Below are 144179 nucleotides of genomic sequence, written 5' to 3'. Positions count from 1 at the left end.
CTTTTACCCTAACGCTGGGTCAATATAAACATGATTCAGTTTAAATGAATCCCTGGTATTTGCAGATATTAAAAATTGATGCATTGAAGCTAATTGGGACTGTTATTGGAAATCTGTGGCTGCTGCACTACTAGTTACAGCAGTAACCTAAATAACTAGTAACTCAGTGAGCGATGACAGAAGCTAAAATTTGTGTCATATCATCATTGAAATAGTAACCACTCTATTACCTTTGTGCAGTAACTTTAGGCTAGCACTACGATAACAGTAAAACACATCGTTACATGAACATAGGTATTAACACACATTAACATTTCTGAGTGCTTACTCACTGACTTATTAAAATCACTGTATAAATGTGTGTGTCCATTTATTCTCCTTACCTGTAAACCAGGGGTTTCAAAACACAAGCCCTGGGGGGCAGAATCAGACAGGATTTATCAGGGATTAAATGTTGTTTAGCTCCTTTACACTGATAGAAAGGGGAGTTTCAGTGATCTAGCTCCCTGATATAAACCCTGACCTCTGACGTAAACACTGCTATATCACCAGAAGTCAGCAAGAATGGATTCTGGAGTTTTCCCATACTTCTGTTAGTAACATTCTATGAGCGGTTTGGTACTGGGAGTATCACTTTAGCATCGATTAATTTTTGAAAAGTACATTATCATAACACATTATCCTCCATTTTATTGTAGATGCGCTTTTTTGTGTTTTACAACACAGCTTCATTCTGTGTTTACTAGCATCTGGGAAACAGGTTGAATATGTTAAAAAGCACATCACTAATAAAAAAAATGCTAAAGCGATGCTCCCAGTTGAAACAAACTTACACTGAACCTCTGTACATGTTCAGGAGCAGGTTGAATGTGCAGCACCCATTAACCATAATCATAGGAGACCTGACACAGGGAAAATGCTAACACTTTAGGACCTTTGAAATGATGTTGAACTGATGAAACAACATCAAGCCGGAGTGAAAATCTCACAGATAGAAATTTATTATTTCTGTCTTATCAAAAACTAAAGAGCCAGATTACACCTGACAGCTAAGACAGCTTTACAAAATGTGATGCAAAGCAAAATGAAGCACAAAAGTGTCACATGCATTAAGTGATACTATACTGTGTACTCTGACCAGCAACAGGTTGTTTTTTACTAAAAGATAAAGGCTGGTCTGGCAATGTGATGGAAAGGCTTAAAGTAGTTTATATATGCTTGATATAATCGTGATAGTGGCAGAAATTACACTGCCAGTTTGAGGCTAAAGATGCTGTATCCCAAAAATACCACACTTTAATTTTAATGACATTAAGTACTTTAATGGTCTCTCTTTGTCAAGAAACACTAGATTAAAAGCATTACCATACTGCATGCCAGAACTACACAAATAGGCCTAAAAGTATTTTGATGTGAATTCTTGTAGGAGGATATGATTTAATGAGGTTTTCATATATTGTCTCTCTAAAGATGATTATTGAAAACAGCAATCCATTTAAGAGCTCTAAGGCTCGTGGTTAGAAAACAGATGATAACTCGCTGAGATCATGACCATTTGTACTTGCTGTTATCATGAATACACATGTGGCATAGACTGATGTCCTGTACACTTGATTTACACATGTCTCTGAAAGATGGTTTTCTTAGTCTAGTCTAGTTTATTTTGTTTTACACAAAGAAAGTGCCCATGTTTAGTGTGAGGTTTGTAGCTAACATTTCTTCTGCTCAAACTGAGTTTAGTGGTTTGTGAAGTGGAAAAGTGAGCACACTGCTGAACACTTGTTTTGGTGACATCACCTCCATACTGCTAGCTTTAAATGTGTATGTTACATTTATTCAATTTAAAGAAGTGTATGACAGAGTTTTTAGTGATCGATGGTGGTGAATGTGACGTGAGTGTTAGTATTCATCTTACTCATGAGCTTCTTTTAAAAGACATACATGTGGATTCTGAATTCAAAAAGAGATGTCTCTTATGAATGTATTTTTAATTGACAAACTGTGCATAGCCTATCTAACTAATTAGGTGTATGTATTTTCTTTACGGTCAGTGCTTAGAGACACTACATATAACTCAAAGTCACATAGACCAAATGATCTGACGGCCATCATAACGACCCACAAAATGATAAATACACGACTGACGAGAACAATAATTTCCGTTGTTAGGTGATAAACTTTTATGGGTAATAAAAGCTGTCACAATGCCGTCACCTCCACCGCCCTCCCACCTAGAGCTCCTTCACCTCTTTAAGAGATCATTTGCAGACTAAACTGTAACGTAAGCCTGGGTTTGATTAGTATACATGTGCTGGTGCCTTCTGATAAAATCAACATTCAATGAGGAAATTAACTTTTTTTAATGTCAACATACAGGAGAATATACCCCAGGAGTTACAGGTCTACATAATATTTGACAACTGTCTTTGTAGAGCTCCCATTGAAGAGCCACTCACGTATGACTACCAATTTATCTACTGAAAAGCCATTTCCTCTTGATACTGATAGAGGCCACGTTATCAAACATACGGTTAATATAAATGATGACGAAGATCTAAGCTGCAAACCCAAACGCTCAAAGTACTTAAATCAGTTAAGCAATGTAAACTTATTTTTTTTAAACTACCCTACTAACTCAATGGAGTCCTTGTCTGTTATATGTTGCTCACTGGTTCTTTCACTAATAATTTTTATTTTTTTTCTTTGTTATATTTTTTTTGTTGCTTTTATTTCTTTTTGAAACATTTAAAAAACAATTTAACTTGAAAATTACTGAAATAAATTTATTGGGCCTTTTAAAAAATCTGCCTTAACTACAAGCTTTTAAAACAATCAACTGGACATTTTTAATTTAAGTTGTTAATTTGGTTTTTTTTTTTAATTATCTTTGATATCTTTATAATAATTAAATTATTTAATTACCAATTAAATTAATTGTCTTATTTGATTGAAGACTGAAAAGCCAGAAACACCAGCAGTAAGGTAGCTCTGAATTAATTGCTGTTGACCAGCATTGTTTGCATCACGGTAAGTATTCTAATTTTCTTTAAATCTTTCTCTTTTTTTTCCCCAAGCCATTTTAGATGGTCAGGAATTCTCATTCAGTGGTACCATTAGCTAACTGTTAATAAGCTAACAGCTAATAGGCTAACGCAGCCAATTCACAAAGTTAGCTGACGGAGTTCACAGTGGTAGCTAGGATAGACTGCTAAGTTTTCAAACTATAGACACCGTGCTATTCTGAAGTATTTGATTTTTTTTCTTTATTAAAACAGACATCATAATCAGTGTTGGTAAGTTACTTTTAAAAAAGTAATTAATTACTAATTACTTAATCAATATTGTATTTAAAATACTTATCTAATTACTGTGTCTGAAAAGTAACTTAATTACTCAATAAGTAATTTAACTAAATACTTCTTAAAATCCCTATAAACCTTGGACAAACAATAGAAATTAAACTCTTTAAATAATAAATAATTTAAAAAAACATACGAGTCAACATGAAATAGTTTAGCCTTTTAGCTTTCTGAATCATCTTTATTACATTCTATAAAAAAACATTCTTTAATAATTACATTTTTTAGTAAGAAATGTAACTTTCTTTGGCTAAGAAACACAATTCCTGAATAACAAAAATATTTTTCTGCAACATATCTGAATAACAAAAAAGCTTAGCCTAAGAAATGTTAAATATGACATGTATCACGCTGTAAACATTAAAATTTTTACATTTTCAAAGCAATGAGTAACATATTCATACATAATGTATGTAATCATGTCATGTGTTTCAACAAAGTGAAGTTAACTCTGACATTTGGTTAACAAACAGAATTCCTCTGAAACTTTCTCAAACCAATGAGCACCATATTTCCTGCATGCTGTATGCACTCATGTTTTCCAAAACCTTGTTGTACTACTTAGCTGTCTTGTTTTTGAAAATGTTGTTGTATCTCATTAATGTAAGTCTCTCAAAGCGTTCACTTGACAGTCTGTTCCTTCTGGGTGTAAGCACAAGATTGCTGAGGCTAAAAAGCCTTTCGACTGGTGCGCTTGATGGTGTGGCTCTGTTGTACCTCAGTGAAATGGTCTTAATCCTGGGAAACTGGCTAAGAACACCCAGCTCAGACCCAGCAGATTTCAAATATTCCTGTGGTGATGTGTGGGTGTTCATGTGCTAATGGGGTTTTGCCAGTAGGGGCCGCTGTATTTGAGAGGGCTCATGAATGCCTCTATAAAAGAAGACTGACTTGTGAATGAGATAATAAAAATGTTTGGAGCAGACGCTCGCAAAACACAAGTGGATGCTGTGTAATTATTCAAAGCTATACGAAGACAACACAATTCCATCACCTCTGTTTCAGCAGAGTAGGTACAGTTGTCCTCCTCAAATGAAAAAAAGTCATCAGTGGAGTCAGCAGGGTTCTTGTGATCCTGAGCAGGTTGTTGGTCTTCAAGAGACAACCCTCTGTAGTAAGCATTGCCCTAACCATGTCTTTTTTTCTCTTCTTCTCTGGTCCAGCGTAACTTAAATTTAGGCAAAGTGACTGCAGCCAGGAGAGCTTCTTTATTGTCCATCATTGAGGAAAAGCGCACCTTGATCGCCTATGAGACAAAAATACATCAGACACTTCACATAAGAGCATGATAAATAACACAAAAATTTTGCATACAGAATTGCTCAGAGCAAGAAACCACACACGATAGCTGAGGAGCTAATACCCCCCGCAGCTTTAGATATGGTGTCAACTACGCTCAATTAGACAAGTGCTGCAAAATAAAGGCCGTACCTCTCTCTGATGATGCAGTTGCAAGCTGGATATGTGATATTTCAAGTGACATCGAAGAATAACTAATTGACGGGCTGTGGACAGCAATAAAGACTGTTGTTAATTGCTTATGTGTGCTTCTTCATGTCAGAGTCTCTGTGTGACGATTTGTTGTTTTGTACGTGTCCCAAGAAGAGCGACGCTGATGAGCTCTTTATGTTTCTTGACTGTTATCTTACAGAACGTGGCCTTAAATGGGAGAATTGTGTAAGAATTTGTACGGATGGTGCACAAACTATGGCAGAGAAAGAAGGGGTTGCAGGCACTTCTCAAGAGAGTCTCACCAAATGTGCAATGGATGCACTGCATACACATTGAGGCAGATTAACCCTGAACTCAACACTGTTAACCGACGTTGTTGCCATCATGGTGAATTTCATTAAAAAAAGACCCCTTAAAGCGTGACTGTTACACCACTTTGTGAGGAGATGGGAGCTGAACATGTAGCTGTTTTATTTCACACATTTTTCCATTTCTGACTTAGTTCACATTCTGTTTAACTTGTTACTTTTGAATTGGTGCAGACTAATGAAGCAGTGTGGGTACCTGGTGAAGCTCCCCAAGAAAGGCGACCTATCCCAGTGTGGCAACTGGCGAGGAATTATGCTGCTGTCCATACCAAGCAAGGTGTTGACCAGAATCATCTTAGAGAGACTGAAGGAGGCATTGGACAAGAGACTGAGATCAGAGCAGGCAGGATTTAGACAAGATAGATCATGTACAGACCACATCGCCACTCTGCGCATCATCATTGAGCAGTCTATTGAATGGCAGTCTCCCTTGTACACAATCTTCGTCGACTTTGAAAAAACCTTCGACAGCGTTGACAGGGAGACCATGTGGAAACTGATGCAGCACTACGGAATTCCGTAGAAGCTCATCATCCAACAGCTTTATGAAGACTCGTCCTGCCAGATCATCCACAATAGAAAACTGACCGACCAACCTCTTTGCAGTGAAAACCGGAGTGAGTCAAGGCTGCACATACCCTAAAGCAGATGACTCGTAATCTGGAGAGGAAATGGCGTGTCACAAATTTAGAGGATCATCATTTAGCCTGGAGAAAAAGTTTGCTGCTTTATAAGAAAGCCCTCCGCAAAGCCAGAACATCTTACTATTCATCACTGATTGAAGAAAATAAGAACAACCCCAGGTTTCTCTTCAGCTCTGTAGCCAGGCTGACAAAAAGTAAGAGCTCTTTTGAGCCAACCATCCCTTTAACATTAACTAGTAATGACTTCATGAACTTCTTCACAAATAAAATTTTTATCATTAGAGAAAAAATGACCAGTAATCATCCCACAGATGTAATATTATCTGCAGCTACTCTTAGTACCATTGATGTTAAGTTAGACTCTTTTTCTCCAATTGATCTTTCTGAGTTAACTTCAATAATTACTTCCTCCAAACCATCAACGTGTCTTTTAGACCCCATTCCTACAAAACTGCTCAAAGAAGTCCTGCCATTAATTAATGCTTTAATCTTAAATATGATCAACCTATCTCTAATAATCGGCTATGTACCACAGGCCTTCAAGCTGGCTGTAGTTAAACCTTTACTCAAAAAGCCATCTCTAGACCCAGCAGTCTTAGCTAATTATAGGCCAATCTCCAACCTTCCTTTCATATCAAACATCCTTGAAAGAGTAGTTGTCAAACAGCTAACAGATCATCTGCAGAGGAATGGTTTATTTGAAGAGTTTCAGTCAGGTTTCAGAGCTCAGCACAGCACAGAAACAGCTTTAGTGAAGGTTACAAATGATCTTCTTATGGCCTCTGACAGTGGACTCATCTCTGTGCTTGTCCTGCTAGACCTCAGTGCAGCGTTCGATACTGTCGACCATAATATCCTATTAGAGCGATTAGAACATGCTGTAGGTATTACAGGTACTGCACTGCAGTGGTTTGTATCTATCTAATAGACTCCAGTTTGTTCATGTAAATGGAGAGTCCTCTTCACACACTGAGGTTAATTATGGAGTTCCACAGGGTTCAGTGCTAGGACCAATTCTGTTTACATTATACATGCTTCCCTTAGGCAGCATCATTAGAAGACATAGCATTTTCTCTGCTATGCAGATGACACCCAGCTCTATCTGTCCATGAAGCCAGATAACACACACCAATTAGTTAAACTGCAGGAATGTCTTAAAGACATAAAGACCTGGATGGTCGCTAACTTTCTGCTTCTTAATTCAGATAAAACTGAGGTTATTGTACTCGGCCCTGAAAAGCTTAGAAGTATGGTATCTAACCAGATTCTTACCCTGGATGGCATTACCTTGGCCTCCAGTAACGCTGTGAGGAACCTTGGAGTCATTATTGACCAGGACATGTCCTTCAATGCACATATTAAACAAATATGTAAGACTGCGTTCTTCCATTTGTGCAACATCTCTAAAGTTAGAAATATCCTGTCTCAGAGTGACGCTGAAAAACTAGTTCATGCATTTATTACTTCCAGGCTGGACGACTGTAATTCATTATTATCAGGAAGTCCAAAAAACTCACTGAAAAGCCTTCAGCTAATCCAAAATGCTGCAGCAAGAGTCCTGACAGGGACTAGAAAGAGAGAGCAGATTTCTCCTGTTTTGGCTTCCCTTCATTGGCTTCCTGTTAAATCCAGAATTGAATTCAAAATCCAGGGGGCAGCACGGTGGCACAGTGGTTAGCACTGTTGCCGCACAGCAAGAAGGTCCTGAGTTCAATTCCACCATCAGGCCGGGGTCTTTCTGTGTGGAGTTTGCATGTTCTCCCCGTGTTTGCGTGGGTTCTCTCCGGGTACTCCGGCTTCCTCCCACTGTCCAAAGACATGCAGCTTGTGGGGATAGGTTAATTGATTAATCCAAATTGCCACTAGGTGTGAATGTGCGAGTGAGTGTGAATGGTTGTCTGTCCCTGTGTGTTAGCCCTGCGACAGACTGGCGACCTGTCCAGGGTGTACCCCGCCTTTCGCCCTATGACAGCTGGGATAGGCTCCAGCGCCCCCCGCGACCCTGAAAAGGATAAGCGGAAGCGAATGGATGGATGGATGGATGGATGGATGAATTCAAAATCCTGCTCCTCACATACAAGGTCTTAAATAATCAGGCCCCACCTTATCTTAATGACCTTGTAGTACCATATCACCCTATTAGAGCACTTCGCTCTCGCTCTGCAGGCCTACTTGTTGTTCCTAGAGTATTTAAAAGTAGAATGGGAGGCAGAGCCTTCAGTTTTCAGGCCCCTCTTCTGTGGAACCAGCTTCCATTTTGGATTCAGGAGACAGACACTATCTCTACTTTTAAGATTAGGCTTAAAACTTTTCTTTTTGCTAAAGCATATAGTTAGGGCTGGACCAGGTGACCCTGAATCCTCCCTTAGTTATGCTGCAATAGACGTAGGCTGCCGGGGATTCCCATGATGCATTGAGTTTTTCCTTTCCAGTCACCTTTCTCGCTCACTATGTATTAACAGACCTCTCTGCATTGAATCATATCTGTTATTAACCTCTGTCTCTCTTCCACAGCATGTCTTTATCCTGTCTTCCTTCTCTCACCCCAACCAATCACACCAGATGGCCCCGCCCCTCCCTGAGCCTGGTTCTGCCGGAGGTTTCTTCCTGTTAAAAGGGAGTTTTTCCTTCCCACTGTCGCCAAAGTGCTTGCTCATAGGGGGTCATATGATTGTTGGGTTTTTCTCTGTATCTATGAAGCGCCTTGAGGCGACTTTTGTTGTGATTTGGCGCTATATAAATAAAATTGAATTGAATTGAATTGAATTGCATGCTGTCGCCGACAATCTTCCTGATCGTCATGGACTGGATCATGAGAAGAACCACAGAGGGCAGCAACAACGATACAATACTAATATCAGCTTGTAAGTTGACAATTTTAAAGGTGAAGTAAAAAATTTCTCTTTACCCTTAATTACTTGAAGCTCTAACATATAATTAAACCAAATATTTACAATAACTTTTATGTTTCTATATTGAATATTAAATCACATTATCACTGAACTGCTAGTTCTACCTGTCTGATGTGACGACATTGCAATAGACAATGCCGCCACAAAGTTTAGTCAGTTTAGTGGGTTTTTTTATTCAGTGCGTCATTTTAACTGAAGCATTTGCTTTTTTTTGTTAAGCAAAGCTAAGTGCTTTGGCGACCGTGGCTCAGGGGGGATCCCTGGGCTCTCTGTCCTGGTCGTTGTGTCCTTGGGCAAGACACTTTACCCTACTTGCCTACTGGTGTTGGCCAGAGGGGCCGATGGCGCGATATGGCAGCCTCGCTTCTGTCAGTCTGCCCCAGGGCAGCTGTGGCTACAACTGTAGCTGCCTCCACCAGTGTGTGAATGTGAGAGTGAGTGAATAGTGGTATTGTAAAGCGCTTTGGGTGCCTTGAAAAGCGCTATATAAATCCAATCCATTATTATTATTATTATTATTAAGTGGTATGCCTTCCCTTCTAGTCGCAGTCTCAACCATATACTGTCTTCAAAACTGCCAAAAAGTTTCATATTATGTACAGCAAGTAGCTTTTTCTGTCATCTACATCTGTCATCTGCAATGGTTCTGGCAATCTACAGAACCATTGCAGATGGAGAAAATGATTATGTATAATCAGCAGTGTTGGGTAAGTTACTTTAAATTAGTAACTTAGTTACATTACTAGTTACTTCTATTCCCCGGCCTACATCTATGTGGGGGAGGTAATTGGCTGTAGTGTTTAACTGTAGGGATATCCTATGTGAAGATTATGTGTCCTTATTTAGTGAGGATGTTTTACTTCCTGCCCTTTATTTACCTGTGCTTGTGTATGGGGAGACTGTTAAAAAGGAGTTGAGCCATATACATCGTGAGGGGAGATGACTAGACTTGTAGTCAAGATTGCCTAAACCAAGACCATGACAAGACCAAGCCCAAGACAGACCGAGTCAAGACCAAGACAAAGTCGAGACGAGACGGAGACGGAGACCAAGACAAAAAACAATAAAAGTTTTTAAACTGCAGCCAGATGCTGCTTCATTTACAGGTGTCGGGCATATTTATGTGTTTTTGCGATGCACTCGCACAGCCCTCCTCACCGCTGTCTACTGTTTCACTAACTTACTGAGAGGACAGACGCACGCTCCACCTGACTGTTGCGTCTCTCACCCTCTCTGTTTTTCACATAATGATATTACCCTATATCCTTGCATGTGATTGGCCACAATATGGAGGGATTGGAGCATAGCTGAGCCACTGTGTGAGAGCTGAGCAGTGAAAGGAAATTAAGTGAGGAGCTGGCTCTCGCTCAATGGCTTCTGACTCTTCTGATTCACTACAACTCAACTTACATTACTAAACACTCATATGAATCTATGCCTGGAAAACTTTGATTGTCTATATCAGTGTATAATTTGAAATAAGAAGGTAGAAAAGTACTTCTCACTGTATCATTTTTATATAATCTAAAAAAAGATAGTTGAACTATCATGGTCTTTTCTACTCTTTCTGAGCTCTTCAAAGCACTCTACACAACTTGCCTCATTCACACCTACACGCTTTTTCTATGGAAATGCTTTCTACCTAACATTCACATGCATTCATACTTTGATTGAGGCATTGAAAAGCAACTTGGCTGGATTTTTGGCAAGGAGCAGATGGGGATTAAACCCAACCTTCCGATTAGTAGGTGACCTGCTCTACTACCTGAGCTACATCCAACCTCGTTTCCTCCTCTGCCCAAACACACCTGAGTTAATCAACCACTTGTTCCTGACGATCTCGTCAAGAAACCACTACTTAAGGTAATAGCTAAGGATTGTTCTTTGCTGGATTGTTGAGCTGCTCAGTTAGTTGAAACCCTGGCTCTTGTGGCTCTGTGTGTTTTGCGCTGCACCTGACAACTTTGATTTCGACTGGGTGTTTTCTGTGCACAAATCCCTGGAGACCCTTCCCTGGTGTGGTAAGCCTAACCCTGACCTGAGAGAGAGTGTGATCGGTAAATATAGGATGTGTGGATTTCCTTCCTCCCTAGACCCCCCTGGAGCACTATTTACCTTGTGTCATTGTGGTTGTTGTAAACATATCAGTTCACTGTAACTAAGCACACTGAACTGTGATCTCCTGAGTCCTGCACTTGATATCCATAAACACAGGAAAAACTTATACTCAGTCTCCAAGAATGTCCCTAGCTCTCTCACTTTCTCCTCCAGCGACAGTGCCTGACAGAAATGGCTGCAGGCCATGAATTGAATGGACTTCAACCCATGCAAGTCACGCTCTCCTCTGCCTCTCCTGGCACAAAAGAAGGCTACCAGTGGTTGAGTGTCTTTTCTGCGGCCACAAGAGCTATTTCACTGATTTATGTCCTGTCTGGCCAAAAGACAACATTTCTCAGTAATGATAGGGGTACAGATGGGTGAGAACAAAAAAGCTTCCTCTCTACCACTTCTCATGAGCCCTGCTGAAATGTCTTTAAACTCCCACTATCATTTACTCCAAGCATTAGCTGATTCAGGAGCCGAATAAAGCTTCATTGATCCCTCCCTATCTTAAACATTAGAGATCCCTCTCTCCAAGGTTTTACAAGTCAGAAGCCTAGATGGGAAAAGATTCCCCGACATCACACATAAGACTCAATCTGTCTCTCTCATTCTCTCTAGCAACCACACTGAGGACATCTGTTTCTATGTGTTCAAAGCATTTGGTCCAAGGTCACCCCTGGTTATCATTTCGTAACCAATGTATTGGTTGGGATGAAAATTGCATTTAAGGGTGAATTCCACAATGTTACTAACACTACTTAAGATAAAAAAACAAAACAAAACAAAACATTGCTCACCTTCAGATGCTCCGCCCACATCTACAGATCTCCTGTGTATCATGAGGCTGAGGTTTTCCATGAGTGTCTGGCTTTGTCTCCTCCTCCCTTTAGACCTTACAATTGTGTTACTGTCCTCACCGGTGCACCTTTCCCGACCAGCAGATTATACAGTTTCTTTAAGAGCGAACGTAAGGCCATCGATAACTGACTCACTGGTCGCAGGCATCATTCGGCCATCTTCGAGTGTCTGGTACTTCCCTTTGGGCTAACAATAGCTTCTGCTGTCTTTCAAGACCTGGTAAATGACGTGGTCTGGGATGTCATTAGCCACTTTGTGTTCGTCGACTTAGACGACATCCTGATCTTCTCACGGTCACTCTAAGAACATGAGTTTCATGTTAGGCAAGACCTGCAGCACCTCCTTGAGAATAAACAGTTTGTTAAATGTGAATTCTATGTTGACACTATTTCTTTCCCTGGTTACATTGTAGAGAAAGGACACCTCAAACTGGATACAGCAAAAGTGTTTGGCCTGTCCCTGATGCTTGGTAGCCCCACAAAACTCCTACACAGGACGTTGATTTCAGCTCTCTGATTTTTTTTTTTAAAAAAGTGTCTTAACCCCTGATCCTATCAGTCTTATCCAGCAGATAAGACTGAGAAGAAGTCTTATCTGCTGAGAAGAACCCTGCATTATCCAGAAGATAATGCAGGGTTCTAGAGCTGATGTGGGTGAGGAGATTCACCCAGCCTGACTCCCTTGATGTGGAGGTCTCTTCCCTGTTTGCCCTGGTATGAAAAAACTTGAGTAGCCTTGCCAACAAAGGTTTTTTGGTTTTGTTTCTTTTCATCTATAAGCTTATTACTGTCTTTATATTGCAAATGTGAAGAGACTGTTTGGTTTGTAACTTGGGTTGTCCTACCTTGGTTGTCATGGTCAATGGTCTTGTCCCAGGGTTTTAAGTTGCTTTGGAGTTCTAGTTTTTGATTATTGTTTTGTTAATTTTTTTTATTCATGTTTATACTATGGTTACTATTGTCTTGTGATGCGATCCAGTTTTGTAATGTTGATTTTTTTCTTCTTCTTTCAAGCCTTGATTTTTACTCTTTTTAATTGTTTTGATTCCTCCAACAATGAAGAGAAAGTCATTAAGACAAAAAAGAAGCATCAATCATATTGATACAATCAAATGTCATACTGACAACGGAAAGTGGTAGTTTCAACTCTGAGTACAAATTTAAAGTAAAGCGCAAATCAACACTCAAAAGTGATTGCCCCCTGTGCTGTTTTTGCTCTGTCCTCTTTGATTGTTGGGCATGGAAAGGCAAAGGCATGAAAAATACAGCAGTGCATGTTTACAAGTTTATAGTCTTGGGAGCATTTCTCTGGATTTATCAGTACACTTAAAGCAGGGGTCTCAAACTCGTGGCCTGAGGGCCACTTGCGGCCCACATGAAGAAATATAATGCAATTTGGCCCTTGAAGTTACTTTTTTGTTAGGGAGGATTTGTTTATTGTTGAGTGCAATTATAAAATAAGTTCTTTATTTAATATGAAGGCAACATGAGCAGAGAGTACAAACATGTTGAGGATTGGCTGTGTTAGTGCAGTGAGAGAGTCAGAAACTAATGTGTACGGTTATGTCTGCATTTTTATTTTGTTAAATATGAACAAGGTGAAAGCAGAAGTGCTGCCACATACCAGAAAGAGAGGACCAGTGTGTTTATTTGGTAGTTCAATGAAAGGCTTCAGTTAGTTAAGAGTGAGGGGAAGAAATTGCATTTATGTTTGCAGTTTTGTCTTGTTATCCAATACTTGAAAAAACAAACAAAACACTACATTTTTGTAACTATTTCTGTTTTCTTGTTTGTTTGCTGTTGTTGGGTTTTTTGCACTAGTAAAAACACTAAAGTTCCCCTCCAGTGAGATGACAGTGCCAGCAGTGGCCCACAGCTCATTTAACTTTGAGACCCCTGACTTAAAGAGATTTGCGGCAGCTGACAGTCACAGCTGGCATGTCCTACCTGGACCATACTGATTGAAATTCCTTTTAAAGAGAGCCTTCAGTTGTTTTGAATGAATGACAGTTATTTTTGAATCCCCAAATAACTTCCAAAATGAGTAATTCTTTTGTATCCCGTATTTGGAAGGGCATACGAGGGAGTACAAACTGAACTCCTGCAGATGTCACATCGTGTGATTCATTGTTGTAGCATCCAAGAAAATTAAAACCTCAACAACCTTCAAACATGAATGGATAAGTGTGTACAACACACACTGTGTGTGTCCACTTATGGGAGATGTTTAAAAAATGTTTTATCTGTTCCAGTGGGACCCACATCTTTTTTTTTTCTTTTTTTTTGCCCAATGACACATTCATTGTATTGTGTACTTGACATTTATCAGGTAACAATAGCTAACTGAAGTTGACAGTGTGAAGTACAGATGACAACTGTGCACAGATTTGTTCAAACGCCTCTCACTATGGACATAAACCTCACACCTGGTCCCTAATGGCCAAGTACTTCACTTTACAGCATTTCATGCTAACAAAAGCTATGGCTTGTGGATGTTTTCTGCTGTTTGGGAAAAGTATTAGTGTATAAATTCCCATGGGTGGAGAGCAGTCGATCACATTTACAGCCTACAGTGGAGACAAAAGGTTCTCCTTCCTGTTATTCTTAGGCAGAATGCCATGAAATGCCAAGATCTGAGAGAATGGCCCTCCCTCCATAATCCTTACAGGTAAACTTTACATCACCTTATAATAATATAATAATAGTGTTTATTACCAGTAAACTGCTTTCTTTACACAAAATGTCTAACTGTGTCCAAATGTTTAAAATTATATCCACTTTGAGAGAGTGTCACTGTGCTTACAGAAATACATTACCTGAGTGAGTCTTTTTTTCCCACCTCAATTTAGGTATACAGAACTGAGATAGGTGGAAGTGAGTCGTTGTTTAAAGAAAATGTGAGTCATAAGAGCTGTTATGATGCATAAAAATGAAGGAAGGGAAGCAAGAATGAAAATAATTTATAGGCTGCCAGAGATTCGGGGCCCAAAGGAACTGTGAAAATTAGCAGCAAATAAAAAAAGGTAGGTTCAGTGTTAGCAACAAGATGGGTGTTTTTCTGGACTGTACATGTGCAAAACGAGCTAAGTCAGAAGTAACAGATGTCAGTTTAACTACTTTGTTTCCTTGAATACTGTTTACTACATACAACACATGGTCTGTAGACTGAAGAAATTGAAATCAGTTTTGTTTACCCTTTAAAAGAAGGTGCTCAAAGTAGAAATTATCCTCCTCCACATTTTTTGATTACCATATCCCCAAGCTGCCTCCATCTGCAGGTTAAATGGTGTCTTCAATTCAATTTTATTTATACAGCTTTGTATTGTAAGGTAGACACTACAAAAATACATACAAAGAAAAACCCAACAATCACATGACCCCTATGAGCAAGCACTTTGGCGACAGTGGGAAGGAAAAACTCCCTTTAGGGAGAAACCTCCGGCAGAACCAGGCTCAGGGAGGGGCGGGGCGGGTGAGAGAAGGAAGACAGGATAAAGACATGCTGTGGAAGAGAGACAGAGGTTAATAACAAGTTTGATTGAATTCAGAGAGGTCTATTAATACATAGTGAGTGAGAAAGGTGACTGAAGAAGAAACACTCAATGCATCATGGGAATCCCCCGGCAGCCTATGTCTATTGCAGCATAGCTAAAGGAGGATTCAGGGTCACCTGGTCCAGCCCTAACTATATGCTTTAGCAAAAAGGAAAGTTTTAAGCCTAATCTTAAAAGTAGAGATAGTGTCTGTCTCCTGAATCCAAACTGGAAGCTGGTTCCACAGAAGAGGGGCCTGAAAACTGAAGGCTCTGCCTCCCATTCTACTTTTAAATACTCTAGGAACAACAAGTAGGCCTGCAGAGCGAGAGCGAAGTGCTCTAATGGGTGATATGGTACTACAAGGTCATTAAGATAAGATGGGGCCTGATTATTTAAGACCTTGTATGTGAGGAGCAGGATTTTGAATTCAATTCTGGACTTAAACAAAACTAATTGAGAGGCGGTCGATTACAACTATGTGCCCACCCCAGCAGAGGGAAGATTTAAGCCCCGGATGGAGCTCCCACAGTCAAGGGCAGGAGTGCCAGGGGATCAGAGGCAGCGGGCAGCCAACCCCAACTGAGACTAACCTTGGTTTTATTTTAAAAATTCTTAAAGAGTAGTTGTAAAACAGCTAACTGATCATCTGCAGAGTAATGGTTTATTTGAAGAGTTTCAGTAAGGTTTATAGTTAGGGCTGCATTAGGTGAGGCTGAATCCTCCTCTTAGTTATGCTCCAATAGGTGTAGGCTGCATTATGAGGTCATTAAGATAACATGGGGCCTGATTACAGTAAATCGTGCACTCTCTGATCCTATGAGTAATACCCAGTAGGCGGTGCACAGCTTGAATGGAGATGCTATTGTGTCAAAGTAACTGAGGATGGAACTAATTTTTTTGTATTTTATAGCATATAACCCCTTTGAAAATATGCTGTGGTAGACAATATACTTCAGAAAGTCATGAATCACCATAATGACAACAAAGACTGATTCTGCTGAAGTGAAACAGTCCAAAGTTAGTAAGGTTTTAGTGAAGACATAGCCAGGCGTTCTAAAATTTGACACAATTTGGCAAATCTCATCACAGTCTGTGAGAGTTGAAATTTCTTAGATACTGAGCAATAGAAATTATCTAACTTTATTTACATGCCTAAAATACTTGTTTTTTTATTATCTTTTTTTAAAGAATTACTCACACACATGCACAGCAAAAATAGTCTTTGAGACTATTTCTGTAAAACAGGAGAAAGGTGCTTTGTGGAAGATGGTGTTAGAGGTGTTACTTGTCCACACACATGCCTTCGGGTGAACCGTGCTTTGTGTTTACATTATTTTATGTAATTTGTGTGTTTGATGCTGTTTTAACCAAATTTTTGAGAGGACAGAGGTTGGAGAAGTTAACGGGCATATCCAGGCATAAAGATGCACTTATCTCTGTATTTCCTGTTGATGACGATTAAATGTCAACAACTGTGACATCCAGTCATATTTAATCACCTGATGTCCAGCTACACCTCTCTCTCTCTCTCTCTCTCTCTCTTTGTGACCTTGCTTCAACATGATTTAAAGCATAGTTTAAACTTTCAAATCACTTAGTCATTCTGACCAAGCACTACAGACCACAGACATCCGGACAGCTCCAGGCTGTCCACCATCTTTACATTCCCTGCTGGTACAACAACCCCAGGACACACACGCACATACAGACAGACACACACACACGCACACACGCACACACACACACACACACACACACACACACACACACACACACACACACACAACATCACAATAAATTTCATTACTCAAACTGCATTTCTCATTCATCATATTAATTAGACTTATACTTTGAATAAGTCTAATCAAGTGTTGCGGGAGTATGGGGTGTCTGGCCCATTGCTACGGGCCATTCGATCCCTATACAACCGTTGCAAGAGCTTGGTTCGCATTGCCGGCAATAAGTCGGACTCGTTCCCGGTGGGTGATGGGCTCCGCCAGGGCTGCCCTTTGTCTCCGGTTCTGTTCATAATTTTTATGGACAGGATTTCTAGGCGCAGCCAAGTGGCGGAGGGCTTTCGCTTTGGTGGCCTCAGAATCTCATCTCTGATTTTTGCAGATGATGTGGTTCTGTTGGCTTCATCGGGTGAGGGCCTCCAGCTCGCACTGGAACGGTTCGCAGTCGAGTGTGAAGCAGCGGGAATGAGGATCAGCACCTCCAAATCTATCTCTCGGCTAGCCTGGGAACGCCTTGGAGGTGGCTGTAGAGAGGGAGGTCTGGGCCTCTTTGCTTAGGCTCCCGCCCCCGCGACCCGGCCTCGGATAAAGCGGATGAAGATGGATGGATGGATGGATGGATGGATGGATACTTTAAATACATCTTTGATTAAGAATAAAGATGATTTACTATTAGCAGAAAAGGGCTGGATGTTAAGACCTTTACCCTCTCATGTGTAATGAGGGGTAAATTGGGGAGATTTCAATCTCTTTCAATCCCACCTTTATTAACATGAAACACACTATAATGATTAGACCGGGATTAATATTTATAATTAATTAAAATTCATTGTTTATTGACGCATTGGAAAAGGAGAGTGAGAAGAAAGAATCAGGAAAAGATGTTTGTGTGGATACAGATCACCTCAAGATCACTAAAGCCATGTTCTGGTTGCGATAGAGCGGCCCATTGACATGCAACTTATCGATCGTGATGACAGCTTCTTGGATGATATGTTTCAGATCAGGAACAAGACCTTGCTTCGCTCTAGGATCTTCTTGTTCAATCTGAAGTCTGTTCCACTCAATTCAACTGAGTGCATCTCCAGTTCTTTTTGCTTGAAGTGTTCAAATTTGGTCACGATTGGTCTGGGTTTGCATCCTTTGCTTTCCTCCCAAGCGGTGGACACAATGGAAGCAGATGGCTTTTACTGTGTCCTCCGGTGAGTCTGAATAAATTATCTCACTGTTTTTCACAGAGTCTTCCTCTGCTTTCTCTGGTATTCCTGTAAAAACTAGGTTTTCTCTTATGCTGCAGGCCTTCTGCTCAATAGGAATTTCTTAGATTTTTTTTTGATTTTTTTATTTTCTTGCCAGTTCATTCCCTCGTTCAGGGATTTTATTGACTCTCTGGGGGCTTTGTTTTCTTTCTTTTTTTTCTGCAGTGAGTGTTTCCACTGTTTGGTTGTACTCTACTTATTCCCACAAAGCCTGAAAGTCTTTATGGAGGATTTCTAACAGAGACAGGCATGCATGAAAATTGGACAGTGGACCCCAAAATGTCCAGCATGTTGCTGCTATATGAAGCAGCAGTTCTGGGAGTCTTCAGGCCAGCTTCTCTTAGCAGATGGGGTCTCTTTGCTGATGGAGGGAGTCTGCGCCTTGTTTGGTTTTTTCATAACAAGATCTTAATAGTCCTCCACAGTGCATATAGTGAGATATGAAAGTAAAATATAGCTAGCTTCTTTTGTCTTTCACTTCTCCTTTTGACTGTTTTTAAGGGACACTGTGTACACCATCACATACTAAAACATGCCAAGCTCCTGGCTTAAAACGTCAGATTCTGTTTTCTTTGGGAGATATGGCTTAAAAATATGTCTTCTTGTGACAGGCTGTTAGTAACAAATTGCCTAAAACTAGAATTCAAAATTGGTTTTTTGCTTCGTCCAGACCCAACTTTGGCTCGTTTTTTTGAATGATTTATACATCAGTGTTTAAAGGCTCACCAAAGAAACTAACAAAACCAAGACAAAAAATAATGTTTTTTAATTTGATTGAACTGAACTGAAAATGGGTGAAAAACATTCCAGTCTTGGAATGAAAAAAACTTCATCATTCAGAAAGTCAGTTCCGTGGGAGTGTCTGAGAGTTTTTCCACCTGGTGTCCGGAACGTCTTGTGTCCACCCATTGGGGTGGAGTTTCTAGCATCTCACCTGGGCCTCATCTGCAAACAATCAGCAGGAGGGCTTCTTCAACCAGCGCTGCCTGCTACTTCTCACCAGTTTTTCCTTTAGTGGTAACTAGGGTTCACCTGTATTCCACTCCTGCTTGTTCCTTCCCTGTGTCTAGATCTCCTCGTTACAATCTTCTGGGCTGACCTCCTGTCGTAATCTCTCTAGCGCTGGTTCTCTGATTCCACTTCCATGGTCTGTTTCCTACTAGGCTCATCATTCTGCCTCCTGCCTGTCACAATGCTTCTGGAAATGCAGAAAACATTCCCTCTCGCTGTTTCACTCCTCACACTTCCATGGATACCCCGACCTGGAAGTAAGCAAACACCACCTCAAACGTATTCACCTTAGCCTCAAACTCCCTTACCCATTCAGTAACCTCTTCTCCCTCTGTTGCAGAATTCCCGTTCCATTGTTCCCTTTGCTTTTCACTCTGGCTCTAGCCACGTTTTCTACTCTCGCCTGTGCAAATAAAAGTCTTATAAATAGTTCACTGTGTGTATTGAGTCTGAATTCAGGTCCAAAACCAGGGTTAATGACAATAAATGGTTATAAACAGTATAAACTGAAGTGCCAGTTCAGAAACATTGTTGTGAAGCACTTACTACTACTTCACTTGTTCTGTCCCTACATTACTGGCTTTGAAAGAAATATGATCTCATTGTTTGAATTGCATTTACCTGATATAATTTAGCTTCATGTAATGGACCCTGTCTTCCTGAGCAGATATGGGCAGTAACGCGTTAATCTGATTACTTTTTTCAACTAACGAGTAAAGTAAGGGATTGCTGTTGCAGAAAAAGTAATAAGATTACACTTACTTTCCCGTAAGCACGCTGCTTTACTGCGTTACAAAACCGTGATTTTGTTTGTGAGACTGTCTTATGACAATGACATAAGCAAGTGCGACGATCATGGTAACAGACTTGTGCAGATCAACAACATCGAGTGTGGGAGAGAGCATGACCGTGCAGCATTTAAAGCGTGGAAGTACTCACATTACTTTGAGTTTGATTCCGTAAAAAGTGACAAAACATTAGCGTCCTCTGTACAGTGCGTGGGAAGGAAACTTCTTTTAACAGCGAAAAAAAAACCCCTAAACTTCTGAGCAAGTACCTATCACGCTGCCACGGGAATGTGAAATTCACAGAGAAACCCCCGGATCTCCCACTGACATGACCACTGTGGCACCGGGCAAACCTCCACCCACCCCACTCCCGCTAAACAGATTTAAGAGCTACAGGACTTAGTGCTGCTGAGTTTTTGATTTGATTTATTTTCTGCTGTGTTTTACTTGCATCTATTTGAAAGAGTGAGTGTAAACACAAATAAAATATTTTATTTTCTGTGCTGGAATATGCAGAAGATAGGTTTAAATGTTCAGCAATTTCTTCAAGTTAAAGACTGTTGCATATAATTAAATTTTTGCTTGATGCAATGTGCATAAAGTGCATGAAGACTTTTTCATTTGATTACATTTTATATTATGGATTATGCAGAAAAAGTAGAATTGGGCTGAAAGATTTATTGCTTTATTACCTTATTACAGTAATTCGTTACTGATTACTTTTTTCAAGTAACTTAACCAACACTGTTCCTTTTTTTTTTTTTTTTTTTTGGCCTGTCCCGTTTGGCTCTTTTGCATCAGAATTGTTGTCTAAAGGCAAAGAAAGATGCCCAACGGATTTACTTTACCAAATTGACCATCCCAGCCTTGCCATAATGGTCCATTTGATTCACCTTTTATTGTTTATTTTATTTTCACTTACTGAATACGGGACAGACTTGACTGGGGGAAAGAAGAGGAGAAAGAAAGAGGGAAAGAGAAACAGCTGAGAAGAGGGACGGGGGAGAAGGGCAAAAGACAAAAACCAACAGAATGAGCAGGAAAAAAAAATGCATCTATCAATCACCTGGATCACCTGCTGAGAAAGAAAAAAGAAAACAAGCAGAAGAAAACAAAAGTAATAGAATAAACAACATCACAATGATATATGGGAATATGACAGTAAATACTAAATATTAAACATTATTGTGCAGCACATAAGATCAACAGAACACAGTGTGCTTTGAGGTAGGAGCCAAAAAGGGTGTAGTTTGTGGGTGTGATCACCCGTGTGTACACCTGTGAGCATGGACGCGCTTGTTTTTTTTAAAAGGTTCCTTCATGTAATGATCTGCTAGAGGGTGTGGGGGGGCCACAGCCCCGTCCTCCAGGGCGTGAAGCAGGTATGGAGGAGATCAAAACTCCAGACATCCAGAGGCCCCCAGAACACAAGAGACCAAGGAAGACCAACAGAGGGGCAGCCGCGCCACTGTCCCAGAAAGAGCTGAGGAGAGTCCCAGATGAGGGCTCACCCAGCAGAAGCCAGGGGGAGTTGCAGTGACGTGCCTGTGAGCTCCACCGGCAGCCAGCTGCGCCTGAGTGACTTCGGAGGTGGCCACTTCGGGCCACCTCCGAAGTGGCCCGAGCGAGCCCCAGGCTCCTCCTATCCGGAGGAGGTGTCAGAGCTCATCACAGTATAGAAACAGCTTTAGTGAAGGTTACAACCAATGTTCCCTCTAATGTTTCATGTGTCTGAGCGAACACACAAACTCCCTGAGCGTCCCTTGGACCACTGTGAGCAACAGCAGACGTGCACTGTGGTCACACCAGCATCCAATCCATCCAAGTTACATGTTTATTAAAGTAATCAAATTACACCATTTAAATTTATGTTAGACTACTTTTAATTAACTGCTTTAGCCCACTTACAATGAAAATTAAAAAATTTTGTGCAATTTTGAAAACAACTTTCTTTTTTCTTCTTTTTTTTTATAAAGCTCTGACTGTATTATGAGTCTGTGGTCTGGGAGAGAGTCCTGTAACTCTGTCTGCAAAATACAGTATATAATGACCAATGTTGGGCAATTAATTATATAGTTACTTCTTCAAAAAAGTAACTGAGTTATGCAAACAACAAAGTTTTTTGCAGCTGTTTACCTAAAAATGCAGCCAAGGCGTTTTTTTAAATAAACATTTCAAACTATTTACAGAACAATCAGCTGTTCTGCATCAAATCTGATGCCACACAAATTATTTGTGCCGCTCCAAAAAATAATTTCTGTCCACTATGAGATGAAGGAGAACAACAGCCTGATACCTGCAGGCCTGACAGCAGCAGATGTGTCACTGCTGTAACACCTGTAACACTCAGCAGTCGCCTCATTGTTCTGACACACACAACAAAACTATTGACTACACTACACACTAACTACACACTAACTACACACTGACTACACACTGACTACACACTGACTACACACTAACTACACACTAACTACACACTAACTACACAAGATTTGCACTAAATGTTGAAAATCTCTCAAATCTCAAAACACCGCCGTCACCTAAACCTTCCCCCCGTCCTAAACAACTAAATGCCATGTTGCCATATCATTTTTTGATTGGTCCACATGATACATTTTTCGACCAATAGGAAAGGGTGGGGTTTTTTTGGTTTTGTTTTTGCTCACAGGCGGAGCTTTGAAGCGTTTTCCTTATAAAACGCCGGTTTTACTGTTTCTTCCGGCAGTAAATATAAACAACGACAGTATTCAGGAAGAAAACCAAACACTGCAGATATTTTTATCATAACTCTGGTTTTACGTGGCCGATCAACACAATTTAAAAACTGGTATAAAGTCCACACTTTTTCTGTCAGTTGTTCCGTCTGTCCTGCTCACATCTCCAATGGTCGTACACGTTGTCATTAACGTGGCTTCACTCCACAGCAGCTAAAATGGTAAATGGTAAATGGCCTGCTTTTCTAGTCCCTAAGGACCCCAAAGTGCTTCACACTGCATTCAGTCATTCACCCATCCACACACACATTCACAAACTGGTGATGGCAAGCTACATTGTAGCCACAGCTGCCCTGGGGCACACTGACAGAGGCGAGGCTGCCGGACACTGGCGCCACCGGGCCCTCTGACCACCACCAGTAGGCAAACGGGGGGTTAGTATCTTGCCCAAGGATATTTGGCATGCAGCCAGGAGGCAGCCTGGGATCCAACCACCGACCTTCTGATTAGTGGCTGACCTGCTCTGCCACCTGAGCTACAGCCACCGGTGTCGGCACATAAGGACGCTGTCATAGCCTGTCAACCACGTTGATTAGCTGCGTATATACGAATGTGAATTGCATTATTGGCTGGACTATGGGATAAGGTGGCATCGTTCTGATCCCATACGGGAGCAGCCAGTCACTCACTGACTGACACTGCAAAACAGATTTGTTAAAGTATTAATTTTAATTTCAATTCAGGTTAGATTTTTTTTCTGTGCGCAACGCAGATTTTCGTGCCAGCAGTGCTCAATTGCGCACGCGCGCAGCTTAGAGGGAACATTGGTTACAAAAAATCTTTTTATGGCCTCTGATGGTGGACGCTGTGCTTGTCCTGCTAGACCTCAGCTCAGCATTCTCTTCCACAGCATGTCTTTATCCTGTCTTCCTTCTCTCTCCCCAACCATTTGCAACAGATGGCCATCCCTCCTTGAGCCTGGTTCAGCTAGAGGTTTCTTCCTGTTAAAAGGTTTTCCTTCCCACTGGGTTGGGTTTTTCTTTGTATGTATTATTGTAGGGTCTACCTTACAATATAAAGCGTTTTGAGGCGATTGTGATTTGGTGCCTTGTAAATAAAATGGAATTGAGAGTGTTAGATATGATTCAAACCACTGCAGCGCAGTACCTTTAATACCTACCACATGCTATAAACACTACAATAAAATATTGTGGTCAACTTTATTAAATGCTGAACTGAGATCTAACAGGACAAGCACAGAGTCCACTTTCAAATGCCATAGAAAGATCATTTGTAACCTTCACTAAAGCTGCTTCTATACTGTGATGAGCTCTGACACCTGACTAAAACTCCTCAAATAAGCCATTCCTCTGCAGATGATCTGCTAGCTGCTTTACAGCTGCTCTTTTTTTTTTTTAATAAAAGGAAGGTTGGAGATTGGTCTCTAATTGTCTAAGACAGCTGGGTCAAGTGATGGCTTTCAAAGTATTGGCTTAATTACTGCCACCTTGAAGTACTAATAGGGTTAGATTAATCATTGATTGAAGCATTAATCAATGGTATGGCTTCTCTGAGCAGTTTTGTAGGAATGGAGTCGCTGATGAATAGATGTGCTGATGGTTTGGAGGAAGCAACCCAGAATAGAGCAATCAGAGAGGAAAAGCATAAATAAATGTCAGCAGTACTGAAAGCAGTCACATACAATATGGATTATTTTTTTCTCTGGTTAAAATTTTATTTGTCGATAGATTAATGAAGTCATAGCTGGTTATGGCTACAGTGCTGAAAAGGGATCGTAAGATGTCCTAGCTCTATCGAGTGCTTTTTCTAAGCTAAATGAAGATCATCTAAATTGGTTAAGATGCCATTTCCTCTCCAGCTTACAGCTTATCTGCTATAAGATGTCCGTTTTAAAGTTATGCCAGGGAGTCGAGCACTTCAGATTTGAGGCTTTCTGTTTAGGAGGAGCCAAAGTATCCAGAGTAGTATCCTGCAAAGCCTTAATATTTGTAATAACAGGACAATCAACATCTGTGAGAGCAGAGACAAAAATGGGTGATATAAACACTTTGAATGGTCAGTTTAACTCAGCACAACACTCCCAAATTAAAAATGCTATTAAACAATCACTCATTGATGGTTTTCTAATTGTTTCTAATGGCAGGATTATATTCTGTTGTGCTAATCTGCAAAACAATATACATTTGTACAAATATTTTCAGTTTGGCATAAAAAATTTTACCTATTGAAATCACATTAAGTCAAAATATTACCATTTACTTGATATTTACTGTCCATGCAGCAAATTCTGTGTCTGAGCTGAAGCTCATTTCCTCTTTATCCCAGACAGTGGATTATCAATATTCCTTTCACATCTTCCCCCGCCCACAAGTGAGCATCCATTATCTAGATGAAGCCCAGGGGACCATCTCCATCAGAAGGTCACAGCAATGTTCATGCAAGCAAACTCAGCACTGAAAGCAATTTAGCCACAAAGGAAAAGAAGTGCATTGCAGAAATTATTTTACTGAAGTAAAGCCACTGTTTGTATTCACAGCACACAACAAAACTGTGTGTTTTGTTATGACCTACTGAGTCAAGGACTCTAATAGGTGTCATGAAGACTGTTGCTCTGTAGTTGTCACAGCTGCCACACAACAGAAATGTCTTGGGTTTGAACCCCGCACGCCTCTGTCTGTTAGTAGTTTGTTACTGGTGCTTGCACAGATTTTCTCTGGGAATTTGACTTATTCTTTGTCATCAGAAAATATTCTAGTTTATTGCTGCCTGTCATGATCATGCACACGCTTTCAAAAAAGATTCTTAATCTCTCGTAGACAGTCTAATCGCTGGATGATTGTGCGAGACACTTTCCCCGTGTGAACGTGTGTGAAGAGAGGAGTGAGAGTGAATGTGATTCCCTTCCCAGACTTTCCCTTTGGGCTATTCCCCCACTGTATATATCTGCGCCTGGTGACTTTGTAAATAAATGTTGTTCCTTGTATTGAACTCCGCTCTGCACCCGAGTCCTACTACACACCATGACAGAATCATCCAGCCACGAAATGGACTCAGCAGACCCAGCGACTTCCACTCCTACTCTCGCCACCTTGATAGCAATCTTGGAGCGCCATGAGCAAATGTTTGCTCACATCAGAGGTGAGCTTACAAGCCTTAGACAAGCCGTGGCCCAGTTAACACCTCTGCCGGCATCTCCACCTGCCACCATGTCTCCACCGGCCAAACCAGCTCCCACTGTAAGTGTGTCAGCCTCCACACCCACACCAGTTCATTTTGACAGATTCCTTCCCACTCCTAGACCCTTTACTGGAGAAGTTGGTAAATGTGCCGGATTTCTCACTCAATTCAGTTTCGACAGCAACCTCAAGCGTTTTCTAATGATGGGACTAAAATTGCTTATATCATGCAGCTGCTTCAGGACCGTCTGTGTCTCTGCCTCTGTCTGTGCTTATTGATTCCAGTGCAGAGCAAAATTTCATCTACACCTCCCCTCCCCTAAATTTCTTTAGAGACACTGCCCAGCCGCTCAGTGTTCACGCGCTATCTGGTCAACGCCCGCCCGACATAACTCATGTGTCTGAGCCTCTCTCCCTCTCCCTATCCGGCAACCACACTGAGAGGATTTGTTTTTTCACGTTCAAAGCACCACTCATGCCGCTCGTGTTGGGTCATCCCTGGCTCGTGCTCCATAACCCGCATATTGACTGGGAGAAAGGAAAAGTGATGGGGTAGAGTGTTAACTGTCACATGCATTGCCTCCGGATTAGGGAGGGAGATGAGTGGAAGACTGCGTTTAACACTCCCTTGGGCCACTTTGAATATCTTGTGATGCCCATGGTTAATGATGTGCTCTGTGACTTTGTTAACCGTTGTGTGTTTGTCTATCTGGATGACATTCTCATTTTTTCGAAAACGCTTGCTGAGCATCAGCTGTATGCGGCAGGTCCTTCAACGTCTTCTGGAGAACCAGCTCTTTGTGAAGGGGGAGAAGTGCGAGTTCCATGTGACCTCGGTGGCGTTTTTGGGCTACATTATCGAGCGGGGGAACCTACGGACCGACCTGGAGAAGGTGCAAGCGGTGGTGGAATGGCCGGTTCCTCCCAACTGTCGGCAGTTGCAACGCTTCCTGGGCTTCGCAAATTTCTACAGACGATTCATCCGTGACTTCAGTAGGATTGCTCTTCTGCTTACCAAACTTACCTCTCCCAAAGTTCCGTTTCAGTGGGATTCTGCCGCACAGCGTGCTTTCACTCTGCTCAAAAACAAGTTCTCCACAGCACCCATTCTCCATCAATGGATCTCATTTGGCAGTTTATTGTGGAGGTGGACGCATCGGACTCCGGGGTTGGAGCGGTCCTGTCCCAGCAGGAGGAGGGTAAGCTCCATCCATGTGCTGTCTTTTCTCGACGTCTCTCTCCTGCAGAGCGCAATTATGACATCGGTGACCATGAGCTCGTGGCTATCAAACTCTCCCTGGAGGAGTGGAGACACTGGTTGGAGGAGGCAGCACAGCCATTCATCATGTGGACAGACCACAAGAACCTGGAGTACCTCCGTTCGGCCAAGCGTCTCAATTCCCAGCAGGCCAGGTTGGCTTTATTCTTTACTCACTTTAACTTCACCATCACTTACACTCCCGAAAACGTGAAGCCAGACGCCCTTTCACGGCAGTTCTCCACCTCGGAGTGGGAATCGGACCCCGGGACCATCCTCCCGGCTGCCTGTGTGATTGGGGCTGTCTCTTAGAATCTCTTATCCATGAGGCACAGGAATTGGAGCCGGATCCAGGAACCAGCCCTCCAGGATGCCTTTTTGTGCCTTCCGCTGTCTGTCCTCAGATCCTCCACCAGGACTTCTCCAGCCCCTCCCCACACCAATTCGGCCGTGGTTACACATCTCCTTGGCTTCATCACCGGTTTGCCACCCTCTGCAGGTCACACCACTATACTCACCATTGTCAATTGTTTCTCCAAAGCAGCTCACTTCGTCGCCCTCCTGAAACTGCCTACGGCCTTGGAGATGGCTCGACTCCTCACCACTCACATCTCCAGTCTCCACGGGATCCCCAAGGATGTAGTTTCGGACAGAGGCCCATAGTTCACCTCCAGAGTTTGGAGAGAATTCTGCTCTGCCTTGGGGGCCAAGGTCAGTCTCTCTTCCGGGTTTTATCCACAGAGCAATGGACAGACTGAGCGAGCAAACCAGGAGCTTGAGGCTGCCCTCTATTGTGTCTACTCCCACAACCAGTCCCTCTGAAGTGAACAGCTACCTTGGATAGAGTACGCACACAACAGCCACACCTCCACCGCCACAGGCAAGTCACCTTTTGAAGCATCCTTGGGGTACCAACCGCCTCTGCTTCCCACCATTGAAGGTGAGCACACCGTCCCCTCTGTGCAGGCTCATCTCCGCAGGTGCCGGCGGGCTTGGCGGGCGACTCTGCTCCGCACCAAAGAACAGAATAAGATGCGTGCGGCTCGCCGTCGAGCGCCTGCTCTAGAGTATGCTGTGGGCCAACAGATATGGCTGTCCACTCGCTTTGTGCCATTATGGACTGAATCAAAGAAGTTGTCACTTCAGTTTATTGGTCCCTTTGCCATTGACGCCATCATCACCCCTGTGTCTGTACACCTCAAGCTTCCTCGCAACATGCGCATTCACAATGTGTTTCATGTGTTGCAGATCAAGCTGGTGCTCTCCAGCCCGTTGTGCCCTCCATCCAGGCCCCCCTGGCTCGTGGATGGCCAGCTGGTGTACAACATCTCACGCATCATGGACTCCTGACGCCGGGGTAGGGGATTCCAGTACCTGGTAGATTGGGAGGGCTACGGGCTAGAGGAACGCTCCTGGGTGCCTCGGGCAGCTATCCTGGACAAAGGCGTGCTCTCATGCTTTCATCGCAGGCATCCAGGTAAGTCTGGTGGGTCGCCGGAGGCTCGCGTTGGCTGCCCGGCCAGCCCCACAAGGCCACATGTGTTTTTGTGTACGTTCTCCTCTTGCCTCCCCGCCAGGGCGGAGCCCACTGCAGGCTCCTGCCCTCGGCGCGCACACACCTGTGTCTCATCAGGCTCCAATTACGGGTTGGACACTTAAGGCTGGGACGCAGACAGTCTCATTGCTGGATGATTGTGCGAGACACTTTCCCTGGACCCATGACCGACCCGACGTGTGAACGTGTGTGAAGAGAGGAGTGAGGAGGAGTCCCTTCCCAGACTTTCCCTTTGGACTTTGGACCCCCGCTATTTCCCCACTGTATATATCTGCACCTGGTGACTTTATAAACGTTGTTCCTTGCATTGAACACCGCTCTGCACCTGAGTCCTACTACACACTGTGACATTAAATATAGTTACATGTGAAAAATATTGAAATGACCTACTAATATGGCCAAACACTGTTATAATACAATTAATTGGACCTAAAATTGCAGAAAAGTACCATAACTAGTTGGGCTTTACAAGAGACATGAGGAAATCAGGATAGGACTGTAGAAAGGCATCAATTCAGGACAGAACAGAACAAACAATGCCAGTCCTTTGGTGTGACTTGTGTTCACTGTTCAGTACCAATCAAAACTGGCTGGTCTGCCACTAGCATGCAGATGAGAACAGGTTTGGATAATTTTAGGGAAGAATACCGGCAGCTGCCTGCTCACATTAATACAGTGGTGTGAAAATGTTTTTATGTTTGTCACAGTTTTTAAACAAATTTAAAAACTAAACAAAACTAAAACAAGTAAGCACAAAACACAGCTTCTAAATGAAGGGGTTTGTTATTCAATTAGTTCAGCCACATTGGAGGGTTTTTGAGCATGAACCGCCTTTTTATGGTCATGCTCAATCAGATTCAGGTCAGGACTTTGACTAGGTCCTCCAAAGTCTGTTTTGGCTCATTGTCCTGCTGCAGAACCCAAGTGTGCTTCAGCTTCTGGTCAGGAAAAGATGGCTAGACAGTCTCCTTCAAGATGTTTTGGTAGGCAGCAGAATTCATGGCTCCATTTACCACACCAAGTCTTCCAGGTTCTGAGGCAGCAACACAGCTCCAGACCATCAGACTGATGGTCTGAAATGCTCTGTTGCTTTTACACCAGATGTAATGGAACACACCTTCCAAAAACTTCACCTTTTGTCTCATCAGTCCACAAAGTATTTTCCCAAAGGTCTTAGGTATCTTCAAAATATTTTCTGGCAAAACTGAGATGAGCCTTTATGTTCCTTTTGCTCAGAACTGGTTTTTGTCTTGGAACTCTGACATGCAGGCCAGCTTTGCCTTAATATATTTCTAATGGTAAATGGCCTGTATTTGTATAGCGCTTTACTAGTCCCCATAGCTTTAGAGATGGCTTTATGATACATTCCAGACTGAGAGCTCCCAATTACTTTGTTTCTCATTTGTTCCTGAATTTCCTTGGTTCGCTGCATGATGTCTGTCTTTTGAGGATCTTTTGGTCGACCCTGCTTTGTCAGGCATGTCCTTTTAAAGTGATTTTTTTAATTCTTTATTGAGAACAGGTGTGGCAGTAGTCAGACCTGGGTGTGACTACTTAGAAACCAGCAGTCAAACTGAAAACTAACCTTTAATTAAGATGCATGCAGAGTATCCACAGAGGGGGGAAAAACCCAACAAAATCCAAACTTCTTTAGAAAAGGGAGCACACAAGAGGAGGTTAATAAATGACCTGAAAAAGAACAAAGGAAATAATACAAAGGAAGCAGAACTAAATGCAACACACAGTAGTTGATTATGGAACTGTGTGTTTGTGTGTGCTCAGCAAACCTATAAAATATGAGACAATATTGTGTGAGACTTTCTGGAGTCCAAGTATGGTCTGTGATCACTTTAATGGGCAATAATCTAAACCAGCGGTCTCCAACCTTTTTTGCGCCACGGACCGGTTTATGCCCGACAATATTTTCATGGACCAGCCTTTACGGTGTCGCGGATAAATACAACAAAATAAAACTAGTACCGGTACCGAAAAAAAGAAAATTTATTCATAACACACGTGAAAAGACCAAGGAAAACTGAGTAAACGATAAAAACGATAACAAAATAACGCTGAAAACCGATAAAAACCCTGAAAACCATACATTTCACACCTGAGCCTCAACTCTCGCGGCCCGGTACCAAACGACTCACGGACCGGTACCGGACCGAGGCCCGGGGGTTGGGGACCGCTGATCTAAACCAGTTCATTAGCTATCTATAGCGTAGTCTTTTGGTTAAATTGAAATGCATAAGTACCAACCAAGAGACCTGCTGCACCAGTTTGGCAAAACTAGATTTAGAGAACATTTTCTAATGTTTAAGGAGATTATGCTAAGGCTGCTAAGGAATACAGAAACCACAAGATTGGTTTTGGAGGCTGATAGAGTCTGATAGAACCCATGTTAGGTAGTTTCCAGTGCTTTCACAAAACACTTTGTTTCAAACCAAGAAGATGCTACATCGTCATCACTGCAACAGCTAATTTTCACAAGACAGTTCTGAAGCAGTTCTGAAGAAATTGTCCAAAATGTGTTGGTACCCTGAGGCCTTCAGAATTCAACTGGAACTAGAAGCCGGAGTCCAACTCCTGAAAAACAGCCCCACACCATAACATCTCCATCCACCAAATGTCTACACTGCTCTAGAGCCCAGTGGTGGTGTGCTTTAAATAATTTTGCATTGTGCTTGGTCATGTAAGGCTTGGATCCATGAAGCTCTCTATGCACTGTTCTTGAGCTAATCTAAAGGTCATATGAAGTTTGGAGGTCTGTAGCAATTGACTCTGCCGAAAGTAACTCTGCGCACTATGCACCTCAACATACCCAGGTGATCCTAGACTGTACAGAGGCAAACACAATCTGATTCACTCATACCAAGTGAAATGTACTTTTCATACAAATCCCACTGCACCGTGAAAGCCTTATTTGACATAGCTACAGTGACATTCATCTCTGATCTGTATGGTGGTTCGCTTAGTGATAAGGAGCTATCCAAGCAATCATGCATTGCTGAGAGGTTGACATGGCACTGATGCTATATAATTTCTTTCTAATCAGTAGCTGTTGTAAATGCAAGGTGCTCTGCCCACCTTTTCTATTTAAACAGGAGCAAACGCCAGCATACCAGGTTAAGAATACACCTGCCATAGTCAAACTGAGAGTACATGTGAAGAGAGTCATTCTGAAGGTAAAATAGAACAAACTTTTTGATGACATCGTCGCCTTATCACATGCCTACAATATAAACAACTGCTTGCATATATGCTGTCAAATTACCAGAACACAGCATAGGTTTAAAAAATTAGTTTAGTGAAACCACATGGCCTGCAGCTGAGGCCAATATTGTAGCGTTTCCGCCCCTCAGCTGACAAAACCTAACTGCACAATTGATACTTGAGTGCTGATAGTTGAGTTCTATTGATAGTTCTAATTCATTGGAAATGTTATACTAATGCACTATATTACTATGCAGATGCATACTATGCAAAAAATATGAATCAAAATTATAATAAAATAAAACACTTTTTGTTACATAAGCCAGACAGGTAGCTTGGCATAAATATGCAGAAAAAAAATGATCAGCTTTTTCTCTGATTGGTCTTTGCACGTCTATCAGTGTATAATTTTTGCACATAGTAGTTCTCCTGTGCCTACACACACACACACACACACTCACACAACCACTGCATCCCACTGATGAGCAGTTGTCCTTGCACTTGCCAGTAATACGCATGGCTCTTCTTTAGTGTAGGCAAACCAGATTCCATCTGCACATATTTGCAGTCAATAATGTTTTGTACACTGAGGCATTTCAGTTCAACAAGACAAGAAATATCTGTAAGCATCAGGAGATGCAGGGAGGCGAGGGCAGTGGGGTGAACGAATAGACCACAGAGTGAGTAGTTAACATTCCTTAGCCTACTATACTCAGCGGTTATTGTGGGCTTTATTTTGGCATTCTTCTCGTGTCTGCTTTCTACTTTATTCCTTTCATGATGCACTCTGCAAGTGAAGACCTCTGCCCTCTGACATGACACACCTCACAAAACCATCATAGCGGAAAGGGCCAGTGCATAAAAGAGGACCAATGCAGATTCAGGCGGAGGCACAACAAATAGATTTTCAGCAAAGCTTTGTTTACAAACACAAGGTAAATACTTAAGTTCAGGGAACATGAGACGTGAAAGTCCAGCCTGAGAGATAAAGTGATCCAAGGTGAATGTGGCAAGAGGGTAAGCCGACGAAGAGAAACGGAAACAGAGCATGAGCCAGTGGTGTGAGATTCACAGGAGTGACCAGCGTCGACGCAAGTTAGGTTCTTGCCAGGTTGGAGCAATGGAGAAAATACAAGGAGACACAAGGTAGGCAAAACAGGAACTTAAAATGTGTTGGCCAAAATCCAAAATGGGTTAGAAGACAAACTGGCGAGGACTAGTTGTTAGCACTGGTCTTAAATACTGCCATCTCTGGTCAAGGCTACCAGCTCATAAGACAGAACACTTCCCTCCTGCACCCGGCCATCATTATGGTCACAAGTGGCGTGTCCTCAATATTACATTTTGTGTATGATTCTGTTATTCTGAACATGCAGAGATCTGGTAATGGATCCACTCCTGAAAAAAAAAGTTTATGATATTAATGTAAGGAACAAGGTTCTTATATTGAACAACAAAAATAAGAACAACTAAAAAAATAAAGTGTGAAACACTGGTGCATAAAATAAAAATTGCGATACACACCTATGTGACTCAGTCAGTTGCCTTCTCAATGTGTAATTTATGTAAATTATAAATTATTACCCATTCTGAACTTATAAAATCTTGCTTCTGACATATGTATACCAACATGCATTTCTTACATAGTAAACCAAATTTTACAAATCAAAGTAGAACATGCAATTAGAGAAATGGCATTGGGATTGTTGCTACTGGCAGATTCAGTCTGTAGCTTCACTAATGATGGCTCATCAGGTGTGCCTAGTAAAGTGGCAGTGGTCTTAAAATTGAGTTATGTTTGAGTTACCTAGTGATGAGGACTGATAAGAATTTAGTGACTCTGTGTTGGAGGTATTTCCACTCTTTGTTGTGATGGATGTTGGGGTCATTACCCAAAAAAGTAATTATTGCACATATTGCATTGAACACTTTTCTCAAAAATAATGCAGCACAGTGCTTAATTACTCCCAGGAGAAAGTAATTCCTTATATTACTCATTAAATTACTTTAATGTGATGCCATAAAATGACCTAAAAGGCATTGTCTCATAATTTATCCCTGTACTTATGAGGCCACACATATGAGCTTTCTCTTGGTATTACACAAAGCCCACAGCACAAAGCAAAGACGAAAACTAGCATAAAGAGACTTACAGTGATTGTTACAGTGATCGCTACTTTAGAAACATGAACAGGAAGAAACAGCCTGATTGATCATCCATTTGTTTTATGTTGAGAGTGAGTGTTCAGAGTGTGGCTGTTGGGCTGGGGGTGGCATTCACTCAGCTGTAATGCCACTCTTGATTATCTAAGTATACATGCTGTGTGTTGCAGGTGTTTTCCAAAGAGCTGAAGTTCAGTGGTTGCAATAATTTCTGTCATTCAAGGTTTGTATTCAAAATGCACTCACCGACGGGCAGGGCAGAGATAGATTTTGGTAGCCTGACTGGAAAAATCGCTAGCCCCAGGACGTCGGGCTAGCGATTTTGCGAGCCCTGTATCTGATTGAGGAATCACTCATCTTTGGAAAAGAGAGTTTATTACAGAGAAATGGCTCTTTCAAAATAAAAGCTATACTATACGCTTCTTCTGGGCTATATTCTCAGCAGCATATTAAACATATCAGGTCCCCATAAGGAGAATCCTGTGCTAACGGCTGTCTAAATGACTCGGGTAAAGTTTGTAGCATGCCTGCTTGTTGTTTTTGTCTGCTTCCACTTGTCTTTGCACTAGGATGATGTCGGCGTAAATGTGCAGTCATATTCGTTGTGTTCCCACTAGTGCTGTCAGCGTTAATCTCATTAAAATGACGTTAATGCCATAACGCGGCAAATCTCCGTTAACGAGCTACCGCGGATCGCCCCGTACGTGGGGCTGGACGGCGTCAACACGTTAACGAACTAACTGCGCTAACGCAGTAGTTCCCACCAATGTAATTGAGCATTGCGTGGCACATCCGACATACTGATCAGAGCCTCTACTTCACTCATCATCCAAGGTTTTCGCTTCGGAAAAACCCAAATGGTTTTAGTCACTGTCACATTCTCTGCACAGCACTTAATATAGAAAAGGACAGAGTGAATGAAGGTCTCCAGGTCCTGCTGCTAGAGCTGGATCAGGTCTGAAATGGACTCTGTGCTTATGTGCTTCAGGACTGGTGCTATATGCTTTACCATAAAGGAAAGTTTAAGCCTAATCTTAAAAGTAGAGGCAACAATACAAAGTCCTCAGTGCATTGCAGGAGGACGCAGTGAAAAGGCATAAAAAACACAAAAACCCCAAAAGGTGCACAGTAGTTGGGTGCGCTGTGCTGCTGAATATGTCCGTACACACTGCCATCTTGTTGGGGTTTTTTTGCAACTTTTCAAGTGTAAGTCAATGGCATTTCAATACATTTTCCCAGTCAACTATAAATTCACCTAATTTCAATATAATTTCCCAGTCAGCCATAGATGAATGACTTTGAGAGGGGTCCAATGGAACAGTTGATAATAGTTTTCATTTCCCGGTCAACTATGAATCCATTACTTTTCAATGCCTTTGTTGTCGCCTGGTCAACTATAAACAGATCAATAATCATTCAGTTATAACACGACAACTTTGAATCAATGTTATTCCACTGTCATTGCTGTTACACTGCCATGTGTCATCTGTTTTAATATGGATTTTAGCATATTTTGGCCATAATGATGATTCAGATGAAAAATCAACATTAATTCAATCTCATCTGGCTCTCTGGGAAAGATGAAAACCAGCCCCGAAAGACTTCAAACGATCACCACGGTGATTGTACTGTAGAAACGGAGGCTGCAGTCTGTCTGTTCATCCATTTGTTACGTGCTGAAGTTCAGGGTCTGGCGGCTGGGCTTGGGTTGACAAACACTCAGCTTTTACATTACTCCCATTTCTTGGCTAGCTTAGCGTTTGCATGCTGTCTGTGGAGATGCTTGCTAGGTGCAATAAAAATTCATGAATAAATGATCAATTAAATGTTAAATACAAATGTTCTTAAACTGAGCATTAGGTAGAAATATCCCTGCAACACTGGCCTCCATCAAAAGTATTCAAACAATGAAAAAACGTTAAATCAAATGGCCCAGACATGTTGGAGCTACTTTGAAGTTTTTGGCTCTGTGACAAGGAAAAGCGGACTTTTCACCGTGACTGAAAGCTGGATAACAGTACTTTCTGACGTCACCGCCATTCTTCATAATAGTGACGGTGAAGTCCGGTGACGCACAACAGGTTCTGATCACTGCGCTTAACAGGCTGCTTACCGAAACTTCACTCAAGTAATCATAGTACTGCTAAGGCGTTACTTAGCAACACTATTCACACTGGTATATAGGAGCGTACGGATCGGAGACCGTACGAAACAAACAGCTCCAGAAGCTGAGTGCGCAGACAGCGCTGGAGATAGTGCTGTGACACGGGCTACGCGCTATGGACTACTGTTGATTTGTTGAGGAAGAAACAGCGCACACTCCAGCTCCTTCTGGTGCTCACACACCTGTTTCATTCACCTCGCTTTATTTCTGCTGATAACTGTTATCGTGATACATTGGGCATTAGAGTGCTTGTTGTTGTACAGTGAGAGAAAACCTGCGAGATCATGAAGTCTCTGCTTGTAGCAGTTTTAATGGTTCTCATCACCGCCGCCCAAGTTTCCGGCGAAGAAAATGACCCAAAAGAGGACACTGATTACTGGACGAGCACTAATCAAATCCAGGTATTTATTCAGACTTATACTCTCTCCTTAATAATTCATAAATACTACTATTTAAGTAGCTCATCTTTTAGTCTCCTTCAGTGGATGAAAGCAGAATAAATTTATGTACCGCCTAACAGGCATAAGGAAATTAGTTTGACTTAAGTTTTTTTTTCTTGCTTTTTGTGAGAACAAAGACATCCCTTTACAGAAGTATGTTAAACCCCGGCGTCACACTGTAGGTTGCATATTTGTATTTTAAAAGATATTAAAATTACATGTATACACAAATTTACTGAACAGGTGTATATAAAGGCTTATATATTAGCTTAATCACACTTTAGGAGCGACTGTCGGCACTTTGTCATAATGGGCATCGTCACTCTGTGCAGGACATTAGTAGCGCAAAGATCCATATTGCCAGTCACAATGATGCGTACTGCACGAATATAATCCTGAGATGGAAACAGAAAATGGCAAGAAAAGATCCGAATACATTCTGCTTTACTCAGTGTATTTTATGTGGGTGGACCGGTGGGTGGGTCTTTCAGCTAATATTGATTAAGATAAGGTTCTGGCAGAATTCCGCTTTATTCTCTTGTTATAATGACACGAGCAGGTAGATATGGTATTAACACAGTTGAGGTATAGTTTGATGACGCAAAATTTTTATAAAGATAAGATCCACTCTCACTCCACTCTGCCTCTCAGTGTAAGCATTGCTTCTCTCCCTCCACTCAGAATGGCTGGATTTCCGACAACCCGTTCAGAGAAGTCCTGCTGAGACTGACAAGAAAGCCAAAGCCACATCAGTTTATCGGTCTGATGGGGAGGCGCTCTATGGGTAAGAGCTATTTCTTAATAAAAGTACTTCTCCTATGCATCAGTTATGCTAACCTTTCATTTTTACTTTCATCCTCCCACAGCAAACACACAGATCACCCGCAAAAGTAAGTCCTGAAGTCCTTATAGCTAGAGCAATTTTCCTGCTCTTTAATTAAAACTCGGAACAAAAAGACCTAACCCCTTTGCCAATAGCTCGAGATATGTGGCCAGCTACCTCAGAGCTTTGACTGGCGCAAGCTGGTACGCTGCTCATTTGTGCACAAATCAGCATGCACAACGCAAAAATGAATTTTAACATAACAAAATAAAGCTCAGGTAAAAATAAAGCTAAATAAAAAATTACGATTTTAAAACAAATATAAATATCAGTATGTACAGTAGTGGAAATAGGCAAATATGAATATTATTGCCAAATAAAATTGATGAATAGCTACAACCATCTATTACAGTGATAAGTTAACAAGAATTAAATAATCACTTTGAATTTACCACCATATCACTTGTGTGAATTATAAGTAATCCTGTTACAGTATCACTTTTAATTTAATAGAGAATAAATTACTAGTGATAATGTAATAATCCTCCCATGTGGTAAAATGAGACTGCTCTGTGGCGACCAATCAGAGACGTATACATCAGGTGGGATGTATTACTCATAATGGTGAGGGATTTCTTCAGCATTCTCCTCTTAGACACCTCTACCTGAGTCTTCAAGTTTTACTCCCAGAATCAGTCTTGATTAAGATTAATTTGTTCAGTTTGTTGACATTAGCAGCTTTCATCCTGCCGAACACTCCTGCATAGAACACCACACTTGCCACCACAGAGTGATGGCAAGTGATGTAAACAGCAAAGCCTTACAAATGTAACGTCCTGAGCCTTTTAGTAGATACAGGTCGCACAGATTCTGCTTCGTGTCTCATCCATGAAATAAACCCTTTTAAATGGATGGAAGGGCATTAAAAAGCATTCAGGACATTAACCCATAAAAGCCCAGATACATTTTTACTGCCAGGAAAACTATGGGAGAGTCAGTGTTTAAGCTTTAACAGGAACTTTCCTCAGTGTGTGAAGGGACGAGGTTCTTTAATATCACAAGCAAAGGCAAGTGTGCAAGGGTCAGATGGACTTGTGTGTTTTTCTCTAATAATGTGCATTTTGACTGAGACTAAAGGCAAAAGAAAATACATTGAGTTTATAAATGTACGGAGACAGTGGGTGGAGAGGTGTACACAGCTGTGACAGCTCTACAGATATCAGCTCGCTCCACAAAAGTGGAAGGCCTTTGTTCCACAAACAGAGCATGGAGCAGAAAAAGCACAAATTCCACTTGCCCACCGTGTTTGTGTCTGTGGGCAAGAAATGCACACTTTCCCAGGGTTTAATTAACATACACCCACCAAAGATTTTTTTTCCTAATGTTCTTTGAACTCATTAATTAGTGAGTAAAGAAGGTGGTCCAGGGGAGACGCCTGTGTGAGACAAAGAGGGAAAAGATAAAGAGCCATGAGGAGGAGGGGATTTTCTCTTTCCTCTGTCATGGTTTGCGTTTCATCTGAATTAGTCACCTACTCAGTGATGCACTCAGTGCAGCGTAAGTAAGCAGACAGCTAATTTATCCCTGTAATGCAGGACCTGCTGTAAAACAATCATGTGGACATGTGGCCGTTCAGTTGAACTGTTCATGTTTCAACAGAAAGTCTTTAATACTAACAGAAAGAAACCAGAAAGACACAATTCATTGTTTTGTCGATGGCTCAAGAGACATTACAGTTTTCTTGTTGTAGTTAGATGAATGAGACATTCAGTGTTGTCTTATCTCAATGTCTTTCCTATGAAGGACATAAAGTGAACTCCTTCGTTGGACTGATGGGGAAGAGGAGCCATGAGGAGCCAGGTCAGTTCACTTAACGAGGTTTCATTTTCTGAAAAACAAACTGAATCCTTAAGATGGCATTTTCCCCTTTTTCAGCAGAGTCTTATAACTGGAACACAATAGAGATGTATGACAAGCTCCGCTAAACAGCTGTCACCTCTCTGCTTCTCATCAAATATTCTTCAGCCACGGCACGGGGACCGGATGTTGGTTTTGTTTTTCTCCAAACCGCATATAGCTGTTAGCTCATTTAAAAGATTGCATTTTTCATACTGTAGTGAAATAGCAGTTCTGTATTTGTGTCAGTTTGATCTGTTTCGGTAGAAGAAAGAGTGAAGTTTGAGGAAGTGTCATTATAAATGTTAATTTCCACCACCTGCCAGTTTTCTGAACAATGTGCTGATAGTTTCACTTCATTGTGCCTCACAACTGATTGTTTTTTGCTAATACAACAAAATAGCACAGGTGCTCATTTTGGCTTTCGAGTGACTTATAGAAGCTGCCTTGTTCTTCATCTGCATATGTTGTGATGTATTAAAATAATGTTAAAAATTGTATTAAAATTATTTTATCACTGGTTCAGTCTTAAGCTTGTACAGTGCAAATCAGTACTCAGTTAATCTAGATGGATGGTGCTAGGGCAGACTCTGATGGTAAACAGTGGTACTGCATGAAATATAAATGAAGTAAACAGTTTCTGTTGCAACAGGAAATTTTATTTTAGCGTCAATTAATGTAAAACACAGAAAAATAGAGACAGATAAAAGATTAGTTAAGAGAGAATACTGCCTAGTGCAAACATGATTCAATAAACTAAGGTTGGATACAATTTCCTTGCTGTAGCATATGGTTATTAAATTACATTAGACTGCAGATATTAGTGATCTCTTCCTGTAATCCACTTTCAAATGTGACCATGGGTGGGACAGTTATATGAAATGTCTAACTCCTAGTTCCCAAACTGTTTGAATAGTCATTCATAGTCAAGCATGAAAAAAATGATTAGATCTTTTACGCATGTCTCACTTCTGCCAAACATGAAAAATATCCTTTTACAAAACACTTGCATAATATGCTAGTTAGCGCCAACAATGCTGCAGTTCTAGCTTGGTGATTAAGAGCCAAACAAACTGAAACCAAAGCAAACCAAACCAATTCAAACTACCAGAATCAACCAAAGCTGTCAAAAGCTGGGAGGTAGCAGCATGATAACACTACTTACTGACCTCAGTCAGTTATAGTGTAAACATGATACCACCCTTACACCCTGTAGCTCAGGAGGTCGAGCAGGTCATCTACTAATCAGAAGGTTGGCGGTTTGATCCTCCAGTATGCACGCCAAAGATCCAATTCCATCCATCCATTTTCTTCTACTGGGATGCAGGGGCAGCAGCCTAAGCAGAGAAACCCAGACCTCTCTTTTGGAGAACAATAAAGCGGTCCCAGGCCAGGAAAGATATATCATCTCTCCAGCGTGTCCGGGGTCCCACCAAGGAGGCATTCTAGTCGGATCCACGAACCACCAGAACTGGCTGCTTTCGACGTGGTGGAGTAGCGGCTCTAGTTTGACAGTTTGATGCACAACAGTGGCATATAAACACCAGGCAAGTGAAAACAGGAAAGTGAGGAAGTTCAGTTCAGTTCAGTTCATTTTTATTTCAAACATTTCAAACATGTGCCTTCACAATCATTACAAAATATCATTCCATTATTTGTTTGAAAAGGAGTAGGCTGAAGTATTTACTTATTTGTCCCTACCCCCTCAGTGCTCAATGAAAGTCCACTAGCAGTTGGAGCTTATAGCAGGGTAACTAAGAGATGGTTCAGGTTCACCTGATCCATCTCCAGCTAGTCAGTATCAGAAAGGAAAATCTGAAAGTTTGAAGCCTAATCTTAAAAGCAGAAGAGCTTTGTCTTTGTTCTCTCAGCTCAGCGGAAGAAATTTTAACTGTAATTACACCCTCAAACACACAAATCATTGGTCTTTCTCAGGTTTATAGATGGACAAGGTACGGGCTGATGGATCGATGGCATCAATCCAGCGCGGCATCCAGTAATGGGAGAGCCACTGAGCACGGTCTGGGTAGTGCTTCTCAAACTCCTGTCTATAGTAGTAGGCCTCTTTAGTGCGTGGGGGATTGTGAGGGAACCTCTTGTAAGCTTCCTCCATGTCATCATCGTTCACCTAAAAAAAAAACAACAACAAAACAAAACAAAACAGACGGGTCACTCGCAAACTTTGTTCAATCAATCAAAGCATCAACATCAACTAACGAGCAATGTCATAATACAGAGCTAAGAGGAACACCTACAATTTACTGAACCTCTCTCTGCGGTTTAATTAAAGATTTTAACGCTGTCGTGATTAGTGTATTTGATCAATTTTCTGTGGATTCTTGGCCCGTTCTAATTTAAATTTACTTTAAATGCAAAATTTTAAGTTAAAGTAAATCTTTTATTCTGTCAAAGTGGTGCCATTGCACTGAGCTTGGAATTCTGATTTTTAGTAAGTGCACCTGTGTTATGAATTTGAAAATTTCCTACGTTGCCTTGTTCACAAACCTGGGTGTCTGCACCACCTGAAATCTGCCTGAAATCAGTCGAGATTTACTAGATTGTGAGAAGGCCGAAATCAATGTTAACATAAAAACTTTACTGTGAATGGGACCGAGTCAGAGGTTTCTCTACCAAATATTACCATTGACTCCAGATGCTCCTGCAGGTACGTGTACCAGGACTTCTTCACAGATGTCAGGCCATCACTAAAGGCTTCTTTACGCCTCCAGAGAATCTCATCAGGTATCAAGTCGAGACCTTTGAAGGACTCCCTCAGAAGGTGCTTCTCCACTCCATCCTGGTTTCACAGGACACAATACACTATTATTACAAAGCAAAGTTGCATGATAGTGTGGACACCAATATTGTACAGACTCACCCTAGGAACCCTCATTTCCTCAGGCAAGGAGAGGTAGTACGCTGTGAATCTGTGGTCCAGGAAAGGCACTCTCAGCTCCAGGCTGAAAGAGAGCGACACGAAATGAGCCTGAACTGAAATAGTCCATTGCAAAATCAATTTCTATCAAATTGTGTGAGTACAGGACAGGGTTACTAATAGGTCTATGCTATTAATCAGAACTCTGTCATTAATTTTTATTACTATATTTGAATAATAGTCAGCGTCACCCTATTGGTTGGTTGCATTATTTGGTGACCACTATTGGTTAATCACTAAAATGAATGCATTAGTTATTTTACCACCAAAGCTCTCCAGCTGAATTCCTGCTGTCCACTTTACCCTCCATCCTTTTCCCCCCCTTTTTATGATCAAATTAAAGATGCTTCATGAGCACTACATGCTCTGAAAAGCTGTTGCACAAACAATTACAGCCAATTCTGAACGAAGTAATTGTAATTACAGGACATTTTTTCAGCAGAAAATTATCGCCAACAGGCAAAGTGCAATGTTCCCTTTTTATTTTTTGCTAGATTCTTTCAGTTACCGGTCTTAATTCTTCGGGCAGGGCTAGTGAGTAACAAAGAAGGGCTACCCATGTGCAGCAGTGGTCCGATCAGCACGGAGAACATCAAACATGTAGAGCTCCTCCATCAGACGAATGCTGTCCTCTGCTGCAGCTTTGGGTGTTGGAGCCTAGAGGAGAAATAAAGCCATGTTTAAATGAATCCTTTTCGATTGGCATTCTAACTTTAGGTTCAGTCTGAAGTTTTCCTTCAGACGTTGTAATATTTCTGGATCACAAGTCTGACAATTCTGGCTAACAAAAGTGCTTCGTATATTTTGTCTGTAATTATCATTTAAAATCATTTTTATTTAAAGCAATGAAACGTCAAAAGAAAAAAAACAAATGCAATGAACTTAGATTTGCTCTACTTTGTAAGGTTGTCCAGATTTTTTGAGAAGTATAATCATCCCAAAGCATAAAGATTTCTGTATTCAGATCAGTTTAAAAAAAGAAGTCTTTCTTCTGCACAAGTTTGAGAAGCCACATGCAAGTCAGAACAGGAATTCCAGAGAAGTGATCCAAGCATGTCAAAAGTATTCATTCACCCATCCAAATCAATGAATTCAGGTGCTCCAGTCACTATAAAATCAAGCACCTAGGCATGCAGACTGCTTCTAGAAATATTTGTGAAAGAATTGGTCGCACTCAGGAGCTCCATAGTGGTACCATAATAAGATTCCAACTGTGCAACATAGGGATGGGTATTGATAAGATTTTCACGATTCCGATTCCATTTTCGATTCTGTTTAACGATTCGATTCTCTTATCGATTCTTTTTTTTTTTTTTAAAAAGGAGAACACTAAGGTCGATTAGCTTAGAACTTTGTTTTATATCTTCTCTTTGAACAAGATAGAAATTTAGGAGTAACATGGCCTTACAAACCTAACAGTGAGATCTTAAGAGATCCACAGCCTACGGCTCTTCAATGGGGTGTCACAGGGTCCCCAGGAAAAAAAATTGTAAATGTAAAATAATAAAATAAATATTCTTCTGTAGCAATAACAAAGTATAACATAAATTGTTCTGTGGCAATTACACAAGAATATCCAGTAATGTCCCTGCCTACAATTAAACACATTCACTTACGGAAAATCGGGGGCATCTGCTGTGGCAGCCTTTTACCACAAACTGAGTCACTGCTCAGTGACATTCGTCTATCCTGGCCTGAAAGGAGACGCTAACGGTAGACTGCAGCGAGAACTGCCAGCATCTGAGCCAGCCTCTGTCTGTCTCATCATGGTCACCTAAATGCACAGTAATGGCAGGTTTTGTAATAAGGCAGATCGCGCTAACATAATATGCACTGTTGTTGATTATTTACCTGCCGCATTAACGGGAGAGGACGTGCAAACGTTACCGCTGCTGCTGGGTTGAGATTCACGAGTCCGGAGCGGAATTAAAAACACGACATTCATTTGAGGTTATCGTGTGTTTTTTTTTGAGCAAATGCTTTTGCATATTCGTAGTGTTTCCTCCCTTAAATGAAATATCTACTTTGCAAGTATTGCAAGTTGCCCTGTTGTCATCCGTTCTCATAAAGTACAGTGGGGCAAAAAAGTATTTAGTCAGCCACCGATTGTGCAAGTTAACCCACTTAAAATGATGACCGAGGTCAGTAATTTGCACCAGAGGTACACTTCAACTGTGAGAGACAGAATGTGAAAAAAAAAAAAATCCATGAATCCACATGGTAGGATTTGTAAAGAATTTATTCGTAAATTAGGGTGGAAAATAAGTATTTGGTCACCTCAAACAAGGAAAATCTCTGGCTCTCACAGACCTGTAACGTCTTCTGTAAGAAGCTTTTCTGTCCCCCACTCGTTACCTGTATGAATGGCACCTGTTTGAACTCATCATCTGTATAAAAGACACCTGTCCACAGCCTCAAACAGTCAGACTCCAAACTCCGCCATGGCCAAGACCAAAGAGCTTTCGAAGGACACCAGGAAAAGTATTGTAGACCTGCACCAGACTGGGAAGAGTGAATCTACAATAGGCAAGCAGCTTGGTGTGAAAAAATCAACTGTGGGAGCAATCATCAGAAAATGGAAGACATACAAGACCACTGATAATCTCCCTCGATCTGGGGCTCCACGCAAGATCTCACCCCGTGGGGTCAAAATGATCATGAGAACGGTGAGCAAAGATCCCAGAACCACACGGGGGGACCTGGTGAATGACCTGCAGAGAGCTGGGACCAAAGTAACAAAGGTCACCATCAGTAACACACTACAACGGCAGGGAATCAAATCCCGCAGTGCCAGACGTGTTCCGCTGCTGAAGCCAGTGCATGTCCAGGCCCGTCTGAAGTTTGCCAGAGAGCACATGGATGATACAGCAGAGGATTGGGAGAATGTCATGTGGTCAGATGAAACCAAAGTAGAACTTTTTGGTATAAACTCAACTCGTCGTGTTTGGAGGAAGAAGAATACTGAGTTGCATCCCAAGAACACCATACCTACTGTGAAGCATGGGGGTGGAAACATCATGCTATGGGGCTGTTTTTCTGCCAAGGGGACAGGACGACTGATCCGTGTTAAGGACAGAATGAATGGGGCCATGTATCGTGAGATTTTGATCCAAAACCTCCTTCCATCAGTGAGAACTTTGAAGATGAAACGAGGCTGGGTCTTCCAACATGACAATGATCCAAAACACACCGCCCGGGCAACAAAGGAGTGGCTCCGTAAGAAGCATTTGAAAGTCCTGGAGTGGCCTAGCCAGTCTCCAGACCTCAACCCCATAGAAAATCTGTGGCGGGAGTTGAAAGTCCGTGTTGCTCGGTGTCAACCCCAAAACATCACTGCTCTCGAGAAGATCTGCATGGAGGAATGGGCCAAAATACCAGCTACTGTGTGTGCAAACCTGGTAAAGACCTATAGTAAACGTTTGACCTCTGTTATTGCCAACAAAGGTTATGTTACAAAGTATTGAGTTGTATTTTTGTTATTGACCAAATACTTATTTTCCGCCCTGATTTACAAATAAATTCTTTACAAATCCTACCATGTGGATTCATGGATTTTTTTTTCACATTCTGTCTCTCACAGTTGAAGTGTACCTCTGGTGCAAATTACTGACCTCGGTCATCATTTTACGTGGGGGAACTTGCACAATCGGTGGCTGACTAAATACTTTTTTGCCCCACTGTATAATCAAATTTTTGAGCGTTTGAGCCGCTTAGGCGCTGTGTTTCCTGCCAGGTAAATGACGCTCCGCAACGTGGTGACGTCATTCGGGGCGACTGGAATCAATAAGGGAATCATTTGCAAAAATGGCAAACAATTCCAAGGAATTGAAACAGTGGGAACCGGTTCTCAACAAGAACCGGTTTTCGATACCCATCCCTAGTGCAACAAGTCCAGTTGCAAAATTTCCTTGCCACTAAATATTCCACAGCTAACTGTTAGTGGTGTTATAAAAAGTGGAAGCGACTGAACGATAGCAGCTCATCTACAAAGTGGTAGATTGTTTAAAATCAGAGCGGGGTCAGCAGTTTGGCAGTTGCCAGGAGAACAGTACTTGTCTGCCTGCACTGTGCCAAGTTGTGGCGGGGCGTGGTAATCGGTGCAGCAGCAGGATAGGCGAATGCACCTGCAGGGCATCCAAAATCACACCTCGCCAGGTTAATAGACTAAACTGGGTCACGTCATGTTTTTGTTTGTGTATTCTTGTGGCTGGCATCTAGGGAGCTGCAGCCGAGGCATGTTGTAACAGCAGCCGAGTTACATAAAGAGTAAAAAGTCACTGAATGCTGGATCGTGGTCCTGTCGTGCCTCCTACCTGCCACAGAAGTGGTTGGTGAAGGGAGCATTATGGTCTGGGGTTGTTTTACTGCAGTTGGGCTCGGCAACTTAATTCCTGTGAAAGGACCTCTAAAGGCTTCAGCATACCAACACATTTTGGACAAATTTCATGCTCCCACGTTTGTGGGAGTTTTGGGATGCCTCCCTCCTGCTCCAACATGACTGCGCACCAGTGCACAAAGCAAGACATGGATGAGTGAGTTTGGTGTGAAAGAACTTGACTGACCTACCGAGTCCTGACCTCAAGCTGACAGCATTCCTTTGGGATGAATTAGAGGGGAGACTGCCAGCCAGACCTGTTCATCCAACATCAGTGTCTGATCTGTCTGACAGGCTGAAGGTTAAGGCTAAGCCTCTGTCCTGCTTTTCCCTTCTTACTGTTGCCAAATGCATTCTCATATGGGGTCATCTGACAGTTGGGGTTTTTGTAGGGTCTTTACAATATAAAGCACCTTGAGGTAACTGGTGTTGTGATTTAGCATTGTATAAATATGTCTGTGGAGGTTCTCAGTCATCCAGGTCATCGTAGTCAAAGGAGCTTGCAAAGAAAAGCGTCTGGACTTCTTTAAGTTGCTTGAAGACGTTTCACCTCTCATCCGAGAAGCTTCTTCAGGTCTAAGGTCAAATGGTGGAGAGTCCCAGATATAAATCTAGTGGGAGTATCCCCCCACAGAGGGACAAAAGGACCCCTGATGATCCTCTAAGAAGCCATCAATGTCCACTGTGAGCGACCACATAATAATAATAATAAATATCTATTCTCTGTAGATTGTAGAGACTGATTTTGCCTCTAAACAGGAAAATTTCTACAGAAGTAGTTACAGTGATTTTCAGCAGGTGGTGGAAACCCTAAAGTCAGTTTTAATGGCTCAGCACAGGGAAAAGAGTCACAACTCACAATTTCTACTGAGAGCTCCAGTAGATTTTCTTAGTGTGCAGGCTGTGATCAGCAGACCTGCAGCTCTTTGTGGATTTATACACCTGGATTCAACCAGATGTGAGCAGATGTTTTATGAATTGTCCTGGCCAATTTCCATCCTCTACACTGATAGTATTGTTTATATTAACTTAATACTAGATGGCCACTGTGCATCACAGTACAGCAAATAAACCTGTTTATCCTACACTAACCTACATAGGATTTTCTACTGAGCCTCAAAATAACAGTCAGTTTTTCAGCACATTAAACAACATGGAAAAGAAAAAAGAAAAAACAAAACAAAACAGTGTGACATGTACAGACCCAATATCTGACTTGGAACAGAATAGCCCTTTGTCATTGCACATGTACAAAAAATTGTGGAAATTATTTAAAGACATGAGGACTTGCATATAAGATTTAAACTAGTTTATCAAACACCACTGAGCAGCCGTTGTCTTTAAATCCAATCTCTCTTCCTCCTCTCCGGTCCTGAGTCAAGTTTGCTCTTTCTTTTCTCTCCCTGTGAAAAACAGCAGCTGTACCTTTAGCTGCAACACACTGTACGACAAACTGCACACAAACAGTTTGATGTTTGTTGGGCTGATACAAACGCTGCATTTGAAATGACCTGTCACTTAAAAAATGTCACTCCCTTTATGCTCGCCCTTTTGTAGGGTACGCTAGATGCCAAGGTGCCCAAACCGCAACTTATGGACACCTGCAGTCGTTCCAGTTTTGTGACAGGAATAAAAAGAAAGAAAGGAAAAAGAAAACAATCCACTTTAACCACTGACAATGGCCCACAATTGTGCCTCTTTGATCTCTTTTTATGCTACATCCTGCCTTTCATGCATTACTATTCACGCTCCAATCAGTTTGATGTGTGAAGCAGTAACATGAAATAATAACTTCCCTCAAATGTCTTAATGAGCCTGCTTTAAAATGTAAGGAGTGGAAAATACAGATATTTTTTTTGAAAATGTAGGGGGTAAAAATAAAAAAACCCAAAACAATAACTCGTAATAAAGTATAAGTAAAGTACAGATGCCTGAAAATTGTACTTAAGTTCAATAAGGAAGTATTTGTACTTTGTTACTTCCCACCTATGCCCATTACTGTATGTTCAAACTAACAAAGTGAGAAAGAGAAGAAATGTAAAGGTGATGAATACCCCACGCTGTACTCGAACTGACAATCTTCAGCAGGCAAAAGAAAGATAACAGAAATAATTATGAAATCAGGCAACCAATATCAAAATGATCTGGAAAGTAGTTCAGTCTGCAACCTCATGACATACAGCAAATAGCTTACTGCTGTAGAGTGAAAACAGGTGTACCTAATAAAGTGGCTGCTAGGTTTACTAAAGAGGCTCAGTATCAGTTTTGTGACTCAAAGTATTTTTGTGGCTGGTCTTATGACTCATGAATTGGTAAGAGTTTCACTTTCAGGAGATGAAAATTTGTAATTCACATTTGCATTATTTAAAGTCTGTGGCACATGATTTGCTGCAAATTGCAAGAAATGTAACACTGGAAACAATCCTGTCTTATGCCTGTTGTGGTCGTGATAGTCGCTATCAGGACTGTTTATTTTTAAGAGGGGGAAACAATATCACAACCAGTGCATCATTGTTGTGTTTGTTGTTTTGACTGTGTTCACCTGATGGTTTCTATCTCTGAATATAAATTAACTATTCTGTTTGGGAATGCAAACTTTGAGGTAGCAGGAGTCATTCCTTGGGAGCAGGGACCATGGGAGTCATGTTTGTGTTGCTCTGGTTTTCCCCGGGACCACAAAGAGTGTTATGCTACATGATGAGTCTAGATTCAGCCTGTGCTGTCCAAGTGTGGAGGATGAAGTGTATGGGGTGGCATTTCCCTCAATGGAAAAACAATGCTTTTCACCAGAGGAGGATATATCAATGCGTCGAGTTATCAAGATAAGATTCTACGACCAGTGACAACACATGATCCCACAGAGAAGGGTTTATGTGGAAGTGGAAACGATAAAGTAGCCTGCCTGCAGTTCTGACCTCAACCCCACTGAACACTTGTGGGTGTGCTTAGGTTTGCTGCTCATGTCAGTGACCGACATAACCAGACTGGCTTACTTGTGACAAAGAATGGGACGCCATCCCACAGAAGTGTGTGACCAAGCTGGTGGTGCCAGGGTGTTGTGCATGTCTCTTCTACATTCTACTAAAGCAACTCTCTATTAAATGAATACATTTTTAAACTGCCAATATTCTTCAGACTTCAATTATCAGTAGCCCAGTAAGCAGTTTGGCATTGGCAGAGAAGATTTGAGATGGCCATAGTATAAGGTTTATGAAGCACTGTTACACAAATTTCATTAATTTTTGTACTAAGTTTATGTGTTGTCACAATTCTATTACATTTAAGATAAATCAGCCTGAAAAAACAAAGGTAAACCATCAAACTCACCTTGTGGAAGTAAATGTATCCCTGCGTCAGCTCATCAGAACCCTCTCCAGAGAAGATCACCACACTGTCAGTCTTCTGTCTGATGTACTTTGAAATCAAGTACATGCCTGTACAGTTAATAGTAAAAGAGTGTAGAGTCAAGTGCATTCCTGCTCATGTACCCTTATAAAAACAAATCACAACCTACTGAATGTATAATATACAACTAGAATGCTGTTATGTTTGATTACATTACAGTTAATATCCTACATGTCCGACGCCCATGTGGTGGTGCCCTGATACAAGGCCACGTAAATTTTGATAACTTTTTCCCTTAATAAGTGAAAAAATAATTAAAAAACTATTTTAAAACATATTTGACAATGTAAAACATTTAAGTATGACAAATAAGCAAGAAAGTAAAATCAAGAAGGGACAAACGTTTTCACAGCACTGTATATAAAGTGCTTTGTGTTCCACTCACCCACAGAGGCACGTATTGTGGTGATGTCATAGCTCTCCAGGTGGAAGATGACATCCTTCACAACTTCAATACCTTCTTCTACAGTGAACGTCACCTCATGGTGTTCACTACCAATATGAGTGGCCACCTGACAAAACACCAATTGATGATTAAAAACACACCAAGACCTTTTTTTAAGTGATCCGTGACACACGCCAATGTTATAAGCTTAAGTTATAAGTTAGAAACAGGTCTTATAAGTGAGGGACAAACCTTGCGAGCAGCTACGATGTCTGGACTGTCGTCTGATCCGATTGCAAATGTCTGAACGGGATATGGCAGCTTCTCCTCTTTGGCCAGTTTTACAAGTGTAGCAGCAACCAAACTGGAGTCCAGACCACCTGAACAACAGTAATATACGTTTATATTCTATATCTGGAGTTCCAGAGGGTTCTATGCTGAGAACAATTGGATAGATAAAGTTGGGCATCATCTGAATAGAAGTAAAAATGCATGCGGTGTGTTTTAATGATACCATCTAAGAAAAGCTACTATAATGTAAACAGAAGGACCTAGCACAGAAGCCTGTGGAACTCCAAAATTAACCTGTGTGTGTGAAGAGGACTCCTCGTTTATGGGAACAATTGGAATCTATATCTACGTCATATCTAGATATGATTCAAACACGGTACCTTTAATACCTACAGAAGGTCTAATCGCTGTGATAAAATATGATAGTCAACACTATCAAATACCTGGTTGAGGATTAGGAGGACAAGCAGAGATTAGTTCTAAACCATTCCTGTTTTATAACCACTCTTTCAAGAATTTGAGAAAAAATTAAAGATGAATCAAGTGATGTAGTGGTTTAATTACTGCAAGCTTGAAGGCCTGTGGTATGTAGCCCGTTAACAGAGATAAGCTGATTGCATTTAAGCTCGAAGCATTATTTAATAATAGGTCTTCTTTGAGCAGTACTTGTACACAAAAAATGTTTTTTAAAGTTTGGAGAAAGTAATTAGTGAAGTTAACTCAAAAAGATCGATTGGAGAACAAGACTAAAAAGCAAGAGATTGTATAACAAATGCTGCATTTCTAACAAGGCTTGGACTGGAAAATGATTTACTTACAGAAGTCAAAGAAAAAGCTGTGAGCTTAGTTTTTTAAGGACTACGATTTAAATCACTGTGTGACCAAACATGCAGAAAAATACAAGAACTTGTCTGATGAATTGCGGGTCAAGGAGTCGGATGCTTTGCTAGCTACACTGCAAAGCCAACAATGATTTATTTTTATTTTTGTTACAAATCTACACACATCCAGGGATGCAGCTGACAAGGCAAGTTGTTTCATATCCCACACAAACTGTTTTCTGATGGAGAGCTTATTAAAGAGAGCTGGGTGGATAAATCAGTTGGAGCCCAAAACAGACTTTAGCTTTTTTGCTGAACGAGAAAAGTGAACTGAAACACATCTAAAGCATTTATCGTTTTTCTATGGAGTTGATTAAATGCTTACATTTGTAAAAGAACTATTCAGTATTTTTAGCCATGTGTTAAATATAAAATGAAGTACTGATAATAATTATTGTTTTCTTGTTTATGACTTGGATTTTCGACTTACTCCACAATTTTATCTTTATCTTAATACAATATCCTTCATCTTTCAATTATCAGTAACATAATCCAAATTAAATAATTTACTGCTCTGTACAGTTGGAGAAAATTAATATTAAGCATAGTTAAACAGAGGTCATGATTGGTTCATCCCTGTGATTAAAGTGTAATTAAAGTAGTGGTTTTTTTTTTTACATTTTAAGAGAAGCCCATTGAGTTTAATAACAGTTTAAATCCCATTCTGAGGCTGTCATTTACAGCAGCGGTCCCCAACCCCCGGGCCTCGGGCCGTGAGTCGTTTGGTACCGGGCCGTGAGAGTTGAGGCTCAGGTGTGAAATGTATAGTTTCCAGGGTTTTTATTGTTTTTATCGTTAACTCTGTTTTCCTGGGTCTTTTCATGTGTGTTATGAATAAATCTTTTTTTCGGTACCGGTACTGGTTTTATTTTGTTGTATTTATCCGCGACACCTTAAAGGCCGGTCCGTGAAAATATTGTCGGGCATAAACCGGTCCGTGGTGCAAAAAAGGTTTGAGACCGCTGATTTACAGTATCCACATGGATGCTAAAATCACAATAGTTTGGGAACTGTTTGGTCTTTGGTTGTTTAATACGATGGAATGGAAGCTGCTCCAAGGATTCTAACAATATGGCTCAGAGGTGTCGATTCATTTAAACCAGGGGTGTCAAAGTCATTTCAGCCCACTTCGACCTTAAGTGGGTCAGACCACTGAAACCTTTCTGTCAGTGTAAAGAAGTTCAGTTTTTCTACATGATACAGATAAAGCTGCTGTGACAAAGGAAAGGAATCTGTCAACAACTCTTTGGAGTTGTATTGTAAGAAATGAATGTATAAAATGAATCCAGTTTTGAGGGGGTGGTATGCATTCAGTACTAGGGAGAACACACATAAGGTTTAAGGCCTGGACAAGTTTGAAACCTTTTTTCATTAACAATGGAACATGGCTGAAAATATAAGCTGATATCACTTTAGCCAGCTCCTAATTTTAGAAATTCCACACTCAGTTTTGCAGTCTCCAGTATCATTGAAATACAGCCAGATGCTGCTCACTTTAAGTTTTCGTTTCTTTCTGCTACACTTGCTGTCTGCAGAACGTCCGCCCCACTTCCTTCTTTCACATAATGGCACGTCTGTCTTTGCATGTGATTGGCTGCATGGTGTGCCCATTAAAATAAATACCAAAAGATTCGGCTCCCACCTAGAGATGGGCCATTAATAACTGACATATGAAATTATCTCACAAGCCAAAAGTAATTGTATTCGGCCCACAGACCAGATGTTTCACACCCCTGATTTAAATGATCACAATCATCCTGCTGTATCCAGGTTTTTCTAAAGCAAAGTAAACTATGTTGATCAATTATAAACTCGTGTACTAGCAGGAAGAGACCTGATGTTTACAAATCCACATTTCACCGTTTTACTCTTTGGTGCAGTTGAGCATACTATACAGTTCTTGATGAGGATGTCCACTTCCTGGACAGGGAGGAACGCAGGTTTGAGCGGGGAGCCAAGGACGTCATTTACATGAAAAGGGAAGAACCATCTCTGAATCGAGGAGGGGGCTAAGGGTGCATCTTTCGCCATCTTACAATGCTGTGATTGCAGCCATTCCCCAACTCTCTGTGAATAGTACTTATGGCCATTGATTAATGATCTTTGATCAGTGGTTGATGATCAATGGTCATGAGAATTTGAATATTAAAGATCAAGAAACTGACCTCCCAGCTCACTGTTTGCCATTGGCTGTAGTTTCAGTCATTATGCAAATGTCCTGTTTATCTGCATTCAGTCACTTGGATGAGTGACGAAACGTTTCTCCCACTGAAAACGCAACGTCCAGATGAACAGAATCAACTTTTCTGGGATGATTCTAACTTCAGCGGGCAGTGCCATAAGAGGCTGTCACAGCTGTCATCCATCCCATCTACTACACCTTCCCTATTTCAGTAGCTGCCGGGGCCCAGAGGAGAGAGCTGTGTGGTTTGTGCGCAAGCTGGAGAGGGCAGCTGAGAAGCTGCATGTACAAAATGACCATGACATTAATGCTTATGATCAGTGTATGTTAACTTTTAACCACAACTCTATATGTAAATTGGATTGCGATGAATTGCAAATAAAACACTTCTTCACTTGTGAATGAACAGAAAGCTCATCACATGTACGTGAAGTTACTGTCAGACAGGTCGACTTACTCACACAGAATATGTCTATGTATGAACGCCTACTCTTAGGCGCTAAAGCAGAATAGCATGTCCCAAGGCACAGAAGCCAAATGAAAATGCAAGCCCTTTCAAAAAGGACATAAGATTAACACACACACACACACACGTTGTGCTCCACATAGCAGATGTTACCTGACAGAAGACAACCAATTCTCCTGTGAGCCATGAGACGTTTCCTTACAGCATTTTCAAACAGATTTCTGATGTTGCTCTTCACCAGTTCCTCATCCAAACCTAGGGAGACAAACTCTTTAATGTCCTTCACAAATACCATCTACCACTAGAAATGCTTGATGTTTAAAGTGGTGAATAGACTCTTACTTATAGGTAGTTTCTCCACTGTATCATAGATGGCATGAGAAGGCTGTTGTCTGCAGCAGTGAAACTGTTCCATCTGAATAGACTGAACTTTGCCACTTGGCTTTAAATCAAAGACCTCAAAGTGCCCAGGGGGGAAGGGGACAATGCTGGCAGGAGTACCCATGCCATGGGTAATGTCTATCAAGCCTGTGATCAGAATAAGGTTAGTAATGCAAACATATAAAGAAGCAACATTCAAGCAATATAAACCATCCCATTACCTTTGGCCTCCGAGCACAATGCAAGGAATCCATCGTCTGTGAGGAGTTTGAACAAAGGCCTAACACCATACGTATCTCTTCCCACATGCACTTTTCTGTTGGCAGTGTCCAGAAGAATGAAAGCAAATACACCATCCAGGAGAGAAGCCATCTTCTTAATGCCAAAGCGGTCATAAAGGTGGAGCAGAATCTCACCATCCATTTTAGTCTGGCAATCAAACTCAAATTGCTTCCTCAGCTGAAAGAACAAATGGCAACAAAATGATCATTTTAACTTTCATTAGTAGGGCTGGACCCTTAACCACTCTGGAATTTCCCCAGATGGCCATGAGAACTGCTTCTGTCTCTTTAGGTTAAGAAACAGGTGGGGGAGGATTGTGGTACCTGGCACACCCAGGTCTGTGCAGTGAGGGTGCAATGGGAGTGTGAGGCCCCGATCTTTAATTCCCAGATTTGGCAGAGCTCCATCCCAAGTGAGGCTAGGGACATTGAGTCATGTTCTGCACCCCACTGCCAGAGCTGCAGTACAGTGCTGCAGCCACAAGGTGGTTGGTGCCTGTTATGGCAGTTATCGCCAAACAAGATGGAAGACACCGTAAGCGAAGGGAGCAGTTAAACTGAAGTACGAGTCCTATTAAGCTAATGGCAAAAGGCAAAGCCGGATGTGGCTCTAGCTGAAGCAAAAACGCAGGCATTGGAGGAACACAGTGAGGCCATGAAGCAAACCTTTGTCAGCAGGAATAGAGTGCTGCTGACTTCAAATGAGGATACAGTCAGGCAGTTTTGTTTATATAGCACCAAATCAGCGTGAACAGTGAGCAAGTGAGCATGCTTGCTTCTTTAATGACTTGGCACTAGGGGTGGGTTTTGATAATCGATTTATCGATTAAAATCTATTCTAGCTCGGATAACGTGATATAGATTCATTAAAATCCTGAATCGATTTTTTAATATAAATTTATTTTGCCCAAAATGCCAGAAACTCAGGTGAAACCTCACAAAAAAAACCACCAAACAGCTAAAACAGTGAATGAGAGCAGAAACACGGATTCTGCACATAAATGTAAACACACAGCTCGGACCCGCCAGATCAGAATCAGTGAGATGTCGCCTTTCTCACCCGACGGCACGGTCGGGGCTGAAAGCCGACAGGTCGCTGATTCTGATGTTTCGGCGGGACCGCACTTTGTTTACACGCCCTTTTTGCGCTGATTCTAAAGCTGTTAGTTTTATCTCTCTCCAAACAATATTGACCAAATCAGCAGCAAAAGATCCAAACTACGCTTCACAAAAACATAAACATTCCCTCTTACTGTTGCGGTTTTGCTTCCACCACTCCTCATTTACATGAATAAATGGGAGTATATGAGAGGATGTAAGTATTAGTGTGTCTAATTCCTGCATCCTCTAATGTCTGTAACAACATTACGGTCAACAGTATGGAACACTGCAGTGACGTCTCACAGGACAAATACAGAGGAGTGCACTGTCCACAAGAAGATCATTTGTAACCCCAAAAGGTTGATTCTGTTCACTTAGATGTAGCCTTTTCTGAATACGCTGTTACGTTCCCCTGAGGAGGCCCTGCTAGGGCCGTAACACCCCCCCCCCCCCATAAATACAAACCAGTTGTTTGTCAAATGATTATGATAAACAAAACCACAAATCAAGTCCGTAACCGTCGCATCAACAAATTGCAGGCTTTCCACCTACCAAACCCCATAGCAACGGTTAGGCATTTCCTGCGGAAACTGCCAACCCCATCTCAGTGGGTTCACAACATTGACAGAGAGTGGCCCCAGACCCTCGAAACAGTGTCCCATGTGATAGCCAGGGCTTTGGACCATCATATGTGGAGAACCCAGCAGGCAGCTAGTGGGCCTTACTGAAACACTTTGCAGACTATTCCTCAAGTCACCGGTACAGGCATGTTTGTTAGCCAGGGTTGCGGGTCTTACTGGTGGTTTTATACATGATCTGTCCACCTGCAGGTCATTTTGAGGAACTGGGACATTGTCAACCAGCAGCAGCTCAGGGTTAGTTGACCTCTTACACTGACTACATGACACTACTGAGCAATTATGCTCCAAGTGTAGCCTCTTAATAGGCCTGGCAACCTTGTCGGTTTGAGAGCCACGACTGACTTTTCTCAAAGCAGGCCCTTTTTGCTTTGAGTTTGCTTTCTGTTTGAGTTTCAGTCTCAAACAGTTAGCAACAAGGTGTCCAGGTTTGTGGCAGAAGAAACAAAGCTTCGTTTTGGGTCTCGAATCCACAACTTTTTCAGCTTCGTTAGCTGGCTCCCTCCTAGCTCTCCAAGATGTATTATAGTGAGAAGGGATGTCACATTCTACCGCATTTGTTTTATGAGTTAGGGTAAACTCATCGGCCAGTATGGCAGCCTGCTGTAAAGTGGAAACCCTCTGTTCACTTAAATAAAGAGCAATACACTCAGGAACAGAGTTTTTAAAATCCTCCACAAGCATGAGCTCACGTAACAACCCCAAACTGTTAACCTGGCTTGCAGAGCACCACCTATCAAAGAGCTTCGCATTGTCCCTAGCGAAGTCAAGATAGAACTGACCCTGTGCCAACTCCAAACCTCGAAAATGCTGCCTATAGGCCTCAGGCACAACTTCATAGGCTTGGAGGACGGCACTTTTAATCTTTTCATAAACTAGGCTGCCCTGCCTAGACAGACCAGAGCAAGCTTGCTGAGCCTTACCTGTGAATTTACACAGCAACATCACCCCCCACACGTCTTCAGGCCACTGTAATGCAGTTGCTATGCTTTCAAACACACTGAAGAAGCTCTCAACACTGGACTCACAGAAAACGGGAACCAGGTGGATGTTATTGCTTACAAACGAGCTTCTAGACACCTGTGCACTGATGGCTGCATCAGCCATTTTGGGGGCCGGAGAAGGGTTAGAAAACACACCCTAATTTAGACACAACCACACCCGTCTGCCAACTCACTCAGACTACCCAATAATTAACCGATTAATGGAAAACTACACAACTTACTTTAACTGACCAACTTACCTCTTGCAGTATACACATTAAACAAACACAACTTACCCAGTTCCTAAGCACAACAAACTTTACCTATCTTCTGGAGCGTGCCGGGCTCGAGGCGACTTGAAAGGCGAAACTTCAGCGACTGGAGCCCTGAATTGCCTACCCCCAACAGGGAACGAATCCCCGCCCAGGATTACTCCGAAAATAAAAAAGGCAAAATAACAAAAGAGTGCCCGAAGGAAGAACTTTATAAGCTCAGCTGGACACTCACCTAACTTAACTGGGAAGTTGAATCTCTAAAGGTGAAAAAAAGCAAGATAATCAAATACTAATTCCAACTCAAAACTCCCTTTTCAACTATCCCGGATGAGCCGCCACTTGTTACGTTCCCCTGAGGGGTCTAGGCAGGGAGGGGGAAGTAACAAAAGTGACTGGGTCAGAAAAAGGAGTCAAGGAGGCAAAAGGGTAAATTAAAGAGTTTTATTAAAGTTTCAATTTATACTAACTAAAAGAGACGGACGAGCCGCTATCACCATTTAAGAAAACAAACAAAACTCAGGCGTTGGTCAATAAAGCACAAAGTAAGTCAAAAAGAGTGCAGCTCACTAGCTGGAAACACCCCAAAACACTCAGCTCACTAGCTGTAACCACACTAATGGCACTCTGGCCCAGAGCTCACCTTTCCCTGGGCTTAAATACTTTTAATTACTGATGAGAGTCAGCTGCACAAAAGGGAAAGGTGGCACCTCCGGCAGAAGAGGTAGTGGGACACGCCCACACAGGCACCTTCAGGAGGAGGCCCTGCTAGGGCCGTAACAACGCTCTGTCCAGATGAACAGAATCTGTTCAGCAACAACTGCAATCAAGCATTTGCGATAACTGGCAATGAGTCTTTTACAGCGCTGTGGAGGAATTTTGGCCCACTCATCTTTTGCAGCCACATTGGAGGGTTTTTCGAGCATGAACCGCCTTTTTAAGGTCATGCTACAGCATCTAAATCTGATTCAGGTCAGGACTTTGACTGGGCCAAACTCCAAAGTCTTTGTTTTTCTTAAGCCATTCAGAGGTGGACTTGCAGGTGTGTTTTGGACCATCGTCCTGCTGCCCACAACCAACTTGGGGTCACGAACAGATGGCTAGACATTCTCCTTTCAGATGTTTTGATAGACAGCAGAATTTAGCACAGCAAGTCTTCCAGACCATCTCACTACCACCACCACATTTTATTGATGGTGTGATGCTCCTTTTCTGAAATGCTGCCTTTCTTTTACGCGAGATGTAATCGGGCACACGTCTTACAAACATTTCAACTTCTTATATTTATCTGAAGTTGCAGATGCCCAAGTCTTGGGCATCTTCAAGATGTTTTCTGACAAAACTAAGATGAGCCTTCATGTCCCTTTTGCTCAGCAGTGGTTTTTGTCTTTGGACTCTGACATTCAGGCCATTTTTATCTTAGTTTCTTATTGTAATCCTGAACACTGACATAAACCGAGGCAAGTGAAGGCTGCAGTTCTTTGGATGTTGTTCTGGGGTCTTTTGTGACCTCTTAGTCGTGCTGCACTCTTGGGGTAATTTTGGTCGGCTGCCACTCCTGGGAAGGTTCACCACTGTTTTCGCCATTTGTGGATAATGTCTCTCACTGCGATTTGCTGGAGTCCCACAGCTTTAGAAATGGCATTATAACCTTTTCCAGACTGAGAGATCTCAATTACTTTGTTTCTCATTTGTTCCTGAATTTCCTTAGCTCATGGCATGATGTCTGGCTTTTGAGGTCTACTCCACTTTGTCAGGCAGGTCCTATTTAAGCGATTTCTTTATTCAGAAGGTATGATAGTAATCAGGCCTCGGTGTGGCTGGAGAAATGTAACTCAACTTTATTTATGTTATAGGGGAGAAAATCACTTTTTCACACAGGTCCATGTAGGTTTTGATTTTTTCCCTCTCGATGATAAACACCTTCATTTTAAAACTGCATTTTGTGTTTACTTGTGTTATCTTTGTCTAATATTTAAATTTGTTTGGTGATCTGAAACATTGAAGTGTGACAAACATAAAAAAATAAGAAATCGGTAAGGGTGCAAACACTTTAATGCCCCACTATCTCGAAGACTTGATTACAATTCTTGCTGCCAAAGATGGCATTAACAGGAATAGGTCACAGTTTTTCCACATAGGACCAGATAGTTTTGGATAACTTTTTTTTCTCCCCAATCATTTAATCAATCAGCGTTTAAGACCTTAATTCCAGACATCCTTACCACCAAACTGGCCCACCCTCAGATTCCCCCTGCCACCTGGTACTGGATCAAAGCTTTCCTCACCAACCGGCCTCAATCAGTCAGACCCCCCACCCCCACTGTCACTCAGCACCAGATCCCCACAGGGGTGCCCCCTATTGTACGCCCTGTACACCTCTGACTGCATACCAACTCACCCAACCAACATCATCATCAAGTATGTTGATGACACCACAGTGGTTGGGCTTATAAATAATAATAATAATAATAATAATAATAATAATAATAATGGATTGCATTTATATAGCGCTTTTCAAGGCACCCAAAGCGCTTTACAATACCACTATTCATTCACTCTCACATTCACACACTGGTGGAGGCAGCTACAGTTGTAGCCACAGCTGCCCTGGGGCAGACTGACAGAAGCGAGGCTGCCATATCGCGCCATCGGCCCCTCTGGCCAACACCAGTAGGCAAGTAGGGTAAAGTGTCTTGCCCAAGGACACAACGACCAGGACAGAGAGCCCAGGGATCGAACCGGCGACCTTCCGGTTACAGATGAGATTCCCAACCCCCTGAGCCATGGTCGCCCTTTGTAGAATTTGTACCTCTGGTTCCCCAAAAATAAACTAAACATCCTTAAAACAAAAGAACTTGTCATGACAGTAGCTGGCATAGACAGGTCCACTCCTCTCTCATTATAAATGGAGAATGTTTCACCACCTTCAGGTTTCTGGGCACAAACATCTCTGGTGATCTCATCTAGACCCACAACACCATTCACCCTGGTAAAGAAGGTCCAGCAGTGGCTGCACTTCCTCCATGTCCTGAGGAGGAACAACCTGGACCAGAAGCTGGTCCTGGCCTTCTACCACTCCTCACTGGAGAGTGTGCTCTGCTACTGCCTGCGTGTCTGGTACACAGCAGCCACAACTCAGAACAGGAAGGCTGCGCAGAGGGCAATTGAAACTGCCACCCCCCAAAAAAAAAAAAAAAAAAAAAAATCATTGGCCTCTGAAACCAAGGCCATCGCAGGATACCCCTTGCATCCAACCCCACACCCACTCATAGCCATAGTCTGAGTAACCCTCATAACTGAGCCGCTCACACACAGACTCTAGTCAGACCAAGTCCATTGCGCTTCTTTCAAGCACTTTGCAACCTGTCTTCTAATGTGTGCCTTTCTCCTGTTTTTATATATATTCCTCTTGTTTGTTATTTATTCTTGCTGTATATAACACTTTATCTCTTTACCATGCACAGTTGGTGTGGAGCACCCACAATTTCATTATACATTTACAATAACAATAAAAAACTATTCCATTCTATTCTTTGTCCAGTATTAAAATTTGTTTAATGATCTGAAACATGCAAGTTTGATAAATATGCAAAACAAATAATAAACTGGGAAATGGAGCAGGGCGATATGACCAAAATATTTATCACGATATACATTTGAAAATTTGCGATAACGATATAACTGACGATATAATTGACACTAGACAAAATGCTTTACAACTCCACAACTTTATGTATTTTCACTTAAACAAGCAGCTGTTTTTTATGTGCATTAAAGTTATATAAAATGTAACAGTGCAAATGCAAATTCTTTGCTGACAGTTTAACCAAAAGGCATTTCCAGTGGAAACTGGCCGACATATCCTCAGCATAACCATGTAAAATATCCACAAAACTTAAAAAGAGGTTATACACACACAATACGGTAACATTATGTTGAAGCACAGTACGTATCACTCCGCGAGGCTCCGCCTACGACAGCCGTAATGCTCCGACAATCCATTAAGCGGTGCGGCTTCGTAGCTTAGCAAAGTCGTACTGAAACATTTGACAGATTTTCGAGCGCCGTGTACATAAAATCGTTTCGAGGTCAGTAAACACAACCAGAGTTCATACATAAGGCACACGGGGTTATAAGGGGCTCTGTCGACTTTCAGAAAAATCAAAGGATTGATTTTAAGTGCGCCGCATTTTCCAAAAAACACGGTAATAACGACGGCCCGCTAGCATGCTCTACCAAAAATAGTGCTTTGTTGTGTATCTGACAGATGAAAGCCAAACCAGTTCCACACCACTGAAGTTGCAGCATTTTTACAAACCAGTTCTGGTTCATCGTTTCACTCAACGATCTGCTTTCGCCCTTCTCATTCTCCGTCGCCGCCATGCTTTTTCCACCATGTGCGTATGAAAACAAAGGCACTGCGCATGATCGTTTTACCCATATTCGATCATGAAATTTCATTTTCTTATTGTTGCCCAACATTATACCGGTATTACCGTGAACGGTATGATATGGCCCAGCTCTACTGGGAAAGAGGCAAATACTTTTCCACTGTATACTCAAAGCCTATAGAAAGAACAGGAGTTACAATAGTGCATTCCTAAGATGCACAAAAGATGAGATTGGTTTTATTTATTGGTGGCAACCATACCACCCAGCTGTTATCAGACAGGCTTTCTGAAAATGGAGCAAAATTTGTATTTAAAATCAAGCATATAAATCCCTGTTGTATGTGTCACACACGTAAAGAACTGGAAGTATTATAAGCATGAAGGAATTTCTATATTCTCACTGATGATTGGGTGACACTTCTGACACATTAAAGAACAGAAAGCCTAGGCCTTTATCACCATCTGGAGACAATATGCTGTTGAATCAAGAAACTCTAGTGAACACGATCTTCTGAATGAACATGGACCTGGTTTGAACAGTGGGTGTCATCTTATAAATGCACCCAGACAATTCTTTGTTAAATGACATGTTCATGTATGCAGTGGCCGTAGCTCAGGAGGTAGAGCAGGTCATCTACTAATTGGATAGGTTGGTGGTTTAATCCCAGGCTGCTCCAATCTACATGCCAAATATCTTTGGGCAAAATACTAACCCCAAGTTCCTCTCCAGTACATTCATCAGACTGTCAGTGTGTGTGAATGTCAGACAGATAGCATTTAAGCATAGGGAAAAAAAGTACTTGTATGTTGTGTAAAACACTTTCAGTGCTCAGGTAGAGTAGAAAAGCGCTAAATAAGAATCAGTCCTTTTATTATTTATATTAGAGCGTATTATGTTCTACTAGAGACTTTAGTTTGCAGTAATGTGATAACTGGATGTATCCCCTGCTCGAGAAAAATACTTCTTTAAACAACCACTAAAGTTTCAGAACAGAAAGGAGCAGAAGTCTTACTGTTTGGTGGTTGTAAATCTCTCCATTGTAGCAGAGCCACATGTAAGGAAACTTCTTGATGCGCAGCGGCTGCATGCCATACAGCTGGTCCACAATGGCAAGGCGATGGAAGCCAAACCAACAGTTGGTGAAGCCATTAACATTCTCAAAGCGGAAAGCATCAGGGCCTCTGTGAGCAATTTTCATGGCACAGGTGCACTGAACTGACATGGACTCGTCGCTGCCAAACAAAGCCCAGATACCACACATTTTGCAGCTGTGGACAAAAACAAAGAGGCATGTAGCTTACAAAGAGATTACACAGAGTTTAGATTTCTAGAAATGCCTACATAAAAGAGATGATATGCAAATACAACGCAGTGAGTTGGAGGATTTGGTCACCAGCTTCAAAATGAAACTTCAAAAAGCTCAGAGTCTACCTCTCGGATCTCTAACACAGCCAAACAGTAACTTAACAATAACGTAACCCTAACAAAATATCCTTCATTGTTCCTAGTACAATGGGTTTTAAGTAACAGGAATTCCCACGCTCCATGAACACAGCAGACTGATTTTCGAATTTGACTTCAATCACGTTTTAAACTAAACATGTGAGGTGGACGAAGATCGCGCTGTACAACTGACTGTGCTGCTGAACACAGTGTGTGTGCGTTGGGAGCGTTTGAGTTAATAAGCCACGAATTGAAGTCTCTGGTTGCTTCGGACGCACCTTTCCTGCCTCAATCTGTAATATAAACTTTAACAGTTACTACGAAATAACTGGGGGGCTTTGGATAATTAGATAGTAGACAACAATAGACCTATCTGTGATAGAAACGGTCTTCAGTTAATACAACTACCATCAAGCGCTATTCATAATCCTACCAATTAAAAATATGCTCAGCTACAACAACTAATATCCGGAAACTATTTGTGGCTTTCTAACGTACGCCGCGTGCTCAGTTGAACCATTCGTCCAGCTGCGGTGTTGTAGTCGGACCGGTGTTCCAGATTAACTGGTGATAGCAACCAGTCTGCTGGGTGCCTCGGATACGCTGAATTTTTATTAACACTGTACACAGTTGGACAGTGCTCAACATTCACATAGCATATGAGATATACTTTTAAAATTGTAATATATCTAAGTAAAATTACACATGGCAGTTTTCCCAGCATGTTTTTGCTGTGAACGCTTCCCAGTGGAAAGCCTCATTCCTGGGCACAAGCTTTTGATGAAGACGAAGAACGCAATGCAGCTTACCGTTTTCACCTCAAAACTTCCGCAAAGAAAGGCATAGACTGTTTGAATACTTGTGGCTAAGATGACGCAACGTTTCAATGAAAGAAGGGAGAAAAAAGCTACACCGCGAAGGCATTTCACCGGATAAGTAACCGCATCTTCAAAATAAGAGCCACGGCACAATAATGGCTCTACAATGATATCAAGATGTTGGAAAAACGTGGAAAAATAGAATGTATTATGAAAAGCACAAACTAGAAAAATAATAATTGGATGGATGCTTGGTAGATATGATAGACATGGTAGGCAATTTATTAAATCATAAAATTAGACGATTTCAAAATGATAAAGTGAAAACTAGGTAGAGATCTTAAGCTTTACTTTGATAAATTCCCTATTCATTTATTTCTAGCAACGGGTTGTTTGACGAAGTAGCTGACAAAGTTGTGTCCGCCTGCAACACTAAAGCCACACCTCCGCTCTGCACCACCTACATGGCGTCTCTTCTTGTGCAGTCTGTCACAAACGGTGGGAAACTGATTTGGCAGCAAAGTTGGTCTTTTTCGCCGCTTAGATCCCATCTACCTGCAGATCTAGTTTTGTAAATGTATTTCTAATGGAAACTAGCACATGCTGTGAATGCTTGTGTGGTATGATTCATAATGAACACTTGTACCCATAAAAACAAACAAAATGTATTAATTAATAAAGTAATGAAAGTGCAGGCAGCTAAACGCTGCTTCCATATACCAGCCGCACTACAGTCTTGGTTTTTATAGCGTTTATTTTCCAAAGGCTTTCATTCTGAAGGTCATGTTCAAAATCCTGTGCATTTGTTCCTTTCTAGCTTGACACTGCAGCTGCATGCAAAGTTGCATCATACTTGAAAATTGTGTTGTGATATAATCAAATACTGTTGCAGGTTTTGTCCTGACAAGTTTTATTAAGCTCTGAGAAAGAAGCTGTAAAATGGCTCCTCTCTAAAATATACCACAGATGCTGTCTTCTGCTCTGAAATTGCACTTCACTTTATTGGAATAAACGGTTTGAGATCTTGGAAGTGATTGAGCATTAACTTTGACTATTAAAGTGACAAAGGAACCCTCAATAAATAATATTCATTTATGTTAATTTCTATATTCACACGAAAGTCTGAGGGACTAAAAACACTTCTAAGATCAGTCAATCTTCAGCACAGTTTTTGTATATAGCCAGCACAACTATCATTGGGTATATCATGAAATACCAAAACTCCCTATCCATCCATCATCTTCTTATCCGGGGCCGGGGCAGGGGGGCAGCAGCCTTAGCAGAGAAGCCCAGATCTCCCTTTCACCAGACACCTTCTCCAGCTTGTCTGGGGGAACACCAAGGCGTTCCCAGACTGGCCAAGAGATACAATCTCTCCAGTGTGTCCTGGGTCTACCCTGGGCCTCCTCCCGGCGGGACATGCCTGGAACACCTCACCAAGTAGGCATCTTCGGTGGGAGGTAGGCAGGTGAGCCATTGCACCCTTACCCTCCTGGGGCTGGCTGGCTAATACTTGAACTTGGCAGACCTGACCAGCCCCTTGACCAATCTCACCTGGAAAGGTGCCCTAGATCTGGTACGGTGGATGGAGCAGTGTCAGCCAGTGTTTGTGCAGGTGACGAAGGCCCTCTGTGGTGAACCCCTGCGCCACATGCCGATCTTTTCCCTCTCTTTTATCCTGAAGACTGATGCCTCAAAGAGGGCTGAGGGCCGTCTTGTCCCATCAGGTGGGGTCAGCTGACCCGTGGTGTACATAAGCTGGAAGCTATCAGAATGTGAGAACCGCCACAGGGAGTTTACTCCCATTGTTATTAGCTTCTGGGATGCCCTTCACTAAAGGCTTACATAGGGGGTAGGCTAGGCCAGGCAGGAAAAGCCTGGGTGATGGGGGTATCTGGTGGTGTGTGGTTTGTGACTCAGATGCAGGGGAAGGGTGAAGCAGTGGGTTCAGGGTGCGGTGTTGGTGGAGGTTGTTTGACACAGTACTCATCTTCTAATCACACCTCCCCTATTTCAGTAGGACACTGGGACCTGGGGGAGAGACAGAAGCTGTCCCAATTCAGCTGCTGCATCCTTCAAAGGCCATATTTGATGGCCAGTTACGTCACAGTGAGGCAACGAGGCCCACAAATGTGTGGAATTCATACAATTTTGAGCTGGTTAAAGTGATATCTGTTTTTATTTCCAGCCATTTTCCATTGTGGAGGATAAAAGTTGTCCAGCACTAGTAGTGAATCCATAAAAATACTTTTTTTTAGAAAAGACTGAACAAAAAACTGCTCCCTTGAAAAAGACTAAATTTACAGTTTAGTTTTGAGTATTACAAAAAAGAAACTATATACAAAGTGTCTTTGAATGGCAGATTTTCAGAAATGTCTGCATGTAGCACACAGCCATGGCTCAGAGTGTCTCAGTGAGTGTCACAGGCCTAAGTGTGCACTTGTAGCCATTTATAATTCTTAACTTGTTTCATCTGCTGCTCACCACAAACAAGCACAAGCAGAAACTTTGGACTTTTAACTGTAGTGTAAAGTTTTACAGCTTTTTCTACTGATTAAAAACCTCCCATATGACCATTCATACTACACAAAGTAATTAAGTAATAAACAATCAAATGACCGAGAAACATTTTTTTGAAAACTGTCTTTCACTTTCTACTATGGAAAGGTTTTGATGAGCAATGAGCTGCAAGAAGCTTTTATGTAATCTTACACATTTATTTCTAACAGTTCAAGTCCAAAGTTTCATGCTGATAGAGTTCTTTCTTTGTCAATGGAGCTTTTTCTTTCTCATATATAGAAACAGGGAAATATGTAACTTCTTTCCACTGACAGAAAAGAGTTTCCACAACTGCACTAAAGAGTAAAACAGTGAAATGGGAATTGTTAAACATTAGGTCTCTCTCTTTGAAGTAGTAGTACATGAATTAATAATTGATAAACAAACTAATTTACTCTACCTTACAGAAACCTGTTTACAACAGAATGATTATGTTAGTTTACATGAAACAACGGCTGAGTCATACTAATTGTCAGAGTACTCGAAGCACAGACCGAGAAGGGTGTGTGGCAGCATCAAATCCAACAGTGGAGAACAGATTTATAGTCTGTCACATTAATATAGTGGCAGCCATCCTGTTCAAGCCATGTTTAGTGTTATATGAACCAAATCCTACTATTCAATAAATATCAATAAATATGTTCTTTGGAATGTCCACTGCCATTTTTACGTGTCCTATTGGAAAGCACACAACGCCTCTATGAAATGTGTGTGTATATATATATATATATATATATATATATATATATATATATATATATATATATATATATATATATATATATATACGTAAAATACAGGATTACAGGATTACAGAAATGAAATGAGATGAATACCACTGAATGTACGCGAAGTGCAGTCTAGCAGCGTGAGCAGTGTGACAGTTCAACTGTTTAGGAGGGAGATGGCGAGGGGAAAGAAACTGTTCCTGTGTCGGGTGGTCCTGGTCTGCAGGCTTCTGTACCGTCTGCCAGAGGGCAGCAGATCAAAAAGTCTGTGTCCAGGGTGTGAGGGGTCTGTGATGATTTTCCCTGCCCGTTTCCTGGTTCTTGAGAGGTACAGGTACTAAGTGGAGGGCAGGGGGGTGCCGATGATCTTTTCTGCTGCACGTGCAGTCCGCTGCAGTCTGCTCCTGTCCTGTTTAGTGGCTGCTCCATACCAGACTGTGATGGAGGAGCACAGGACAGACTCAATGACCGCAGTGTAGAACTGGATCAGCAGCTCCTGTGCAAGACTGTACTTCCCCAGTTGTCTCAGGAAGTACATCCTCTGCTGGGCCTTTTTGAGGGTGGAGGAGATGTTGGTTTCCCATGTCAGGTCCTGGGAGATGGTTGTACCCAGGAACTTAAAGATCTCCACAGTCGACACAGGGCTGCCTGATATGATGAGGGGGAGCAGAGTTGAGGGATGTCTCCTGAAGTCCACTGTCATCTCTACAGTCTTAAGAGTGTTCAGCTCCAGATTGAGTACCAGCCGCTCAACTTCCTGCCGGTATGCAGACTCATCACCATCCTGAATGAGGCCAATGACGGTGGTGTCATCTGCAAACTTTAGGAGTTTAACAACCGAGTTCTTGGAGGTGCAGTCGTTAGTGTAGAGGGAGAACAGTAGTGGTGAGAGGACACATCCTTGAGGGGCACCAATACTGAGGGAGTTTATATGAATAAACTCAACTGAATTGAACTCATAGTCACGTGTGTGTAATCAAATTTGTAGATGTGTGAATAAATCGGTACAAGGAATTTATAATGTGTACAGAAATACTGGCTTCAAAAAACGCAGCGCTCAGGCTCTATTTCCTTGCATACCACCAGGTGGCGACATTGGACTGATAGTGATGAGATCGTCAGACCACAGTCGCTTTCCATCAATGCATCTTTGTTTATAAAGTACTTTAAAACAACCAAAGCGGACATAAAGTGCTGTACAATTAAGCTTAATAATAAAAATACATAAAATATAACTAAAACAAACAAATTAAAAAAGTCAAATGACTAAAACACAAACTAAAAAAAGAAAAGAAAAAGTAAATCTGGCTGGGACAGAAAGCAAAACAAAAATGGGTTGTAAAGTTAAAAGTGGACAGTGAAGACAAACAGCTTTATTCTATGCTTGCTGCAAGTAAATGTTTATGCTTGGGGGCTTTTTCGTTTGTTTGTTTCTTCAGTAGCTGTCATAAGCAGTTTGTTTTGTAAAATAAATATATAAGTATATATAATGTTACCATAACTGGGAACAGCTGCGATCACCTTTTCACCTGGCAAATTCATACAAGCACTAAACAAAATGTTTTAAACAAAAACAAACAAACAAAATATTAACTGTATAGGACTCGCTGGAGAATTTGATATTGAAGAGTAAAACTCTTTTGGTTGTAAAACTTTTGGAGTAAAACTGAACTCTAGCCTTTAGAGAAGCATGTTGAAATTATTTGAATTATCCTTTAAACTGCACAACTCTGACTCACCATACAGCTGGAACAGAACAAATGGCAATTACAATAAGAAAGAATATGTGCAGCTTACGTGGAGCACAAGATATCTAGTTATTATCTCCATCTAGTTACCAGACTGTGTGAAAGCAGGCTGGAAAAATGTTCAAATATATCAAACATTGTTAATGCAAGAACATGACAATATTGTTATAGCACATTAAATGATTTATGACCTGTGAATAAGCAAAGAACACATGTCTAAATACTTCTTTCCTTTGACTGTCTGGTTATCTATTCCAGTCATTCTCAAACTGTGGTATGTGTACCACTGGTGGTACATGGATCCCTCTAGTGGTACGCAGGAAGTCTCAAAAAAATTTTAAGACTAAATAATATACCATTTCTGATTGAGGGATTTCTGAAAAATTCAAACGTACGGCTCTGATATCACTTCCAACATAAATGAAGACAGAAAATTAAACAGCAGTGATGTTTGTAGGGTTACTGAAGTTGGGCTAGCTGGTATATAAGCTGTGTCCCAAAACCTAGGCTGCATCCTTCAGAGGATCCGGCCTTTGCAGTCTACATCGGCCGGGTCCTTCAAAGACCAAGAAGGCTGGTGCGAGGCTGTGAAATGGGACGGTCTAGAACAGCACACAGCAACACTACATTTGAGCGGGTGGAGGGAGGTTTGGGGTCTTCACTCACACCCGTTCTGTTAACCGTCTGGGGGGCTGGGAGGAGGTGCTGGCCATCAGACTGGGGTCTGGGATGCGGGGCCTCCCTGCTACTGCAGATAAGGAGGCGGTCTGCTTTCCTCCACCCCAGAGAGAAGGGTTACATCTCCTGGGTCCGGGTACGGGGCCTGGCGACTGTGGCTCGGCTGGGTCCCTTCCGGGGGGTGGGGTGCCTTCAGGCCAGCTGGCTGCCGGCAGAGCCCACGTGTCCGTCACTGCAACCCCCTCTGGCTTCTGCTCCGTGGCTGCTGGGTGACCTCTCGTTTGGGGCTCTCCTCAGCTCTTCCCAGGAGGGTGGCACGGTTGCCCCTGTGGTGGTCCTCCTTAGGTCCTTGTATTCTGGGGCCTCTGGATGTCTGGGACCTGGATCTCCTCCATACCTGCTTCATGCCCTATGGCTCCCCACACTCCCTAGCAGATCGTTACATGGAGAAACCTTTTGAATACAAGCGGTCTGATCCACACAGGTGTTCACAGACACAAACTACAACTTTCTTGGCTGCTGCCTCAAAGCACACTGTGCGCTGTAAATCTTGCGTGCTGCACAATACCATGTAATATTTAGTATCTACTGTTATCTACTGTTAGCTAGTTTATTGTGATGATGTTGTATTTATTATGTTGCTCTTTCTTGTTTGTTTTCTCTTCTGTTTTTTCTTATCTCCATACAGGTGATCCAGCTGTTTTGTTTGTTTGTCTTTTTTTTTCTTCCCCCCTTTCTCACCGTCTCTTCTCCCCTCTATTTTTCTTTCTCTCCCTCTCTTTCTTTCTTTCTCCCTGTCCTATCCCCCAGTCATGTCTGTCCCGTCTGTAACAACCGAAAATCAAATAATTAACATAATTATAATAAAGGTCAATCAAATGGACCAATATGGCAAGGCCATGATGATCCACTTGGTAAAATAAATCTGCTTGGCATCTTTCTTGGCCTTCAGACAACAATTCTGACGGCTAAAGATCCAAACGGGACACAAAAAAAAGAAAAAAGAAAGAAATGGGACGGTCTAGCCTTCAGATTTGTGTCACCGCCATCTCCGTGGAGTTTAATAAAGTCAGCCGCTTGATCCTTGCTATCTAAAATATAACAGGACACTGCCATAAATTCTCAACCATCTCAAACTTCTGTTTAATCAGTTTTCAGTTTGACGTTTATTCAGCTGTATAAAAACCCCGGAGGAACCCACCCGAGGGATTAATAAAGTTTTATTTATTCTAATAATCTAATAAATGTGATCTCAGTCGAACCGATTTACTCCGGAACAAATAAAACCAACCAAAAGTTATCTGAGTGACTTATATATCATGTTTAACCTGAGTAGCAAAAGACCGGGGGGGTCTGAAAACGATGAAGCTGGGAGTCCGCTGTTCTCACCGGCTCTAGTGACCCTTGAACCCCCAGCTAGCTATCGAGCTGGTGGGTGACAGATGTCTCTGAAAACATCGGAGCACTTTTGCAAATATGTGATGTCTTGATAAACCAAGCAGATATTTAAACTGAGCAGATATTTGAAGTTTGCACAGCTACATTCTCGCCTGAAAATATCTTCAAAGTTTATTTTGTGTCCCAGAAAGCGTAATAAAAGTAATATTAAAACTAAGCAGCTGCCGCCATTGTTGGAAACTGGAATTGGCTGGGCCGCGCTATGAATCCTGGGATATGGTGGGCCACAAAGTATATGCCCGACCCATCATTCAAATCTGGGGAAAAGGAGGACGCATTTGGAGGAGTCTACGAATTGGGACAGCCTTTGTCTCGCTGCTGTGACGTAATTGGTCTACAAATGCGGCCTCCAAAGGATGCAGCCTACGTTTTGGGACACAGCTATAATGATGGGCTACGTGGTGGCTAGCTACACAGCCATGGTTAGCATAACACAAAAACAGTGAGGCTGGACAATGAACGCTAACTTTTTTCCACTGCATAAAAGTTAACGTGAGGGTTCCCGATGGTTAGAGACAAATGTAATCGCATGGCAGGATGCTGTAAACAGACCAAACTTCAGTCAGGAGAACAACTGAGAAAATCCATCCACAATATGAGGTTAGTCGTTAATATACTGCTGCATGGTTGTAATAGTTGTAATAAAAACTGAGAGAGGCCGACAGTGATCACTGACTTTCTTTAGGGGCTTGTTGAGATTAAATAGAACAAGATTAAAACGTGTTAAAAACAGGAAGCAGGGTTTATCACATCATCACTTGAAGACCGGATATCCCACCTGCTGTGAATGTTTTAATGCAGTACACTTGGTGTTATTATCACTTGTCGCATCCTGTTTATGACAGTTAAAATAAATAACATTCATATAACAAATAAAGTTTTCTCGTGTAAACTGTATGTGGTGTTAAATAGGCCTATACTACTGTACCTTAATGTTGGTCATAAGGGTTAAGAGCCATATATTTTACGAGGTGGTACTTATTGTGAAAAATTTGAGAACCACTGATCTATTCCATCTGGTATTCTTTCTCTCCGTCCTATCTTCTCGCCCTCTGTTCTGAATTCTGTGTTTTGCTTGAATCCAGCACAGTCAGTGTGGAGCACCGACAATTTCTTTCTGAATAGCCCTTTATTGTTATTATCTATAATAACAATAAAGGGCTATTTTATTTTTTTCTTAAGTGTTAAAAGATTAAATGTGCCTTATTATAGAGGATCAGTGTCACATGTTTGTCATGTTTGTCTTTTCAATGGGCTCTAAATACAAACACACACGAGTGTGCGCTCCCATGTATTGTGTAAAATACATTTCTCATACACATTATATCATATTATTATTGTCCAACAGCAATTTATGCAATTGATATGACTCCTGCTGCGCTCCTGGGCTTTCTATTGATGCCACAATTATAAATTATAATATTTCTTCAGTTTGAGAGTCTTAACATTGATTTTGTAGGATTTCAGAAATGCACAGGAATTTTATCCCTTCCAGAACAAAACTTTTATTCACTGTCCTTTGTAGCAGCAGGGTTTTCTACCTCACACTTTCAACCATTGTCTACACTTCAGGAAGCAGAACTGTGGAAGCGGAGTCCCTCAGAGAAAACTCAGAGGAGCACATATCAGCTTTAAAGGAGCTTGAGGAGGGACAGTGTGACCGATTGCTCGTACCATCCATAATATGAAGAACCTTTTAATGCAGGGATCTGAAGTTTTAAGGTATGACAGGATCTAGATGGGAACCTTTTCAGTTAAATTAACTCACGTGCTAATAGTTGGAGTGCTTCTTTTATCCTTTATGTAATTAACAATATATATTCCTAACGTGGAATAAACTGTGTTTAGTGTCTTTTTCAACTGAATTTCACCCAAACTGAAATTGAGTTTTTAGAATGAAACATGAAAACAGGACAATGCCAACAACCAACCACAACCACCAAGCAGGTGGTGCTCTGATTACAGTTGACCCACAATATTCACAGGGCAAATAGAAATGTAATAAACAAAACTTGATTTTTTTTTTTCATCGAATTTTTGTGATTGATGTGTAAGTGATGGTAATAAAGGTCTATCAATGTCGAAGGTTTTTTGACACTTATAGTAAGATTTCACTCAATGTTTAAGTAAATCCTTTGACATGATAGGTTTATGTTTAAAAAGTTCCAGTGTGATTTATTCCTTTTTATTAAGAAATAAAAGAAATTTCAACTGTGCTCGACTCACCCAGTTTCTCTATTTGGGAGTATCTCCAGCTTTGGAGAAAAGCCTCACACATGGTGCTGAGAAGCACGAGTATCACACAGCAAGCCTGCATAGGCTTGGCTATATGCACCTCTGCCTAGTGATTCCCATAGATCACATGATGTTGTACCCACGTTGCTTGGCACATTACAACTTCACCTTGGAATAAAAAAAAGAACAGACTTGTGAATAGTAGTGATGGGTAGTATGTTATCGAGAGAGATGAGTTGACAGTGTTGTCATACGGTAGGAAACCCTTCTCCTTTCAGCAGTTTCCATAAAAGCAAGTTCCTCTGTATCACAGGTGAAACTAACGCTGATATGCACATTTTGCAGGAATCCATTGTTGCTTTACATGTTCATAAATCACACCAGCACCCAAACCACTTTCTGAAACGTCATCAGTAATTTCACTCGACCTCAAGAAGTGCTTCATAAAAGACTTCCTGGATTTCTCAACACATACAGTAGAGTACAGTACAGTACAGTGTGTCACATTACTACTGGGGCCATAATCTGGAAGTGGAAAATACATAATTTCACCAGAAATCGCCCACGACCAGGTGCTCGCTGCAAGGTTTCAGACAGAGGAATGAAACTAATTATCAGAGTTGTCCAAGGACCACCTGGGGAGAGCTACAGAAAGACCTCAACAGGCACGAATGTTTCAAAGCAAACAGTATGTCACGCACTCAACTACCATGGCCGGTACGCAAGCCTGGGAGATACTGGGAGAATATCAACTGGTCAGATGAAACCAAAATGGAACTCCTTGGATGGCATAATACCCACCACGTCACTGCAAATCACCCCAAAAAACACACTCTACCAATGGAGGTGGGAACTTCATGGTTTGGAAGTGAAGGAAGAAAAATCAGCAAAATTCTGCAGCCAGAATGATGAAGATGAAATAAGGGTGGATGATCCCAAACACAGCCAAGGAAACTCTCCATTGGTTTCAGAATAAGAAAATAAAGCTCCTGGAATGACCCAGCCAATCAACTGACCTCAATCCAAATGAACATCTATGGAAAGAACTAAAACTCATAGTTCATAGAAGAAGAAGTGTGATTTTAGCCCATTCTTCCACAAAGAACGGGCTAAAATCACACCTGAGCATCTGACTAGTTTCTCCACACAGTAGGTGTTTTGACGCGGTCAACAAAGACTTTTGTACCAAATATTAAATACACTTCAGCAAGCGTGTTCAAAACGTTTCTTCCCCCCCTTTGGTGACATGTTCTGTACTTATTTTACCCGTATATTCTGGTACAGTCCTCCCCCACGTCACCTCCTGATTTCACTTCCACAGTTCTGAGTAAAATGTGTTTCTGTCTCACTCAGCCATCTTATCACTTTATGATAAAATAAGACCTGGTGCCCATTTTAAGAGAAAGAAGATTTAAAAAGAAATAAACAATTTTGGGGAAGATTGTTTTTCTTACTTATCTAAACAAAACTAATTCTTCTGGGTCTCTGGTTATGCATCAGTAAATTCAGTATGAATTCAATTTTAATTCCTTTCAGTTATTTAGAAAATAATTAAGGCTTGTTAAAATAATACATCTCAGCATTATTAGTTAATGTTTTTAGTAATTTAATGTGACTCTTCACAAATAATGCTTGAAGCAGCTTATACAGTTTGAACCAGCACCGAGCCCTGTCACATTTACACCCAGAAAAGAAAAAGGATTAAAATGCTGTCTGTAAACACAACATCGCAGAAGAAGACAACTTCCTGATTCTTAGTTAAAAGAAGTGCGACATGGTCACATAGCCAAATATAGCTCATTACTGTCATGAAACGGTATTAATGGTAACGTCAGCAGCTAAAAGAAAGTTCCTAAATAGGCAGACACAGCTGAGAAAAAGACAAAGTGAGAAATTTGGCAGTATTTAAAAATACTAATTGTTCAAGTCTCGGACGAAGCCAGCAGACATGTCATTAAACAGACATTTAATGACATTAAAAATACAAATTGTTGTATGTAATGACATGCACGTGTATGATTAAGCCATTTCAAAATGATACATCACAAGAGAAGTAATGCAGTGCTTATAAGTTATTAAGAACAGAGTATGATTGTATATTTTCATCTGCAGTACAAAATCTTAAACACTTACAACCTAACAATAATAGCAGTAGATTGAAGTCTGTTCATCTCGGGTAGTTGTAGTTGGTGAGATGTAAGAAATTACATTTTTAAAAACCTTCCAATGTTTTCAGCCTTACACAAACATGAAAATGACAGTAGTGGTTACTTTGAAAAACTGTAAAAACAACAGCTGTTTATGAGCGAGTGTAAAACTGTGATATAACGGCCGGAAAAATGGAGGCAGTTGCTAAAACAGGAAAAACTCTAACTTTCACATTTTTGTTAATTATGTGAAGCAGTCTTTTAGAAAAGACACGGGGATGCTTTCCTAACACTAGCGAAGCAGTTTCAACATAAACAAACAGGTAATGAAAACATTGGTATTTGTGTTTGCCAGCGCTGCCATGAGCTGTCCAAAATCAGGTATAAGTCATGTTGTAGTCTATAGTTGCTGGACATCACTTGGTAACATTAAAAACAGGCCGAGCATTTCCATTTGGCTGATGACATGAAGCATTACCGTCATTGAATAAGGCGTGGAAGACACGGGTATAACATGAGTTTGAGGTTGCTCCGCACAGAAAAAAGCTTTTCTGGCCACATTTTGTTATCAGAGACATTTCAAGAACCGTAACCATCCACATACATTACAGCTGATAAAGCATCATTGAAGACATTATTACACAGCCCACCCAAAGTTTCCAACTGATTTTTTTTTAAATGTCTTTCGTAAAGAAACACACTTCAAATGAGGACACGCTTCTGTTCCAGGCACTTCTGAAATGTCGAGTGTGTAACAACATTAGCTCACCCATTACACTCGAACAAGGTAACAGAAATCATTTGGTTTCAGGGAGCCTCATCTTCATCTTCAGCTTGGACTGCTCTGCATTCCTCTGCTCAACTCTATGAACTGCTGCTGAGTCTTCGCCGTAGCAGCGAGGCCGGCTTGCTCTCAGTGTCCTCTACGTCGCTTTCACATTGCCGCTGCAGAAAAGCATCATTACAGCTGTCAGCACTTTTCACTTACAAATCTACGTGACTGTGCCTCATGAAGCTTGTATTGCAGATTTGAATTATATCATTTGAACATGTACCTAACTTCAACTCTGACGTTACACTTCTAAAACAGTCTTTGTTATTTCTTTGACTCCATCCACGTATTAACATTTTCTACTCCCACCTTTTGTAACTCAGAAATGTATTCATGCACATTATCAATAGCACTTAACAATAACAGCCACATACACCTATTCATAAAGTACTTACCGTATTTTTCGGACTATAAGGCACACTTAAAATCCTTTAATTTTCTCAGAAATCGACACTCTGGTTGTGCTTACTGACCTTGAAACATCTTTACGTGGTACACGACGCTCACAAATCTGTCAAAATGTTTTAGTACGACTTTGCTAAGCTATACAGCTGCACCGCTTGTTGGAGCATTACGGCTACCGTAGTCAGGAGCCTCGCGGAGTCATACGTACTCTGCTTCAATGTAACATTATGGTGTGTGTATAAGGACCCCATAATGAGACGTGCTTACGGGCCAAAATCACCCAACTGTTAAACTCAGACCCTGAAGATGAAGAATTTGAGGAAGAGGAATGAACTGAAAAAGTGTATTGTTCTGTATTTTATTGTTACAACTGAACAATGTTGAGAGTTATTGTGAATGAGTTGAATAAAGTTTGACTTATCTGACAGTTTTGTTTCGCTTTATTAGCCTTATGTATGAAAATACACCCGTTCATTGATATTGCGCCTTGTAGTCCGAAAAATACAGTAATTCAACAGTACCATACACACACTGATGACATCTGAGCAGTTTTAAAGTTCATTACTTCACCCAAGGACACTTTGACATATGGACTACAGGGCTGACTGAGGGTTTGGGGGGGGCTATCCCAGCTACCAGTGTGAGAGGCAGGGTAACAGCTGGACGGGTCACCAGCCTGACACAGGACTAACACAGAGACAGACAACCACTCGCACTCACATTTAGATTCTCCATTTAATTTAACTCCACTTTTCAGTTAAATATGTCTCACCTGTAGTGGATCTGGACTCAGGGTGTCTTTACGCGGCAGTCTCAAATTTACGAGCCGATTACATGCCGACACCATATTGTAAGACATCTAGAAGGTGACAGGGAAGAATGTTTTACATCCATCACAAATAACATCAGCTCAGTATCTTCTAAGGTAACGTTCATTTTTAACCCATTATGTGAACTTTAACCTCCTAAGACCCAAACTCTTTCATGGCATTTTTAATTTCTCTTTGCTATTTGGGCTGATTGGGACCTGATGAATATAAAAACAAAGAATTACCTGATTCATTCGTTTTAAATTTCGATACAAAAGTAGCAGAATAATGTCCTCGTAAGTGGTATTTTTTTTAATACTTTTTCGTAACATGTAACCATGATGGAGTATTTTACGGTACAACATATGTCCTCTTTATTACATAAGGATTTAACCATTGCTAAGGAGGGTGCCAGACAGGGCTAATGCACACAAATATATAGTGAGGGTACGCTAGGAGTAGCAGAGGTCCTGGACAATAAGATTTTGTTTTAGATTTTAGAACATCCTGATAACAATGAATGGCCTCTGGAAGACAATTCCTTATGGTTGCTTGTGTCTCTAACTTCACGTGTCTCAAAACAGTATCACCAGGAACCAGAGAATTCTTCTCGGTGGGTGTGTCCCAGACTGGGCAAAAACTGTTAGAGACGTGAACAGGTTGGTAGTGTACCCTGGCCTTCTGTTTAGGACTACGCTTTCTCCTCACGGTAACCCACCCAGTCTGTTTTCCTGGCTGCTTGTTACAATCTGCTCGGCGAGAGCTAAAGGTGGCTATCCTATAATAAATATAATATATAATATAATAAAATTTGAATCCTAACTTTGCCCACACCAGCTACAGAACTTTAAAAGTGTATACATGGATTAATTTGGTTTTACTGCTGGTCTAACGCACAAAAATATGCTTTAAAATGTCTCTTAACATAAATATCCAGACTCACCTTCCACTTCCTTCGGGCATTGAACTTCTTAAAGTTCTTCATATTAATTGAGGATCGATTTCTTTTGGCAACCTGTTTAGGTGTGATGGGCTGAAACAATGACAACATGTATGGCTGACAACACGGTAACACAACAACAAAAGTAGTGCAGAAGAAATGACAGACTGGTGCTAACCTTAATCCATGGATGAAGCAGACACTCCTCAGCTGTCATTCTGTCTCTGCAATATGCATTGACGTGTAAGGAATGATGAGAGATCATTATTTATTTTTATAGTCCTTTTCCTTTAGTACCTACTCAGATTGATCCGTTTTAAATTACTAACAACCTCACCTAATGGCATGAGGTACAACACGGCCGAACATCCCATGACGTTATTTGTATGCAACATGAACGGAGGACATGGAGGCAACGGTACCTACTGCTCGATGTATGGCTTTTTATCAGGCCATTTCTCTCGTTGCCGGGTTTCAAAAACGGCGGTTTTGATTTATGTAAACGAGATGCTCGCATGACTCATAGAGTGACCATACTGACTAGCCAATGCAGTCTGTTGACGTCACATTTTCGGATTGCCTTGGATCACTTAGGTAGGTACTAATAATGTACCCGGCACCAGGTACCCCCAAAAAAAAATCTAAGTCACGCCAATCTAATCCGAGTAGGTACTAATGGAAAAGGACTATTAGTTAATATATTGTAATAATCCTTAAGCATTTTTGCTACAACCTAAACTACTAAAGTAGCAGGAAAACAAAGTTTGGCAGAACATTCCATGATTTTTGGATGCTGTCAAACAAACTAAAGAATATTAAGATAACAATGATTTAAGTGTATTTCACATGACCTTTGGTAGATGAATGCATTTGTCTTGTCATAAAAATGTAAAATTACTTTTACTCCTCTTTAAAACCATCTGTCTTCTGCATCCAAACTGTAAACATTGGCATCCTCGAAAGAGTGATCTTTATCTTTTAGGTGGAGAGATAGGCCTTGCACTGTCGAGGTGGCTCTTCTATGTTGTGCCATGTGTTTATGGATGGGCTGTTTGGTTTCACCAATGTAGAGGTCTGAGCACTCCTTACTGCACTGCACAGCATGCACTACGTTGTTTAGTTTGTGTTTTGGAGTTTTGTCCTTAGGATGAACCAGTTTTTGTCTGACAGTGTGGCTGGGTCTTAAGTACACCGGGATGTTTGCTTAAAGAAAATTTTCCCCAATCTTTCTGACAAACGTTGTTCTGTTTGTCATTCTGTGTCTCATTAGTTGGTGTACAGTGCACACCAACGAGCTGGACAGCCACATTTAGACTCTGGATACCTGGTGCTTAGTGTGAAGGGACTAGTTGACATGAAGTCCTAATCTTGATGTTCACTATTACATCCCTAATCACTGAACAGAGGAATACATTAAATTTCAGACTAATGTGCCCAAGTAAAATATTGTATTTTATGACATACTCTGGATTCTTCATCAACAGTTTCTGGATGAAATCTTTCGCCATGGGGCTTGTCAGGCTGAAGTAGTGCTCATTAAACTCGTATTTCATGCCAATGACGTTTCCCAGAGTCTCTTCATCAGTGTCGCCTTGGAATGGTGACAAACCACTCAATCTGAGAAAAGACAATACACTTTAGTAGTGAAACTACAACATGTCAACATCTGACATCTTCATCTGAGCATTAAAACACATTAATAGTTTTCTTTTCCTTCTTTCTTTCTTTCTTTCTTTTTTTTTTCTTCAATTTCCCATCTAGTATAACTGAAAAAGTTTACCTTTACTTTTAAAGGCCCAAATACAATCAAAAGATGTTTGTATACAATCCATAAATTATGTACTTTAGAAGCCACCCAACATACAAACACTTACAACTTACAATATGTAGGTAATAACTCCAATGCTCCTGAAGAAACATGAAACAAGGCACAGGCAGACATGAAGCGTAAATTAAAAACAAAAAAAACTCTACTGTATGACAACATGTAAGAAAAACACAGTGATTCAGTTTTGTTTAAATCCTGTATAATTGTGTTTATTCTGCTGTGACCAACTCAAATATTGTGCAGAGAGTAATGCTCACGACAGGCCTGAACACGCTGGAGCTGAATGCTTACCACATATCTGCTGCTGTACTCAGAGGCTGGCAGCTGATGACCTCAGGGGCTGCAGAGGTGGAGAAAGATAGAGAAATTGTGTTGGGTTGGTTATTAACTTAGATGATTCGATTCTAAATAACTTTAGTAGAATATTTGCAGAAGTAAAGCTCCTTAAACTTGCAACAAACACTTTTGTTGGCAGCTTTTAAGCACGTAAAGTCAGATATAAACACAGGATCTCTTATCCTCCACTTTTAAGTTTGTGTGATAGCCTTATAAGGAATCTGTTGTTTATTTTCACATGACAATTTGCATGTCAACGATCTGACCTCACAGCCCATTGTTCATCAATGGTGTTAGGTTCAGTCATTTTGCAAATGTACTGTTTATACAGTTGGGCAAACCTCCAGTCAGCAGAGACTACAGAAGTCACTTGGATGACTGACGAAATGTTTCTTCCACTGAAAACGCTACGTCCAGATGAACTGAATCAACTTTTTTGGTTTACTTACCTGGATGATTGTGCATCATCAACACATTTTAATGCATTTTAACCATCCGAGACAAGATGTTTCTCATTTTAGAGATATTGCACAAATGAAGGAAAGCAGTCCTAACCTTTGTTTAATAAGCCCACTGAAGGACAGATCCTGGTCAAAAATGATTCCAACATTCCTTGCAGTATTACTGGAAGCCAATGTAATGCCATTCAGATTAAGCAACTGGTCACCTACCATATTTCTCAGATTTTTGGGGTCGAGTACAAGAAACTCAGTTTTATATGAATTTAGAATGGTATGTGTATGCCACATCCAGATTAACAGAATCAACTTTTTGGAATTTTCTTAGCTGGATGCTTGTGCATGCATCACAACAACAACAACAACAATAACAACAATAATAATAATAATACATCTACATTGCTAATAAATTGCAAAACGTACGTTTATCTCCCTCACTGAAAATCAGACTGGCTGTGATCACAAAATAATAGCCAATGTAAACATTTGAAAGTAATGGGGCGATCATGGCTCAAGAGTTGGGAGTTCGCCTTGTAATCGGAAGGTTGCCGGTTCGAGAGTCTCGGTCGTTGTGTCCTTGGGCAAGACACTTCACCGGTTGCCTAGTGGTGGTGGTCAGAGGGCCCGGTGGCGCCAGTGTCCGGCAGCCTCGCCTCTGTCAGTGCGCCCCAGGGTGGCTGTGGCTACAATGTAGCCAGTGTGTGAATGTGTGTGTGAATGGGTGGATGACTGGATGTGTAAAGTGCTTTGGGGTCCTTAGGGACTAGTAAAGCGCTATATAAATACAGGCCATTTACCATAATTAATGTCCATCACACAAAAAAAGTCAAAATTTCTCAGGTGATTTTAAAATATATATGAATCTAGCCTTCATCATCTTATCACAGGGATAGTTTCCCAACAACTTGATGTTAAGTGTTTCCATCTTTAGAAACTTACTGCAAAAACTCATAACAATGCTGCATGCCAGCAATGTAAAAGATGAGCAGGAAACTGAAAAGTTTGCTTTTGTAAGTCAACAACATTCTGATAAAATGAGTCATGAACAGACATCTCCACCACAAGCATCTCTAAAACAGTGTAGCTTATGATTTTTGTTTCTGTCATTTAATGAATGCAAAAAGTTTTATATCTAAAAAAAGAAAAACAGCAATATGGAACTACATCTAAGCACAAAACATAAATAACTTCAGTGTGGCACCCTCTACACTATGTAAACCAGTGATTCCTGTGATGATCTATGGTCTTTATAATGTGTAAACTGATTGGTTCTTATATAGCACTTTTCTACTCTGAGCACTCAAAGCGCTTTTTACAACTTGCTTCATTCACCCACTTTCATTTCAGTTTAATTCAGTGTCATTTATACAGTGCCAAACAACAGTTGCCTCAAGGCACTATTCATTTACCCATTCATCCAGGCACTTTTTTAATGCAACAAAAAGCATTTGCACGTGACCGTTCCAGATGTGCCAAGCCCATGTGAAAAGAAAAAAAGACCTCAATGGAGGGGTTCAGCTGGAAAGCGAATTGTAATGATTCAAATACAGGGGGCTGTGAGGAGATAATGTAGTTAGTCCTTTACCAGTCTCTCGAAGCGCATCGTTATGGGAATTAGTGTAACAGGACAGTGGTCATTAAAAAAAAAGTGACAGTGAATTTTGTGTCACTGGAATGATAGTGACAGACCAGCAAGGTGTTACAGATGTCCATAACGCATTTGCCCATGGGTCAGCACACTCACTCTCAGTTCTCGTCTTGGAATGCCTGGTGCGTTCACTCTCTTCGGGGTTTTACAGATATTAGCAACGCTGAGATTCAGTTCTTTTTGATCAGGGTGAAGACTGGCTTTTGGTGTAGTGGTGGTATTATATGTTGCAAATTTACAGAAAATGTTATTGTAATTTAGACAGTGTAGGTTGTTGTCACAAAGCGGAGGAGCAGCCCTATAATCTGTTATCTTTGAATCCTCTGCCATAAAGTGTTACCAGGGTCACAGAAGAAATGTAGAATCTTTCCAGTATGGCATGCTTTGCTGTTCTTATAGCACGCAGGGTGGTCTGCGGCTCAGCTGTGGAGAGGGTTGGTGCAGTGGGTACAGAGGGCAGTTCCAGGACAGGCTGGCCAACACAGCTGGGGATCATCATCAGATCACGCCTACACTATCTGAGCAGCACGCCAGGAACCTAACATAACACAAATGTGTGTTACAGTGGCGCCCAACTACCCAGGACAAGATATCGGACCCACGAACCATGCAGCCGGTGCGGTCGCAGAGCTGGCTGCCATGGAGCGGGAGCAGACAACAGTGCACCGACAGCAACTTGGAAGCCCCAGGACCAGGCCAAGTACCAGACAAATGTCCTGGGAAATCTGGTTGCTCAATGCGGTTCCTCTCCGTCACACAGCGAATGGTATACCTCCATAGTTCCGTGGTGGTAAAGAAAGGTGGGTCTATTGGGTTCTGTGTTGACTACCGCAAGATGATTGAGGTCACAGCATATCGCTTATTCCATGCCATGGGTCAATGAACTCCTGGACCGGTTTGGTACTGCTCATTTTTTCATGACACTGGATTTGACTAAGTGCTACTGGCATATTCCCTTGTCTCCAGAGTTTCCACTCTGTACGGATTTTACCAATTCCACACACTTTTATTTGGCTTTTTCAAAAAGGGGGTTGATTACATAAGCCAAAAACTCTCAGAATGGGAAATGCCCGGCCTGAGTTCGGAGGTGGGTATATGGTGGGGTGTGGCTCAGCTCCAAGGAAGGGGTGGTGCAGTGAATTCAGAGGGTCCTGGCTCTTTTCCCTCCTTTTCCTCCAGCATTGTTTCCACTAAGGCAGCCAAAGTAAAGCGCCTACATTTATTATAAAGTCCATTGGTGTGGTCCCAGACTGAATGTTGTTGGATTACATTATACATGCTTCCCTTAGGCAGCATCATTAGAAGACATAGCATACATTTTCACTGCTATGCAGATGACACCCAGCTCTATCTGTCCATGAAGCCAGATAACACACACCAATTAGTTAAACTGCAGGAATGTCTTAAAGACATAAAGACCTGGATGGCCGCTAACTTTCTGCTTCTTAATTCAGATAAAACTGAGGTTATTGTACTCGGCCCTGAAAAGCTTAAAAATATGGTCTCTAAGCAGATTCTTACTCTGGATGGCATTACCTTGGCCTCCAGTAACACTGTGAGGAACCTTGGAGTCATTTTTGACCAGGACATGTCCTTCAATGCACATATTAAACAAATATGTAAGACTGCGTTCTTCCATTTGCGCAACATCTCTAAAGTTAGAAATATCCTGTCTCAGAGTGACGCTGAAAAACTAGTTCATGCATTTATTACTTCCAGGCTGGACGACTGTAATTCATTATTATCAGGAAGTCCTAAAAACTCCCTGAAAAGCCTTCAGCTAATCCAAAATGCTGCAGCAAGAGTCCTGACAGGGACTAGAAAGAGAGAGCATATTTCTCCTGTTTTGGCTTCCCTTCATTGGCTTCCTGTTAAATCCAGAATTCAAAATCCTGCTCCTCACATACAAGGTCTTAAATAATCAGGCCCCACCTTATCTTAATGACCTTGTAGTACCATATCACCCTATTAGAGCACTTCGCTCTCGCTCTGCAGGCCTACTTGTTGTTCCTAGAGTATTTAAAAGTAGAATGGGAGGCAGAGCCTTCAGTTTTCAGGCCCCTCTTCTGTGGAACCAGCTTCCAGTTTGGATTCAGGAGACAGACACTATCTCTACTTTCAAGATTAGGCTTCAAACTTTCCTTTTTGCTAAAGCATATAGTTAGGGCTGGACCAGGTGACCCTGAATCCTCCCTTAGTTATGCTGCAATAGACGTAGGCTGCCGGGGGATTCCCATGATGCATTGAGTTTTTCCTTTCCAGTCACCTTTCTCGCTCACTATGTATTAACAGACCTCTCTGCATTGAATCATATCTGTTATTAACCTCTGTCTCTCTTCCACAGCATGTCTTTTATCCTGTCTTCCTTCTCTCACCCCAACCAATCACAGCAGATGGCCCCGCCCCTCCCTGAGCCTGGTTCTGCCGGAGGTTTCTTCCTGTTAAAAGGGAGTTTTTCCTTCCCACTGTCGCCAAAGTGCTTGTTCATAGGGGGTCATATGATTGTTGGGTTTTTCTCTGTATCTATGAAGCGCCTTGAGGCGACTTTTGTTGTGATTTGGCGCTATATAAATAAAATTGAATTGAATATGGAGTCTTGGTCCATTTTAAACATAATTCTTCAATGCTTGACCACAGCCTATATTTAAGATATGGATGTCGCTACATCAGCATATTGGGATGCTGGGTGATCAGACTGCTGAACTGGTTTGGAAGTCGCACCAAAGCTCATCAGAACAAACAACGATTTATTTCAGTGGATAAAGACAGGGTAATCATGAACAACAAGACCAACTAAACCTTGTGACTGTCACTGATTGGAAGCATCCAGTGTGCCTTACACAAAAACACACATGGAAAGTTCTTAGTAGGTTAAGATAACATTACTTGAACTAAAACTGTTTATTTTGGTCATCTTTACAGCAGTTTCATGAAAGGCACAAACCTTAAAACGTGGGAAAAAGCAAAAAGCCCAACAAAAGTTGAAACAATTGTGAGGCTATACCAGACCAGTGACAGCAAACATGAGTCACACTAAAGAAAGATTTGGATGATCTTTGGTCAGAGAATAAAAACATGTTTTATGCATTGTAAAATAAAACTAAACTGATAATTAACATTTCACCAAAACATAATGCCAAATACCATTTTTTAATACAGCTTAATACTCACCAATGTACTGTGGAGTACCACTTGTGCTCTTGTACTCCTCTCCCGGGTGAAACAAGTGAGCCAGGCCAAAGTCTATGAGTTTGATGTTGGGAGGTTTTGACACTTTGTCTGACAGCATGATATTTTCTGGCTGAATGTGGCGAAAATTGTTATGTTGGAAACCATGACTTTGAAAATGTTCTGTTCCACAATATAAAAGATAGATGTAACTAAGTATACTTACCTTGAGGTCAAAGTGGGCAATGTTTTTGCAGTGTATGAATTTCAGACCCTCCAGTATCTGCTTCATGAATTCAATGGCCTCAGTTTCCAACAGGTTCTCTTTCTCAGCAATAAAGTCAAACAGCTCCCCTCCACTGACACTAAGCAGGAAGTGTTTTAATGAGACACTTGCTAAACATTTCATTTTTTCCCTGTACAGAACAGGATAGGGTAGCAAATATATATTTTCTCATACTATGGTTTGTTTCCCATATGTTATGGTGGAGGGGGAGGATTTGCATTAACAGAAAACAGGTTTAAATTTGTAGGTAGAACAGTGAAGTGTTTACGCTTTATGGAGATATTTGTCAACTCACAGCTCCAGAATGAGCACCACTTCAGCGCGACTTTCAAAAACATCTTTGAGAGCCACAATGTTTGGATGTTGGACAGCCTGGAGGATCTCCACCTCTCGCTCCACGCTGCTCCTGTCCAGGCCAAGACGGCTGCATGCAACCTTCCGAATCTTCAGGAATTTGCCTGCCCAAAAGTTCCCAGAGGTCCGCTCCCGAACCTGGCGAACCTGGCCAAAATGCCCACTGTACAGGGGAAGGACAGAATTCACAAAAAACACCAAGCCTGGCATGCATCAAAAATCCCGTGTCCTGAAAAATATGACTTTTTTTTTTTTTGCTAAAGTAAAAACAAATAGTCTTCCCAGACATTTGGGTCAGGCCTAATCACCATATCCTCACAGCCTTCTGCTGCTGAACAGGTGGTCCTTACACAAGAGTATTAGCTTCGGAAAAACTCTGAGTAACTGCTCTGCCGCTCAGGTGGCCAGGGGCAATTTCTTCCCTGCATAACGTGATCCAGTGGTTTCTGTTATGATGCTGAGCCACGATATATTTAGCCGACACACAGAGTATTTGCACATGTTTTGCATATTCATGCTTTGAGCAGGAGAGGTTGGTATGCCCTCCTCCTCATCACAGTGTTGGGCTTAGAGTCAAGCCCCGGAGTTTCTGCAAGTTTCTGTCCACCTTCACTATCTATGGTGCTAACAACAAGGACAACGAGTTAGCTGGTTTACTAACTTCAGCAGAAAAGGACAACAGTGTTAGCTAGTGTGGTAAACCGTACTAACTAAACCGCCTTAGTGGAGAGCACGACGCCCAATCTATGGTGCAGACTTGGTTTCAGCAGAGACGAGCAAAAGGTATCAAGCACCCAGCGACAGGAAGTTTGCTAAACACTCCTGTCTATGGACAGGTAAGATAGCTAGCTAGCCTAATATAGGTTGAGATATGCGCCAAAGCTTGAAGAGGTGTTTCAATAATGGCTATGTAATAGCACAAGCTACTGAAGGGTGGGAGTTTCTGCCTGACGTAGTTGTTGCAATCACCAGCCAATCAGGAGTGGTGGAATGAGATAAATGATTCTGAGTTGAATTGCATCCCATAGTGCGATATTGCCGTGATTGCTACTATGGGAACAGGGAATTTTACTTTCACACGCATCACCTCGTTAATATGGTTTCAGACCAACCATACGTGGTACAAGGCTGCAGGTTATTGTAGGCAGGCATTAAAAAAAGCAGAGGACACAGCTCTTGTTACAGTATACTGGGCATGACTGGGAGACTGATGTCTCTGAGAGCTTTTATTCCTATTGTGATTAATAATTTATAGTGGAATTGCAGTATAATTGCTCAAAATGGGAAGTTTGTTAAGCCCACAAGCACAGAGGTTTCTGTGGTCATTTTGCAATAGTCTGGTATGGGTTGCATTAAATGCATGTAAATCGTTCACTTTGTATGACTGTGAGTTAACATAGGATTATCGTTTCTTCTTTGTTTTACCTTATTACTCAGAGAGCTTTTTGGGGTATCAGCACCATCAAATTAAGGCTGAAATCCTGCTTATTTCAAATCCAATATGCTGGTATTCAAAAGAAACAAATCTGTACATGTCCTCACCATACATCACTGTACTGCGGAGCACCTATTGGAACACACTAGAGCATAAAACAGTTGCATCCATACCTTCCCAGAACTTCCCCAATCTCATAGAAGTCTTCCACATTCTCAGGTTTGAAGACAGCCATGTTCCTTTGGTTCACACTGGTCACCTTGGTTATAGGTTTGCCTACTGCCAACTATTTAATATGGAGCTTCAAGGGGTTCATGATCCTCCAAACTCTAACATCAAAGCTGGACCTGAGTTTGAGTAAGAGAAAATATTACAGAAAATTATGTTCTCCAAAAGACCACACAATGTCTTGTACTGTGACAACTACACAAACACAGTGCATACATCTGATACATACAGCCGACATTTTGCTAGCAAGAAAAAAAAAAAAATCAGACGTAATAATTTCTCCAGGGTTCTTCAATATGTGTTTATGCTGAACTTTTCCCAGTCATCTAGTTCAAGATGAATACTTTATCTACTCATAAATAAAACTGTAACGCAGCGGTGTTCCAACAGACAAGCAGACTAAGCAGCGACTGCCCGGTCAAATCAAGAAATCAGAAACAATTAATGTGAAAGATCTTTTTTAATCTGAAACAGCGTTCTGCCATCAAACTTCCACCCATCCTTTACATTACTGCCATCTTCTGACTGCAGTTGGCTTTTGTTACTGGAAGCTTTACTTGTCTTGGATCCTACTGAAAACTGTGTGCTTCTATTTCATGAGCATATCTGTGTCCCGTTAACTATGCCTGAAGCTTGACAAGCTGAGAGACCAGATAAACATCTGGTGTTTGATGGGGGACCAATGGGAGATTAGCATGCAAGGTATGCTGCCACTGGCTCTGCATTCAAAGTTCTGAGATTCCCAGTTTGTGTGGAAACAGAATCAGCATTAGCCAGTAGATGAGCTTCTGGAATTTATCATCGTAACAGATCATTACGAGCAAGCATTTCCTCTTACAAACCAACCCGACAAACGTGTATACAAGCTGGAGTGCAGTGTGAAAAGTTTTAATAACTTCCTTAGGCAAGTGGAACAGGCACAGGCTCAACCAGCACATTAAGATTAGTATATCTGAGAAATCACTAGTAAGTTTAACTAGCTGTTTGGTCCAGACGCCTTCATTTTTCACACATATTTACTAGGGATGGACCGATTCGATATTATGTATCGGTATCGGTCCGATACTGACCTAAATGACTGGATCAGAGAAATAAAAAATGTAATCCAATCCATTAAATATCAAAAAAGCACCTCACAAAACTTGCGACATGGCGTAACTCAGCTCATAACCTTAGCTTGTCGGAGCAGTATGCATCTCGTCATAGAGCGACTGTGGCGTGCGAGACCTGTCGGTGGTCTAGTTGAGCATTTGTAGCCTCGCTACCAAACCAGCATTTCATCTCCGACAAAGTTATCCAAGAAAGAAGTAAAGCAAGTGTGTAAGTTCATCTCTGAATGTTTGTAAAGCATTCCCGCGTTAAGCTTAACAACCAATATATGGAGCGACTGCCTCTCCCTCCCTCTCCTGTTGCTACTTCAATTGTGAAACTGATTAATGATCAGCTGATCGGCTTTTCTGTGCCAGTCTCTCTTGCTTGTTTTTGGTCCACACAGTTACACGGCTGGTAACTTTGCAGGGGCGGGTCTAGCAAAGTTTAGCCAGGGGGGCCGATAGGGCATGAACAGGGAAAAGGGGGCACAAAGACATACTTTTCTTTCTTATTCTCAGTTAAAATGTCGAGCTTTTAATAAATAATTATCTGACTCTTACACCCAAAGTTTTAATCTGATGTAAAATGTGTAGAAATCCATTACTGTATATAGTAACTGTTAAGTCTAACATACCCTAGTAAGCTATAGTACTTCTTCCATCTGTGCAGTCTGCAGTTCTGTTGAAGAAAGATGTTGAATCTATTTAATATTTCTTGAAAAATAATTGACTTCTGTCCTTTTTTTTTTTTTAAACACATGCATTAAATTAAGGTTGATTACGTCAATTAAGCATCATGAGGTGGGGGGTGGTTTCCTATTATTTTTGCTGGGAGTTTGCAACCCTATTAGTTAGGTTGTTTAATATTTCTGCTAAATACTCTTTAAAATACCAGAATAGGGAGGACGGAGCAGGTTTAAGTTTATTAGCTCAGTATTGCTGAACTATGAAATATTTTGGGTGCAGTGTATTTCTTGCATACAGGTTTAACAGAATAGCTTTGGTGTTTTGTTTTTTAAAACTTGAGTATGAACAAGATATTAAAAAAAACAGTTTTATTGATTAAAAACACTATATTGGATTCATATCGGTATCGGCAGATATCCAAATTTATGATATCGGTATCAGACATAAAAAAGTGGTATCATGCCATCTCTAATATTTACATATTTAAACCAGTGGAGACAGTTAACCATGTCGTGCACTGCTCAAGCCTTTTAATTCAGCTATGCTTGTTTGTTATTGATACAGTTTCATATATTAACAAGCTGCGTTTCTAAGCTCATTAACAATTTTTTTCAGGGATAATGGATTGTCACAAGAAAACTACAACAAAACTACACAAAGATACAAACATTAATATTTTACTTCTCCATTGTGTTACTGACATTTTCAGAAAATATATGCATATTTTCTCAGTTACCACCTCATGTGTCTCCCTCTTTTCTTGACAGTTTTGAGCCAATCTGTATATGTGGAATGTGTTGTGATAACATTGACAAGTATACTAGATGCCATGGATTCGTAGGATTACAATTCTTTGTATTGTTGTAGAAGAATGAGCTCAGTGACATTCGCCTCACACCCTCGGTAGTTTTAATGTTACAGCTGTATATTTTTAGTATTTTACGTGTTCATTCAGTACACTGCCATCATACAAAATGTTTACAATATTTCAGAAAATAAAATGTATTAACATAAAATGGAAGCACAGCAAGAAACAATTTAGCAGTTTCCCATAATAACTTTACGTACGTAGAAGCTTAAACTGATTAAAGACTGGAGAAAATGAAAGCCTCTTAGTGGCATCACCAGCTTTCACAGAAGCACGAGTCACACGTGAGGCACTTCCTCATTTCAGGTTCGATTTCTGGGCTTGAGGATTTTTATCTTATTAGGTGCTGTATAATAACGACTTCTCTCGTCTGCTTGTGGCACTTCCATTGATTCTCTTCTCACAACTCTCTGTACTAGAAACCATGACATCAGATGCATGTCGCAAACTTCTCTCTACACACTTTGATGTACTTCCCCATATGATACAGAATGAAAGAAACATACAGGGAAGGGTGAATAAAATGTGGATGTCAGTTTGTGCATCATGTCTCCTGGCTAAAAGAAACAATCACAATCTTTCAAACGTTGTCCGACCCTGGTCATTTCACCAAGCATGACGAGAACGGTAATAGCTACAGGAATGTCACTGCAGGCACAAGATTCAAAACTCACTGCAGAAAATACATTTATGGTCCCAACAGGCTCAATCCGCAGGGTCTGAATTATGGTCGTTTTTGTGATATTCTCTATGTTATTTAAAAAAAAAATGAAAAAATTAAACTAAAATTAAAGAAAGTTGCTGTAACTTGTTTTGTTTTTCTACAGTCTTAGAAATTCTGTGACAGCAATTTTGTTATTTTATTTAAGTGGATGCAGAAAAGCACATGCAGATCTGGAAAATGTAGTGACGATTTTGCAAAAAGGAACAGACATGCATACATTTCAGTTCATTAAGCTGGTTAACTGATCTGTAAATAATTCCAAACAATCTACGGCAGATGCAACATAGCAAAGCAGTAAAGCGGTTTCACGCTGTACAGCTTTGGTATTAAATAGATTGGGTACTCAGTACTATCAAAATCGTCGACGACTGATTTAATAGTCGACGCTTCGTTTGAAGCTGGAATAAGTAGCAGGATTTAAGAGTGAAATAACGGACTGAAACAGAAGATGGCAGCATTGCATGTACAAGGATGTCAGCTGCCGTTAAACCCCGAAGAAGAAGAAGAAGAAGAAGCAGCAGCAGCTGTGTCCCAGAATTCATAGCGCGGCCCAGCGCAGTTTCCAACAATGGCGGCAGCTAGTTAGTTTTAATATTACTCTTATTATTCTTTCTGGGTCACAAAATAAATGTTTAACATATTTTCAGGCGAGAATGTAGCTGTGTAAACCTCAAATATCTGCTCAGTTTATCAGGACACCACATATTTTCAAAAGCGCTCCGACGTTTTCGGAGACGTCTGTTACCCACTAGCTCGATAGCGAGCCGGGGGCTAGGCTCACTAGCGCAGTGAGAACACCGGACTCCCCGCAAATCGTTTTCAAACCCACCGCCGTCTTTCGCTACTCGGGTTAAATATATATGAGTCACTTAGATAACTTAAAATGTTATTGTTTGGCTTTTTTTTAGTATTTTATTTCCTGAGTAAATCAGTTTGTCTGAGATTAAAGTTATAGTTTTTACACAGCTGAATAAACGTCAAGCAGACAGCTGATTGTCAGAAGTGTGAGATGCTCGAGAATTTACTCCGGTGTCCTGTTATATTTTAGATAGCAAGGAGTTTATTAAACTCCACCGAAACAATCTGCAAATTTCATTAAAATTTAATAAACTATCATCTTGTCTTTATTTTTAGTTAGCAGAGACCTGAAACACTTAAAGCTGTAAGCTAATGATAGTTATATAAGAGCAGATGCTGCTGGTGCAATAAGCTGTAGTTTTAGTCCAATGGATGATGATCTGATTAGTCGACTAATCGCAAAAATAATCGGTGACTAGTCGACTATCAAAATAATCGTTTGTGGCAGCCCTAGTACTCAGCCGATATCTAAGCAGACTGACTGCCATTTGTCAGTGATGCTTCTGTCGCACTGCGCCTTGCCTAAACTGACCAAGCAGAACTAGTCCAACCCGTTGCAATTCTGGACCATTTGCTTGAGTCATTCTCTCTCTGCACATGACTTAGCAGCAAGTTAAGCTCTAGGAGTTCCCACAATGACGGCGCATTTCAGCAAGCTGGTAAACACCAAAGTGGTTATTATTGTTTCATCATTTCATTTGTTTTCTTTTCCTTTTTTTCAGAGCACAATTCACTGATGATTACTTAGATGATATACATAAAGGAAAAGTTCCCCAGATAGAGACTTAGATATGGACCTCAGTCAGGAGATCCCGACAAAGGCAAAAGCAGACTGCAAACTGACACATACACACAAATCGCCTGTAGTTACGGCTAGCTAAAAGAGTGTGAAGTGGAGCAAAGGTTGGGACATTGAGTCAATGCAGAGAGTGGCTGAGAGAGACAGTGTGGACAACTGTCACACTGAGTCGGAGTAATAACAATATGATAAACCGCTATGTAGATGATCCTCTGCTCCCCCACAGTGACGCCATGCATCATCTGCAATAAACATCTGCAGTTTTCTAAATAATAATCCACAACTTCGCAGAAAGAAAATGTACAGTATTTTCTTGATCTACTGCCAGAAGTACACTGATGTGAGGTCATGTTCTGTAGTGCACTGCAGGCAAACACCACCACCAAATACAAGCAAACAAAGTACAGTTAGTACAGTGTTTATCTAAAACCCAAATACCTCTTAAGGTGAGCCAGCTACCACAGATTAAAGATGACTTTACACGAATGCATAGGTGCTATAAATCATGCTAGTATGAAAAACCTATCAACGCACATTAACTGTAAGACAGCTATCCCTAAAGAATCTCCTCAACATCTTTCTTTCCTGTCAACTGGTCATTTGTTCAAGTGATGTGACTTCTGACTCCTTTGCTCGAGGAATGTGATTTGTCCAAACGTTCCCAAGGGTACACTATGAGTTTTTCCACAATAACAAAGTCACCAAATGTGACAAACAGTCTAAGAGCCAAAAATTGTATACCCCCCCCCCCCCCTTTTTTTTTAAAAGTTTAAGTGTTTTTCCCCCCAGAGCAGATTTTTTTTTAAGAAAGGGAACACCCTTTGTGGTTTTGGGAACGCCACATATTTAGAATCCTATTTAGTTCATCCTAAATCCACCCTTCAAGCTAGAATCTGCAATAAATAATGAACATACATAAGATCAGGCTGGTTTTGGAGAACCCGCCCGATACCTGCCAAACAGTTTGAAACGCTGTGGGTACAGAGATCTGACGCCCTTTGAATGTACTAAAATGTATTTTGTATGAAGTTAACCGATAAAAACTATCCATTGGTTAATTTACAGAATAACTTCTTTGCAAGTAACAGTATAAAAAAAATGTGTAGACTGCACAGCCTAAGGCACTATACGACCTCAGCCTGTTGGGACATGTTTTATGTAGAAAAACAGACTAAAATCCATCCGTTCTAAAGGAGGGAAACAACACAAAACTTCCTTGTCCCACGAAATGGCACAGTTTAAAAATAACTACAGATGCTTTCAATATTTCAAAGAAGACAGATGCCACTAAAAAAGAAAAAAAAATCAGCTGAGAAATTTGTTGGCTCACTAACCATCGACACGTATTGCAAGCAGCCTTAACAACACAGCGCTTCCTTGCCCAGGTTCACCGTCCGGCTTCCAGGTAAGACGTTCCCAGGAAAAGCGGTGTATCTCGCGGATGTGTTCCTGCCCTGATCCTGGAAAGGCTGGAACATAAATGCCGTTTCGCCGTGTGCTTGGCCCTGAAGCTCGCAGGCAGTTGGGGAATGCGGAAAACACCACCACTATCCACACTTTGATGTCATGTCCGATTTACCGTAAATACGAGTTTAGCGACCTGGAGAGGCGTTCAGGGCACCTACTAAGAGTCAATAAAGTAAAAAGCTTTTTGTTAACTACATTTCACGTCCACCCGTCACATAACAGGTAATAAGAGAACAATTTCCGGTTTGAAAACACCTTCAAAATAAAGGCGGAAACTACAAATTAAGTTTTGAGGTGTTTCAGCTTTATAATACTATTCAGTGGGCCGAGTAATAACGAAATATCAATCCATTCATCCAGTTTCTTAATCATTTATTCAACTGATTTAGAGTTCTTTGGGGAACCTCTATAGAGCCTAGGACCTAACCTATGTAAGCGGCCAACGTCAAGATTCAAGATTCTTTATTTGTCACATGCATAGTTATAGGAGTACAACTGAAATGAAATCTGTCCTGAAACACTCCTCGACTGTGCATAAAGAGGACATCATATACAGTAAGTAGTGAATTATATACATTAAGTAAATTAAATAAAACAATCTGGAAATTTGAAATTAAAAGTCTGAAAATGTGTACGAGTGGAATGTGTCTTGTGCCATATTAGCACCGCAATGTACTGACAGAGCAGTGCAACATACAACATAGTGACCAGAGTAGTACAAACGGTAATGTACAAGATCAGTTGCGGTCCTAGCCTATTTAGCGCCCTGGGAGAACACCCCCTCTGCCTACTAATTAATGTTATGTTGTTGATTAGATTAGATTAGATTAGATTAGATAGAACTTTATTAATCCCTCGGGTGGGTTCCTCTGGGAAATTCGATTTCCAAAAAGCACAGCACCGACAGAAGTTACAGAGTTAAGTTGTATCTCTGTTGTGGTCAGTGCTATCCTCTATGCTGTTGCATGCTGGCGCAGCAGGTTGAGGGTCACAGATGCCAACAGACTAAATTAACTGATCCACAAGGCCAGTAATGTTGTGGGGGTGGAGCTAGACTCCGTTAGGGTGGTGTCTGAGAGGTAGATGTTGTCCAAGATAAAGACAATGTTGGATAATACCTCCCACCCACTCCATGACATGCTGGCTAGTCACAGGAGCATGTTCAGTTAGAGACTGAGATTAGCAAAAAGCATCACTGAATGACACAGGAAATCATTCCTGCCTGTGGCCATCTCCCTGTACAACTCCTCCATCTAACACACTGTAAACACTGCAATTACATCCTTTTTACACACGCTCTTTTCTACTCTGGAATATTCTCGTCAATTTCCTTGTAATCACCTCTGTTAATCCTTGATATTTATAATTGAGTGATCTGTATATATTAATGCTATTTCTTAAATGTGTAAAATCTGTAACATAATGTATTGTTTGGAGTTTAGTCTGTTACTGTTACAATTTTTTACCATTTCTTCTTGGAGCAACTGTAACCCACATAAATTCCTTGGGGATTAATAAAGTATTCTGATTCTGATTGTTTCAGGATGACCTGCCATTATCCAATCACACATCTGCTTACCTGCATCTTTTGCTCATTTCTCCGCCTCTACTTCTTTTTTCTAAACTGAGTACCTGATGGCTTTGAACTTTTCTTGTCCATCTTCCATAGGTTTTAATTTTGCACTCCAGTAGGAACACCCATCCCTCAACCTGAGGATCACCACAACATAACATTACAGACCTACACCTTAGTTCACAGATTCACTTTGTCTAAGGTGTATTTCTGGGATTTCGTACAACCCAGGATTCAAATCATGAATACATAATGGGCTTGGATTTACATCATTATGATTGAAATGCGCTCTATCTGGAAGCAGCCGCCCCTCCCCTTTCGACGGGTTGTGTGTGAGACTTTAAATCATCAAACTGAATTATAAATTTTAAATTGTTATTGATCCTTTATCCCGAGTCCTAAAGTGTATATTTATTTTCTTACTCTTCTTATATTTATTGTTTGTTTACTTGCACTGCTGTAACTGGAGCCTCGTCGTCTCGTCTCTATATGCTGGACTGTATGTAGCGGAGATGACAATAAACTTTACTTTGACTTCAGCAGCGAGCAGGCGCACCGAGGGCTCTCGTGCTCACTTTTCGCATATAGAATTTCAAAAAAGCATCGATGCAAATTATAAGTCTGTATCATGATGTCTGGTGTTTTCCTGTTTGTTGGTTTGTTTTTATTTTTTATTTTATTTTGCGGGTTGGTTATTAGATGCTGCTCCAGCCAGCCTGAGACTCCCCCGCCGCCCCGCCCTCTCCTCCCTGTGCCGCATGCAGCAGGTGCACCTCACAAACGGAGGGCGCCCTTACTCCCAGCAAATGGGCGACAGAAAACCGATCGGTGCCTATGCCATTCCCAATATGCACTGGCGTGATGTCGGGGCAGCATGAGTACGAACAAATTGTTTTTTGTTTTTTTTTTTGACGATGCCCCTGATGCCGCCCCCACCACGATGCTGCCCTGGGCAAACGCCCATGTCGCCCGTATCAAAAACCGCTACTGTACGAGATAATATACACAGTAGTGAGGCCAAGAAGAATCAGCCATGATATGAGATGACCGTGAACGTTCTGGAATGTGGCAAGAATAAGTCCTGTCTCCGTCACTTATGGATGCTTTTGGAGGGGTGCGCATGTTCTGATTTAGGACTCGGAGGGGCTGAGGGTAGAAGCTCCTCCTGAGCTTCTCTGTTTTTGCCCAGGTGGTGCAGAACCTTCTGCCTGATTGCAGAAGTTGGGACAGATTGTTGCTGGGATCGGATGGGTCCTTCAATAGCTGCTCTAGACCAGCATCTCCTGGTGTAGATGTCCTGTAGGGAGGGAAGAACAGTCCTGCAGCAGCGTTCAGCCACACAGATCACTCTCTGAAGAGCTTTCTGATCCTTAACACAGCTGTTCCCATGCCAGGATGCGATGTTATGTGTAAGGATGCTCTCCACAGCACCTGTATAGAAAGTCCTGGGGATCACTGGAGAGACCCAGGACTTCCTCAGTTGTCGGAGATGGTACAGGTGCTGCCTAGCCTATTTGGACTGGACCTGAATGTGAGCAGACCATGTCAGGTCTGAGGAGATGTGGACACTGAGATACTTGAAGGACCACACCCTCTCCACTGGAGCTCCGTTGATGATAAGGGGCTTGTAGACTCTATGCTTACTCCTGAAGTCCACCACCAGCTCATTGGTCTTGCGGATGTTCAGCTGGAGGTGGTTGTCCTGGCACCACGATGCCAGATTCTTCACCTCATCCAAGTAGGCTGCCTCACCGTTGTTGGAGATGGCGCCCAACACCACTGTGTCATCAGCAAACATTACAATGGTGTTGGAGCTTATGGAATGTCAATTGAGCAATAGATTCCAGTCTACCATCCCAACCATCTTTGGAAAACCCATTAAGAGCTTGGTGAAAATGTTCTAGAGCACACTTAAAGATGGAGCAGCTGTTCCTTGTGAGGAGCTTGAGGGTCGGCTGAAGAAACTGGCAAAAAAGGTCTTTTGAGAAATGTTAGAATGGTTATACTAACATGGCATCCTGCCAAGAATTCTTTGGCCCCTGCTGATTTATGAGTGCCCCATATCCACCACTGAGGGTCAGTCTCAGAAGAAGAGTTTGACCAGCATAGTTGTCTATGGAAATAGCGGCAAATTAAGGCTCGTCTTGAAATCCATTCTGGAGGAGTTCAAGGTTTTGTGCATCAGGAAACTAGTACAGTACAATGAATCAATTACTCCATGATGCAGATGTGAACAGATGGTAACATGCACTGTTCTGCTGTGCTATATACAAATATCAAAAATAAATAAGGATTATATATTTACAGTGTGGGTTATTGCACGTATTAAATATTGCACAGTAGTGATGGTAATTTGCATAGTCTGTGTATAGAGGGTTGGGGGTCAGTGCGTGTGAGTTCAGGGTGGTTATGGCTTTTGGAAAGTGTTGAAATCTCCCAATTCTTTGAATCTTTGGGCTGAAGGAAGGACAATACTCGGTGTATAAATGCTCAATCAACAATCATTTATTTCCATACAATTCAACAGTCAGAGCATTACAACGTCCGGACGGGAGAGATGCTACCAGAGGGTCAGGCACATGTCTCAAAATGGTGACGGGTTGCTCAGCTTTTTATACTCTCTAGTGGCCCCCAGCTAGTCGTAAAAGCCAAAACATCACATTCTTTCTCTGTTACAGCGCCTAAGTTATGACCTCGGCAGTTGTTTCTCTGCTTTCTGTAAGGTGGGGGTATGGAATGTGGTCTGTCTATCTCCCCTGTCTTAGACACAGAGTCTCCTGCTTACAATCTTCTCTTCATGATTCAACAATTAAGCATGTCAAGAAAACAGTGTAACACATTCCCAGCAGATCAAGGATACAGAGTGATGCACATTTATCTAATGAACTAATATGTGAATATGTTCTGTTAACTCAAAAGTATAACGAGAACTAAACTACATACAGCTCACACACTCTATATTAAAGGGTATAATGTGATCTACAGCAGTATTCTAATTCAACTACTTTGATTACATATATAAGGTAACATATAATAACAGAATAATCTAACAAAAGAAACTGTTCTTGAGTCTGTTAGTCTTTGTACTGATGCACCTGTAGCACTTTCCTGAGGACAGTTTGAACAGGTCAAAACCAGGGTGGGAGCTGTCCTTGATGATGCTCTCTGCTGAGCTCTGCTCTGCTGAGCAAGCCAGGGAGGTATAAATGTCCATCAGGGAGGGGGGAGGGCAGCAAATGATCTTCTGTGCTGCCTTGGTAAATGGTAAATGGCAAATGGCCTGTATTTGTATAGCGCTTTACTAGTCCCTAAGGATCCCAAAGCGCTTTACACATCCAGTCATCCACCCATTCACACACACATTCACACACTGGTGATGGCAGCTACATTGTAGCCACAGCCACCCTGGGGCGCACTGATAGAGGCGAGGCTGCCGGACACTGGCGCCACCAGGCCCTCTGACCACCACCAGTGGGTGAAGTGTCTTGCCCAAGGACACAACGATCGAGACTGTCCAACCTTCCGATTACAAGGCGAACTCCCAACTCTTGAGCCACGATCCCTAACTACTCTTTGAAACCTCTCCCTGTCTGCCATGATGCTCCCGTACAATACTGTGATACAGTATGTCAGCAAGCTCTGGACGAGCAGTAGAAGGTCAGCAGCAGTTTGGAGTTCTGGTTGGGTTTCCTAAGGACCCTCAAAAACTTCAGCCACTGCTGAGCCTTGTTGCCAACCGCTCTGTGATGTCTGTCCAGGAGATGTCAGCAGAGATGAGGACGCCACTAAACCAGAAGGTGTGGGTCACACTCACTGTTGATGTACAGGGCCGTTTAAGTCAGTGCTGTGCCTCCTGAAGTCGACAATGACCTCTTTCAGAGGAACTACAGTAACCAGAGTCACACGCAATGAAGATTATTGTTATCTTAACAAGATAATCGACCTCTGTGAGAGCTGAGTTGGGCAGCTGCACAGTGTTGGCACAAGCCAATGAAGAAGATAACAGTGGATGAATTATATCCTTAAACTTAGTTAAAGCAATTTCAGAAAGGTATCTACTGTAAATGGCCTGTATTTATATAGCGCTTTACTAGTCCCTAAGGACCCCAAAGCGCTTTACATATCCAGTCATCCACCCATTCACACACACATTGGTGATGGCAAGCTACATTGTAGCCACAGCCACCCTGGGGCGCACTGACAGAGGCGAGGCTGCCGGACACTGGCGCCACCGGGCCCTCTGACCACCACCAGTAGGCAATGGGAGAAGTGCCTTGTCCAAGGACACAACGACCGAGACTGTCCAAGCCAGGGCTCGATCCGGCAACCTTCCGATTACAAGGCGAACGCCCAACTCTTGAGCCACGATCGCCCAATACTGTGATGAAATCTATTCCCCACTGCTATGTAATACATTATTGTAAATTTAAATGTCATTAGGAAATGATCAGACAAAAGAGGATTTTCAAGAAATACTGTTAAATGTTCAGTTTCTATGCCATGTCTCAGAACAAGATTTAGAGTGTGATTAAATGATGAGCAGGAGGTGTAAAGAACACAGTTTTGTGGAGCAGTCAGGGAGGAATCATCTACTTCTGAATGTGAATAAGACCAAAGCTTTGGTGATCGACTTTAGAAGGTAGAAGACGGATCCATCCCAGGTCAGGATTAGTTACAAGACCAACACAAAAGTATACAAGGAGGAGGATTTCAAGATGGCGCCGAGTATGGCAGCCTCGTCGCGAGCTCCCCCAAGCAACGGCTTTCTTCTGTGTTTAATTTTACTTTTCCTTTATTTTTTCACGAGCAGCACTTGTCTCCTTGTGTACGACCGACAAACCTTACTGGACATAAAAGACGGTCTTTCTTATAACTTTCCGGAGTTCAAGTTTTGCAACACGGACGCTCCGTTTGCAGACCCCCCATTCATCTCACCTGAGACGCCTTTGTTCTCTGGCCCTGGAGGCCGCAAACGCCGACGCAGAGGGAGAAGATCTGGCGTTCTGGTTCGACTGAGACGGCGCACTTACAGACCACCGTTACCCAGTTTATTACTGGCTAATGTGCAGTCTCTGGAGAACAAGCTGTGCGAGCTTCGGGCACGGATCTCATTCCAGCGAGAGATGCGGGACTGCTGCGTGATCTGCCTCACAGAAACCTGGCTATCGGACAAGGTACCGGACTCCGCAATACAACTGCCGGGGTTCTCTGTGCACCGCGCGGACAGGTCACAGGATCTTACTGGGAAAAGCAGAGGCGGTGGTGTGTGTTTCATGATCAACAACAGCTGGTGTGATTATGCGAACGTGCACCCGGTCAAATCCTTCTGCTCACCGGACCTGGAGTACCTGATGATTAAGTGCCGGCCATTCCGGCTACCGAGGGAATTTACAGCAGTGATTATTACGGCTGTTTACATTCCCCCACAAGCCGACACTGACCGTGCACTCAGGGAACTGTACAGCGCGATCAGCAGCGAGGAAACCGCACACCCAGAGGCAGCGTTTATCACGACCGGGGACTTTAATAAGGGAAACCTGAAGAAAGTCTCACCCAAACTCCACCAACACATCCATTTTAACACATCCATTTTAACACGCGTGGAAACCGGCTACTCGACCACTGTTACACCTCTTTCCGGGATGCGTACAAAGCCTTCCCCCGCGCCCCATTCGGCCAATCAGATCACTGCTCCATCCTGCTCCTGCCCGCCTACAGGCAGAAGCTGAAACAGGAAGCTCCAACCCGGAGGGCGGTGCACTGTTGGACGGACCAATTGGAGTCTGCGCTGCGGGACTGTTTTGATCACGCGGACTGGGAAATGTTTCACGTGGCCGCCAGAGACATTGAGGAATACACAGACTCAGTCTGTGGATTTATCAGGAAATGCGTGGAAGATGTCGTCCCATCCAGAACAGTCAAATCCTTCCCAAATCAAAAACCCTGGATTAACGGAGATGTTCGCGCGGCACTGGCGGCACGGAACACCGCCTTTGCCTCCGCGAACACATCGGACTACAAACACGCACATTACCAACTCCGGAAGACGATCAAAGCAGCCAAACGTGAGTACAGGGACAGGGTGGAGCAACAGTTTGACAACCCTCGGAGTATGTGGCAGGGACTAAACACGATCACAGACTTTAGAGGGAAACCCAGCACACCGCAGACCACGGCCTCTCTATGTGAGGATCTAAACGTATTCTACGCTAGATTCGACACAGCGAACACCATGAGACCGGACAGTGTGCGCACCGCGGATGACGTCAGTGCGCACACTGTGTCTGAGGAGGATGTGCGGAAGTGCTTCAGGAAGGTGAACGCACGCAAAGCTACTGGTCCGGACGGGATTCCCGGCCGCGTCCTCAGGTCATGCGCGGCTCAGCTGGCTGGAGTGTTCACGCACATCTTCAACCTTTCCCTCTCTCTGTCTGTAGTCCCAGCCTGCTTCAAAATGGCCACCATCGTCCCTGTACCCAAATCCTCCACCATCTCCTCATTGAACGACTGGCGACCTGTAGCCCTGACCCCCATCGTAAGCAAATGCTTCGAGAAGCTGGTCAGGGACTTCATCTGCTCTGCACTACCCGACTCACTGGACCCTCTACAGTTTGCATACCGCCACAACAGGTCCACTGATGATGCCATAGCCCTGACACTACACACTGCCCTGTCACACCTGGAGAAGAGAGACACGTATGTGAGGATGCTGTTTGTAGATTACAGCTCAGCATTCAATACCATCGTTCCCTCGAAGCTGGACAGGAAACTGCAGGATCTAGGACTGAGCAGCTCCCTCTGCAGCTGGATCCTTAGCTTCCTGTCTGACAGACGCCAAGTGGTCAGACTGGGCAGCATCACCTCATCCCCCATCACACTGAACACTGGTGCTCCACAGGGGTGTGTACTGAGCCCTCTCCTGTACTCACTCTACACCTACGACTGCACAGCCACTAACAGCTCCAACATCATTGTGAAGTTTGTGGACGACACTACAGTGGTGGGTCTTATCACCAACGGTGATGAGACGGCTTACAGGGAGGAGGTCAGCGCCCTGACCCACTGGTGTCAAGACAACCATCTCACCCTCAACGTCGCAAAGACAAAGGAGTTGATAGTGGACTTCCGGAGGTGCAGAGAAGTACACACCCCCATCACCATCAACGGCGCTGCTATGGAGAGAGTGAGCAGCTTCCGGTTCCTTGGAGTACATCTGGCTGAGGATCTTACGTGGTCAGTACACACAAACAAAACAGTGAAGAAGGCGCAGCAGCGCCTCTTCTTTCTCAGGAGACTGAAAAGATTCGGCATGAGCCCCCGCATCCTCAGGACCTTCTATCACTGTGCCATTGAGAGCATCCTCACTGGATGCATCACCACCTGGTATGGCAACAGCACCGCCTACAACTGCAAAGCTCTCCAGAGAGTAGTGCGGTGCTCTGAACGGATAATTGGAGGTGAGCTTCCCTCCCTCCAAGACATCTACAGGAAGCGCTGCCTGAGGAAAGCGGGGAGGATCATCAAGGACTCCAGTCACCCCAGCCATAAACTGTTCAGACTGCTTCCATCAGGAAGGAGGTTCTGCAGCATCCGGTCCCGTACCAGCAGACTGAGAGACAGCTTTTTCCATCAGGCCATCAGACTGCTGAACACGTCATAGACACCTCAGCTTCACTACTGGAACTTCAACATTATGCACTCCACACTGTATATAAATGCCACTTGTTTTGCACATGTCTTACTCTGTATATTTTTATATATTTTATTATTATTATTATTTTTTTTTTTTTTTTTTTTTTTTTACTATTTAATTTGTAAAAATGTGTACACACACACACACACACACACACACACACACACACACGTAGGAAAATATTTAGTATACACATCCAGAAATGCATACACTATTATATATTGTACATATATTTATTAGTTTCAGGTTGGCCATTCTTGTATTTTGCTCGTTTGTGTTGTTGTGTTTGCACATCTCTGTTGCTTGTGGGGCTCGCACACAAGAATTTCACTCGCATGTGCTGTGCCAGTGTGCCTGCACATGTGATGTGACTGTGGCAGGATGAATGTTATCCCTCGGTCCAACCCACTTTCAGCCTGGCCCATTAGGGGGCGCTGGTATAAATAGTGGCCATTTGAGTGTCTCTGCATTGCTTGCCTGTGATCTCCTTTTTGGTCACCTGACTTCCTCGGTGTGGTAGAGATCGTTTGTGGGTTACTCCTCTAAAGTCTCCATCGCGGCTGGTCGTAGCTATAGAAGCCTCCTCTGAGCTATTCTGCTTACGTTCTATGACCCGGCTTACTTGGTACGTAATCAACTTTTGTTACGCTCTCTGCCTTCTATTGTTCTTTTATAGTAATTATTTATTATGTTTCGCAGGAAGTGTGGGCCGTAGTTTTGCGCCAAGCTACGCGAACTGAAGTGCTGCTGTTTTGCCTTGCTGTGCTTTTACCGTCTGTTCCCGTTGTGAGAATTCTTTCCCTGCTGCTGTCAGCTTTTACAGTGGACGTCGGCGTGGACAACGGCCATATGCATGCCGGTTATCGGAGTCAGCTGGCGTGCATATTGATTGACTGTTAACTTATCGTCGTGTGGACGGCAAGTTGGAGCAGTACGGTGATTCCGTTTGCTCCAGATTTTAGAGTTTTATCCAGATTGTATGTTGTTTTATTGCTTTTGATTTGTAGTTTGGATTTTTGTTACACCACTGGTGGGAGGCCCTTTTTCTAGCTGTAGATCACCAGTGTGGTCCTGCAGTTGGGTTATCCCCCGGTGCTACACATTAGTTTGTTGTAATAAAATTTTCTTTGTTTCTTTTTATTCAGATGCGGAGTGCTGACGTGGAGGAGACTAGGGTGCCTTGGTGGTGGGATCCCTTGAGTGTACACACCTGCCTTGTTTAGTTTATTAGTGTGAGTGTGTGTGTGATAGTCTGTTGCACTTGTGTTTTGGGTGTGTTTTCTTTCTTTAGTTTGTGTGTGGCATCCCTGCCCCTCCACTGGTAAGCCTCAGCTCTGAATACCTTTTTAAGCATATTTGTACTTGAATATTTATGATTGTGCTTTTATATGGTGTTTTAAATAATTATTAATAAATTGTGAATTTGTTGATCATTGAACCTCGTCTCTGGACTGAGTATAGCGAACCTAAGTGCCTTTCTGGTGATTTAGTGTTACTTTCAGTATTCTCTGGGTGAAATTCCCAGGGTGGCGTTGTCTTTTTAAAACTGCAAAGAGTATTTACTTTATATCCCATCCTCGTCTCGCCACAAACTTGGCGTTGTTGTCGACAGGATGTACTCTTTAAAACAGAGACGTGTGTTCTTCTTTTTTTGTTTGGTGTAACGTAAATTGTTTTTTTATATTATTTTGTACAGAATAAAGGCAAAGCAGCAGCTACTTTGGTGTGGGATTTCACAGCTGTGTTACAGAGATGGAGGAAGAGTTACAGGAACTCAGGGACTTGATCGCGCAGCTGAAAGCAGACAATGAGAGGCTGCGTCAGGAGAGGGCTGTTGGGTCAGGTACTAGTGCTACACCTTCTACTTCAACTGCATCATCTGTTAACCCCCCAACGGCTGGTGTCTCTGTAGCAGAGAGACTAGTTTTTGTGCCCCGTGACAGAAAGTGCCCTATGTTTAGAGGAAAATCAGGTATAGGGTTGAATGAATGGTTGGAGGAAATAGAAGGTTGTGCTAGAGCACGTCATTTGTCTTTGGCTGATAAAGCATTTTTCCTGTTTGACCACCTAGAAGGGGAAGCACGTGAGGAGATCAAATATCGCTCTAGTGCAGAGAGGACTGATCCTGCTAAGATAATCACTATATTGCAAGAACTGTATGGCTGTTCAGACTCCTATGTAGCATTGCAGGAAGCTTTCTTCTCTAGAAAACAGCAGGAAAGTGAGACACTGCAAGAGTTTTCCCTCGCTCTCTTGGGTCTTATGGAAAAAGTTAAATCGAGTGCCCCCAATGGTATGCCCAATGCTGACGTTTTATTAAGAGATCAATTTGTTGAACAGGTCTTAGATAGTACCTTGCGGCGGGAGTTAAAGCAGCTAGTAAGGAGGCAGCCAACGCTGACATTGCTGGAGATTAGAGGGGAAGCTATTAGGTGGGAACGTGAAGGGTTGCCTAGTGGCGTTAGGCATAGAAGCAGTTCTGTCCCTTCTGTTTATGGCATTCAGTATGGGGTCCATAGCGGTCCTTCAGGAATAGCCCAGTCTACCCAATTGTCTGAGATGAGCGAGATGAAGGAATTGTTAAAGTGCCAGCAGGAGCAACTTAATCAGCTCACTCAGAGCATTGCTCGATTGCAGGGCCCCCATCGAATGCCTCGCTCAGGACGGGGCGATTCCATTATATGCCGTCGTTGTCAGCAACCTGGACATTTTGCTCGGGAGTGTGATGGGGAACGCGTCCCTCGTTCCCGGCCTCCTTCGCAGGCCCCTCTGCATAATCGCAGGCACTCTCCTTTAAATACGGCTTCGGAAAACTAGCACCCTCCGTATTGCCGAGCCACAGTTCGGGTGGGGTGTCTATTGGCTCAAGGGTTGCTTCTAATGGTCCAGAGGCAGTCTCCAAATTAATTTCATCCTGTCCTCATATAGATGTGGACATGGGCGGTATAAAAGTACCTTGTTTGGTTGATACGGGGTCCATGGTCTCTACCATTACTGAAAGTTTTTTCCGCCAGCATTTTGAGTCCTGGGGTCAAGAGCGTCTCCAAGCTTGTCATTGGTTGCAGCTTAAAGCGGCTAATGGGTTGTCCATTCCTTACCTTGGCTATATCGAGCTAAGTGTAGAGCTCTGTGACAAGTTTCTTCCACAGTGTGGCGTGTTGGTCGTTAAAGATCCTCCAGGTGCAGGACCTTCCACGGTTCCGGGTGTATTGGGGATGAATGTCATTCGGAAGTGTTACCACGAGCTTTTTGGGCAACACGGTGAAGCATTGTTTAGTTTGGGCTTTGTCACAGAGGCCCCTAAACCCCTTGTGCAGGCGCTGCAAAAGTGCCATGACGTTAGTATAAGAGCCCCACTGGATTTGTCTGGCCATGTGAGAGTGAGGGGTAAGCGAGCATGTTGCATTCCGGGTGGTGTAATGAAAGTAGTGGCCGCCACCTGTTCTGAGCAATATTCAGGTGCCACTGTGTTATTTGAACCTACTGATGTTAACTTGCCTGCTGGACTTTTAGCGTCCCCTGCATTGGTTCGAGTGGTTAGAGGTACTGCATACATACCAGTTGTTAATGTAGGGACCACGGCGGTCTTGCTTCACCCCAGGACCGTTATAGGGACCCTGGAAGATGTTCATGTGGTCAGTTTGCCCGCTGGTGTGACAGAAATACCCCCTAATGTAGCCACAATGGCATCTCACACCACCACTCCTACTGTGCAGGATCAGATGGAAGGGATTGATTTGTCTAAACTGTCAGCAGAGGAACAGGGACAGGTGAGGTCTCTCCTTAAGAAATACAGCTCTGTCTTTTCTGCTCATGATACTGATTTGGGTTGCACTAACTTGATCTCCCATGACATTCCAGTCTTAGACGATATCCCCGTGCGGCAGCGTTATAGGCGCATCCCCCCTTCAGAGTACGAGGTTGTGAAAGAGCATATTAACCAGTTGTTAGGGGCCGAGGTGATTAGAGAGAGTAGCAGCCCCTATGCTTCTCCCATTGTGCTCGTTAAGAAGAAGGATGGCAGCCCGCGCATGTGTGTTGATTATCGGCAACTGAACAACAAGACAAGGAAAGATGCATTCCCCCTGCCGCGCATTGAAGAATCCTTAGATGCGCTGACTGGTGCCCGTTGGTTTTCCACCATGGATTTAGCAAGTGGCTATAATCAGGTCCCAGTTACGGAAGAGGATAGGCCCAAGACTGCCTTCTGTACTCCTTTCGGCCTATTTGAATGGAACCGAATGCCATTTGGGCTCTGTAATGCCCCTAGCACCTTCCAGAGACTAATGCAACGCCTTTTCGGTGATCAACAGTGCCAGTCTCTGCTTCTCTATCTTGATGACATTGTAATCTTTTCATCAACAGTATCGCAACATCTTGAGCGGCTGGATGTGGTGCTAGGTCGGCTTCAGCAGGAAGGTTTAAAAGCCAAGCTTGCCAAATGTGCCTTTTTCCAGCGGGAGGTTCGCTACCTAGGCCATGTCATCTCCGATCAAGGTGTCTCTACGGACCCTAGCAAGGTGGAAGTGGTGGCTAACTGGCAGCCTCCTAAGACTGTTTCGGAACTACGCTCCTTCCTTGGGTTTGCCAGCTATTATCGCCGTTTTGTGGAGGGTTTTGCCAAGTTGGCGGCACCTCTGCATAGACTGGTGGCAGAGTGGGGAGGCAGAAAATCAAAGAAGAGGTCAGAGCATGGTGTCGTGGAGAACTGGACTGCCGAGTGTGCTCAAAGTTTTGAGGCATTAAAGACTAAGCTGACGACAGCACCAGTGCTCGCTTATGCAGATTTCTCTTTGCCTTTTATTTTAGAAGTGGATGCCAGCCATGCCGGCCTAGGGGCAGTGCTTTCCCAGGAGCAGGGAGGTAAAGTGAGGCCAATAGCCTATGCCAGTCGGGGTTTGAGGCCCCCTGAGCGCAATATGCTAAATTATAGCTCCATGAAGCTGGAGTTTTTGGCACTTAAGTGGGCCATGACTGAGAAATTTAGAGAGTACTTGTTGGGCCACAAGTGTATTGTTTACACCGACAACAATCCTCTTAGTCACTTGTCTTCTGCTAAACTTGGGGCTACTGAACAGCGCTGGGCAGCTCAGCTCGCTTCGTTCGACTTCGACTTAAAGTACAGGTCAGGAAGGAGTAATAAGAACGCAGACGCTTTATCTCGCCAGCATCCACCTGATCCTCAGGAGATTAAAGCCATGGTTCCTGGTACAGCCTTGCCTGGACCTCTTCAACAAGCCTTGCGGCTGGGACCAGCTGAGGTATCACAAGCTGCCATTACGGTTTTGCCCCATCTCACTACTCCTGATCTTCATGCCCTCCAACAGGTCGACCCAGTGATAAAGGAGATCTTGGTGTTCTGGAGACGGAAGCAGCGACCCAGCTTTGAGGAGCGGCAGCAGCTTGCTCCACCTGCTCTGGTGCTGCTACGACAATGGGATCGTCTGATTGAAAGGGAAGGAGTTCTGTATCGTCAGGTTCATCGCCCTGACGGTGCCGAGGTGGTACTTCAGCTTTTGCTGCCTAGTGCACTGATTGAGCAGGTGTTGATTCATGTTCATCAGGACCATGGCCATCAAGGGGTGGAAAGGACCCTAGCGCTTCTCCGCTCACGGTGCTACTGGCCCGGTATGTCTGCTGAGGTAGCTCGTTGGTGTCAGAGATGCGAACGTTGCCAAGTTGCAAAAGACACCCAACCAGCAGCTCAAAGTTTCATGGGACATTTGTTGGCTTCTCGACCAAATGAAATCTTGGCCATTGATTACACCTTGCTCGAACCTTCCCGGAATGGGCTGGAGAACGTTTTGGTGATGACTGATGTTTTCAGCAAGTATACATTGGCTGTCCCCACTCGTGACCAATGTGCTGCTACAGTGGCCCAGGTTCTCGTGACTGAGTGGTTTTCGAAGTTTGGTGTACCAGCGCGTATCCATTCCGATCAGGGTCGTAACTTTGAAAGCTCCCTGATCCAGCAGCTCTGCAGGTTTTATGGTATCGAGAAGTCCCACACTACTCCTTATCATCCGGCTGGAAATGGTCAGTGTGAACGTTTTAATAGGACTTTGCACAATTTGTTGCGGACCCTGCCAGTATCCAGAAAAAGAGACTGGAATGTATGTTTGCCCCAGTTACTTTACTGTTATAATACCACTCCCCATCAGGCTACTGGGGAAACCCCATTCTTATTGATGTTTGGGCAAGAACCCAGGTTGCCAGTGGACTTTCTGTTGGGCAGAGTACCGGACCCCATCAGTGGAGATGTGCACGAGTGGATTCAGGAGCATCAAGCCCGGCTACAGGTTGTACATGAAGGAGCCAAGGAACGATTGCAATTGGCTGCCGACCGCAGAAAGAGGCACCATGATAAAAAGGTGAAAGAGGCACCATTGAACAATGGCCAGTTGGTGTTCCTGCGCGATCTGAGTGGAAGAGGGAGATGTAAAATCCAAGATCGATGGAAACCCGTGGTATATAGAATCCTGAAGGCACCTAAAGGAGGTGGGGCAGTATATACCATTGCACCTGCAGATGATCCCAGCAGTGTGAAGCATGTTCATCGTACCTTGTTGAAGGCTGTGATAACGGCAGCCACACCATCAGAAGGGCCTGCTCCAAGCAGTAGCCCACGTGGCCCAGAAATATCCTCCTCAGAACCAGGACATGACTCATCAAGTGACAGTGACCTGTTATTCCTGAGCATAGGAGCTCCTCAAGTAAATGTTTCACCATCTTACAGCCCAGTGGCAGTGATTCCAAGTAGCCCTGAGTTGTTGCTTCCACCAGAAGACCGAACTTCCGATGTTCCAGCCACTGGTACAGTTACTCCGAGTGTAGCACCAGTTCCATCTAGCTCTCTTCCTGCTCTCTCTACGAGTTCTGATACAAGAAATGTGGTGGTGCGAAAAACAACCCGGTCCACAGCTGGCCAGCATTCAAACATCCATCATCTCCCAAGACCAACAGGGGAGGTGGCACAAGGGGCTGCTAACTCTATTTCTGAGCCTAGGGTACATGCCGTCTCTGCATTTTTTAGGCCTTGGGACTAATCTGGGTGTCTTTGTAATTCATCGTCGGGGCGACGATGCAAGAAGGAGGGGTAGAATGTGGCAGGATGAATGTTATCCCTCGGTCCAACCCACTTTCAGCCTGGCCCATTAGGGGGCGCTGGTATAAATAGTGGCCATTTGAGTGTCTCTGCATTGCTTGCCTGTGATCTCCTTTTTGGTCACCTGACTTCCTCGGTGTGGTAGAGATCGTTTGTGGGTTACTCCTCTAAAGTCTCCATCGCGGCTGGTCGTAGCTATAGAAGCCTCCTCTGAGCTATTCTGCTTACGTTCTATGACCCGGCTTACTTGGTACGTAATCAACTTTTGTTACGCTCTCTGCCTTCTATTGTTCTTTTATAGTAATTATTTATTATGTTTCGCAGGAAGTGTGGGCCGTAGTTTTGCGCCAAGCTACGCGAACTGAAGTGCTGCTGTTTTGCCTTGCTGTGCTTTTACCGTCTGTTCCCGTTGTGAGAATTCTTTCCCTGCTGCTGTCAGCTTTTACAGTGGACGTCGGCGTGGACAACGGCCATATGCATGCCGGTTATCGGAGTCAGCTGGCGTGCATATTGATTGACTGTTAACTTATCGTCGTGTGGACGGCAAGTTGGAGCAGTACGGTGATTCCGTTTGCTCCAGATTTTAGAGTTTTATCCAGATTGTATGTTGTTTTATTGCTTTTGATTTGTAGTTTGGATTTTTGTTACACCACTGGTGGGAGGCCCTTTTTCTAGCTGTAGATCACCAGTGTGGTCCTGCAGTTGGGTTATCCCCCGGTGCTACACATTAGTTTGTTGTAATAAAATTTTCTTTGTTTCTTTTTATTCAGATGCGGAGTGCTGACGTGGAGGAGACTAGGGTGCCTTGGTGGTGGGATCCCTTGAGTGTACACACCTGCCTTGTTTAGTTTATTAGTGTGAGTGTGTGTGTGTGATAGTCTGTTGCACTTGTGTTTTGGGTGTGTTTTCTTTCTTTAGTTTGTGTGTGGCATCCCTGCCCCTCCACTGGTAAGCCTCAGCTCTGAATACCTTTTTAAGCATATTTGTACTTGAATATTTATGATTGTGCTTTTATATGGTGTTTTAAATAATTATTAATAAATTGTGAATTTGTTGATCATTGAACCTCGTCTCTGGACTGAGTATAGCGAACCTAAGTGCCTTTCTGGTGATTTAGTGTTACTTTCAGTATTCTCTGGGTGAAATTCCCAGGGTGGCGTTGTCTTTTTAAAACTGCAAAGAGTATTTACTTTATATCCCATCCTCGTCTCGCCACATGACAATAAAAGTGATTTGATTTGATTTGATTTGACAAATGGATAAGCAGGTTACCTGTGGCTTCAGCAGGGCTGGACTGGAACCAAAAATAATAATAATTTTTTTTTAATCAAATGTTTATAAAAACCTGACATATACCTTCTGTCACCATGTGTTATCTCTGTCAAAGCTCTCACTTCTGAATTTATTGATTCAAATGGCACATAAGATACATTTGTACATATAGCTCCTCGGTAAGGCATGAAAAGTTGGAACATTACTTGTAACAAACATTTGATTTGCAAATGTCCATCTTGGAAGTCTAAGCAAAATTCTAAATGCACCCTGAAAGTCTACCTGCAGTTTTTTCATTATGACTTGACTATAATTACACCAAATGAGTCATATAGAAAGAGGTACAATAGGCTTGAAAAAGAGCCACTTTAACATCATCTGTGCACATGTAAAATTTACGTGCCTGGGTTGCTTTAGCTGTATGTTTTGGGTCATTGTCCATCTGTCCATTGTCCATCCAAGTAACTTCTTCAGTCTCAGCTGAAGAAGGGAAACCTGCAGTCAGCTGAGACTGAAGAAGACACTTGAGGGTGGAGAATTTGTCTGACAGACAGCTCAGCCAAACAGAGAACAAACATCCTCGCTAAAGGGTTGAATTTTGCTGTGACGCCGAGACAAATCCCGCTATTGGAACTCTTTTCAGCCACAGAAACAGCAATTCGAAACAACAATATTGCAGACATGTAAGCTGCGAAGCCACCAGCATCCAACATCAGCATGGAGGAGAGGAAGGCACACACAATGACAGCAACATTATTATCCTTCCGGCAGACAAGGGTAGGTGCACGGTTTTGCTAAACCAGAAAGACTATCATGAGAACATTTTGTCACTGCTCAGTGGCAAAAATACTTATGAGCCCCTAAAGTGCTCCAGGAAGTGGTTACAGGAAGAGGGTGATAGACTGTCTGAAGCAGTTAAAACAAGACAATGCTATTGACGGGACCTCATACCACAGGCTATAACCAGACGAATCTACATCAAGTCTGTGTGGTTTACCGAAGATACATAAACAGGGTGGACCTTTAAGACTGATTGTCTGTATGATCAACTCAGTCACCTATAACATCTCTAAGTTTCTGGCTTCGATCCTCAACCCGCTGGTAGGCAGCCCTGAACACCACATCCAGAACACCTTGGATTTTGTTGAGAAGGTGAGAGATGTCATTATGGAGGCAGATGAAACAATGGTCTTGTACGATGTTACATCTCTCTTCACTCGCATCCCAGTCACGGACGTGTTGGAGGTAGTTCGTAAGAGATTACAGGATGACCCCCAACCTCAGCAACAGGACCACTCTCAGCATCGACCAAGTTCCAAGTTCCAAGTTGCTTTTGGAACTGTGTTTTAATTCCTCCTATTTCAAATACAAGGGTCAGCACTATAGGCAGAAATATGGGTGTGCCATGGGTTCACCAGTTTCACCTATCGTGGCCAATTGTACATGGAAAAGTGGAAAAGAGGGCTTTGTTATCCTACCCGGTCCAGTTGAGATGCATTTTTTCTAAATACCGAGTCTCTGTGGCTTTTAAACCCCAAAACACACTGCACCAAAAACTGGTCCACCCCAAGGATCGGATCCCCCGACACAAACAGAATAATATAGTACACTGTTAAGTGCCAGGATTTATACATTGGGGAAACCAAGCAACCACTGGCAAAGCGGATGGCACAACACAGGAGAGCTACCTTGGCAGGCCAGGACTCCGCAGTCTATTCACACCTACAGGCCAGTGGACACTCTTTCAAGGATGAGGATGCACACACACTGGACCGGGAGGAACGCTGGTTTGAGCGCAGAGTCAAGGAGGCCATTTACGTGAAAAGGGAAAGACCATCTCTGAATCGAGGAGGGGGCCTAAGGGTACATCTTTCGCAATCTTACAGTGCTGTGATACTCATAAACCACTCATAAGACTGAGGCTTATGAGTGGCTTGCACCTTGCAGTGAACCTGCATGAAAGTAAGCCCTGTAATACCTTTCATGCAGTCTTCTCTTTATGGTAGACTTGGATATTGATATGCCTACCTCCTGGAGAGTGTTGTTCACTTGGTTGGCTGTTGTGAAGGGTTTTCTCTTCACCATGGAAATGATTCTGTGATCATCCACCGCTGTTGTCTTCTGTGGACGTCCAGGTCTTTTTGCATTGCCGAGTTCACCAGTGCTTTCTTTTTTTTTCTTTCCAAACTTTAGATTTTGCTACTTCTACTATTGTAGCAATTTTCTTGGATTGATTTTTTTCTGTTTTGGGAGTTTACCTCTTCACTCGCGTGGAGAGGTTCTTTTGACTGCTGTTGACAGTCTATCACAGATTCTGTCAGCAAAGCCTTCCAAATGCAAGCACCACACCTCAGATCAACTCAAGCCTTTTATCTGCTTAACTGATAATAACATAACGAAGGAATTGCCCACAACTGTCCATGAAATAGCCTGTAAGACAACTGTCCAATTACTTTTGGTCCATTTAAAAAGAGGGTGGCACAGCTGAAACTCCTAAACCCCTCATCTAATATGAATGTAGATACCCTCAAATTAAGCTGAGAGTCTACACGTTATGTCAATGTCCATTATATAACTATACTTACAATATGTTTCAGTAAACAGGTAAAAACAACAACAACCTAAACTTGGTGTCTGTGTCCAAATATATCTGGACCTAACTGTACACTCTGGCTATCAGCAGTGGCTCATGGTCAAAGCAGCCATTCATTTTACTGAAGCCTTGAATCTTTCCCTTCCTAATTATGTCCCTCCATTTATTTTCATCTTCCTCTCTTCTACAGATGGTGCAGCAGCAGCCCCCTGTGACTGTGAGGCCTGATTACAAGTTGTTACTGGCTGTTGCTGGTACTACTGTTCACAGTGCAGCAGCCCTGATAGCTAACGTGTCGTTAATCTGACACATTTTGCTGGATCTGCTTTTATTGTTTTCTCTCAGTTTTTCAGCTCCACCTTTTTAGGCTGGTCCATCGACCCAAGTGTCTTGGCCCACCAGGAAAATGCCCGGTATGCCAGATGACCAGCCGAGCCCTGGACTTCAGCATGTGCAGCAAAATGTTTCATAATCCTGACTACACTCTGCACCATTTTCTGCAAAGGCAGTGGATTACTTCCACTGCCACAAGATTGGATATTTGACATCTTTTTAAACTATGTGCAATAACGTTTTATAATACATCTATCCAGTATTGAAATATCTGCTCTTAAATTTTGACATTTAAAATTGTACTTTCATTTTTTTTCCTGTTATATATTTGCTTGATGTAACAAAACAGAATGCAACAGAAAGAAAAATAACCTTAAGTTTTTATTTATGGGAATGATATAAACTGGAAACAGGGAATGCAAACCCCCAGAAATGAATCAGGCTCAGCTTTAAAAAAACAAAACATGTACCTTGTTTTCATTTATTTTGAACTTAAACAACGGGCTCCAAATGTCATATCAGCTCATTAGAAACACACACTGCAAATACAAGCAGCTGTTTACAGTAGTAACCCCCATTAGCCAGTTCCCATTGTAGGAGTTTAGAACATGTGTGCTGAAGGATTCACCAGACTCATGAGTTGCAGTGCAATTACAGCAATGGAGGGAATGGAGCATGGGCACATTATTCCATGATGTTTGTGTCGTCTCCTTTAGGCTGACTCCTGAATTGCTCTTTTTCATCTTAGTCTATTTGGTGAATTTCATGTTACTGAAGGCAATATCTGACAGAGATTATTACTTAGCTAACTTGTGAATGATTAAACCGGTAGCCAACCAGCCTTACTCTCAAGCCCTCCACAATAGAACCCACGGTTTCCTCCCAAAAAGGGTCATGAAAGACACCTGGCAGGTCCTGTTACTCAGATCATCTCACTAGTTGTGATGGAAAACAGCATAATGTAATTGTTTCGTCACATGAACTATTTGCAGATAAAGAGATGCCACACGATTTTCACCTTCTACTTCTTGCTCCAAAGTTCTCTTAAATATTCTGTTCGATCAAACCACAATCAAGTCCATTGGTCACCAAATTTTAGTTTTCACCCCAAGTATGGGCAATGTTTTTTTTTTACAAAACCCTTTTATTTCCCTTCCCATCCCCAACCCCATTCTTGAAAAGAGCAAAGATGTTTCAGTTCTTCTTGCTCTTGGGCGAATCGTATTTCCTCTTGCTGGAGTACCAGAGAAGCAGAGGGATGCCGATGGAGGGTAGCGTCATCACACCAAATGCAGCCCAGTCCAACTAAAGACAGACACACGGAGCAGTGAGTGAAGTGTTAGAGGACTGTTCTGGCAAATGCAAAAACTTCAGTCTATCAGCCATGAATCGAGACACTATGTGAACAGTGGTATCAAGGAACTCTGTTGTTGTGGAGACTTTAATTTAGTTTATCAACATGCACTACTCGTACTAAAAAGTACTTCTTGTGCTATATGCAAAAATTTGTCAGTGTAGATACAGTAAATTCCAATTTTAGCTGAAATTAACAACCCAATAAAGATCCTTAGAGGTTTACAAAATTCCACCAGCCTCAATTTACTATGATCAGCATAGGCCAGTGGACTCAGGTGCCATAATGAGCGAGCCTCAATCTGTTTTTAACACTTACATAGTGTGGAGAGAAGCGCCGGTCAAACTCTCGCTGAGCCAAGATTCCTCCCTGTCCAGGAGCACTGGAGTAGCCAACCTGCAGGAAGGGAAGGAGGGGACACTTTAGCTTCTAACACATCACTATGGACTGTAAATGCTTTGACTCACTAAGGACTTTAACTGCTTTTACCACAACTTGTCCTCCCTCCTGAACCAGGTAGCTGACGGTAGCAGAGGTAAAATTAAAGTATCCAGCCTTCAAGGGGCGCAACACCACTGTGTGAGAGACGTTGCTGGCTCTAAAAGTTTCAGAGTTAAGAATGATGACTTGGAGAAAGAGCCCATCTATGGTATTTAAACCAACTTAAATCTAATTCCTGCATTCCTGGTTCATTAAGGCCTCTGTCTTATGAACCATGAAGAGTGAATACTTCTTTAGGTTCAGCGGCCTGAAAAGCTATCATTTCAGTATTTGGTCCTACTGTGTAAGATGAAATAACTGTGGTGCAAAAAATAGGCTGCCATACAGACACCCAGTAACTTATGTTTGATTAAGAATTTAAGATCAAACTCCCATTAAGCCACAATTAATGCGTCAAAAATAGCTCAAGTTTGATAGTGCCAGTGAGAAGTCATGTTACTGCAAGGATACGGTGCAATCCTGTCCCATTTCACATTCAGCATTCCGGAAACAATTCCAAAATCTTCAGGAGGAAAAGAATCATCGGATAGCTCCACCTCTAGAGCTGCACTGCGGAGACAAACCAGAGGATGACATTTAGTCACACAGTATGCACTAAACATTTTATCAGGTCTTGACAAGCTCTCAAGCAGTTCACATTTCAACAATTCTGAAAACGTCTTGATAATGTTCAAACGTACTGATAAAGTGATTATTAAACAGCAGTTTGTTAAGAAACAACTGAATAAAATAATTCTGTGTCGTTTGGTTTTCTGTGTGTATTCATTTGTACAGTTATCTGATTTACAGCAGCTGTCCAGATATCTGACCTGGAGCCCACGTTGTAGATGCTGTACTGCAGGGTCAGGTCGCGGCCCTCCACAGCATAGCGGTTCAGGAGGGATTTGGAGGCCAACAAACGGGCGCCCTCTTCTCCTGAGCCCAGAGCCAGCAGAGAAAGGATTACAAACACGTGCAGCATCCTGGTCATCTGGTCAAAACAAACAAACAACAAAACAAAAAAGGGAAATTAACTGGAGTTAGGAGGAGAATACGATGGACTACAAAGTATGGTGAAACTATAGCCAGGAGTCCAGGCTGGTTTTGAAATAAAACAATATGCAGTAGTGTCCAGGTATCCAACTAAATTTAGCATAAACAACAAAAAAGAAAGGGGAAAACAATCTGCAGTCAGTCTTTAAACGGAGACTACTTCCTGAAGTCCACGATCAGTTCCTTGGCAAAGACCAAGGAACTGATCGTGGACTTCAGGAAGACCAGGAAACACTTGACCCCTGTTTCAATCCAGGGGGTCAGTGTTGACATTGTGGAGGACTATAAATACCTTGGAGTACACATTGACAATAAACTGGACTGGGCTAAAAACACCACAGCACTTTACAGGAAGGGCCAGAGTCGTCTCTATTTTTTGAGGCGACTGAGGTCCTTCAACATCTGCCAGAAAATGCTGAGGATTTTCTATGAGTCTGTTGTGGCCAGTGCGATCCTCTATGCTGTTGCATGCTGGGGGAGCAGGCTGAGGGTCGCAGATGCCAACAGACTTAATAAACTGATCCGTAAGGCCAGCAATGTTGTGGGGATGGAGCTGGACTCCCTCAAGGTGGTGTCGGAGAGGCGGATGCTGTCCAAGATAAAGACAATGTTGGATAACACCTCCCACCCACTCCATGACATGTTGGTCAGTCACAGGAGCTCGTTCAGTGAGAGACTGAGATTACCGAAAAGCACCACTGAACGACACAGGAAATCATTCCTGCCTGTGGCCATCTCCCTGTACAACGCATCCATCTAACACACTGTTTGCTGCTACAGCTACACATGTTTCTTTTCCAACTATTTATTTATAAGTGACTTATGTATGTATGTATGTATATATATGTATATATTGTACTATTCTTAGTTAGCGTATTGTCTGTCTTGTCTTAATGTTGGTTTAAAATGGAGCACTGTAACAAAAAATAATTTCCCCCAGGGATCAATAAAGTATTCTGATTCTGATTCTGATTTATCTTAGGTTTGACTTTCAAAAGACGAAAGAAAAATCGCGACTGGGAGGTAATTTTAAAAGGCTGTTACGATATGTTACTAATGAAGTGTCCGGCTTCAAGTCAGAGTGCTCAACACTAACCAGTGCTTACGTGGACCAAAGGAGTCACATCTTCATTTGCGTTAGTAAGAAAATTATAGTAAGTAACAACGCTTTATGTCTAACAGGCGTTTCATAGATTCGCTGTATATTAACAATATGTCCGTTCCTAAAATAAAACATTAGTAAATTATAACGCTGAAGCTTTAAAAGAAAAACAGGAAGAGATTTTTTACCTTCCTCTAGTTCTCTTCAAATGGCAGAAAGTAAAGGAGCTAGTCAAGCGCATGCTCAGAAGCTTAAAGCCTGTTTTTACATGACGTGTACCGAGGGGGAGTTAAAGAAGCCTGCAAACTGCAGCGCCCCTGGTGTTCGGGAGGGAGATAGGAGTCATTCGAAAAGAACGTAGCTCATTATGCAGAAGTAGCTGGACTGCCTGTTCCGGCCCTGTAAAAGTACTTGTTGATCAGTTGAATTTTCATACATATAAAACGGTTTATGTACAAAATATAATTCATTGAGAATAAAATTCTCACTGCAGGTTCTCTGATCTTAATAAGATAACTCTTTATTGTCATTGCACAGTCATACATAGTACAATAGTACAATGAGATTGGAAAACTGTCCTACGTCGGCACTACATATAACAGGACACGATATGACACATCACAACGCAACACAAACAACACAGTGCTCACAGACAAGACCCTCCGTGAATACATGCATATAGAAATGAAAAATGAAATAATGGAGTGGATTTATATAGCGCTTTTCAAGGCACCCAAAGCGCTTTACAATGCAATTATTCATTCACTCTCACATTCACACACTGGTGGAGGCAGCTACAGTTGTAGCTACAGCTGCCCTGGGGCAGACTGACAGAAGCGAGGCTGCCAATACTCCCAAAACTTGCATTTCTAATCCTAGGACTTCAAAGGCTGTAAATGATTTTTGGTTATACTTTATACATGAATCAAAAATAAATGCAGGCATTCATCAGTTTGCCTTTGGATTCTATTTGTCAAACCTTTATGTAATTCATTCATTTGAAAATGTTCTCATTTTTGTATCATCACTTGGGCTCTGCTGTGCTACCATGCCAACAGAATCTGGTGATAATTCAGTGTCAATATTCGCATCAAGATGTTCCTTCCCAGCCACTCTGCTTTCATCTATTATCAGATGATAGCAGATGCTTATCTGATACCGTATCAGCATTTCCTGTAACACTCAAAGATGCCACCAAAGGTTTCCAGAACTACCTTGTCCCCTGCCTGTAGATGCTAAATATGCATGTACCTTTTTTTCCCCAATATATACATGTTGCCCACATAGACCGCGAAGGTCCTCCGAAGGATGCAGCCGGTGTTTTGGGACACAGCTTGCGTTTTCTTCGTTTACTTCGTCCACAGGTAAACGCAAAAACTGAGTTTTTGAAAATATCCACCCTGGCAGGAGTTTTTAAAAATCTCCGTTTTCAGTTACCAAAAACGCCGTTTACGTGTGGACGAAAGGCGCAAACGAATAGAAAAATCGGCGTTTTCAAAAATACCCGGGTACGTGTGGACGTAGCCTAAGTGCCAAACATTAGGCAGATGGCAGAGGTTGTGATACGGTTGTTGACAATCTTCTTGTCAATGCTCAACATGAATGTCTCAGCAGCAAAGCAGGAGGAACCTGAGAATTAAAAAAAAATCAACAACAACAAGAAAAACTAATGAAAACCTTTAATAACAAGGGTTTGAATGTCTTACTGGCTGAACCTATATGGTTGTGTTAGTCAGTGTATTAGTGTGGAAGCAACAGAACATGAAACTAAACAAGCCAAGAGTATCACCTTCTTGCATGCTCAATGAGCCAGGTAAGTAAATCCCAAAAAGTTGATTCCGTTCATCAGCTTAGTCTATTCAATGTATACATCTGTCCCAAGTCATGTATATTTCGTATTTCTTCAACAACGGTTTGAATGGTAGATGTTGGCAGAAGATGCTGTCCCTGTGCTTTAATGTAAAACATACTGAAATTAGACCCATCCATACCAGGGTCTTCTGTATCTGATACACTGGCACCTTACTGTATGGTGGCACTTGTGGTTGGACTCTCTGAGTATCTTTGTTTGAACCACAAATCACGTTTTCTAAACGTTTGTGTTTTCTACACATATGGGAGGCAAATGTAGATTTTACAGAGAACACACTTTGGCATCCTCTCACTGGGCAACTCACATGCTGTTCACAACTAAAGCCTGCAGTTTTCTTTGTGTGCACTCAAATGGAGTCGAGTCAACTAGCGCCACCTGTGGCCAAGTGCCATAGTCTACAGCCAGGTTAACTTGTGACACACAGATCTGCACCACGTTTGAATTCCTGTTTCATGCACAGTGTATTTGTAACTTTCAGTGTTGTCTGTTTGTGCATCTTGCAAATAAACCTTTGAACCTAATGAAATGATATTATTTGTTTATTTTTGGCCTGCATCAGTGGGAAATGCCAAGTTATTTACATAAAGTTATAGAAATCAGCTCTCCCATTGTTCATCATGATCTTAATAACTTTTTTCCATAACAAAGAAATAGGTCTTGAACAAATATATGACACATGAATATTTCACTAGTGTTGTAACGTCACATCCTGTTAGCTTTTCTCTGGAAATTATCATTTTATAATTCACAATGCCTCATAATGGTAATTCATCAACATGGCTGGAGAGAGTTGATTCAGTTAAAGGACTAGAGGTTACAGTCCCTGATAATGCATTGCTTTAGATGGAGAGACTCTTGAGTGATGGCTGTTATGAGGAAAGGCAGCCCAGAAACTTTGCCAGCAGCACGCATCGTTGTGTGCCTCAACTTTCGGTCTTTTACCCAGGCTAATCTGCCACTTTCCTTCCTTGGTTAGGTTTAGGGATTAGAGATTGATCTAGATTACCATTTTAAATTTGTGACACATCATTAGTTGTGGACTTTGGATTCATCAGGTGTTTCGGCCGTTATCACTAGACACCCTCATCCAAGGAGGCCCTGCCAGGGTTGATCAGGCCCTGGAGTGTGTCACCGGTTTATGTTAAAAATTTTCTCTTCTTCTTTCTTCTGTTTAGTTTCCTACATTTTCTTTCTATATGTTCACTGCAACTGAGAAAAAATAATACTTACCTCTTTAGTATTTACAGAGCCTAACTTCTTCAAAGGCATAGAAAAGGTGATAGAGAGAAGTAAGACAAAAGGGGACAAGATAGGAGAGAGAAGAGCCGGAAGGGGGGCACCCGGTCTGGCTTCCCACACCACCTTATATACAGTCTGTTTAAGTGTGATTAATTTAACAAACACTTGCAGCAGCATCTGCAGCAGTTACACAGTGATTAGTAATAAACAGAGCCAGTGTGATTGAGTCGAGAGAGTGAGTGGATTTAAGAAAGTGGGTGACTCAAGTGTGTCAGTTGGTTTGTTTTTGTTTTTTTTATTGTTGAGATGAGTTAGAATTTTTTTTTGTTTGTTTGTTTTAAAGCTAATTTAATTTTCAAAACTTGCACATGATCTTCAATTTGTAGAAGATCTACTGACTATCACATAGCAGCTGGAGCAGTCTCAAATGGAGTTCAGTCCACTACTGCCACCTGTGGCCAAGTGCCATAGTCTACAGCCAGGTTAACTTGTGACACACAGATCTGCACCACGTTTGAATTCCTGTTTCATGCACAGTGTATTTGTAACTTTCAGTGTTGTCTGTTTGTGCATCTTGCAAATAAACCTTTGAACCTAATGAAATGAAATTATTTGTTTATTTTTGGCCTGCATCAGTGGGAAATGCCAAGTTATTTACATAAAGTTATAGAAATCAGCACTCCCATTGTTCATCATGATCTTAATAACTTTTTTCCATAACAAAGAAATAGGTCTTGAACAAATATATGACACATGAATATTTCACTAGTGTTGTAACGTCACATCCTGTTAGCTTTTCTCTGGAAATTATCATTTTATAATTCACAATGCCTCATAATGGTAATTCATCAACATGGCTGGAGAGAGTTGATTCAGTTAAAGGACTAGAGGTTACAGTCCCTGATAATGCATTGCTTTAGATGGAGAGACTCTTGAGTGATGGCTGTTATGAGGAAAGGCGGCCCAGAAACTTTGTCAGCAGCACGCACCATTGTGTGCCTCAACTTTCGGTCTTTTACCCAGGCTAATCTGCCACTTTCCTTCCTTGGTTAGGTTTAGGGATTAGAGATTGATCTAGATTACCATTTTAAATTTGTGACACATCATTAGTTGTGGACTTTGGATTCATCAGGTGTTTCGGCCGTTATCACTAGACACCCTCATCCAAGGAGGCCCTGCCAGGGTTGATCAGGCCCTGGAGTGTGTCACCGGTTTATGTTAAAAATTTTCTCTTCTTCTTTCTTCTGTTTAGTTTCCTACATTTTTTTTCCATATGTTCACTGCAACTGAGAAAAAATAATACTTACCTCTTTAGTATTTACAGAGCCTAACTTCTTCAAAGGCATAGAAAAGGTGATAGAGAGAAGTAAGACAAAAGGGGACAAGATAGGAGAGAGAAGAGCCGGAAGGGGGGCACCCGGTCTGGCTTCCCACACCACCTTATATACAGTCTGTTTAAGTGTGATTAATTTAACAAACACTTGCAGCAGCATCTGCAGCAGTTACACAGTGATTAGTAATAAACAGAGCCAGTGTGAATGAGTCGAGAGAGTGAGTGGATTTAAGAAAGTGGGTGACTCAAGTGTGTCAGTTGGTTTGTTTTTGTTTTTTTTATTGTTGAGATGAGCTAGAATTTTTTTTTGTTTGTTTGTTTTAAAGCTAATTTAATTTTCAAAACTTGCACATGATCTTCAATTTGTAGAAGATCTACTGACTATCACATAGCAGCTGGAGCAGTCTCAAATGGAGTTCAGTCCACTACTGCCACCTGTGGCCAAGTGCCATAACCCACTACTAGATTGACTCGTGACACATCTGCAGTAGAGGCTGAGGGGCTCCACTTACACCTGGAGCATTCAAACCTACCCACAAACATGTTGAAAGGCGCAATGTGGATTGTCAAGACTGAAACCAGTCATTAAGCAAAGACAACAGGGATCTTTTTTTCTGTTTATTTAGTATGCACAACATTTGTAGTCGCCTTCTGCACAGGGGAAGTCCACGCACACTGTGTACAGCCCTGTGTACAGTCCCAGCAACACTCCAGCACATCTTGGTTGGTTGTAGGACTAGCCTTACTCAGGGCAGATACACATAGAGACACAATCAGGTCCTCAGGTGTCTAGCCGAGAAAGCTGAGTGCAAGAGAAAATCCATTGATGCTCAACCAAGAGAAGTGTCAGTTTTCATCAGCATTTGTCCCGGAGGGGGACAAGCCGAGGACTAGCCCTTCCGCCCTGGACCTGGGCCCGCTGAAGGTCGCCAGGGATTGGCAGATGCGAGTGGACTTGGATCAGACGCTAATCTTTTCCACAGAGATCGTAACAACTACTCTGCGAGCAGACCTCGTCCTTTGGGCTTACTAAAAACTTGCCACTGAGCTGAAATCTTTGGGAAATCTTTTTGTAGCCTAAGCCTGCTTTAAATTTCTCAATAACTTTATCCCTGACCTGTCTGGTGTCTAAATCCAATCGAGAATCTGTGGCCAGATCTGAAAACTGCTGTTCACAAACGCTGTCCATCTAATCTGACTGAGCTGGAGCTGTTTTACAAAGAAGAATGGGCAAAGATTTCAGTCTGTAGATGTGCAAAGCTGGTAGAGACAGACCCTAAAAGACTGGCAGCTGGAATTGCAGCAAAAGGTGGTTCTACAAAGTATTGACTCAGGGGGCTGAATAATTACGCACACCCCACTTTGCAGTTATTTATTTGTAAAAAATGTTTGGAATCATGTCTGATTTTCGTTCCACTTCTCACGTGTGCACCACTTTGTGTTGGTCTTTCACGTGGAAGTCCAATAACATTGATTCATGTTTGTGGCTGTAATGTGACAAAATGTGGAAAAGTTCAAGGGGGCCGAATACTTTTGCAAGCCACTGTGTATAACAGTGATGTACTGTTAGTTGCTAATTGTGAGAGGGAAGGATTCTTTTTCAAACCATATTTAAAAAAATATAATAAATGTTCTTCCTAATATTATTATTCTTCCTGTTAATAATAATAATAATAAATAAATAAATAAATAAATAAATAAATAAAATAATAATTTTTTTACAAGTATATTAAATATAACAATAATAAATAAAATCACATCTCCATATTGACATGATATATACAAAGTAAGTAACAATTAAAGCCACAAAACCTATGTTGTTATCACAATAAACAAACGGGGATTTCTCTAAGCGTGTGGATCATAATCACTGATAGTCTGGTCTAATTTGCAGCTTTGTTTAGAATTGTGCAAAGCTTGTTTCTGAAACCTCAATACAATTCGTGCACAACTGCTTCAAATTATTTAGTGTTTCACGAAGCATTACTTTTCACTAGACTATCACTAGCCCTAAGTATTTTGATTGCTTAACTACAGACACTTCAAGTCTCTTATTATGATGTAAATTAAAGACACTTGGAGGTTAACAATGACTATTAAGTTGTAAAAGCTTTATTTGTAATGCGACGTAATCGTTGTGTCCGCCTTTGCTGTTGTTTGATTGGTTTGACGAGAACGTATCCGTGATCTGATTGGCTTTCAATGACACAACACAGTTCCGCAAATCTAGTCTGTTTGTGTTTTGACTGTTTTTTGCTGAGAGCTTCAGAGCACCACGAAGTGTATACACAAGGAGACTGTCAGCGTTCAGCTCCTCGGTTCGTAACTATAGCTGCTAGCTATAAAACACAATGCTTTATTGAAACATGACAAATGTATCTCCAGCTGTTGGGTTTTAACTCTATTCTTCTAACACTATGAGCAGAGATGGGCAGTAACGAGTAATCCGATTACCTTTTTCAAGTAATGAGTAAAGTAAGGGATTAGTATTGCAAAAACGGTAATTAGATTACCGTTACTTTCCCGTAGGAACGCTGCGTTACTGCGTTACTAAAACCATGATTGTTTACTGTATGTAGCTTTGTCACTACCGCCACACAAGCTTTTGCCCTGTGTGATTATAACGGTTTTCGACTGGTCTTATTAGCCCCGGTAGTTGCTTGGGAATGCTTCCAAAGACAAAAGAAGGATAACTGAATGTGGTTTACTAAGTGGCTAAATGCATAAAGACCCTGTGTCATTAGCTTATAGGGATGCTTCATTTCGCCAAGCCAGTTTTTGTTAGTGTCGAGGCACTGGTATTAGCATGTGTAGTATACATAGTTTGCAGTCTAAATAAATTGTCAGACCTAGAATGTATTTGTCTTACTAGGGGCATAGCAAACAGCTGCTTCAGTATTATCGTGGCATATAGCTGCCCCGGCTCTCTGGTTCAAATTCATGGTGGCAGCTGTATCCATTGGCCCCATGTCCAGCTCCTCAGATCCTGTTGGTGCTCAGAGGTTAGCTTTGAAATATAAATCCACAGCTGGAATTATATAATCACAGGATATAATTCTGTGGAATAATTCCACAGCTTGCTTAGGCTGTGTGGAAGAGTGTGTGTCCTATTGTTTTACCAGCTGATTTGGACTATCCACGGGAATTCATGGTAGGATCTATAAATGTTAGCTGTCTTATAAAGACCATGTTATACCTTTTGCCGAAGTGTACTAGGTATAAGACAACACCTTAAAATCCTCATACTTCTGTTCTGTAAGTTTACTGTCAGAACACTGTCAGATCTTACTGTCTGTGCTCTCCCACAAGCTCAGATTTTGCAACAACCCCATTTATACTCTGGGTTTTATTGGTGTTTTTATCTTAGATTCACTGATTACAGGTTTTTTAACTAATACGTCTGTGATGCTTGGTGTATTTACTTTAGTCGCACTGAATTTCTGCTTTCAGTGCTGGATTTTCCAACTACCCTTTTGAAAGAATTTGTTTTTTTTATTGTTATAAGCTGAAGCCTGTTTTAGTTTTCTGTGTGAGCAGAATGCGGTAATTTTGCAAAACATGCCATAAAACTAAGGCCACTAAAGGTAGCAGTACCAGGAGTTTATTCCACTGCAAAATTAAGACTGTTTTAAACTCCGCATGTCAGCGTCTCTCCACACACCACAAAAAAAAAGGTTTGAGGTCATCAATTTTTTTATATGTTGGAAGCACAAAAGAGCACCCTTTTAATTTCTAGTCTTGACCACAGAGAGAGACATACTGTGACAGTATTGTTGTTTGTGAGAAACCTCTTTGTGCAACTGATGGTTAAAAAAATGGCTAAAATAAAACATTTCTATTCATTCAGATTTTTTGTAATATACATGGAACGGTCGATTTGAGTAGTAAACCAGTGCGATTTTAGGCACTATATGCTCACAAATAACATTTGTTTTCTGAGGTTATTTAAACATATTGCGATATATAGTGTATGGTGATGTAGCCAAAAAATATTGCGATATTAGATTCTCCTCATTACGCACAGCCCTACCTCCTGGTAGGACATGTGGAACACCTTACCTAGAAGGTGACAGCCTTAGCCTTTGTTGGTGATGACAGTTTCAAGACACCTCCTGTCTGGAGAAACTTGCATTGCTCAAGTGTGATTTTGGCTCATTCTTCCATACAAACAGTCTTCAAATTCCAAAGGTTCCTTGGGCCCCGTCTATGAACTCTCAGCTTCTTTCCATAGATTTGGATTCAGATTCAGGTCTGGGCATTCTAGCAGCTTTATTTCTTTCTCTGAAACCAATTGAGAGTTTCCTTGACTGTGTGTTTGGGATCATTGTCTTTCTTAAACTTTCACCCTTATTTTATCTTTATCATCCTGGTAAATGGCTGCAGAATTTTATCAAGAATGTCTTGGCACATTTTTCCATTCATCCTTACTTCAGTTATATGAATCGTGCCAGTGATATATGCTTAAAAACAGCTGCACCTCCCTTTTTTCATGTGTTCAAAACTTGAAAAACGATGTGTTTTCACATTATCACACTAATTTATGAACAACTATAGTTTGATTTCTTTGCATGTATGGATTGGATGGGTTGTTAACAACATCTTGTAAGAATTTCATGTCAATAGCACCTTTGAAATTGGTGACGGGTTCGATACTTATTTTACCCGCTGTATGTCCAGGTACTAGTTTACCATTAACTTGTTGTAGTATATGAGCTGGTATACTTACTATATCAATTCATATACTACTTCCTCTCTGTGTTAAGTCCCAGGGATGCATGTCTACATTAGCCCAGGTGGTCTTAGAAACTCTTGCAGTGTCATTTGTTCATCAATAGGGGTTCTCTGCAGTCAATACTGCTTTGAAAAGATCTTGGAGGGTGTGGTATGCCTTTATCTCCTTGAATCATAAGCTGACAGTAAAAAGTGGTTCTTGTCTATATGACAATTCAAGTTTGAATTTAGCAGAAAAATAGCTTGGTTGGTGTTGTTGCCTAACAACAAGAATGTTTATAGTTTAAGCCATGTAATTTCCCTCCACCATAATGTGTCGCATGTATAAAAATAATGATCATGATTAAAAAGCTTTAATCTTGAAAATAAAATGGTTTGGTACTGAATGAGTGGCGCAATGATCATCAACTTTTAAACTATTTATAACACCTGCATGAAATGTAATGCATAAATAATACAACAAAATGCTGTGCTCAGCTCCAAACCAAATGCAACAGGAAACAGGAAAAACACTGTTGATGTTGTTTTTTTTTTGTTTTTGATCCTAATAAAGTATAGTTTTAGAAAACACTCATTTCTGTTTGCGGAAATTTCAATTGGCTGTCGCAGCCATCAGTCTACTGTTCACCCAAATATTGTAGACATTTAAAAGCGTCCTGTTAAACCTCTCGGCAGGATTACCTTGAGGATGATATGGGAATGTTCTCGAGTGTCCAGTACCTGATTTCTCCATCAGTGTCTTGAAAAGTTCATTTTCAAACTCGCGCTGTCGTGACTCGTGATGGAGTCGTGCTGGGTACCCAAAGCGCGGAATCAACTCTCCAAAGATTCGCTCAGCTGCTGTCTTCCCAGACTTGTTTTTGGTGGGGTACGCCTGGGCAAACCTGGTGAAGTGGTCCACAACGACAAGAATGTATTCATATCCCCCCCGGCTGGGCTCCAGGTGGACATAGTCGATGCAGACCAGGTCCATAGGCGAGGTGGATGTGATGGTGCCCATTGGAGCACATACTTGGGTTGTTGGTTTCTTGCTAATGATACATCGGCACTTCCTGGTAACATAGCTTTCTATGTCCTGTTTCATGTACGGCCAGTAGAACCTCTCTCTCACCAGTGCCAGTACTCTCTCTGTGCCGATATGTCCCATGTTGTCATGCAGGTGCTTTAACACCGTCTCTTTGTACTTGGCAGGGAGGATTAGTTGTTGCCTTTCACCTGTCTGTCTATACATCAGTCCGTTTTTGAAATGTAATTTGTTCCACTCCTGCAACATTTTCCTCGTTGTTTTAGTCACTGTGTTTCTGATGTCATTTGTTAAGACTGTGCTTGAGCTAGCTCATCTTGGTCAATTGCAGGAAAAACTGGATGTGGCTCCTGCATTTTCAGCGAGAGTTAGGGCAGCAATCCATGCAACATCACTTTCTCGAGCTGCTCTAGCCTCACCCCAGGCTGCTTGGACCACCTCAGGTGGTAACTCTTCAGTGCACTCACCCGCATACATGTCAATGTTAAGGGGCAGACGGGACAATGTGTCAGCATCAACAAGAACTTTTCCCCATTAACTGCATAAATCTTTGGCACTTTCCCATAGTCAGTTAACTCTATGAGCTCTGCTATCGGACGAACATTGACATCTGGAATGTATTTATTTTTCCAAGCTCGGTCTATCAAGCTAACCTGAGCCCCTGTATCTACAAGAGCGGCCACAGTTAACCCATTAAGAAGGCATTTTGTTGTTGCTTTTTTTCCTATTAGTCTTACTATTGGCTCTCTGTTGCTTACAGCGGTTTTTAGTGGCTCATTTTTGCTCTTCTTGGATTTCTGTCTCTTGAGTTTAGCTTGGTGCACTTTTGTGTTGTCACATGATTCAGTCTCTGTGTCAAGGTGGGACTCAGATGTTGTCCCGGTCACAGCTGGTCCCTACGCAGCAGCAGGCCCTGGACTGGTGAAGTTTCTCTTTGCCTCGCTTCTGCCATATTGGAGAGGAGGACCTATGACCTCGCTATGCTGTCTCACTGAGCAATGCGCCACCCGGAGGCCGGGGGGTGCAAATATCTCTTACACATAGTTCACTTCGGTGACAAATCTCTCTTTTATTTTTTAACAAGTACTACTTCTGATGGGATCACACATTAGTGTGTCACATTAGCTTTATTTTTGACACTCTGTGTATACCAAGATTGTATACACAGAGTTTGTAATTGCAGAGAAATACTGAATTAATTTTGGGCATTTCATTTTCGAGCAGGAAGCTCAGAAAACCCTTTGGGGTTTAACAGGTTAAAAGAAAAGCAAAATCCACATTTCATTTTCAGTTTATACTGTAAATATTCCCGTTTGTAAATGAAAATGCACATACTGCTGATTTTGTGAACACCCTAATATTATTTTTCTTCATTTTCAGTAAAGAAAAAAATATGAAAAAATTGTTCATGTTTTCATTTGGGATTGAATATGCACGGCTCCCAGTGCCTTTGTATATATGGAAATAAATGCTATTAAGAACATGGAACTTTTCCTCTGTTGTTTTAAACACACTGCTATTACTTTGCACATAACTGTACCAAAGACAAAACTGAAGGCAGAGAGACCAACAAACAAACGGACAGTTGCTGCAGTAAAGGTCCGACCGAGCATCTACACCTCAGTCAGTCACAGACTGCCAAAGATTTTCATCAAAGATGTAAAAATTATCATTTTATTTAAAATCATATCAGGGTGTCCAGTTATTTTCGAGCCTCTGAAAATGGCCTAAACAGTTAATGCACCAACTTTGTGAAAGCCCTAATGTGTGACACCTTAATAACTGTATTTGCATCTGTTGCTGCTTCCTGTATTTTTGAATTAAACAACCATGAGGTACAGAAATTAAAACAAAACACATCTCTGTTTATTTCTGTTCCAACCCACGGTCTGCTTTTCATGGAGCACGCCATCACTTTGTCCATTTTTACTTATTTTTCTTTTGTCCCGAAACAAGCCGAGCCCACCAGCATTCTGAATGACAGTATGAGGACCAGGTCCGCGTCGACCTCATTGATAAATGTGCTCTGCCCAATCATAGGCATTGGTTGCTACCGACAACAAGAAATAAAGCAGGGCTGAACCATTTTCTAATAGGGGAGGGAGGGTAACGCTATGCAATATATTCATTTTTTAGAATTTATATTCAACGTTCATTGCAGCTAGGCTCAAAGTGTTAATGCTAGCTTATTTTAATAAACAACATGTCATATGCAAACAACTAGGGTGTGGCAAAGATTATTTTAGGGTGGCACATGCCCACCCAATGCCACCCCTGTAGATCCACCCATATCAGTGCTGAACTTGCTGTCTCAGAAAGTGAAAACCAAACAAGAGCTCAAAGTGGACCTACAACAAGGCTGAAAATGACAGGCATAAACACTGAGTTTGTTCTTAGAAAATCTTTCTGTATTTACAGGTTTGAACAGACAAGCAGCTACAGATAAAGAGTGCTTATATATACAGCAGCACAAGATGTAAAAATGAGTGCTAAAACTATACGGTATTTACAGATGGACTACAACTAAGAACAAGTTTTATCACAAAACGTCTGGTACTCTACACAGTATCACAAATTCAATGAGCTGTACAGTTAAAAACCAAAAAATGGCAAATCTACATGAAATCCAATGTTTCTCCAATCGAGAGGCACTGAATTAAAATGTATTTGCATTATATATACATGTTATAGTGTATAAGCATGTATGTTTTCATACATATATAGCTACCTGTGGTGCAAAAGCAGCAAAAGAAATTAGAATGTATGGAATTGAATACTACAAAGGAAAAAAACAAAAAATGTTTGTGCTAAATGGGCTGACTGACAAAAAGGTTACACCATACATAACTAATATACTGGCAAAAACAAAGATTGAGCGCAAGGAAGTAATGTTTGCTCAAAGTCCTAACGGTCCTGACGGTTACGTCAGTCATTTAAAAGAAAAAAGAAAAAAAAGAGATTGTCAATAATACTTCAAGTTCATGCAAAGATATAAACCATTAAAACAACAACAAAAAAATAACTTTTCCCTGTTGACCAACCAGCTGTGCAGCTTTCCCTTCATCGTGACACAGAAGGGGCAAAATAAGAGGGAGGGCGGGGCTTCCTGTGCGGATTATGGAACAGAGTTAGAACGCAGTAGGTACAGTCTCAGAGTCAGCCTCATCCTGGTTGGAAAAGCTGCTCGTTGTGGCAGTGCTGGGTGGTGGTGGTGTGGAGGTGTTAGCGGTGGTGGTGAGGGTGGTGCTGATGACACTGCTGCTGCTGGTGTTGGTGCTTGTGCAACTGGCAGCAGGTGTAGTGGCCTGCTCCTCTTTGGGCTGCTTACTGGCAAACTCAGTGATGCTAAAGACAAATTGGAGGCAGCCCAGTTTGATGTAGCTGCCATGGTGGAGCAGGGCCGTGCCCTCCCAGCCCGCCCCGTTGCCTCCAATTAGACTGGAGCTACTCGCTTTGCAGCTACAAGACGGCTCAGCACCACCCTGACGTTGGCTACTCATCACTCCTCCTACTGGCAACAACCCCACCATGGAGTTGGCTCCCTCGTCCTCTTCCCGTTTCTTACTGCGACCTACGCAAAGAAGAAATGCAGCAGGTCTGAGAAAGACGTCTGTACAGACTAGTGTCACAGTAAACTCCATTAATGTGGAGACAATGCAACCATGAAAAGATTTCACTGGTTACATTTTATCCACAAAATAAAAAATGAACACTTTGTTTTGAAAATGAGACTAAAATCATGTGGAAAGCTGAACTCTGGCCAACATGTTTTACACTCATCATCTATAAACACTTTCAGAGAAATTTGATTTAATGCTGTTTCACACTGCAGCTCTTTACTAATCAAACATCTGTCCAAATGATCTTTAATAACAGATTAAGACTGGAAGCTTTATGTGATACAGCAACATTCAGATTTTACATAACATGGTCTGCCACAGAACAAGTATATCTGACTGCTCATTTTAGCACTTTATTTATTTACCTTTCTCATTGCTACAATGCCACATGCACCAAGTTTACCACTGTACTGTACGTTTACTACATCCTTACTTTTACTTTGAAATTGCAACTGATAATAACAAGCCAGCCCGTTCTTTCCCATTTGGTGTTTTCTCTACCAGCAGGCTCGCTGGCTAGATCGCCATTATGGATGGAGATGAACTCCAACACCAAACTCATGGTTTGTTTTTTCCCTGCACTTCAAGCTGGCACTCTAACCAGAACCTACAACAGACGGAGAACTGGTTCGTGTGCAGTTCTCCAACAATGAGAATACAATGAGCTCACTGGGACTCAGAGCAGAACAAGAGCCAGCAGCTGCAGTCCAAGAACATGGGCTGACTGAAGACAGCTAATGATGATGTTCACTTATTTATTTTAGTTTTATATTAAGCTAATATTATTCACTTAAAAATAAGCACACATAGCTCAGCACATCTCATAGGCTACTGTAAGGTATGAATTACAGCAAGAAGGTGATAAGTTTTCTTGTCATTGGTTCACTGCACTGCATAAACTAATTACATGTACCCATTAAGAATGACAAATGTGACCTTAACCACAATTTGGATGAAGAACACTAAAAGCTGACCAATACTGCAGGAGCAGTGTCAGCGTAACAAACAGGACACTGACATTAAGCACATGGGGGGCTACACTTCTATTCAGTATTAGAGTATAAATTAAAGTATTCCTTTAATTTACAGAAGCAATGACGTTATGATTTCTTCACAAATAAAATTTTAACTATTTTAACCAGAACACATACAGATGAGTGGCTAAGTGGAAGAAGATGGATGGATATTCATAAAAGGTTTATACAAAATCTATGAGTGACGACCTCATCAGCAGTCCAAGTCAAACTGGGCACACAGACCTGGGTTCCTTCAAGCCAATCCAAACAGATGACGGAGATGTACTTACGAATGATTCCTTGGACTTTGGCTACCAGGCCACCGGGTGGACATGGTGAGGTCTTCTCAGAGAAATCGCATGAGTACAGGACATTATCCACTGTGGTGCCATGCTCGCTATAGTTCAGAAGAACTCCAATGTGACATATTGTGTTTTTGTTCAGTAGTTTTTATTCCACATGGTCCTGTTGTGACCCTCACAGGTCTAAGAACTTACTTTCACAGACAACTATCACTCAACCTGACTAATGATGCAGAGACTGGGAGCTAGTACAGGCTCAGTATATTATTATATTATACTCTGTCGTGTACTGCTGCCTGTTGTACAGAAGTACAGTCATGGTTAAAAGGATACCTTCTGTCAAGGTTTACATATTAGGACAAAATAAAAATCATCTTGTTTTTAGCAGGTCTTGAAATTAAATCTTGATATATAACCTCAGATGAACTATAAAATATGACATTACACTGTCATGTATTTGACAAAACTAAGCCAAAATGCAGAATTAGTGGATGAAGCACTAAGCAAACCCTTGTTGCTTCCATAGAAATAAAGATGGCAAGTAGCAGGTACATACTGCTAATCAAACACAACTGATTAACTGATTATCAGCACGAGTGACCACCTCTATAAACTCAGAAGCATTCTGGTGTGTGTCGACATAATGCCAAAGAGGAAAGATGTCTTAAAGAATAAATGAGTGCTGCATGTCAGTATCTGAAGTTGCATGAAGCCAGTCCCAAACACGCTCATAATTCTACCATGAGAAAGATTATTCACTATTCAAGTGGAAAACATGCAAGACAGCTGCAAAATATTCCCAGGAGTTAAAGTCCAAAAACAGTCACCAAGGATCAGGCAGTGCAATGACTCCAAGCACGTCAGCAAATCTGTCTGGTGGTTCTGCAAGCTGATGAATGATGGGGTGTTGTTAGTTTTTCCACACACTGCTTCTGCTTCACTTCCCATTTTTATATCTGTAGGAGTGATTAGACACCAAACCAGGGGCCGTGGTACACCTGCTGTGTTGGCAGCTTTGTGTGTCACCAGTAAGACCATCACACAGCTATATCCATTCATGCTAGCTGTTACGGTGCATGTACGTGCTGCAGTATTCTTCTGAACAATAGGTGTTGCCCGTCCTCCAAATCAGCGATGATATAGAAGGAGAAGAAGTCAAAGTTGGAAGCCGAGGAATTTTAAAGTTTTTGCCAAGTTTCAACATCTCCCTCTGTGAAACCTGTGAACCTCTAAACTTCTGTACTGATATGATGTTAGGATGCCATTAAAAACAGACTTTAACCCAGCTGCAGCAGCAATGCAACAACACACCAGATTATAAAAATGGAGAAGTGCATGACCAGCAGCGATGACAGCTTACAACATGTAACATCAACTTTGCTGTACGGTGACATTTGCAGGCACCACACAGCAGGTATGATGGGGCCCTACCTATGTTCTACTTCGGTCTTATTAAACTTTAGTCACAAGGCAAGAATATAACCTAAATCAAACATGATTGACTGGAGTTTGGTGAACTGGTATAATTTCAAAAAACTACGTGAGAGCAGCTTTAATACTGTTCTCCTATGTGAACCTTTCCCCATCAAAGGTGAAGCCTAAGAGTGGCTCAGAGCCAGGGCACAGAATGCAGCAGGGTCAAAGTCACAGCGACTGAATGTCCTACCTGATCCTATGTGTAACGTCCTATAGCACATGCTGACAGCTGCTCCTCTTCCTGTCAGAGGGTAAAAGACCGTTCTGGCTTGCACCTTTTTCTGACCTGGAAGGAGGAGAGTGTAGGTTTTAATAATTAGAACAAAACAGCAATCAAACAGCAGAAAAACTGACTTCTTGACAAGTAAACAGACTAAACTGTAGTGCAAAGGTGTCTTACTGTTTGGGTGGGGTGCTGAGGTTTTTGGGGTAGTGCTGGTGGTGGGGGGAGGGTGGGTGCTGGGCACTTTGGGAGCAAAGAGCTGCTGGATCCTCTGATAGGCCAAGAGCTTGATGATCTCTGTATCCAGTTTGTCCAGCTCGATCCATGCACACACACAAACACACACAACCGCTAAAAGCTAATTACATCTTTGTGTGCTTCATAGCAGAACACAGCAATACGAAGGCTCTTAAACTGTCACATGTGGCCACAGAGTGACAAACTCACCCCCATCCTCCTCTTTTCCATCCTTCATGCAGCTGGACAGGTTGGTGATGGAGGGCAGTGTGTTGGGCAGCAGTGAGTCCGTCAGTGCAGGAGCAGCCTTTATGTCTGAGGGACAGGAGAGGAAAAAAGAGACAAACTGACATTGAATATGACGGCCCAGCTGTGTAAGTGTTTCAGTGTCTAAAAAGTCACTCCAACCGGTTGATGCACAAAGTGATACACTTGCAAAAATTCTACAAAAAGACTTCATTTAACACACTTCAAAGAGTCACGAGAACTTGTTGCAACATTATTTCATCTCCTTTAACTATCATGTGTTTGGGTTTTTGGGAGTCAAGGATCCCAATAAAAATCAACAGCACATCTTACTGGTGTGTCTACTGCATGAAGAGTTACAGCAAACTGACAGAAGCACTGATATCAGAAGTAATTTCTGACCACATCAATGTCCACTTTTTTCCCAGTTAATGCCAGTCGTTTATCTGGACCTCTCTCCTATCACATCGAAAATGAATCAAAACTCAGAACCTCCGATCGATACGGTCTTGCCCATGTCAGTTATTTTGGTTTGTAAAATCTGTCAATAGTCCGCCCATGATTTACTGTCCCCTTTGAGACAGACATGTATGTTGTCACCTGACACTGCTCTGTCCAGTCTGTGGCAAGTAAACGTAAAGAGATGTCAGATACCAAGTCAGCTTCCCACCTGAGCAGTCTGTACCAAATAAAAATGCTGTTTTTTGTCTTACTCTTAGTAAACTAAATAAATAATTCACTGACCAAACACCATCCACTCTGATAATTTTGCATCTGCTGGTGAAAGAAACTGATCTGACATCAGTGTTAAGTTAACAAGCTCTACGTGACAAGCTCTAAAGAGTCATGCATTAAATGAAACAGCAGGAGTATTTCTTGTAATCAAATTACTCGATGAATAGTTGCAGCCCTGGCTAGTACTACAGGCAGAAAGAACAAGCCTGTATGATGACTTTAGAATTACAAGTTTAGTTTACTTTAATTACTGTTAAACTACAGTGTTATGTTTTTACTTGTACTTAAATTTCCAGAGAAAACACTAAAGGCTGTTTTTGTGCTTAGATTTAACTCGTGCTGTGTCACTAATATTGCACTGTAATACTATTGTATCCCAGAAATTTACTAGTCAGTACTAATACAATAGAATTATGCAATTCTCAATACCAAAACAAAATGATCATCCCATGTACATAAAGGCTGCCAACCGACACACACTGCATAAAACCCCCACAACACCTCCTCCAAGTGGTGAGCACATGGGGGGTGGGCCTATGTCATCTCTTTAGCCTGTACACAGCCAGACTGCATGGGCTAAAACACAGTCTCTGGTTAGACTTCCTTGAGCTCTTCCCCAGGCCTGGCTCCAGGGTGGGGCCCTCGTAATCACTATAGCTACTGTACATTATCTCTTACACTTTAAAGTATTATTAGAGTAAATTATTATTATTATCATTATTATTACTATTAGCTGTATAAAGTGATACATTAAGACTGCAGCTTTGACATTTCTGATGTGTACCTGGAGTAGGTGCTGATGCAAACTTTACTGTGTCGTGCTCCTGGCTGCCTCTAGATGGTGCATCTGTGAAGGAACTGCTGGTGATTGAGAAGGAGGGCTTTTCATCGGTGCTCACACACTCCTCCTGGGGCTCTGTCTGGCTCCTGTGGTTCTGTTGGCCAATGTGGGGCCATATCGTGGGGGCAGTGGGGCAGTTCTGTTGGGCACATGCATTTACAGTGCTCTCGGGTTCCTTCTTAACCGTTTCTGTTCCTATGTGGTTCACCAGTCCAGAGGCAGAAGCTGATGGCGTCTTCCCAGCCTTCAGTCTGTTCTGTAGCTCAGCCTGTCTGCAGGAATCTGACGCACTGTTACAGTCTACAGGTCCATTGGCTCTGGGAGGCTGAACCAATTCCAGAGGTCCATTAGATTTCCTACAGTTCTGACATGGTGTCACGGTGCATTTGCAAAGAACTAGCCCTGATGGGCTGTCCTTGGAAAGAGAGGCCCCCTGGGAGTCACTGGGTGTACTGCAAGCTTTAGAGCAGGGGTCAGGGGAAGAAGTCCTTTCTAATGAGGCCTGAGTTTTCATGTCCTCTGATGTTCCACTTGATTGTGTATTTGCTTTCTGCTCAAAGTGCCACTCTGTTGATGAGGGCTTCTGTTTGATGGATAGGTGTCGCATGATACTGCACTGGAGAGCGATGACATCCTGAATCCAACTGAAACTGAGTGGGGTTTCTCTCCATAGCAGCCGCTATTAGGAGCTGAAAGAGTCTCTTGAGGAGTCGCAAGGTCGGAGCAGAAACTGTAGAACTCTGAACTTCATCCTCAGGCTCTGCTGCCTCCTCCTCTCCATCGTTCGGCTCCTCTGAGGGGGTTGGGGTGGTTGAAGTGTTGGAATTTGGAGTCCCAGGTCGGCTGTTAGGCCTGCTGCTGGTTCTGCGGTCCAATAGTCGTACCTGGGCCACTCGTAGCCCAGGGCCTGCAGCTCCGGCCCCCGGAGGAAGACCGTCAAGCTGCAGCCGGCCAGCGTTGAGCAGCAGCTCCACAGATGGAGAGGCAGAGCGCTTGGAGGAGGATTTCTCTGGCAGGTCGTTGGTCTGTTCAGACTTCTGTTCTGTACATAGACACACAAAAAACCCCAAACACTGATTTAAAAGCCATCTCTTGACCCTGCTGTCCTACCTAGTTAGAGGCGAATCGCCAACCTTCCTTTTATCTCAAAAATTCTTGAAAAAATAATTTTTAAAAAGCTAACAGATAATTTTCAGAGGAATGGCTTATTTGAACAGTTTCAGTCAGATTTCAGAGCTCACAGCACAGAAACAGCTTTAGTGAAGGTTACACATCATCTTCTCATGGCCTCAGTGCAACGTTCAATACTTTTGACCATAATATTTTATTAAAGCAATTAGAGCATCCTGTAGGTATTGATTTCTGCAGTGGTTTGTATCATATTTATCTAAGGTTAATTATGGATGTGCTAGGACCAATTCTGTTTACAATTTAAGTGCAGTATCATCAGAAGGCATAGCATACATTTTCACTGCTATGCAGAGGACACCCAACTTTATTTATCCATGAAGCCAGATAACACACACCAATTAGTTAAACTGCAGGAATGTCTTAAAGACATAAAGACCTGGATGGCCTCTAATTTTCTGCTTCTAAATTCAGATCAAACTGAGGTTATTGTACTCGGCCCTGAAAATCTTGGAAATATGGTATCTAACCAGATTCTTACTCTGGATGGCATTACCTTGGCCTCCAGTAACACTGTGAGGAACCCTGGAGTCATTATTGACCAGGACATGTACTTCAATGCACATATTAAACAAATATCTAGAACTGATATCTTCCAATTCCAATCTTTGTGTAATATCTCTGAAATAAGAAATATCCTGTCTCAGAGTGATGCTGAAAAACTACTTCATGCATTTATTACTTCTAGGCTGGACTAGATGTTTTCTAATATTTTGGGACATCATTTTAGAGACAGAACATTACTTTTTACTTACCACATTGTTCATTCTCGCCAATGTCTGAGATGCAGCAGACGATAATTTACACTTTGCACTGTCTTCATGGATTATTGGTTCATTTTACGCAGATTACATAATAAAGTCAGTCTTGTAGTCCTTGCAGTCATATCAAACACACAGGCCAGCACCAAGAAATAAAGAAAAGTGCAAGACGCACTGAAAACGCTGACCTGTGTATCTCAATAATAAAAAAAACTATATACATATGTACAGAAATAACTCCTCAGACTAGCCGCATCATGATGGTCTCTGTGTAAGATGGAGAGGTGTTTCCAGCCTTTCCAGACACAGCGCAGACATGAGGAGTTAGAAAGTTTGCTCCAAAGCATGAGGAAACATCCATATGTAACATCCATATGCCATATGTCCAGGAAAGGTTTCATTGCTGATCACAGCCGGAGACGTTTCCTTGGTGGAGTGGGGCTGCTGCTGCTGCTCTCCTCCTCTGCAGGCTTCCTCTTTGCACCCTGTGTAAACCTCTTCAGAAACTGGCAGAGCACCGACATGATTACTCTGCCGTCAGAGGTGTAGTCCGTAACTCTCCATCGATTTGTCATTTCCCTTTCCTCTGTGCAATACACAGTGGAAATGACTCTGGTGATGGTGTCGCCGTCGACATCCAGGGTGCAGACGCAGTTCCTCTGATCTGCCTTCAGGACAGAAAGATCTGCCTTCTCTGGAAGCAGAGGTGTGAGGAACCGTGAATGGAGGTGGGACCCTGCAGGCGGCACCATTAAACCAGCTGGTGAGTTGGTAGGAGGAGATGGAGTGGTGTTCTCCAACTGGCTCTCTGGCACATGAGTGAAAGGTGTCGTCAGCAGCAGTTTGTTAAAGAATCCCCTGAAGGCAATATAAGGAAACGCCTTCGTCCCCGTAACCAGGTTGTGGTTTAATGAGAGGACCAGATTTTTCATAGAGTCCACATGGCTGGGGCTCAAAGGACGGTTCCTCAGGTTAGAGATGAACATCTGGCATACGCTGACAGGACTCACCAGCTCAGCTACGAGAAAACAAAAAGATCATCTGTGTTAATCGTGACATAATGAGACAAATTACGGATTTAAATGTCAAAACATGGCTTTATATCATCATATGTTATTTCTACACACAGGCAATGAGAGGCCCGCAGCAGAACTCACTCTTTATGAAAGCCTTAAGATTGGTAGAAGGTGAGAAAAATGGTTTTGCACTGTAAATGACTAAATTTCATGTTTTAAACCAAAGATCACAGCACCAAACTCTGCTTGTTAGCATGTTTAAACAGTAAAAATGTCCTGCTGATAGAATTCATTTGCAAATTCACATTTTAGCTGCATGTAAATTAAAAATGTACAGCTCATAGTAAAGAATAACTTTGTGTGTTCTTGGTGACTGTGAACAACATTTCATGATAAATGAATGTCATCCATAATATTTGTGAATTATGGACACATTGTCAGTAAGGCTGCATAGAGTTTCAGTGATGTTTAATAATGAATTCATGTTCAGCACTTATTCTTATTTTATTTAAGCATCAGTCTGTTGAAAATAAAACAGCTAAAGTCAGGTGAGAAACCTCCAACCTGCTTATTGCATGCACACAGTTTCAATTTCTCACCGAGCACATAACATACATCTGGACACCTGTACAGACACGGCAATATACAATGCACTCACATAAATATGATATACTTAATTCAGCATCAGTAGCTATAACTGATTTTGCACATAATGCGTGCAAGATCAAATTTTGGCCACATCTCCGAGGACTCCCTAACCTCCCTCAAAATTTCCCAGCTTTATAAACGCAACGAGTGCCTCTGTGAACTCTCACAGCTCCATCATGCTTCTATACAGATTCGTAATTTATTAACTTTATCGTCTAATTCAGGGCCAGTTGCTAAAACATGTAAACTCAAACCCTCCACATACAAAAACAGGACTCCAGGATGACCGCACTGACGTCAGACGTCAGCCTCCCGCAGGTTCTAATGACTGACGTCGTTTCCATGGCGCGTGCCTTAAATTGAGTGTTTTTTTGTTTTTTAGCATTTTTCAAACCAAAATTGCCCAAAATTGAAGTTTCTAAAGTTTGACATATTTCACCTGAAATGTTCACACTCATGAAATCTTCCTCACTTTAAAGTAATAAAAGGCCAGTCTAAGGTGTATTTGTTTGCTTAAATATTCTATTATACTTATTAGCTTACTAAGCTTTACCATAGAGCTCATCCAGAATACGGGTGACACCAATGGAGAGCAGGTACTGCTCACGCCGTACTCCGCCGGAGCTCATTTTTGGGGTGTTTGAATCCTCGTTTCAAGCACTAGTTTTAAAACTTTGGAAACAAACAGGTTTTCACAGCGCTATTAAACAAACCTCCTGCCCGCACTCTCATGTGAAAACCAAATTCGAACGTTGGTTTCTGCTTTTATACCTGCCGCGCTACACGTCATCCTCGTCACCTTGACTCCCAGGGTCAAGCAGGCGACGCGGAGTGATTCAGAATAAGTTTCCTATAATTATCAGATTTTTAAAAATAAGAATTCTCATTTAGTTTCGCAGTTTCTAATCATAAGTATTTTAATTATTGAATTATTGTAATATGTAATGTGTTTTTTGATCATGAATTCGTCTCTTTATAAACAACAAGTAGGCCTACAGTGATTTATGCGCAATTTTTGAGGACTCTGACTTTAAACTATTTTACAAACGCGAATTTGAAACTTGAATAAATAGCGATCCCTTGAGCTTTTACAATAGCCTATGAAGGTTAGTATTTAAGCTCAATAAGCTGCTGCATTTATAACATTTGTATTGGAAATTTATCTCCGTAAGCACAAAAATAAATCCATAATAAAAGAAATTTTACCGTTGAAGGAACTTCAGTGTTGATCGTAGGTCCACATGGTAATGCATGTAAAAGTAGTAGTAACTGTTGTGTGCCCACCTTATTACTGAATTAGGCAGAGCACGCTGAATTAAATCAGGACATAAAGCACGGTCTTTCTCTTGCTTTATTGAATGCTGTCGATCTGACAACTAGCCATGTAACAGGGCCTCCTTCGGACCACCACATCCAGTTTAAAAGTCATCACATTAAGACAGCCATATATCAGTACCTACATGACATCCCCCTTCCCCTTAGATTAAAATTTTTAAGACTAAAGTTTGAATGTCATTTTTTTTCTTTAACATTGAACATTCTTTCTTGTCTTACTTTCGAACAATTATATTATCTAACTGCCTCACCACACACACTGTAAAAAAAATTCAGTAAAAATACAGTACAATCTACTGTATACACGTGAAGGAATTTTC

The 144179-nt window shown here is 42.0% G+C and overlaps 6 protein-coding genes and 2 long non-coding RNA genes across 12 annotated transcripts; 3 read left to right on the top strand and 5 right to left on the bottom strand.

The window, feature by feature from the left end:
• Positions 1–36199: 36199 nt before the first annotated feature.
• On the top strand, positions 36200–39971 carry tac1 (tachykinin precursor 1). Of its 4 annotated transcripts, XM_085445692.1 has the most exons (6): positions 36200–36462; positions 36556–36693; positions 37414–37516; positions 37599–37622; positions 39359–39415; positions 39491–39971. In XM_085445692.1, exons 2-6 carry the CDS (start codon positions 36577–36579, stop codon positions 39538–39540), a joined length of 351 nt encoding a protein of 116 aa, XP_085301818.1. In that variant the 5' UTR covers positions 36200–36462; positions 36556–36576; the 3' UTR covers positions 39541–39971. The 4 variants fall into 4 exon arrangements, with proteins under 4 accessions (XP_085301818.1, XP_085301819.1, XP_085301821.1 ...); XM_085445693.1 differs by having other exon boundaries at positions 36200–36693; positions 39494–39971; XM_085445695.1 differs by lacking the exon at positions 37599–37622 and having other exon boundaries at positions 36200–36693; positions 39494–39971.
• A 1059-nt stretch (positions 39972–41030) lies between these two features.
• On the bottom strand, positions 41031–64823 carry asns (asparagine synthetase). Of its 2 annotated transcripts, none has more exons than XM_085445690.1 (12): positions 64675–64823; positions 63435–63690; positions 54974–55211; positions 54714–54899; positions 54525–54626; positions 50804–50931; positions 50552–50678; positions 50089–50195; positions 42943–43043; positions 42330–42411; positions 42093–42248; positions 41031–41579 (listed from the first exon to the last, which is right to left on the bottom strand). In XM_085445690.1, exons 2-12 carry the CDS (start codon positions 63681–63683, stop codon positions 41370–41372), a joined length of 1686 nt encoding a protein of 561 aa, XP_085301816.1. In that variant the 5' UTR covers positions 63684–63690; positions 64675–64823; the 3' UTR covers positions 41031–41369. The 2 variants fall into 2 exon arrangements, with proteins under 2 accessions (XP_085301816.1, XP_085301817.1); XM_085445691.1 differs by lacking the exon at positions 64675–64823 and adding an exon at positions 64299–64359.
• Positions 64824–75671: 10848 nt separating this feature from the next.
• LOC146683743 (death-associated protein kinase 2) lies at positions 75672–95685 on the bottom strand. Its single transcript, XM_085445748.1, has 12 exons — positions 95325–95685; positions 88909–89082; positions 87242–87463; positions 86887–87025; positions 86664–86793; positions 81342–81390; positions 81104–81130; positions 80687–80839; positions 79401–79446; positions 79226–79315; positions 78246–78332; positions 75672–77181 (listed from the first exon to the last, which is right to left on the bottom strand). Exons 2-12 carry the CDS (start codon positions 88968–88970, stop codon positions 77101–77103), a joined length of 1086 nt encoding a protein of 361 aa, XP_085301874.1. The 5' UTR covers positions 88971–89082; positions 95325–95685; the 3' UTR covers positions 75672–77100.
• A 9419-nt stretch (positions 95686–105104) lies between these two features.
• On the top strand, positions 105105–106161 carry LOC146683742 (uncharacterized). Its single transcript, XR_014917529.1, has 2 exons — positions 105105–105654; positions 105869–106161. It is a non-coding gene; the product is annotated as an uncharacterized LOC146683742 (long non-coding RNA).
• Positions 106162–111749: 5588 nt separating this feature from the next.
• Positions 111750–112893, top strand: LOC146683741 (uncharacterized). Its single transcript, XR_014917530.1, has 2 exons — positions 111750–112384; positions 112599–112893. It is a non-coding gene; the product is annotated as an uncharacterized LOC146683741 (long non-coding RNA).
• A 3501-nt stretch (positions 112894–116394) lies between these two features.
• ssr2 (signal sequence receptor, beta) lies at positions 116395–120287 on the bottom strand. Its single transcript, XM_085446576.1, has 6 exons — positions 120204–120287; positions 118691–118851; positions 118332–118430; positions 117870–117978; positions 117699–117776; positions 116395–117331 (listed from the first exon to the last, which is right to left on the bottom strand). Exons 2-6 carry the CDS (start codon positions 118849–118851, stop codon positions 117221–117223), a joined length of 558 nt encoding a protein of 185 aa, XP_085302702.1. The 5' UTR covers positions 120204–120287; the 3' UTR covers positions 116395–117220.
• Positions 120288–132606: 12319 nt separating this feature from the next.
• On the bottom strand, positions 132607–140866 carry LOC146683739 (PHD finger protein 12-like). The gene is made up of 8 exons (XM_085445575.1): positions 140855–140866; positions 139658–139948; positions 138855–139590; positions 137300–137404; positions 137030–137203; positions 136763–136915; positions 135142–135264; positions 132607–133786 (listed from the first exon to the last, which is right to left on the bottom strand). Exons 1-8 carry the CDS (start codon positions 140864–140866, stop codon positions 133344–133346), a joined length of 2037 nt encoding a protein of 678 aa, XP_085301701.1. The 3' UTR covers positions 132607–133343.
• LOC146683738 (uncharacterized) lies at positions 139512–143273 on the bottom strand. Its single transcript, XM_085446467.1, has 3 exons — positions 143078–143273; positions 140855–141878; positions 139512–139953 (listed from the first exon to the last, which is right to left on the bottom strand). The coding sequence occupies exons 1-2, from the start codon at positions 143151–143153 to the stop codon at positions 141268–141270; spliced, it is 687 nt and encodes a 228-aa protein (XP_085302593.1). The 5' UTR covers positions 143154–143273; the 3' UTR covers positions 139512–139953; positions 140855–141267.
• Positions 143274–144179: the final 906 nt, after the last annotated feature.

This window comes from Copadichromis virginalis, linkage group LG22, assembly GCF_057382275.1.
Source record: "Copadichromis virginalis isolate Kocher_CV1m ecotype Utaka linkage group LG22, C_Virginalis_male_GT1.1, whole genome shotgun sequence".
Lineage (NCBI taxonomy): Eukaryota > Metazoa > Chordata > Actinopteri > Cichliformes > Cichlidae > Copadichromis > Copadichromis virginalis.
This window is presented reverse-complemented; position numbering and strand designations above follow the sequence as displayed.

Coding starts and splice junctions, on each gene's coding strand:
- LOC146683739 (XM_085445575.1), bottom strand. Junction 139,591..139,657: donor CAGCAGAGCCTGAGGATGAA/GTTCAGAGTTCT, acceptor AGCTCCTAATAG/CGGCTGCTATGGAGAGAAAC. Junction 135,265..136,762: donor ATTCTGTGCCCTGGCTCTGA/GCCACTCTTAGG, acceptor GTCACATTGGAG/TTCTTCTGAACTATAGCGAG.
- asns (XM_085445690.1), bottom strand. CDS start 63,683: ATGTGTGGTATCTGGGCTTTGTTTGGCAGCGACGAGTCCATGTCAGTT. Junction 55,212..63,434: donor AGATTTACAACCACCAAACA/GTAAGACTTCTG, acceptor TTGTTCTTTCAG/CTGAGGAAGCAATTTGAGTT. Junction 43,044..50,088: donor GATACATTTACTTCCACAAG/GTGAGTTTGATG, acceptor TTTCTCCTCTAG/GCTCCAACACCCAAAGCTGC.
- LOC146683738 (XM_085446467.1), bottom strand. CDS start 143,153: ATGAGCTCCGGCGGAGTACGGCGTGAGCAGTACCTGCTCTCCATTGGT. Junction 141,879..143,077: donor TATTCTGGATGAGCTCTATG/GTAAAGCTTAGT, acceptor GTTTTCTCGTAG/CTGAGCTGGTGAGTCCTGTC.
- tac1 (XM_085445692.1), top strand. CDS start 36,577: ATGAAGTCTCTGCTTGTAGCAGTTTTAATGGTTCTCATCACCGCCGCC. Junction 36,694..37,413: donor CGAGCACTAATCAAATCCAG/GTATTTATTCAG, acceptor CCCTCCACTCAG/AATGGCTGGATTTCCGACAA. Junction 37,517..37,598: donor GATGGGGAGGCGCTCTATGG/GTAAGAGCTATT, acceptor ATCCTCCCACAG/CAAACACACAGATCACCCGC.
- ssr2 (XM_085446576.1), bottom strand. CDS start 118,851: ATGACCAGGATGCTGCACGTGTTTGTAATCCTTTCTCTGCTGGCTCTG. Junction 118,431..118,690: donor ATCTACAACGTGGGCTCCAG/GTCAGATATCTG, acceptor TTGTCTCCGCAG/TGCAGCTCTAGAGGTGGAGC. Junction 117,777..117,869: donor AGGAGGGAGGACAAGTTGTG/GTAAAAGCAGTT, acceptor CCCTTCCTGCAG/GTTGGCTACTCCAGTGCTCC.
- LOC146683743 (XM_085445748.1), bottom strand. CDS start 88,970: ATGGCTGTCTTCAAACCTGAGAATGTGGAAGACTTCTATGAGATTGGG. Junction 87,026..87,241: donor GTGGTGCTCATTCTGGAGCT/GTGAGTTGACAA, acceptor CTTCCTGCTTAG/TGTCAGTGGAGGGGAGCTGT. Junction 77,182..78,245: donor TGAGTCCAGATCCACTACAG/GTGAGACATATT, acceptor GCTTTTCTGCAG/CGGCAATGTGAAAGCGACGT.